This window comes from Dryobates pubescens, chromosome 21 (genome assembly GCF_014839835.1).
Source record: "Dryobates pubescens isolate bDryPub1 chromosome 21, bDryPub1.pri, whole genome shotgun sequence".
Lineage (NCBI taxonomy): Eukaryota > Metazoa > Chordata > Aves > Piciformes > Picidae > Dryobates > Dryobates pubescens.
This window is the reverse complement of record NC_071632.1, coordinates 6,659,671-6,803,849: the sequence shown is the minus strand read 5'-3', so window position 1 is coordinate 6,803,849 and position 144,179 is coordinate 6,659,671. Positions and strand designations below refer to the sequence as shown.

Sequence of the window (144,179 nt, the reverse complement as noted above, 5' to 3'; positions counted from 1 at the left end):
TATCAGATCCTCTGTCTTCACTGATCTCCAATGTTCTGAGGCCAGCTCTGCAGTATGCAGAAAGCTCCCTGTGCTGAAGGTGTTAACCTTCTGCAGTGACCCAAAATAGAGAAATGACTAAGCAAGGCAGTGGGTCTTCTCAGAAACTGTGTCACTCTTTAATGCAGGTAAAGAATCTCTTTCTTTACCTCATTTTGTCTTTGACGATCCATTTTAGCAGTGGGTGATGCTGAACTTTTGGGAAAGCAAAGGACTCCACGGAGAGAAATGTAGCAGAAAAGAAAAACTGCAGACAAGGCTGTGAGTCATGTTTCCAGTTGATCTAAATCACTGTCATTCCAGATACCTTCATCAGAGATACCATGATTTACACAGGCTGAGGATCCTACATTGTATTTCCAGGAATTAATAAAGAGTGGATGACTCAAAATTTCGTATTATATTTATGTTGCATCTCTAGTCTATTTTCTGAGGAGGATAAGGAGGAGCACGGCTTTATGTACAGTCTGTATATTGATATATGGTTATCATTGACCATCCTTTGGTACATGATGCATCTCTTATTAATAGATAAACTTCCCAGCTGTAAATGTCAAGACAAATTGATTGGCCAGCTGGTACTTTGGAGATACAGGGTCTCTCCAAAGTATCCAAAGCTTGAAATGGGGGAGGGGAATCGTCTTGTTTTAACCAGGATTCAGTATTACTTAGTACAACAAGGACCGGTAACAGAACGAATCTGATTAACACATCCAGGTTGTGCCCCACTGCCTCAAGTCCCCTTCCCCCTTCATCCCCCTCTCTCTCAAGAAAAACAAACAAATAAACATTTTCCTTTAATTGTAGATTCTCGCTTGCTAACATTTCATCTCCCGCACCCAACACCCCCCAGCAGACGCATTCCCGATGCACCCCGCGGTGCGGGGCAGGGCAGAAGCTGAGCTCCGCGGGCGGGGAACCTCCTTCCCTAAGGCAACAGCATCAGCCCGAGAGAAGCGTGTTGTGCCGGGGCACCAATTCGGACACCTCAGAGGGTACTGCTGCAAACCAAAACACGTGTGGAAAAACAGAACAATAAATCAAACCGATCGGAATCTAATCTGGCTACAATCTGTAGCATACGCCCTTCTTCACTCCGCAATTCCTTGCCAGACTTGTCATATCCTCAGCGATCCTGATCAAAGAACTTTGGTTTACCTGCAGGAAAACAGAGGGCTGAACCTGACACCATGTGCCCTTAACAGGAATCCCTCTAAAAACTCAGTCTCCTTTTTGTTTAGAAGCTGGGAGAAGTGATGGGGGAAGAAGAGAGGCTGGATTTTTAAAATTCTTTCTTTGTGAATCAGCAGATAGTGCTCTGGAGCTGGGAATGCTTCCTCTTGGACTGACTCCATCTCCTTTTTTGGTCTGCAAGCCCTTGAGGTTAATGGTTGGGGTTGAAAAAGTTGGAGCACATGGTAGTGCTTTGAATATGAAAAGAGGAATTTGCACAATATGAGTGCATTAGTCATTTGCAGTTCACTAATTATCTGTTTTATGTTAATGCTAATGCTCCGTGTAAGTAAAGTAAATTAACACGATAACATAAAAGAAGCAATTAATGGGAATATATAATATTTGTAGCTATAATAAAACTGATTTCATTCCATACACAGAGAAGTGTCTGTTTAGGTCTTGGAAATAAATGAGGGGCTCGCTGAGACCTTGCTGCTCTAAGTAACACCAAGGACAGACTCACATGACATAATATTGTTGCCATAGTAACAGAGATGTGCACCCGCGGTATCAGACCCATATATCATTAATTTAGTGCTCTGCTAAACACAAAATAATACCTTTCCTAATTACATTGTGCCTTTGATTCTTAAGAATGTAACACCCCTATTACCTAGAGTCAACAGTATGAAATGTGAGGTGTGAGGGCTATCAGAAGATACAACTTCACCAGAACACACAGCTTGTTGCACACTTCCTTGGATTCCAGAAAGAAATTCTACATCCACAAGTCTTCCATATCCACAAGTCTCTCCTAATTGTCCTAAATATGCCACTGAGGAAGCTAATTGGATGTGTTCCATTTGGCAACATCCTTCTTTACAGTCTTCCTGAGGCTCTGTGGTATCAGCCACTTCCCAAAGCTTGGAGGCTCAGCTTGATTTAGAACCGCATCTGGTGCTTTTGGGAAGCACGCTTGATATCAGCAACCACGCTGCACACGCACAACTTCCCGAATATCACAGCCATACCCAGAATACTCAGAACAGCAGCCAAAAAAAAAAAGGGGAAGGAAAAAAACAACCCAGCCCAAAAAAGCTTCACGGTTTTACATCAGCAGTGTTGGTGAGGCCACAGAATGATTTGAAGCGCTAGTAATGTTATTAAGTCACCTTAGAAGAGACCACCCTGCAGCCTAAGGCTATTTTTATGACACTGAGTGTTTCATTCAGGTGATAAATAAAAGGATCTCAGAGTTACAAGAGGTTGCAGGATCTCAGACTGCTCTCAATCCTGTTACCTTACTCCTGTCACCTGCTCTAATTCAGTCAGGTATTTCAGTGCATGCAGTGGAAACACACCATGTGCTCTTCCTGAAAGCAAAAGCACAACTCATCTCCATCAACATGCCAGTGTGAAAATGCCTTCTGGATTTGCAGTCACATTGTTTTATTTTCCTAAACCTTGATCTTCAAGCACATCACACTGCTTCCATCTAAGTGAGTTTGCATGATTAGCTTGCTCATTTTGAATCTTAGCTTCTGTCTAATTCACAGAAGAAGGCTGGAGGACTGTGCTGAATGACAGGCTAATTTCACAACTTGTTTCTCCATGCGGAAGTAAAACACCTGAGAACCTGTACTCCCCTCTCTTACCCTCCAGTCTGGCTCACCCGTTTTGTAGGACAGCAGTCAGGTGCATCTCTCCCCATAGCTATCTTCTCATACTCCCCAAGGCAGATGTATTTACATTTTGTTTGATTTTCTGCCACCAGAAAGGGGAAAAGAATTCTCCTTCCACTGCTCTCCATTAATTTGAAGCATATTTTCCTTCAAAAACTCTAGAAAAATACTGCTTTCTCTTAATATTCTTTTCTAATCTGAATTCAGTTCCTAGCCTCAGTTAACTGCCTGGATCTCCTGAGGTGAGGACATAATAACCAGCGCGTCCCCTAGTTGTGTTCAAGTTCTATTTTTAGTGCGTTTTAAACTCATCGGGGATTTTTTTCCTGAAAAGACAATGTAATTTGTATGCAGCTTTCCTAGTTATTATTCTGGGGGACATTTTTCTTCAAACGATGATTACAGCCCTAACAGGGTTGGCTGCTTTCCACCGCTCCCCGCAGCAGCAGCGCCCATCCCGAGGCCCACAGCGTCACCTAGCGGAACGCTGCTGCAGCGACCGAACGCCGGCCCTGCTGCAGCCCCCTGCTGCAGCCCCCTGCTTCCCTCCCGGCTGCTCCGCTGTGCTCTGCGGGCTTTTTAACATGCAATAAAACAAAACTAAACTAAACTACACTAAACTAAAAAAAGAAAAAAGAAAAGAAAAGAAAAGAAAAGAAAAGAAAAGAAAAGAAAAGAAAAGAAAAGAAAAGAAAAGAAAAGAAAAGAAAAGAAAAGAAAAGAAAAGAAAAGAAAAGAAAAGAAAAGAAAAGAAAAGAAGATAAAATACAATAAAATAAAATAAAATAGTAAATGAAATTAAATTTAAATTAAATTAAATTTTAAAAAATCCAAACAAAAGAAAATAAATAAAAATTAAATTTAATTTTAAAATAACATAAAATAAACTAAAACAAAGCTAAAATAAAACAAAACAAAGTAAAATAAAATAAAACAAAACAACATTTTAAAATGAATAAAATTAAGAATAAAATAAAATATAAAATAAAATACAATAAAGTTGCAGCTTTTTCTTCTTTTATAGTCACAGACAAGCTGGAGAAGGCCAGTAGGGAAAGTCTGGGACTATCTCTTGCTGTTGACATCTCTGGGCAACAAAAAGCATCACTCCTATAGCTCTGCTTGGAAAAATACGCAGGGACCTGTGTCATTCACAGCACTGTGAAAAAGAGACATATGCATGAATGGAGAGGAGACTATCTCTAGATCTCTAAATGAGAAATCCAGTGCAGGCAAATGTTAAAGAAAATGTAATGTACTGTACTGCTTTTCATGCCTGCTCCTGTCCTGTGTAGTGTACAAACAGCATGTGACAGGGCAAAGTAAGGTGGTTTGCTTTCATCCTATTTTAAATTTGATTACTCCAGCTTTTATATTATTGAGGCATAGCAGGCACCTGATTTATAATATGATAGTAAAAGGGAAATTACTCCTACCAGTAGTCTTAAGTAGCACTTATTTCCAGCCCCTGCTTCTTCCAGACAGGAGCCTTCTGACAGATCTGGGATTACAAGATGGATTTGCCTAAAATAACCTTTGATTTAATAAATTAGCAAGAAGAATAATCATCAGCAAGATTAGGACACATACTGTACTCTGGACCTTTCCCATACTTGTCTAGTTCCAGTGCTGTCAGTAGATATACACAGTTCCTTTGTCCAAAGATCTGGTTGCATATTACTTGAGTTGGACCTCTGCTGCTTTTGGCAAAGGGAAAGGGCAGGGACAGGCTGCAGCTTTATTTCTGCTGTCTAAATGCTGGGGCTGTACAAGAGTCTGCCCAGCTCTCAGCAGAAGACAGATTTGCTTTCTCTGATCCCCAAAAAGCACAGAAGAGCAATGTTCAGTGTTCAGTAGTGTTCCCCAAACACCCTAAAATCTCCATAAAGTGCTCACCCAGTCACTCACAAAGTATTTTTTGGGGACCACTTCTGACTTCTTTCTAGACCTTGGATACTTTAAGACAGGCAGAGAGAAGCACTGTTATGACTGATCTCCTGTCCTTTGTCAGTCTGTGCTGAGATCCTTGGATGTAACTTGAACGAGTGAGCACTCAGTTACTCTCTGTCTTCTGCAGTCCACTACATACAAGTCCTGTACAGCAAGAAAAAATTCAGGCACTGAGGAAGAGTAATACAGAGAATAAAACAGAGCAGAATTTTACAGACATATATATATATATATGAAATGCTTTAGAAAGTAGTGATTAATACTGGTGCTTATCATGATTGCTTAGGCAAATGTGACAGCACTAAGCTCTTAGCAACAGGTCAATCATAGCATTGAAAAGCTGGCCATATTTTTCCCTGGAAAAATGAAGCTAGGCAAAATTAGGAGGTGAAAAGGGACAAGAGCCATAAATTTCCAAATCTTCACATGATGCCATCTTGCCTAAGTTTCACCTTGGTGTGTGCCACAGTCAGATTTTTCCTCTCACTCTTCCATTATGCAGCAAGACCCTAATGAGGGCTTATTGGGTGAAGCTGCTTTTCATCCTTGGAGTCCAACTTAGCCTTTGCATCATATGTGCCAGACCACCAAATTTGAAAGATGTGAGTAGTTAATGGGGGCTTTTCCCTATCTCCCTATTGCATCATGATCTTCTGGGAACTGGGGCTGTACTCAGTTGAGGGTGAGAGTTACACACCCATGAGCATTTTGTTGCTGGACAGAAACAGTGCCTTATCATCTCTACTGCTGCTAACTAGGTAACATTTCCATTCAGCGAACTCACAGGCAGCATTCTGGCAGTGCCTGGCAGAGAGATTGACCAAATAAACTTCAGTAGACACTGAAGGACATCATCATTGACTTGAAAATACTTCAGTCAAGAGAAAGAAAAGCTCTATTTTTCCAGTTGCATACCCTCTACAAATTACTCCAGCTGTAATTAGCAACGTGCCCCCACATATAAATGAAGCACCCTGTAAAAGGCAGAATTTCACTCTGCTGTTTGACAGGGGCACTTTGTAAGAGGTTGATTTGGATTCTTAAACTATAAAATGAACCAGACCCATGCTAATCCTGACTCTCTGTAACAAATCAGCTATTGAGACCTAAAGTTTTCCTATCACAACCAGCTGAATGACACCATCATGTGCTGCACGGTTCCAGATGAAAATTAACTGTGCATCTCTCCTCACTACGCAGTGTGGATAATTTTATCTCACTCTACCTGTAGTCATTCTACACAGAACACATTTTAACTGCCATTAAAAATTGAGTGTCACTGATTCAGGACAGATTGTGCATCTCTGCTCTGCTGTGGAACACTTTGGAGCTATGCGAATGTCTCTTAATGGCTGTGGTTCCCAACCATTTTTTATCTTTTTTAGGCCATTTCCAGCATCCTGTAAAGACAGTGGAAGTTCTTCCTTTGATTTCAGTGGGAGCTGGATGAGATCCATAATTTAAAAATTACAAAAGCAGCTGGAATGTGAGACAAGCCCTCAGACTGGAATCTGCAGACGCCTGGGATAACTTACAGCTACGGTACATGAGGAAGGGTAAGAGGGGGTTTTATTGCATATTGCTTCCCCCAGGAACTTACAGTGAATGATGTACAGAAGACATATGGCTTTGAACAGCTTTACATTCAGCATTTCATATTCTGAACATTTCCGGATTTGAAATAAAACAACGTGACATTAACCAGATCGGATACTTTCCACCAAGTGCTCTTACAATGCTTTAGAAGCAAGCAATTAAGCTTGCAGGGTATTTAGGTGGTGCTACAGATGGTGGCTAAGGCACAGAGACTTTTCCAAGGTCACGCAATAAATCAGTGACAGCAAGAGAGCTAAACCCCAGGAATCCCCCTTGCCCCAGCACTCAAAACACTGCAGCTGGCTGCAGGGCCAGCCTGTGTCTCTGCTCGCTGCTCTCGCTGTCCCACACGTTGGTATTTCCTTCCTTCTTGGCAGTGGTTCTGAGTGTCGGGTGCTGGCTTACATGAGGCAGGCAAGCTAATCTGCTGATGTAAATTGGCTGGGTTTGATTGACTCCTGTGCACTGCATCATGTGCAAGAGCAGCATTTGCATTTAGCTTTGATACAGAGTGATGTGAAGTATGACGGTTTGATGCAGTTGGCTGCAGTCATCCTGGGGCCCTGCAGGTCTAATTTAAAAGACATTGTCACTGACTTCATTGGCGCTCTGACAGTTGAAACCAGCTGAGGATCTGACCCAGAAAACTCATAAAACCTTTGAAAAAATACAGCAGAAGCTACAATTTGATCCAAGAGGAATTACTGTTGTATCACAAGTCATATTTGGGCATTTTATACATTCCACAGGCTGTTTAACTATTTCACTGGAGTTAAAGATTCAGTATGCCAACACCAAAAAAAATTGACTGCTTCCTCTAGTCTGATGTAAATCCACAAGTAAATAGAAATTGAGACTCTCTGGCATGAAAGAAGTCAAGAGGAAATGGCTCCTTGGTACTATATGTCTCTTTTTGCACAGTGGAAGAACTCTGAAACCATCCTCACAATGCCTTACTGTGAGACAATTTGCATTATCCCTAACAAACATTTACTTTAAACCACTTCAGAACATTTGGAAGGGGAGAAACTGAGGCTGAGTGCTGACAACTGTGTCTCTGGCCACCGAACAGGTCAGTAGCAGAGCAAGGTTTAGATTTAAACATTCCTCAAATCCCCATCCCACACTCACTCCTCCAGAGCTCAGGCTTCCAGTTTAGGAGGCATGTATTTAGTGACACACTGTCAAAACAAGGCAGCATTTTTCAGGAAGAGATAATGTGATTGGAATTTAGGAGTACCAGGACCTTTGCCATGTTTGCTCATCTGTATAAAACTCTGCCTCTTACTGCCAGATTTGCTCCAACTTGGAACTTTCCCACTAAGTATAACTGCACAGACCAGTAACTTACCTTTTCCTAGGTCAGCTTACCTACATGCTGAGTAAATGCTCCTCCACCTTCCATTTACAAAGGAGAAAGGAAATATCTTTCTAAATTTATTCCAATCATTACTCAAACACATGTGTTTGCCTTTAAAATCTAACCAAAAAATAAATAAATAAATCAGAGCTTGCTGTTAAAAAGAGGAGTATGACAAGAATTGAATCCATCATCAGTAAATTTGCAGATGACACCAAGCTGGGCAGGTGTTGATCTGTTAGAGGGTAGAAGAGCTCTGCAGAGGGACCTTGACAGGCTGGACAGATGGGCAGAATCCAAGGGCATGAGATTTAACACATCTAAATGCCCAGTTCTACACATTGGGCACAACAACCCCACAACTACAGGCTGGGGTCAGAGTGGCTGGAGAGCAGCCAGGCAGAAAGGGACCTGGGGGTGCTGGTTGATGGTAGGCTGAACATGAGCCAGCAGTGTGCCCAGGTGGCCAAGAAGGCCAATGGCATCCTGACCTGTATCAAGAACAGTGTAGCCAGCAGGAGCAGGGAGGTCATTCTCCCCCTGTACTCAGCATTGGTTAGGCCACACCTTGAGTCCTGTGTCCAGTTCTGAGCTCCTCAGTTTAGGAAAGATGTTGAGCTGCTGGAAGGTGTCCAGAGAAGGGCAACAAAGGTGGGGAGGGGTTTGGAGCACAGCCCTGTGAGGAGAGGCTGAGGGAGCTGGGGTTGCTTAGCCTGGAGAAGAGGAGGCTCAGGGGAGACCTTGTTGCTGTCTACAACTACCTGAAGGGAGGTTGTAGCCAGGTGGGGATTGGTCTCTTCTCCCAGACAACCAGCACCAGAACAAGAGGACACAGTCTCAAGCTGTGCCAGGGGGTTTAGGCTGGAGGTTAGGAAGAAGTTCTTCATAGAAAGAGTGATTGGCCATTGGAATGGGCTGCCCAGGGAGGTGGTGGAGTCACCATCCCTGGAGGTGTTTAGGAAGAGACTGGATGGGGTGCTTGATGCCATGGTTTAGTTGATAAGATAGTGTTGGATGATAGGTTGGACATGATGATCTCAAAGATCTCTTCCAACCTGGCTAATTCTATTCTATTCTATTCTAGTCTAGTCTAGTCTATGCCATGCTATTCTATTCTATTCTGATTCTAAGAATCTGGCCTTTCACACACATTTAGAAGCTATAAAAATACTTCTTGTTTCTGCCTCATGACCAGTATACAATATTTGGCCACAATCTGAAGGGCAAGAGAGATTTTTGGGATAGTAACCAAATGTTATCTCATTCTCTGCCTATGCTGAAATATTCATTAAGGTGAATCTAAGCTCGTAAAATGGAATAATTATTTAGCACTTCTACCTTCACTTAGAAGACGGCCATTGAATGCTAATGAGCAAAAAATACCCTCACTGTTGTAAAATACCTGGGGAATACTGCAGAAACTGGCTTGTTTCAGTGCAAACTTACAAGACAGACAGGAATAAAGCAGAAGGCATGTGATGCTTATATTAAAAACATCCCCTTGTTGAAGATTTATATTCTATTAAAGCCATGGTTATGTTCCCAGCTCCTCATTCAGAGAATAAAAAAATATATATGAAGGGTGACTTTTTCCACTCCAAAGCCCCTTGACCTCATTATGATAGGAAATTGTTTCATGTTAGAAATACCATAAACATCTTTTAACTACTTTGCTGCCAAGTAGATCTCTGCCTCCAGCATCTATAGCTGTAAGCCTGAAGAGTGCAGCTAAATGCAGGAGCATACACAGGGTTAAAAACTAAGCAGAGGATTATCCTCATGCTTCTCTACTGTATGCAATACATAGTACTTGCAACACTACACTACACTTGTAGACATGGGAGGTTTTCCCAGACATGTTTTCTGCAATGAAACACCCTTTTAAATTCTCCCTTTTCATTCAGGTTGTTGATTGTAGATGCTGTGGGAAAGGAATTCTTGCAGCAATTTAAGCAAGCACCCAGCACCCACGTAAACATTTATCCTCCTACAAAGGCTGAGGCTATTTTTCTACAAACAGTTCCATCTCTTTTATGTTCCTTGGTGTTAGGTTACTGACTCCCATTTGATTTTTCCCCATTTTCTCTCAGCTGCAGTCACTTTCTTTGTAGTCAGCAGTTTTGTTGGATTTGTAGGGCAAATGCTCTCAGAATTGGGGGTAGCATTCTTGCATTTAGCTTCCACAGAATATATGCTGAACTAGGTTTAGTTCATAGTCTCTGGTACAGAGTTTCACCCAGTCTTAATGGACATAATCTCTGCTCATGAATTCTATCTGAAGACTCGATCTCCAAGAATTTTGGTTAAACAAGGAGTTAATTTCTTTGAATAACTAAGCAAAGCTCTCTGGTTAAATCTCAGGAACTGAACTGAGAGGCTCAGCAAGGATTCTGCATATGTTTAGGAATATATTTTTGTGTGGGAGGGATTCAAGGTTTGAAGACTCATTCTGGTATTTGTGAGAAACTTGTAGCCAAGAGGACCAATGGCATCCTGGGTGCACTAAGGAAAGCGTGGCCAGCAGGTCTAGAGAGGTTCTCCTGCCCCACTTTGCTCTGCTCTGCTCTGCTGAGACCACTCCTGCAATACTGTGTCCAGTTTGAGGCTCCCCAGTTTAAGAGAGACAGGGATCTGCTGGAGAGAGTCCAACAGGGGATTGAACATCTCTGCTATGAAGAAAGACTGAGAGAGCTGGGGCTGTTCAGGCTGGGGGAGAGAAGGCTGAGAGGAGATCTGATCAATGTCTATCAATATCTGAGGGATGGGTGTCAGGATGAAGGTGCCAGGCTCTTCTGGGTGGTGCCCAGTGATAGGACAAGGAACAAGGGGTGCAAAAGAGAACACAGGACGTTCCACCTCAACAGGAGGAGACACTTCTTTGTGGTGAGGGAGCTAGAGCACTGGAGCAGGCTGCCCAGGGAGGTTGTGGGGTCTCCTTCTCTGGAGACTTTCAATACCTGCCCAGACGTGTTCCTTTGTGACCTGATCTAGGTGAAGGGAGGTTGGACTGGATGATCTCTAGGAAAAGAAAAACAAAAAAAGAAAAAAAAGGAAAAAAAAAAGTGGGGGGAGGAAGGAAAGGGATAAAAGACACTTCATGAAGAAAGGAACATTTTTATAAGTGTTCTCCACAATGTGGAGAAAAGGGGTCGATTTAGAAGTGATTCCTGAGCTCCTGAAAGTCTCTCCAGCTAGTGTTCAAAAGCTTGAAGAAAATTCTGGGCAATAAGGCAAGAAAATGCTTGGAAGTGTTTTATTGCTCTAGACAAAGGTTATGAATGACTGCTTTGGGAACGGTGCTTGATGCTAGTGAAGAAACAGCAGAGAGTGCTTCCTAAAGCTTTGTGTCAAAAAGGCAGAGAAGCAGACTCAGCCTGAGAAGCTAGGCCTTATGTCCTCTAGTTGTCAATGTTCACACTGCTCGTGTCCAGGGTAGATGCTTACAGCTAGGCAGATGAATCCCATCCAAGGTTCTTACTGCACGAGCCAAGCACGTGAGGCTCAAGCACAGCAGTCAGTCAAATACCCAGAGGCAAAGGGACTGCTGCCAGGGCTGGAACAGTATAGACTGCCCATTTAAAATGTCATCTAAGTCTTAGTGATGATAAGAGAGGGAAATAATTCATCTGTTAATTAAAATGAATTGGATTTGACTAATCCCTCTGCACTTCTTTGCAAATTCCTCCCACTATTAAATGTTTGTAATTTTATAGATCTTCAAGACATCTTCCTTCTTTATTTATTTATTTATTAATCCAGAGAGGCTCTGTTTTCATTTGGTCATATCCCTGAAAGTGTACATTTTGTGCTCTGTGTATTTTGGAGGAATTCTGTGAGTTACCCCAATTTACACTCTACATTTCACCATTTGTCTTTCAATGGTGTCCAAGAAAATCTCTCCTCCTGCTGCTTGCTCCTGCCCATGTTCCCAGCTGCACCACAAAACTCATGACCATATCAGCTATAGCCATCTCCCTAGGAACAGCCCTTTCTTGTTCACTGCCCACCCAAGCAGTTGGTAGTGAGGAATGAGAATCATAGAATCACAGAATGTTAGGGGTTGGAAGGGACTTGCAGAGATCATGAAGTCCAACCCTGCTGCCAGAGCAGGATCACCTCAATCAGGTCACACAGGAACACATCCAAGCAGGTTTTGAAAGTCTCCAGAGAAGGAGATTCCACAAACTCTCTGGAGAGCCTGCTCCAGGGCTCCAGCACCCTCACCATAAAGTGTCTCCTCCTGTTGAGGCGGAACCTCCTGTGTTCTCGCTTGCACCCCTTGTACCTTGTCCTATCACTGGACACCACCCAAAAGAACCTGGTCCCTTCATCTTGACACCCACCCCTCAGATATTTATAGACATTGGTAAGATTCCTCTGTCAGCCTTCTCTTAGGTGACTTAGCTGTAAAAGAAAGGGCTCCTCTTAGACTCTGTACCCAACCACAAGTTCTACAAAACTTTACATTCCTATATGTAACTCCTCTGATAAATACAAGGAAACACTTGGAATATCAATGCTATAGGGAAAGAACATTATTTCGCTTGCAGGAACACCAGCCTCATCTGCAGCCCTTTCCCAGGGAATCACCAGAAGCTGGTGATCACATGAGAAGAAACATCACAATACCTGCCAGACAGAGCCTGGAGTCATGACAGATAAAGATTGTTATAAACTCGTGGCACGAAGGTTATTAAATCTTTCAGAATTTATATTATCCCTCACTATTGTAAAGGAAAATGGGGCTGTTCTGGGGAACTATATAAACATCCACCTTTTCATCTTACCAAGTCTTCAGCCTTAACAGCATTCTCTGCAAGCAGCTTTAATATTTACTTGCTCTGTACCACAATGTATTTCTTTTTTATCTATTTGAAATTTACCACCTTTTAATTTCATAGAAGCCCCCATATTCTTGTGTTATGAGACAGGGAGAAGAGATGCTCCTGATCTACCTCTTCTATACTGTTTATTATTTTGCATATTTTTATTACCTTCCCTTATTCATATTTTTTTTTCCTCCCAATGTTTTCAATTTCTGTTATGAGTTTCTCCCCTGCTCTATTCATTGCAGTGTACCTGAAGATGAAAAATGGAATAGTTTTAAAATACTTAAATCAGATAAAATGGCTGAAGCTTGCAAAAAAATAAACAAATTATATCATGGTAAGCCTTTGTGCTTGGGGATTTTTGAAGGAAAAATAACTTAAAAACACTTCAGTGAGACAACAGACAGAAAAGATTTGTAATGAAATATTATCTTTGAGACAAAGGCTCCATCAAAGAAAATAAATGGTAGAAAAGTAATATTATTTCTGTTATATATATATATATATATAAAATACAGACAAATACAGAAGCCCACTGGCATACACAGCTCTAAATCTATAAATGCACACATCCACATACAGCACATTTGACATACCTGGGGGCACTACCAGTCCTATGGCCACAGGTCAATGAAACAGTTGAGTTAGAATTGTGGCTGAAAGATTTGCCAAGTTCGTAGAACGTCTCAGGATGAGAGAACCCTCAGAGATCATCTACTCCAACCTCCCCACCATGGGCAGGAACACCTCTCAGCTAGACTCAGCTGCTCAGGGCCTCATCCAACTTTGCCTTCAACACGCCCAGGCAGGAGGCAGCCACAACCTCCCTGGGCAACCTATTCCAGAGTCTCACCACCCTCATACTGAAGAACTTCTCCCTAAGCTCCAGTCTAACTCTACTCTCCATCAGCTTCAAATCATTCCCCTTTGTCTTCTTGCTACACATCCTCATGAAATTTCTTTTAATTACCAAATCAGTCTTGCAGCCTCTAATGTGTGGTTCCAGTGTTTGCTTTCTTTCCTTTGGCCAGGTCCCTGTGTAGAACCACAGCTTTTCTCTTGTCATTGTAGGCAGAGTGACATCTTGTCAGGTTTTATTATAACAATTCTAGAGCAAGCAACACAGTGCCCATAAACCCACTCACTTAGCAGGGAAATGAAGGGTTTTACACCAGCTGCTGAACCCAGTCTTGAAAATACCACAAATAAGTAATTTTACTCAAATGCATTTATCTTGGCTGTGTTAGCTTTCTCATCTTTAATCTAGGCCTCTGCTTCGTTTGATTTATTGCAATCATTTCTCTCTTAAATCACAGCCTGAGACACCTTTTTGAGCTGAAATAGATAAATATTCCAGCTTCCTATAAGTAATGCCATATATTTATTTATTTTCCTGCTCTGCAGTTGTCCTTTTGCATTATAAATGACAGTGAATGCACTATATTTGAACAGTAAAACTGTAATTCAGTCTAGAATCTCAGCTTCCATACGAAACAAGGATTATAATATGGTTTACAGTGACAGCACAATCCTTGGCTGCACTAATGTCCTAAATCACCAGCAGCTTCCATCTGTCTATATTTGATCAACACACATGAAAAATGAAAGCCAAGGCACAACAAGCATTTGCTGAAACTTTTAATGAACATGTCCAGCTTCTTTTACACTTCATATAGAAGCAAAACTGGGGGTGAGAAGCACAATCTCGTACGAGTCACTCTGGGTTTCAATTTCCATTCAGCACCACACCCTGTGTCAGCCCCGTCTGCTGCACTGCACCCGGTTCTTGTTTGCTGAAGCACAAATGAGCTCGGGAACTGCCATGAGCACACAGCCTGGCATTGATCATGGTGTTCCCACGCAACCCTGGAAGAGCTCAGGAGGAACAAGGCTCCCTTAAAGAAGACAAGTGAAGATCATGTTTGTATTCCCCATCTTGTCTAAACCAAGGGATAGGATCGATGGCTTCTGCCTGCCCCTGCTCACTTCTGAGCCATTTGAGCATACCCACCCTGACCAAGGTATGATTGCCAAAGGCAGGGCATCATTTCCCAGAAAAGGAATAGTCTGTTTCTCCTGCTCTCTTCACCTGCACCAGAGTCAACAGAATCAGGTAAATTAGCAGTATCTACCCAGTGTCTGCCCAGGCAGCAATGCAGTACAGTAGTTTTGACTCATGTGAAAAAGCTGCTGAACAGATATTTCATTCTGGTCTGAGGCACACATAAAGAATATTGTAAAGCCTGAGGAGTTATTCAGATTCATGTTTCCACTAACTCTGAGCTAAAACTGTTGGCAATTGTTATAATAAAACCTGACAAGATGTCACTCTGCCTACTATGATGAGAGAAAAGCTGTGGTTCTACACAGGGACCTGGCCAAAGGAATGAAAACAAACACTGGAACCACACATTGGAGGCTGCAAGACTGATTTGGTAATTAAAAGAAATTTCATGAGGATGTCTAGTAAGAAGACAAAGGGGAATGATTTGAAGCTGAGGGAGAATAGGGTTAGACTGGAGCTTAGGAAGAAGTTCTTCAGTATGAGGGTGGTGAGACTCTGGAATAGGTTGCCCAGGCTGCCTCCTGCCTGGGGTTGTTGAAGGCCAGGTCGGACGAGGCCTTGAGCAGCTGACTCTAGCTGAGAGGCGTCCCTGCCCATGATGGGGAGGTTGGAGTAGATCTCTGAGGTCCCTTCCAACCTAAGCTGTTCTATGATTCTATGCTATCACTTTAGCTTTGTTGTCAGGTGTTAAAAATTCCTGAGAGACATTTTCAATCATGGGTTTTAATGCTATCTGTATGTGGCATGGCTGGGTACGCAGGAGAGCAAAGTACAAGGCCAGCAGTAGCAGTATCTGAGCTGGCTCCCTCTAATGCCCTTGCTCCCTCTTGACCAGGGCAGACAGATGACCATTAGAGATGAGAGCCTCCATGCTTATCCTGCTCCTGGTGTCTGTGTCTGCTGACATTAGCACAGGGTCATTTTCAGATAGAGACAAAAGTGCATCACAACTGCATAAAGATGTCAAAACGAGACTGTTTAAAACTCTCTTTTATTGCGCCGGAGCTTGCAGCACTGATCAGGAATGAGTGATGAGTCTGGGTTTTGGGTTTGAGGATGGCCAAGTTTTCATTAATTTACATCATTTTTGGCCTGGTTCATTCACTGTTATGTTTTTTAACTTTTTGGCTGGCAGAGATCTTACTGATTCCCATCCAACCACCCATCCCAAAGTAGGTTTACCTCATGCTTTTCAAGAGAGGTTTTATTAGCATTATCTAGGGGTGAGAGGAGAGCTCAAAGAGCCCATTGGAGCTTTTAGCCAAGAAAATGTCATGCTGCTGATGTGCTGAAAACCACTGCAGTAAGTGGATGGAACAAAAAAAAAAAAAAAAAGCAAAGACTAAAATAAAAATAATAGTGATAAAAATAAGAAATTAAAGAGGAGATTCTTCCATAATTAATAGAATACAGAGCTCTTTACTATTAATATAAATTCAGTTCAGACACCTTTGTGTTCTGGAACTTCTTATTCTGAGCACTGAACTGGTTTTCATTATTAGCTGTTCCGTCATGTCTTCATATAAATGTTTTCTGTCAGGGACCTATCTCACTCTGTATCCTGCATGAAACTCTTGCTCATTCTGGGTGCTGAATGGGTAATGAAGTCGTCCATTACAGACTTCTGCTCCATTCTGTCACACTTACTTGGTTTATTTAGCAGAAAAGCAGCTCGCAGACGTAGATGTGACACTCTTGCAGCCCTTCCAGTAGGAGATACAGTCCCAGGTGACTGTATTTGTGACAATAAACTGCACAAGCCACTTTCCTGTCAATGCCTCTGCAGGCTGCCTGCAGGCTGCCCTCACTACCTGCCAGCTTGGGCAAAGAATTCCACAGGTGCTCCAACAAAGTCAGCAGCTTCCTTCCTAGGCTGGCTGGTAGTGCTCCCCAGGTAGCTCAGAGTTGAGAGTTCTGTTCTGCCAGTCTGTTTGGAAGGTGGTTTTCCAGAATGCTACACCCCTAAAGCTTTCTCCTGATCCTTGCCTGGAACCTGTTTAGATAATAGCTGGAAATTTTGTTTGTCAGAGAGGACAACCAATTTCTGCCCAGAGTCCTTAAAGATTACAGATATCCAAGGGCTGGAACACCTCTGCTATGAGGATAAGCTGAAGGAGCTTAGGTTGTTCAGCCTGGAAAAGAGATAGATCCAGGGGGACCCTTCTCATAAGGGTGTCTAGAGACAGGACATGGGGCAATGGTTTGAAGCTGAGGGATAGTAAGGTTAGACTGGAGCTTAGGAAGAAGTGTTTCATTATAAGCGTGGACTCAGGAACAAGCTGTCCAGGGAAGCTGTGGGTGCCTCCTCCATGGGGATATTGGTTGGATGAGGCCTTGAGCAGCCAAGTCTAGTTGAGAGGTGTCCCTGCCCATGGTGGGGAGGTTGGAGTAGATGATCTCTGATGTCCCTTCCAACCTGTGCCATTCTAGGAGTCTATGAATGTATGCTATGAAATCCACAGAGGAAGTCCAGCTGTGGAGGAAAGTGGGAAAAAATTTCCAGAAACCCTATAAAATCCTCTCCTTTCACTGGCAGATGCAGCTTAATGCTTAACATCAAAACCAAATGGGCTTATTTTTGTATTTATGTTTAGATTTATTTGACATTTAGATTTAGAAATTTCTGATTCTGTGGAAAATTTTATCTATAATGAAGATCAAAAATTCAGATCTAGAAGAAGGCTACCATGCAGGAGTTTCCCAGGAGAAGATCTACTTTTCATTTTGTTCTCGTTTCAAAGTTCACAATTGCATCTCCAGAGATTCCTCCCTGGCATAAAAATCCCAACAAGGTCTTGCTACAGGATGATGTATCATTGTTTACCTGATTATAAGAATTAAAAAGGGATGACAAATTCAAAGAGCTTCACAACAGAAGCAGTTTCTATCACTGTAGGTTGAGAATATGATTGAAGAAAGCAAGTTAAATACACTTAGAATTTCAATTCATGTTCAGACAAACACTTCAGTATGTGCTTAGCTTGCAGCAGGGCCAAGCATGGGTGTTAAGTTAAATTTGGTTAATATGCTTTCCTCAACAGAGATCATTTTCTGCATCAGGTTGTTAATGAACAAATGGTAAGTGATTTTTTTCCCCCCCTACATGTACAAATGTATCATGGTAATTTCAGACCAGCAAGTAATAAAAGTATATTGTGAGGAATACCTTGGTAAGAAAATCTACTATGGAACGTTATATAAAAATAACAGATTGTTCTGCATTTGATTTCTCCAAATGATCTCATTTAAATGTAAATTTTAACTAAGTTATGCTTCCCTTGGTGCTGTTACTGTTTAAACTAATTGCTGGCTGTTAGAACTCAAAACTGTATGTATGCAGCTGTGAATAATGAATTTCTATCATCTCGCTAAAGAGTTCAGGTTTTTCCCTCTTGATATCGCTTTGTTTTCATGGCATTATCAGAAGTAGCTTTTACACCAAATGGAGTTCAAGAGAGGTAATGTAAGAAATCTTAAAAATAGATTTGGTAAGAGATTAGGTGGATCTCTTCTGAGGGAAATACCAGGATTTAGCCTAAAAGACATTATAAGATCATTTACTTCTCTCAGCACAAAGTGAATCCTAGAATCCTAGAACCGCTTAGGTTGGAAGGGACCCCAGAGATCACCTGCTGCAACCATCCCACCATGGGCCAGGACACCTCTCAACTAGACTTGGCTGCTCAAGGCCTCGTAGGAAGGACACAGAGCTGTTGGAACAAGTCCAGAGAAGGCCACAAAGATGATCCAAGGGCTGAAGCACCTCTGCTATGGGGATAGGCTGAAGGAGCTGGGATTGTTCAGCATAGAGAAGACTCCAGGGAGACTTAAAGAGCTGCCTTCCAATAGCTGAAGGCATCCTACAGGCAGGCTGCAGAAGGATTTTCCTAAGGGTGTCTAGAGACAGCACATGATTTGAAGCTGAGGGAGAATAGGGTTAGACTGGATCTTAGGAGGTTCTTCTGTATGAGATGGTGAGATTCTGGAATAGGCTGCCCAGAGAGGCTGTGGCTGTCTCCTGCCTGGGGGTGTTGAAGACCAGGTTGGATGAGGCGTTGAGCAGCTGAGTCTAGTTGAGAGGTGTCTCTGCCCATGGTGGGGAGGTTGGAGTGGATGAGCTCCAAGGTCTGTTCCAACCTGAGCCATTCTAGGATTCTATGAAATGTAGTAAAACATTGGATGCTCCTTCCAATGGCTTTATGCCTGCCAGCCCTGACACACTGACACATAAAACACCTGTGGATAGCCACGTTACACTACAATAGTTACCAGGTCACCACACAGCATGAACAGTCTGGAAGTGCTGCACCATTTTTATGTAAGTTCACGATTCCCCACGTTTGGAGAAGAAAGAATAGGATTCTGCAGTAGCACTTGGAAAATGCTGCTGCCGGAACATGAAGTGTGATCACTGCATTCAGTAAAGTTACATCTGATTTAAAGAATGAGTCTGTGCTCAAAATAAATGGGCAGACTTCAATAACTGTAAGTTTTGCTCTGTTTTCAAGTCTCCTAAAACACAAATGGAAGTAGCATGAACATATATCAGAAAGATATAATAGGAGTGTGGAAATGAATCAGGAAATGTAAAACCATGGTTCTGGCCCCAGATATTTTATTTTCCACATTGCATAATGTAGTTGCAGCATATTTTACTCACTTTAAATCAGGGTTAAGGCAGCTTAGATCGAAATTCTATTAATGTTAACTTAAAAGATACCTACTGAATCTTGAGTAATGTGGGATAAACTTAAAGAGATTTTTCTTTTATTTCTTCTTGTTCTTTGGAAGTGGAATTACAGAATTATGACCAAAACCCAATATGGGCTTTCTCTTTGTCACGGAAGAAAACCAGCATTTGTCACTTTGCAATGCTGTCTGCATCAAATCAGATTTATCAGAGAGTCAGTAATTGTTATACTTCAAAATTAGAACAAGAAGGTGGAAAAATCTCTTGCCCAGCATAAAGCAGAATCTACAGTGGGGGAACTGTAAACCTCAGCCCTCCTTTTGGAGACTCGCTTGAACACTCCCCATAAATTCTAGCTGAATATATTTTTATTTGCTTTCATGGATTGCCTATGCAGCTATGGAACATTAGTTAAATTGAACCAATATAGATCTATCATTTGGTGGTATTGAAGGCAATTTTCTTTAATTAACATAATAAGAGGGAAATTACACATCTTAGTAAGGGCCACTTGTGCCATTTCCCTGTGTACTCAGGTCTTTCCAGCTGATTGTTTTCAATCAACCTAGAAAGCACTATGAACAAAGCTGCCGGAGTGGAGCAGTCTCCCTTCCAACATTATTCATTTCATACATGACATACCTTCAAACATATTTGCTGACATCTAGACCACATGAAAGGGCTTGGTTGGTTGTTTGGGGTTTTTCTGACTGTTTCAAAAAAGTTTGTGGTCTATCTGTTCACTCACAGTTGTCATGGAAAGACTTATGCAATGACTGAGTGATTTTAGTGGCTTGGAAATTTTCTTCTCCCTTTTCTGCCTTGTGAGTGTAGATGAAAGAAGAACCTAATTACTCTAGGATTAAACTTCTTTATATGAAGGACATTTTGCTGTGGCTTTGAACATTAATATCGCTGGAAAACACAGACAATAATTCTCATTTCCCATGCAGGTTCAGATGATGCAATGTGCTGAATGAAAGGATGTAAAACTATAATTATATACATACAGCCTGTCAGAAAGTTAAAGGAATGTTACAATAACTGCTAATTAACTTTTACAGAGTAAAGTTGGTTAGGTATTTGAATCATGAGAAGGCAGAATAGCATGCTGCTTCTGCCCTGGTGAGACCACATCTGGAATATTTTGGCCAGTTCTGGGCCCTCAGGTGAAAAAAGACCTCAAGGAATTGCATGAAAGAGTCCAGTGCAGAGCCAAAAGATTCTGAAGGTAATGGAACATCTCCCTGCTGAGGAAAGGCTGAGGGAGCTGGGGCTCTTTAGCCTGGAAAAGAGGGGCCTGAGGGGTGCCCTCATTCATGCTGATAAAGATGTGAGAGGGAGTGTGGGGAGGATGGAGCCAGGCTCTGCTCAGTGATGTCCAGTGACAGGACAAGGGCCATGGGTGCAAGCTGGAGCAGAGGAGGTGCCACAGAAACAGAAGGGAAAACGTTTTCCCTGTGAGGGTGGCAGAGCCCTGGAGCAGGCTGCCCAGAGAGGTTGTGGAGTTTCCTTCTCTGGAGACATTCAAAACCCACCTGCATATGTTCCTGTGTGACCTACCATGGGTGATCCTGCTCTGGTAGGGGGTTGGACTGGATGATCTTTCAAGGTCACTTCCAACCCCAAACATTCTGTGATTATAAACTGTGAAGAACAATGATAGAAGCACCTTTTCCCCAGAAATACCACCCTAAAACCAGATAAAGTTGTGTTTGAGACTTGGGATGCCAGTAACGGCAACTGATCATGTCCTGGAATGCAGTATGAAAGATTTGATTTTCAAATAATATAGGACAAGTAGCATCTACAGAGGCAAAGCTCTAAAAATGGGTTGTCATATAGGCACATTAAAAGTAAATCTAAGGATCTGTCAGCAAAAATGTCTTTTGGGAGAACTGCATTTTGTTTATTGTGGAGGCTTTGTTTACTTTCAAGAGAAAACTTCATTTTTGCTAAGGTTGAGAAAAGCAGCAGCAAATTAAAGAAAATTAAACTGATTTTTTAAAACATTCCAGAAACTGTAAAGATGTAAGGCTTTTGTTGATATTTAAAGTTTATCATAGAATCCCAGAATGGCTCAGGTTGGAAGGGACCTCAGAGATCGTCTACTCCAACCTCAACACCATGGGCAGGGACTCCTGTCAACTAGACTAGGCTGCTCAAGGCCTCATCCAGCCTGGCCTTCAACATGCCCAGGCAGGAGGCAGCCACAACCTCCCTGGGCAGCCTGTTCCAGAGTCTCACCATCCTCATACTGAAGAGCTTCTTCCTCAGATCCAGCCAAACCCTGCCCTCCCTCAGCTTCAAACCATTCCCCCTTGTCCTGTCGCTAGACACCATCATGAAAAATCCCTCTGCAACCTTCCTACAGGATCCCTTTAGGGATTGGAAGGCAGCTCCATGGTCCGCCCATAGTCTAAAAAACAAAGTTAGTTTTCTTTTCAGTTTCATAGTTATTTTCTTTTTTCATAGATTAAAAAAAAATAAAAATAAAGAGCTACATTTCTCAAACAATGACAGTAGAAAATAAAGGGAATTCTGACTTGTAAATTTTTTGTAGACATCCCCAGTGAAGCAGCCATGATTCACAAGCTTACAACAGCGGATAACTAGGACACCCACAGGACAAGTAGTTAAACTCTATCTTTGGCTAAATGTTCTCATGTAGGTAAGTCTTAATTAGTCACCTAAAGCCAGCCTGGTTATTTCATCTGTAGTGAACAGCACAGAGTTTCACCAGAAATCCTAAGAAGACACTGCAGGAATGCTGACCGAAAAGAAAAAATATGAGAATCTCCCTTGCAATATGAAGTCAGTCAAAAGCTGTGGGTCCCACAGTTCATGTTCTTTTTGAGGAATTTCAATGAGGGGAAAACTGAAAGCAAGTCCTGTTTGTGTCACAAGGTATTGCCCAGTGCTTCTGAGCAAATTATTGATTTTAATGTTAGAATCAGTCAGGGTTGGAAGGGACCACAAGGATCACCTAGTTGAACCCCCCTGCCATGGGCAGAGACACCCCACACTAGATCAGGCTGGCCAGAGCCTCATCCAGCCTGGGCTTAAACACCTCCAGGGATGGGGCCTCAACCACCTCCCTGGACAACCCATTCCAGGGCTTCACCACTCTCATGGTGAAGAACTTCTTCCTCACATCCAGCCTGACTCTCCCCACCTCCAGCTTCATTCCATTCCCCCTAGTCCTATCACTACCTGATATCCTAAGAAGTCCCTCCCCAGCCTTCTTGTAGGCCCCCTTCAGATACTGGAAGGCCACAATTCTAAAACAACGTTCCTACAAAAAGCCAGAATGACACTTAAGAAAGAGTAATCATCCAGTGAAAAGTCTGCCTGCAAAAAAAGTTTTGCAGTTGAAATGTTCTTGTCTTCAAGCTGAACGTTCCAATCTCAAAAATAATTGTTGTTTATTTTTTGATCCTTCCAGCCTTCACATGAAGGACATCTGGAGGTCCCTTCCAAGCCCTAACACTCTGTGATTCTGTGACATCACTCATTGACAGTGGGATTAGCAAATTCTCCACATTTCAAGCAAATAAATTTTCTTCTTGGCATAAAACCACACAGGATTATCACAGCTTTGCCCTATACCAAAGCAGCTGTGACACAAAGCACGGCATAGATGTGTCAAGCACATCACTTCAGTGCCTGTAATTCTGAGGTATGATGTTTACATTGCAGTTCACAAGCCTCTGAGCCAAACCTTTCTGTTATTCATTACCTGCCTTTCCATTCTTTCCAGTACCTGTGCCAGACTGTAGCATTTGAGGGGACATGTTATTTGCTTTTTATAATAACTGATAGCAACATCCCCTCCAGGTTGGTCGCATCCATCTCAAGTAAGAGACTTTGAAAGAACAAATAAATACCACTTTATGCTCCATTAATTAGCATTTCTTTCGCAATAACCAAAGGCAAGGTCGCAGGGATCTAAAAAGAAGCTGTTTCTGTAAACCTGTGCAAATTCAGCCCTGGTGCCTCCCTGAGCAAATCAAACCCAAGTTGCTTTTTTGCCTGGAATTTTCAAATGTGTAATTACCCACAAAAAAGGAGCTTCTCCAGCTTTGATTCACCGTTTGGATTACCTGCAATTGCTTGCAACTACTTAGATGCAAATAAGCAGCATTTCCCTTCAAGATCAAAGATTTATGGGTTGTCAGATTTTATCTCTGACAATCACAACACTGCATGCACAAGCCTCACGCTCTGTGTCGGTACATTCAGAGTCCCGCGTTCGCTGTGTTAAACAGAAAGTAGGTCATTGCCACATGGTAAGTGAATGAGCACAACAGTATAAGAAATCTATAATTCTCTCTTGAGGGTTCAACAAGGGAAGTAGAGAAAGAGATTGGATTAATTCTACTGAAGCGGTGTAGTTGGTCATTATTCTTTAGGTGGATCGATATGAATTGAGTCAAGGCTATTCCAAAACGTAGGGTTACTTTCCAGAAGGCAGGGAGCTATTTTGGTGTTGTGCTCAAACTGCAACAGTGACACTTGTCAGATTTATCCATTATACCTCACATCTCCATAAAAATCCCTAGTGCTGCAATCTGCTGTTGGGACCATCTTGGCTGCTTTTACTTGGGGGCAGCATAATACAGCTGGACCTATTTTGAGCAATTCTTTAATGATCAACCATTCTTTAACACAAAATCTGAAAAAGAGGACAATTTAGATATAATTATCCCTAGCTATTTTGGCTGCTTTAAAAATTCATCTACTGTCTAATCTGAGAACATCAGAATATGAGAAGATTAGACCTCCAGATATTCAGTTGCCACCTTATTATTCCTAGTAAAGTAGTTACTGCTCAGGTTTTTTCCTCTCTTTGAATTATGCAGCTCGCTTGCTTAGCACCAGAATTCCTACAGATGTCCAAGATGTATGGAATCTCAGCTGTCCCTTGAGAATATGACTCATCATACTTTTGATGTCTGATGATCATAGAATCATGACATTGTAGAATGACTCAGGTTGGATAGGGCCTCAGAGATCATCCACTCCAACCTCCCCACCATGGACAGGGACACCTCTCAACTAGACTCAGCTGCTCAAGGTCTCATCCAAACTGCCCTTCAACACCCCAGGCAGGAGGCATCCACAATCTCCCTGGGCAGCCAGTTCAGAGTCTCACCATCCTCATACTGAAGAACTTCTTCCTCAGATCCAGTCTAACCCTGCTCTCCCTCAGCTTCAAACCATTCCCCATTGTCCTGTCTAGATACCCTCATGAAAAGTCCCTCTGCTGCCTTCTTGTAGGATCCCTCAAGGTATTGGAAGGCAGCACTAAGGTTCCCCCAGAGTCTTTTCTTCTCTAGACTGAGCAAGCCCAGCTCCCTCAGCCTATTCTCATTGCAGAGGTGCTTCAGTCCTCCTCTGGACTTGCTCCAACAGCTCTGTGTCATTCTTCTGATGGTGACACCAGAACTAGATGCAGTATTGGCGGGGTGTGTGTCTCGAAAGAGCAGAGTAAAGGGGGAGAAATCTGATTCTGTAATTGGATCTCATCCTGTAGAGGGCTTCCAGAAATGTTAAAATCTTTCTTCTAAGGAGCAGGAATTTTGCTGGTGTAAACTGTTACTTAAATGAGGAAAAGGACTTCAATGGATCCATGCTAATTTAAATTAGCTAATATTTTGCCACCACTTTCATGATTTCAGAAGGAGTTGCAGCCTTTCAACACCGCATTGCAGGATGAGACCCTGAGGAATACAAGTCAAAAATCCCCTTACAACCTCTATCATAAGGCCTATGTGCTCAGAATGTATATTCAAGGAAGTGTTTAGAGCTGCATAATGTATGCTGCTTAACTGTCCTTCCTCCTTCTGACATTGACACAGAAAGCCTCAACTCATTGCAAAATTCTTCCTGCTGTAGCTGAGGTTTTGTTTATTATCTTCACTGTATCTAATGACAGCAGGTGCTACGTGCAGTCATTCGGACCAAAGCAGGGTGCTTAGAGGCATTCCCAGTAAAGGAGAATGGAACAAGGATATCCAGAAGCAAAGAAGGACTGCAAAAAAGATATGGAGGGCACTGAAAAGTCAGCTTTTTGAAGGGAATGTGTAAGGAGATTATTGTAATCATCTTTATATGAAGATAAAGCACTTGACCTTTATCTTCACTGCAGCATTTAAAGGATGGAGGAAGTGTTTTGGTTTTTCAGTTCAGAAGACAAGAAATAGAAACTGTAAAAAGGAAGCACCCATTTTCAGTGTTAGCTGTATCAAGAAAGTAAAATCTATTTCCTTGTGTAATGTTTAGTAGACATCACTGCTCAGTAAATCTCAGTTGAAATGGGTAAAAAAGAGTGGCTAAAAATCCTTTCTTCTCTCATTTGTTCAGATTTCAGCCTCTCTTCTCTTGAGATGTCATAATTTCATTGCATCTCCATTTACCATAGATTCTTTCAGAATGGACAAGAGCTGAGTGCACATAAAAGAACATATGACTAAGCAAATGAAAGAATCCCCCATTTTTATTACTCTTCTTTGGGATTACTATTAAATGAGATTTTTGTTCCTTAGAAAATAAATACAATAGATCAAATTAAAGCAATGCTGATGTGCTGACAAGAAACTGCAAGGTCATAATTCTTTGATCATACCCCACTGAGTCAGAGAATTTAAAGAACTATCTCACAGTGTATTACCTAAGGCCCTTGATCCTATTAATATGCACCTTAAACATGGATGTAATTTCATGTGACTGTCAAGGAAAACCTGGCATCCTTAATCTTGAGAAGCCTTTGTGGGATGGAAACCCAGAGGCATGAGGCAGCTGATATGAATACAGAAATTAACCATTAGGGAGAAACAGATATTAAGTTTACTTCTGCTGGAAAGGATATCTTAATTTTATCTTGTGGATATCATTACACAAGAGAAATAGAAGCAGATGAGAAGAATATATCAAATTTGTAAACTGAAATCCTTTAAAGTACTGAAAGTCAAATAATAATGTTGGCTACAGGGAAAGTTACACAATTTGCCAATGTATTTGCATTAGAATAGATGGAAAAGGATGGAAAAGACCTTCAAGATCATCATGTCCAACCTATCATCCAACACCATCTAATCAACTAAACCATGGCACCAAGCACCCCATCCAGTCTTTTCCTAAACACCTCCAGCAATGGTGACTCCACCACCTCCCTGGGCAGCACATTCCAATGGCAAATCACTCTTTCTGTGAAGAACTTCATACTAACATCCAGCCTAAACTTTCCCTGGTGCAGCTTGGGACTGTGTCCTCAAATCAACAGGGGCTGCAAACAGGCAAAACCCCCTACAAGCCAGGTCAGTCAGGCAAGTGGCTAACTGTGGATGTGGGATTAGGATTTTCAAGCAAGGTATATTACCCCTCTGCAACTCTGTCTTCACACAAATGACTAAATGATTTAAAAGCCTGAATCTTAGTGTCCTTTCCCTTGATCTCCTGAAAATCCCAGCCTAGCACTGAAATCCAGGTCCCATTAATGTCAGTCATAAACCACTCATTTGATTTCAACAATATCTGGATTTTACCTGAGACATCTAACTTTACCCACTACAGATCAGGCATTCTCTAGGAGCTTCTTTCTTCACCCACTTAAGATTTCATTTAGAGCTAGGCTGAGCCATAGGAGATTAGCTTGACTGCAATCCATCTTAAGGTGAAGAATCTTCAAGGAAAATGATCACATGGTGACAATAAAGCACGAACAAAATAGCTCAAACAAAAAAAAAATCACAAATTTCTGCAAGAACAGGGTGTTGATTATTCTTACAATGGGCAGAAACCAGTACTGCTGAGCTGTGCTGCCACCCTGTGTCATTCAGCACTCTGCCTTGCGATTTCAGTTGCTAACACATGGAGTATTTCCTGTGCATCTCAATCCCCTTGAAAACATTGCCCATTGTCCCCCTTTCCCTTGTATTGAGCTCTGCCCACAGAAAACATCCCACACCAGATTTCCATTCAGCCTGGTATCAGCCTGGTTCTGAACACATGCATGCCTGAATGGCTGAAAAATAAAAGCTTTTATCATACCAAAGTCAAACTGATATTTATTTCCCACTAGGGACAGCCATCACTGCATGTTAATTGTCAAATAGGTTATGTCCTGATTTAATTGGAAAAACACAATTGGAAATGATGGAGAATGTTTTCATTAAGTTTATTTCAAGGCATTCCTTAATCATACTTATAGTTCATGATGGGGAAATGTTTTAATTGGATTTCATTTGGCCAGTCTGTGGACAAAAACTGTCCTTTCATTTTCATGTGAAGTCCTTCAGGCAAGAAGATATTGATCTTTAATCATGGCCTTTAGCCACAACTACAAACTACAATTCATAAATACATAGTTTACATATATTTATATTATATGTAACCTATGTATTTATATATGTGTATATTTACTCTCTATATATATTTAGCTGTAAATTAGTTCTGTGTGGATCTGGAAGTGCTTGAATGTGACATGGGAAAACCTAGCTGGCTGTGACAATTAGTGTTGCCTTCTTCTGTGGGGTGCAATGGACAGAAAAGTTCATTCCTTTCAACCACAACCACAGAATCCTAGAATGGTTCAGGTTGGAAGGGACCTTAGAGATCATCTCCTCCAACCTCCCCACCATGGGCAGGGACACCTCTCAACTAGACTTGGCTGATCAAGGCCTCATCCAACCTGGCCTTCAACATGCCCAGGCAGGAGGCAGCCACAACCTCCCTGGGCAGCCTATTCCAGTCTCACCACCCTCCTACTGAAGAGCTTCTTCCTCAGATCCAGTCTAATCCTACTCTCCCTCAGCTTCAAACTATTCCCCCTTGTCCTGTCTCTAGACATCCCCATGGAAAATCCCTCTGCAGCCTTCCTGTAGCATCCCTTCAGGTATTGGAAGGCAGCTCTAAGGTCCCCCTGGAGCCTTCTCTTCTCCAGGCTGAACAACCCCAGTTCCCTCATCCTATCCTCATAGCAGAGGCGCTCCACTTCTTTCTTTTTTGTTTTGGAATTTGGTATGGATTAGCTCTCTTGAAAGTTAATTCTCTTCAGTTACTCCAATCTACAGTCCATGATACCTCAGACAAATACCACAATACACTTTGCTGTTCAGCCTTACTGAACTACTTGAAGCTGTCAGAAGAATCTGCATCTGTGTTGTCTTCTATCATCCAAACAGCCTTATCTTCACTGTGCTGTGAAGATGTAGACATTGTTCTCTTGATTTAGAAAAAAAACACCTATCCTTTTTTTGTTCTTATCTTGAAATAGATTCTGCTTGATTTTTCACAGCAGTCAGCACTTTTATGGCACTTCAAAGTACAGTTCCCTCTGGTTCCATTTGCAGAACCACCAGATTTTGCTTTGTTTCAGGTTAATCTCTGCCATGGCATGGCCACTTTTGTAGTGAGATTGGCAATAAACCCCCAGCCTAGACCACATATTACAGATTTTGCCTGTTTTCTATGGAAATCCACATCTCAACTCAGCAAATTACAACTTGAACATGCAATAACTGCACTCAGTCTTCAGAGACCACAGTGAGTAGCATCGGAGGAACTTTATCATGTTGCTGCAGTGTCAGATTTTGGTGTTGGATTATAATCCCACTTCTCTAATTAGAGTTATAAAGGCACAACTTATCTTGCTGCCAGCTGTGTCAACAGAAAGCTCCTTTTGGCCAGCAACACAATCAGTTATGGTAATCTGACTGGTAAAGGAAGGAAGCTAAAACCAGCAGTGTGGCCAGCAAGAACGCAAGGGTTAAGATGAGGCTTTGCCAAATGAAAGGGTGATAACAGCAGTTTAATGGGGAGGAGAGCAAAAGCATTACTGTACCACAGGACAGACCCTGCTCCACAGAGGTGGACAGGTACAAGGAGCATTCATCCTCTGGAGATCAACGGCCAACAGGCAGCTCTAGGTCTCAAATTTCCAGACCCCTTATTGTACCTTGTGAATGGTGTGGAACACCTCAAGTTACCAAAATTCCCTCTGCATCAATCCCTCCTCCCTGGACATCAGCCCTGCTGGGCTCCCTGAGCTGTAGAGAAGCCAGACTGAACATGATGCACTTTGCCAAAAGCTATCAGAAGAAAATTTGTTATTGGTCTAAACACAAAGCTCTCTGGAAGATGACTCAGAGGTTTTTGGAGCTATAAACTTGCAGACTGCAACTTTCCTGGAACAAATCAGGGCAGTGTCACTTTCCAATACTGTTCCTTGCCATGCTCCTCAATCTCACTTAAAACTGATGTTATCACCCTTTCCCAAGGCATAGCCTCATCTTACCTCTTCTCTCTTGCCCCTTCTCTGGCCAACTTTAACCTCCCCATGGCTGCTACAAGTCTCCACCTACTTTGCACTCCATAATTTTCCTTCTGCTTCTCTACAGTCACAAAAGGTGTGGAAGATGGGAGCCATTACTAGGTGTGAAGAAAGGAAAATGTGCCCCTGGAGGAATGCGCTGAGCATAATAAAACCTAAGGCTGGCTGTGGAGGACAAAGCATTTCTTCGCTATTTCCAAAGTCAGTAAGCTACAACAGGATTCCCAAAATCCCCAAAGCAAGGTTAAATGGATCATTTAGGAGAAAACTTTTAAATATGCATGGCATAGAATGGCACTTTGGAAGCAGTTGGTACTTTCATTCTTGAAATATGTGCAAATTCGACCAGGGCTCCCTAAGGCCTAAATTTTAAGGCTCAGTTGAATTTTAATTGCTTACTAACAACATTATGTAATTCTGCAATTAATCTTCTCTGAAAACAAGCTTACCCAAGAGATATTAACCCAAAGCCTATTTGTGTAAAATTGTTACTTTTTAAAACCAAAACATATTTGATTTCCTAGTCAGAGTTAATATCTTCTGGCTTGAACAACGTGTTAAGCAGGGTCAGAGTAATGATAAATGCAACCCGTACTTCTGTGATGCAATTGCACCAAACCTCCTTCTGAAAACTGCTGATGTACCAGAGGAAGGTTTGGGGCCAAAAAGAGGACAGCAGAATCTAGAATTTAGAACTTTATGTGCTCGCTGCATGTCTGATATTTCACCTTAATACTTTGCACATGTATATGTGCACTTGATACCTTAACAGCACATGGGCAAATGTTTTATCTTAACCTGACTTGGTGATCAGCAGGAAAAACTTGGGTTCAGTGAGCTCTCTTATCAACAGATAAACTACTGAGAGAAAAACATTTTTGTCAGTAACATCAGCAGTGGCATGGAGGACACCTCAGCAAGTTTGCTGATGACACCAAGCTGTGTGGTGCACTGGACTCACTTGAGGGAAGGGATCCAGCCAGAAGGATCCTGAGAGGCTTGAGAAGTGGGCAAGTGCCTACTGCATGAGGTTCAACAAGTCAAAGTGCAGAGTCTGGGTTGGGACCATCCCAGGCACAAATCCAGGGTTGAGAGTATCTCTGAAGAAAGAGACATGAGGGCGCTGACTGATGAGAAGCTCACCATGAGCTGGCAGTGCCCTCATGCAGCCCAAAGGGCAACAGCTCTGTGCCCTTATGCTGGGGACACCAGTATTGGGGTGGCAAATCTTTGTTCAAACTAAATCCACTTGTTCAGAAAATCCATTTATGTGAAATAAATACTTCTGAAAATTACCTTGTTTTGAAATTCATAATGAAGGATTAAGATAAGCAGACATCTGAATTTCAAACCTATATAATCACATTTGCATAACTGCCAAAAGTGTGCCAGTTCTGCAGGAACTGCAGAGGAAGCTTCACCTACGTGTGTCAACAGAAAGGTGCTATGTGATTCTGACAAAGAAATTGATCTTGTTCTGTAGTCCCACTGACTGATTAATGACATTGCATTAGCTTATCTGCAAAACAGAAAATAATAGCAATCTTAACTTACTGTTTCCTTGAGAAACTGTGAGAGACTTGATGACTGAAGGAGAGCTTATAGCCACGTAGAAGTCACTATTAAGCTTAGCAAGGGCCAGGGTTTCTTTTTGTAAGTCAGTGGCAGAGTTAAAAGATTCCTGAAGTCCTGACACAGAGTCTTCAGTTTAATAACTTCTAAAGCCATCAAAAATAATCACTTGATTCTTTTTCGTATCATTGGTGCAGGCAGCCATCCAACACTAAGCTTCTGTAGTAGGTTGCCTTCAATTATTAAGCAGTAAAAGGTGGCAGGTCTTTATCAGGAACAGAGATGAAAGAGAATACTTTGCTTTAATACAAGAAGGGAGAGACATGTTGCTGAACATAATGAACTGTATACTATGTGGAGTACATCATAATGGGCTCTTTATTTGGGTTACATGTGGAAGATGAAACAAATATGTTCATACATTCCAAAGACATCTTTTCAGAACTTCAAACCACCACATTTCATTCACTTTGGATAATATTTTACATCTGACAAAGCATGAGATCATTCAGCAGATTAGGTCACATTGCCTGTTTGAAGACTTTATGTATTATTCAAAGGAAAGAGACTTACATGTCCTGAAAACTAAGTAAAAGTAAAATCTGTGTGATAAAAACCCTGGCTCAGTTCCGCAGCCTTCCTTAGGTAAATCTCCCAGTGACACACAGCAGAAAGGCACTGCTGCAGGGATGAGAGCTGCACATACCCTGGGCAGCACGCGAGGGCTACACAAGCTGCAGCTGCCCCTCAGCAGGCTTATCTGCCTTTCTGTGAGTGCAGAGTGGTGCTAGCAGTAATTGTGCACCTCCCCTTCCAGACAGCTGTCACTAGAGCTACAGATAAGTAGAAAGCACCATCAAGAACAAAAACCACGGGGTGACACCTCACCAGTGTCTGCTCCATGAAATGCTGGTTACTTCAGTGTGACTGCAGCACACAGAGTCATAGAATCCTAGAATGGCTCAGGTTGGAAGGGACCTCAGATATCGTCTACTCCAACCTCCCTGCCATGGACAGGGACACCTCACAACTAAATTCAGCTGCTCAAAGCCTTCAACACTCCCAGGGAGGAGGCAGCCACAACCTCCTTGCCAACCTACTCCGGAGTATCACCACCCTCCTACTGAAGAACTTCTTCAGTCCAAACCTGCCCTCCCTCAGCTTGAATTATACCCCCTTGTTCTGACTCTAGACACCCTCATGAAAAGTCCCTCTGCAGCCTTCCTGGAGGATGCCTTCAGCTATTGGAAGGCAGCTCTAAGGCCCCCCCCCCCCAGTCTTCTCATCTCCAGGCTAAAGAAGCCCAGACCCCTCAGCCTATCCTTATAGCAGAGGTGGCTCCAGCCCTTGGATCATCTTTGAGGCTTCCTCTGGACTCACTCCCAACAGCTCTGTGTCCTTCTTATGCTGGGGAAACCAGAACTGGAGGCAGGATTGGAGGTGGGGTCTCAGCAGAGCAGTCAAGGAGCAGAATCCCCTCTCTTGCCCTGCTGGCCACACTCCTTTGGATGCAGCCCACAATATGATATGGAAGTTAGCAGAAACTGTTTGACCCATGAGACTTGAAGATTAACTGCAAACAAGACTGTTGAGCAAATGAAAAATTGATGCTCTGTCTTCAACATTTCTGAATTGCATCGACTATGAATGCTCAGAACAATGACCCCCATTTTGAAGGTTAGTTTCAATGGTACAAAATGTTGGCACAAAATACAGACATTGAACAGGACTTACAACGTCTAGGATGTGATTACAGGAGCTGGCCAACTGCAGCACCACATAAAGAGTGGAAGATACAGATGGCTTCTGCTTAGCATTTGTTTGTAATAAAAAAAAAGTGTAAGCAGAGTTGCATTTTGTGCTGCATTTTAAACAGCTGTCTAACAGCCAGTCCAAAAGCTAAGCCCAAGTACAACTGAAAATAGAACACTGATTTGCTCAGAAGCAGTCAGTGGACTGGAGAATGTTTTGATTACTTTAACTTGATAGCATTTGTACATCTTGAGTTTCTAAGAAAATTAGACTTGCAGCTCATGCTTTTCCTGTCATTGAGTTCCCCTCTCCTCCACCAACTGACTAATTGCAATGGAACCTGAGGAGAGCAGACATCTCAGGGATATTCAATTCCATCTTTTCTTGAAAGAGACAGATGAGCAGCAGAAAAACTTAAGTGCCCAAATGAGGGACAATCAGGAAGAGCCCATCCATTTTATGTTCAGTTTGCTAAGCAATCTGTCCATGCATCACTCCAAATCAGCAGCAGCAAGTGATTTTACACTGCTAGCATAGGCAATGCAAAATCACAGCAGGGATGAGAGGTTCCTGAGGGCATTGCAATATGGGGACAGACAACAGGGAATTGCTTTACTTCAACATAATGGATGCAGCCAACAAGAATGAATATTTGGTTATAGCTGTTGGTCATGGGACAACTTGTCTAAACACCTACTGCTTCACATAAACTTCCAATACCTAATGTAGTCACAGAGGCATGTGACATTATTACTGTCACAGCTATTCCAGCATGGCAGAATCCATCCAAGTGTTCAAACAAGCATTCAAATAAGGAAAGGCAAAGATTAGTATAGAACTGCTCCTCTGGCTATTGGAATATAGACCCTTTCCCTGATGGTTCAGATCACATCACATTAAATCAGTCTCAGGCTTTCCTTTTGGAGTAGATAACCTAGTCCTGAAACAAAAGCTGCTAGGATTATGGAGATAGTTTGCTCAAAGACCTCTTCTAAAAGTTAGTTGAAAGAAGACTTTACTGGGTTAGGCTGCCATCACCTTACACAACCACAGGATCATAGATTCTATGATAGTCCTGGGACTTCAAGCTTCAGATTTCTTCAAGGTCCTTTTCCCACACACAGAGGAATACTGCAGTTTTCTATTATAAAATTACTGCCCTAATAAGCTGCATTACAGCTCTCTCACTATTCCAACTAATTTAAACTAAAATTTCCATCCTCTCATCTATGTCTAAGGGCTACAGAAACACCAGAGGAGAACAAGGGCAAATTCTGGACTTTAATTTGCATTAATCATGTCTGGCTTTTCAGTTAAAGATTCTTTTTTGTTTCTTTTCTTCTTTTTTTCCATGAGGATACCCTGCTAGTCTGACACTTGAGTGTGTAAAATAAGAAAAACCAAAAAAACACAAGAAATTGGAAGGTTAAATATTTCCTTTCCTTCCCTCAAAATAAAGGGAAGAGATACAATAAAAACATTCTTTCCAGCATGTGGCAGCTGAAATGTAAACAGATGCAGAGTGATTTTCCAACTGCTCTGGACAGCATCAGACATGGACTAGATCCCACCCCTTCTCCACTGCATTTCACTTCTCCTAACCCAAGGCATACATTTCATGTTTTCTTCCATTACTGCAGCTCCACAGGATCCAGCATGTGGTTTGGCAGATATGGGCAGTGAGATCACTTAAATTTAATCTTGGACTCTGAAGTCCACAAGCTGCTGATGCCGACATTATTCTTCCCACACACACAAACTACCCTTTGGCCTGAATCCGTGCTAGATGTGTATCTGGTACTAGTAGGGTTCAATGATGTTCAAGACACATCTGAAGCTGGGTTGTGCTTGTGTCCTCACAAAGACCTGCTCTTACCAGACCCTCTCTCAGGGAGGTGATGAGTGGTGACCACAGGGACCTAGGGAGGAGAAGGGCTGGCATCTGGTTCACTCTTCGCAACTCACCAGCTGCCACACTGTTGTCATGAACTCCCCTCACAATGTCTTCACTTGTGGCCTCCAGAAAAGAACTGACAGGCTGATAGCCTCTTTATTTTGTCCACTGACAAAGCACAACCTCTGACTTACCAAGTGCATCCCCTTTGAATTGCTTTCAGTAGCTCTTCTGTGTAGCCTTTTTTCCTTTAACTTTTGCTGACTTTGATAGGGAATTTTACATTGCTTCTGTCAACATTTAATACAGAGCTGGGCAGAAGATCACTGTTCTCTCCCCTGGGAGGGTGAAGCAGTCACAGACAAAATACATTTTTGCTAAATTTAGCCTGAGAAAAACCTAGAAGCAAGGTTGTAATGTGATGGTTTGGAACTTTACCACCACGTTACAAAAACTCGGCTCACTCACTCGGAAAAGCAAATGGAAGCTATATTTACAAGCAACAACTGAACTCTACAATGGAATGCAATGAATATGTACAAATATACAGTATTTACAATATTATACAGGTGTTTACAGGCAGAAAAAAGCATGGAACCTCCCCTGAACCCCTAATGGGCTCCCCAAAAGGAGTGGGGGGCAACTGCTCTGCTTTCCCCCTAACCTCCCCCTCCCCATCCCTTTTCATCTAATTAGAAGAGAAAAGAGACATTAGACAGTCAGTGTGCTTATCTCAAGGTTGTTAGGTAAGATCCCTTCCAGCAAAGCAGCCAGGCAGTCAGAAGAGAAAGAAAGGAATGAAGTGGAATGTGAGAATGCTAGAATACATCCCACACATCTGACCAACGAAATTCATTTAGAATAACCTCTTGTTTTCCTTTTTACACCCAACTGTGGATTTGTTTACACTTCTTCACTCTTCTGCTCGAAAATCTGCAGTTAACTTTTAAAGGCATAGCCTGAAACTGTCACAAAGGTGCAGCTCAGTCTATGCTCTGTGCAAAGAGAAATGTTAAGATCCAAGCATGCTTGGTAGGGGATAAGATAGAAAATACAGTTTCCAGCTGTAAAAAAGCATCTAGAGATTTTAACATGGCAAAATTTGAGCCTTTTGTCCGTGAAGATAAGAAAAGATGCACAGGACAAGTGGGAGGGACCAACTTCTGCCACAAAGGATAAGGAATGAAACTTCCTGTTAAACACAAAATAGTTTTAGTTGAATTTTTTAAAAGAAAGATCCTGTGCAATCACAGGACTCTTCAGCCCCAATATTTAATTTAGATAAACTTGTAGGTGACTGAAAACAAAATTATTGAAGGAAAATAATAGTAAGAACAGGATAGGATAGGATAGGATAGGAATAGAATAGGAATAGAATAGACCAGGTTGGAAGAGACCTTCAAGATCATCACATCCAACCCATCATCCAACACATCTAATCAACTAAACCATGGCACCAAGGACCCCATCCAGTCTCCTCCTCAACACTCCCAGTGATGGTGACTCCACCACCTCCTTGGGCAGCCCATTCCAATGGGCAATCACTCTCTCTATGAAGAACTTCTTCCTAACATCCAGCCTAAACCTCCCCTGGAGCAGCTTGAGACTGTGTCCTCTTGTTCTGGTGCTGGTTGCCTGGGAGAAGAGCCCAGCCCCCTCCTGTCTACAACCTCCTTTCAGGTAGTTGTAGAGAGCAATGTAAATGTATCTCTCTAATCAAAGACTGAGGATTAAACTGTGCTCCCATTTTCACCAATGGAAAAGCTCCTTGAAGCAACTGAAGTTACATAGAATCTGGCACTAATAATTGAAAGCAAGACCTGGTCATAGTAATTCAAATGTTTTTATGTGATTTATTAAGTTGAACAAGAGAATTTTATACTTGTTATGCTTTCACATGGCAGTGAGGGTTTTCTGAATTATCCTTTTCTTAAGGTGCAAAAGTCTTGTTTGCAAAATTACAGATTCAGAGACTGCATTGAGTTGGAAGAGACCCTCCAAGGTCATCTTGTCTATTTCCCCTTCAGCCATCAGGGACACCTCCAACTAGATCAGGCTGCCCAGGGCCACATCAAGTCTGATCTTGAATGCCTCTGGGGATGGGGCTTCAACCACATCCCTGGACAGCCTGTTCCAGTATTTTACTACTCTCATTGTAAAGAGTTCCTTCCTTATGCCTAGCCAACTGTACATTCACAATGTAATGCCTGCACCTGAGCAGCAGCAATCTCACACAGCAAGCAAATGAAGAAAAAATACTGTAACAGATCACTTTCTTTTCTGTTTCCCAGAAGAAAATCTCTGCTGTTCAAAATACATCAAAGACAACAGCAGGAGAAACAAAACAACATTTTAAAGTTGTCTAAGGGATAGTATAAAAGATTTCCATTTTGTGATTAAAATCCAGTTTAGGAATGATGCTTGATGTATTCTGAAACTCTGCCCACTTAGATGGGTGAAGTTTGTGAGAAGCTGCCTGTCAAATGCTATGTCAGTGATATGAAAACAGTCAGCCAGTAACTCATCCTTCCAGTATAAACATCAGTAAAGAATAAATAAATCTCTGCAGCAAAATGCCAGCTCGATGGTCCATTAAGATGAATGTTACAAACCATGAAGCAAACTAAGTGTTGGTGGCAAGAAATTTGTAAAAAGAGACAGTAGCTTATGGTCAAATGAGGAAACTGGTAGTAAAACCAAGAATCACCCAGAATCACAGAATACTAGGGGTTGGGATGGACCTCAAACATTATCCAGTCCAACCTCCCTGCTAGAGCAGGATCACCCAGGACAGGTCACACAGGAACATACACAGGCAGGTTTGAAATGTCTCCAGAGAAAGAGACTCCACAACTTCTCTAGGCAGCCTGCTCCAGGCTCTGGCACCCACACAGGGAAAAAGTTTTCCATTCTGTTCCCAAGGAAGCCCCTCTCCTCCAGCTTGCACCCATGGCCCCTTGTCCTATCACTGGACATCCCTGAGCAGAGCCTGGCTCTGTCCTCCCCACACTGCCCTGCACATCTTTATTAATGGGAATGAGGTCACCCCTCAGGCTCCTCTGCTCCAAGCTAAAAAGCCCCAGCTCTCTCAGCCTGTCCTCAGCAGGGAGATGTTCCACTCTCTTCAGTATCTTTGTGGCTCTGCACTGGAGTCTTTCAAAGAGTTCTCTGAGGTCCTTCCTGAACTGAGAGGCTGAAGTGGTGTGAGTTGAACCTAATCTCTAACAAATACAGGAAAAAAGGAGAAAACCAACAAGAGGTGAAATGGTAGGAGGCCAGGAGGAAATTACTATCATGAAAATAGGAAGCAAACAAACTGCATTCACTTGCATGCTGCATCTAAGCTTTACATCAAAGTTAATGGATCTTTTCACTAGCCTTAAAGAAGGATGAGAAAGATGCGTAATTAGGATAGATGACAGGGTCTATAGGATACTGCACAACATCCAGACTTTAACTACAGCAAGCTATTGGCTTTTTTATTTAATTTTAAAATTAATGAAATGGGAAAATGACATAGAAAATACAGATGAGAAAAGCAGAGGAAATGAACGGCACCGAGTGCACAGGAGCCGTCCAGCTGGCGGGGAGATGGAGGCCAGGGCAGGGTGGGGAGGGGAGAAGGGTTTCAAAGGGTAATAAAATCCCCAACGTGAATGACCACAGGCATCAGTAGGAGGCAAACAACTGCATGCCAGACACTGAAGTGGAGGAAAAGGTCAGAGATAGCAAAGACCAAAATTCCCAGGATACTTTAAATTCCAAACATCTCAGTTACCATCATAGCCACAGAACTAAAGACGAGCAGCATGAAATGTGCCAAACACCTGTTCTTTGCCCTGGTTTTGTTTGAAACCCCACACAGCCTCCTCTTGTGGCATCAGGCCTCTTATAGCTACACAGATAATCAGGCCTTTACATTCAGAAACCAGGCATTTGTAATTCGGTGGTCACATGTCACAATTATTGGCTGTCTGGGAACCCCCCTGAACATGGGATGTGAAATCAGTTATCAGCTTTCCATCTGTCTCAGTTGTGCCCAGTGACAGCACAAGGGGCAATGGTGGAAGTTGAGGCATAGGAAGTTTCATGTAAATATGGGGAAATTCTTTTTCACTGTGAGGGTGACAGAGCACTGGAACAGGCTGCCCAGGGTGGTTGTGGAGTCTCTCTCTCTCTGGAGATACTCAAAACTCACCTGGATGTGTACTCTGGTGTAGGTGATCCTGCTCTGGCAGGGGGGCTGGACTAGATGATCTTTTGAGGTCCCTTCCAGCCCCTGAAATTCTTTGAGTCTGTGATTCTGTGATCTAGAAATCTTATTAGTTTGGAAAAGGGAAGGAATAGAAGCATAGGCATGGCCCAGGACTTTTCTGGCAGGTACAAGGACATCCTGTGCAGCTTCACTGAGCTCCCTGTTATAACACTGACTGGGAGAACATCTCTCCTTGTGCACCTAAACCCTGCAGCCCCTGCACAAAAGGCCTTGTGCCGCAGGTAAAGGCCCTGCAAACACGCACGCAAACACAGGACCAAAAGCTTGCTTCAGTTTCCTACTCCGGCTTACTTTGCTCGCTTTCCTCACAGAATTTTTGCATTAAAATACTAAGATGCATTGTCAACACCTGGGCAAGGAGAGGTACACTTGGAACACTACTCAGAGGTCCACCAACCTTTACCACCCACACAGCCTTAGGTTATCCGGAGATCTTCCTGAACTGTCAAAGGCAATTCCAAGAGCCTTCCCCCACCGAGGTCAATCCCCACCCCCTCCGGTTGCGTTCCTCCTCTACCACCCCTCGATGCCCCTCCGTCCCGCTTCGGGGCCCACCCCCCCCCACGCCTCTCCCCAACGCCTCTCCCCAACGCGGGTCAAGCACTCGCCGCCGCCAAACCGGCTCCCGGAGCTCGGCTGGAGGAGTCGGGAGCAGCTGGGGACGACCGCACCAGCGCTCCGCTGCTCCCTCGACCGCTACGGAGCGGGGCGGGCCGGCGGCAGGCCGGGCGCAGCCTCCCGGGCGGGGCCTCCCGCCGCCGCCAATGCGGCCAGGAGCAGGGCGCCTGCGCCGCCTGGGCTCTGTGGTGCGGCCCGGCCCGGCCCGGCCTGCTGCCGAGGTGCTGAGACATGTGGAGCCGCTACCGGGCGGCTGCTGGGCTGCTGGGCCACGGCCGGTGAGGATCGGGGGACAGTCGAAGGGAGCGGGTGGTGGGGCCCTGCCAGGCCTTCCCCTGCCTTGCCCAGCTCCTCTGCTGTGCGCTCCCGTGGAACAGGCGGCCCTACCTTCGCTGTCCTGGGCCCCGCTGCGGGCCTGGGCGAGGTCCGTGCTGCATTTGGCTTCGTCTGTCTCGGCCGAAGGACGGGGAACGACGCAACGTGTCCCTGGCAGAGTCCAGAAGGCCTGGTGCGGGCAGGCTGGGGGTGCCCGCGTCCCAAGGGCGGCGCCTCGGTGGAGGCCGGCGAGACCCAGGGGCTGGGCGGTTGCTCCTGGTCTGCCGTCGGCGCTGTCCCTCAGCGCGGGGCTGAGGGGTGACAGATAGCTCCTTCGCTGCTGCCGCGGCGCCGCCGGGGCGAGCCTGTTGGTTCCGATTGGGGGACTGTCGGTTCTGATTGGGGGACTGTTGTTCCAGGTGTTTGAATGGCAGGTCGTGGAGGTGGAAGAGCCTTTCCGCTAGTGAAAGAGCGCTGCAGTACAGGGTGGGCGAGCAAATCCACGGGTTCACTGTGAAGCAGGTGAGCATCGCCTGGGTTACTCCGGTGCCTGTATAGGTAAATCTGCCTTTGGCTGGAAAGACCTCACTGAGGCCAAGAGTCTGCGCACCAAGTATTTCTGTGGGTGCTTTGGGCTGTCAGTGGGAATAAAAAGCTACAGTAGTTACTTGTGGTTACCTCTCTGTGACCCAGTTCTCCGGGTGACACGCGTTTCTCCAGGGAGTTAACTCTTGTAGAGTAAATATCGTAGCTGGAAGTTTGTGCATCTGCTGTATGTGTGGAGCATTCAGTGTGATCGTCACTGGCTGCTGTTTGGTGAAAGCTGAAATCCTTGATTTTTCTTTTGCTGCCATAACTACTGGTGTTTCAGTGTGTGCCTTTTTGCTGTATTTCTAATCATATTCAACCTGGTTACAGTCACACTGTAATGAAGATGTTTTCTTCTGATGCTTCAGGTGACAGCTGTTCCTGAGCTCTTCCTGACTGCAGTGAAGCTTAGTCATGACACCACAGGAGCCAGGTATTTACATGTGGCTCGGGAGGACTCCAATAATCTGTTCAGGTAAGCCATTTATATATTTATGGCACATTTCATCTTAGCTGCAGTTACTCAGATATGTTTCCAGGTGGGCCTCAAAGGCTTCCAAAGACAGAGATTATGAAGCCTCTTTGGGCAAGGCTCTCAGTGTCTGACCATGCACGTGGGGTATTGGTTCTTCAGTATCAGATTGGAGCCTCCCTTGCTTCAGTTTCTGAGCATTGTCTCATGTCTTCAATCATGCATATCTATGCAAAGAACCTGTCTTCATCATTAACCTCCTTGTAGATGTTAGAGGGCAGCTATTGGGTCCTCTTGTGCCTTGCCTTCTCCAGGCTAAAGGAGCTAAATTTTCTCAGCCCCTTTTTCCAGGGCATGTCTTCAGCCATCTTTCTGGCTCTCCACTAAACTACTTTAAATTTATTATCACCTCTTTTCAATTAGTGAGCTGAAAGCTAGACTTCTGCTAAACTGCCTTGTAGTTGCAAGATGTAAACCACTTCCTCGTTCTATAAGCTTCCAGAAAGTGTTTTGTTTGGGTGGTTTTTGGTTCTTTTTTATTTTGGTTGGTTAGTTGGGTTTTGTTTGTTCTGGTTTTGGGTTTTTTTTAACCTTTTGGGTAAAAAAGAAATACATTTAGTTATGTGCTGCAAGCTCCTGTACCACCTCCAGAAATAGAATTGCAGAGGTTGTAGACCCTCTGGAACAGGTGGCTGAGCACTCAAGAGTCTTCAGCACTCACAGACTCTGCCCTGCTGTCTGTCATGATAGTTGCTAGGCAGGGGTGATGTTGCCATAAATGACAGCTGCTGACAGGAGGTGAGTGGACTTTTCATCACCCACAGCTGTATTCCTCTGGCTGCTCTCTGTCTTGCAGTATCCAATTCCGGACCACTCCGCTGGACAGCACCGGAGTCCCTCATATCCTCGAGCACACCGTGCTGTGTGGTTCTCAAAAGTATCCCTGCAGAGATCCCTTCTTCAAAATGTTAAACAGATCACTGTCCACTTTCATGAATGCATTCACAGGTGAGCCCAAAGGAAATGATACCGCTTGAAATGTGTGAGGGTTTATTGCAGCAGAGCTGCCTGCTCTCTTCAGTTTCCTTTCAGAGAGGGAAGTCTGAAGGTTGTGAAGGAGAGATGAAAAAAAAAACCTAAGCAGGCAAGGCAACAAAATCTACGTTGTTCATTTGGCAGTTCTGAAGTCCCAGTAGAAGTGGATCTTTGTAGTATGCAACAAAGCATTTAATTACTTAAATAGATGGCAGGAGCAAAGTTTGGATGATAAAATAATAGCAGCATTAGACAGTATTCCTCTGGAAAAATGCCTGTTTACTGAGTGCCTTCACTTCTGGCTGTTACACAGAGGAGAGATTAAAAATAAATGGGGGCAAAATGCATCTCAGACTCGCTAAAATTCTGCTCTTCTAATGTTTATTTATACACAGCTAGTGATTACACACTCTATCCATTTTCCACACAAAACCCCAAGGATTTTCAGAATCTCCTGTCGGTCTACTTGGATGCAGCTTTCTTTCCATGTTTGCGGCAACTGGATTTCTGGTAAGATGTGGGCAGCTCAAGGTATGCAAGCCTTAACTTAAGAGAAACTAACCCCAAACCTTCAGACTCCTCACATTTCCTGTTACTAACTTTTTCAGGCAAGAAGGTTGGAGGTTAGAACATGAGAACCCATCTGATCCTCAGACACCTCTGGTCTTCAAAGGAGTTGTTTTTAACGAAATGAAAGGGGCATTTGTAAGTTTTGTGACTGGTTTAAGGTCTTCTAGAGGGTGAAACGGCTTAAGCTGCAGGTTTATCAGTGGCATTATTGCAACATTCCTCCTTAGTGAAATTTACATGGATAGTAACAGTAGCCTGTCAAAAGTTTGCTTACATGTCAGAAAAAGAGATCCTTTTTAATGGATTTTATTGTAGCATTTTCTTTTAAAGGGACATGATTAAACTGACCTCTGCTGTGAGGATGGGCTGAGGGAGTTGGGCTTTTCAGCCTTGAGAAGAGAAGGCTTCTGGGGGGACCTTAGAGCTGCCTTTCAATACCTGAAGGGATCCTAGAGGAAGGCTGCAGAGGGACTTTTCATGAGGGTGTCTAAAGACAGGACAAGGGGGAATGGTTTGAAGCTGAGAGAGAGCAGGGTTAGACTGGATTTAAGGAAGAAGCTCTACAGTATGAGGATGGTGAGACTCTGGAATAGGCTGCTCAGGGAGGTTGTGGCTGCCTCCTGCCTGGGAGTGTTGAAGGTCAGGTTGGATGTGGCGTTGATCAGCCAAGTCTAGTTGACCCTGCCCATGGTGAGGAGGTTGGAATAGATGATGTCTGAGGTCCCTTCCAACCTGAGCCATCCTATGATAGTGTAGTTTTATTAAAGTATGTGGGACAACAGAACAGTGCTGATGCGAGGAGCAGTTCTTGTGTAAGTTAGAGTTCTGAGGTCTTTCTGAACAGCTGTTGTTTGTAAAATGTGTTTTGCTGACTTTTACTGAAATGTGGTGTTTTCCTCTGAAGACAGATAACCAGAGGTTATTCATGCAGCACCTGCAGAGTAAAATCCTTCCTGATCACACTTATGGTGTAATCTCTGGTGGAGATCCATTATGTATTCCTGATCTTACGTGGGAACAGCTTAAAGAGTTCCATGCCACGCATTATCATCCAAGCAATTCCAGGTACCTGAAGTTGTTGACTGACTCTGCATGATATAGCATGTTAGCATTCTGTTGGTATTTCTGAGAGGGGAAGAGCATCAATAAATGTTTCCCTTCCCATGGCCAGCAGCTTAGACAACCTGTGCTCTGCAGCAGTAAGGGCAACATTGAAGCCAGGAAATTTGCTCTAGGAAGAGCAGTGAAGGGCGAGTTGGAAGCAGGAAGGAGAGCTGGTGGATACTCTACAGTGTGTCTGCCTGCTTCATGATGAGGATTTGTTCTGGGGGTTTTTGTTTACAGGTGTTTCACCTTGAACTGGTTGGAGTTGGGGGGAAATGGAGCACAATTATTTGGTGCCAATATTAGGGAGCATGCTACAAATAGTCTAGATTAGACTAGGGATTCTTTTGGAAATCAAAAGTAGTTATAAAAAGAAGTCACAAATGCATGGCTGTTCATTTGCTCCAGAGTCACACATTGCTGTGTCAGGTTCTAAGTCATGGATGTTCATTTGCTGAATGCTAGTTCTGATGGTACTAATAGAGTATTTGAGCCAAAAGTCAATTTGAAAGTGATATGTCATTTTGTGGTCAGTTGGTTAGTCTGATTCATTCACTTATGGAACATCCTGCTAGTGAATTGACCATCCTTTGTTTTCTCTCATGATCCAAGGTGTTCTGCTGTAGCTGTGTTTGAATCCTAATGTGGGAGTAAGAGTAGATACCTTGTGCTCATATTTAATCCAGTGGAAGGCAGCAGTGCTTCTTGTAGTTATGGGAATGTGCTTGGTAGACTGACCTGCAAAACCCAGGCAGATCATCAGATTTGACACATTATATGTGAGGACCATAAGAAATTGCTGCAGCTAATCCAATTCTAGCTTGTTGTGGCCTCTAAAGCATAAAACAGAAGGTGAAAAATGTGGGAGTTTTACCAGGAGATCTGTGGGTTTTATGCAGCCTGGTGGGACTTCAACCTGGGGGGCCTTAACAGCATGCTCCTTTCTAGATGTAACTGACTGGAAAACACAGGGAATTCACAATGTAGTAAAAGCTGTCACTGTAAGTTTCTTGTCAAACCTGGTGGTAACTCCTCATTATTGGTTTGAAATGCAGATTTTTCACCTATGGTAATTTCCCACTGGAGCAACATTTGAAACAAATACACGAGGAAGCGCTGGTGAAGTTTGAGAGAATCGAATCAAATACTGACATCCCAAAACAGAAACTCTGGGAAAAGCCTGTAAGTAAAAAGAATAAATAAGTAAAATGATACAAACCAAAAGAAACTGTGCATCCAGTCTTGGAACTGGAGAAACTGCATGTAGCAGGGTAATAGTTTAGGCCAGACTAATGGAATTATTTGTTTGTTTGTTCAGCTGCTATGAAGATGCAAGCAGTCAATTTTTGTCTTGCAGCCCTTTATCTGAGTTTAGTCTGCATCCAATGTATTTATTTTCCTTTACAGAGAGAACACAGCGTAACATGTGGCTCAGACTCACTTGCTGCTGACCCTTCCAAGCAGACAACTGTCAGTGTTAGCTACTTGTTGACAGAGTAAGTATATCAAAATGAGATTCAGAATCGAAGGCTCATTTTAGAACTCTAAGCAAGCTGCAGACATATGCTGTGTCCCCCAGTACCTTTAGGGTAAAGAGTGCCATGGGAAAGCTGGACAAATCCTGCTTTAGTAAATGAAAGTTTAATTGTTAAGCAGAATTTTTTGTCTTTAGCAGCTGTAAGGAATAATCAACCATTGCCTTGCAGAGCTACTCAGTGGAAACACTGGCTTCCAGTCTTTCAGCTTCTTGCCATGTGCAGGTCTTTATGATCTTACTACTAATTTTATCTACCCTTGCAGCCTAATTTAACTTGCTTTAATGCTAGCTATTACTCATGAAAGACACAGAACTCTCTTAGTTCCCTAAGGTGTGCTGCAGTGTTCATAGCAGCCAATTATTTCTTCCCTGCTTCCTCTGCATTGTTTTGTAGGAGCAATTCTTCTGAAATTAACTTGGTGCTGCATGTTTGTAGGTTAATTTTTAAGTATTCATTTTTCTTTTTCAGCATTACAGACACTTTTGAAACATTCACACTAAGCCTGCTGTCTTCACTCTTGGTTGATGGGCCAAACTCTCCTTTTTACAAAGCCTTAATTGAGTCTGGGGTTGGTACAGATTTTTCTCCTGCTGTTGGGTAAGTGCTGCACTTTGTTTCAACACTATAGCAATATCACAGTATCACCAAGTTTGGAAGAGACCTCAAAGATCATTGAGTCCAACCTGTCACCACAGACCTCATGACTAGACCATGGCACCAAGTGCCATGTCCAATCCCCTCTTGAACACCTCCAGGGATGGTGACTCCACCCCTTCCCTGGGCAGCACATTCCAATGGTAACAACTCCCTCAGTGAAGAACTTTCTCCCCACCTCGATCCTAAACTTCCCCTGGTGCAGCTTGAGACTGAATCCTCTTGTTCTGGTGCTGGTTGCTAGAGAGAAGAGACCAACCCCTTCCTGGCTACAACCACCTTTCAGGTAGTTGTAGACAGCAATGAGGTCTCCCCTGAGCCTTCTCTTCTCCAGGCTAAACAATCCCAGCTCCCTCAGCCTTTCCTCATAGGGCTTTGTGCTCAAGGCCTCTCCCCAGCCTTGTTGCCCTTCTCTGCACATGTTCAAGTGTCTTGATGCCCTTCCTAAACTGAGGGGCCCAGAACTGGACACAGTACTCAAGGTGCGGCCTAACCAATGCAGAGTACAGGGGTACAATGACTTCCCTGCTCCTGCTGGCCACACTATTCCTAATACAGGCCAGGATGCCATTGGCCTTCTTAGCCACCTGGGCACACTGCTGGCTCATGTTTAAAAGTCACAAACCACTCACTACTAAGTTGGGAGAAGTCATCTCTCATACTGGCAATTTATGCCACAATAACCTTATTTTAATAGTCAAACTTACTAAGAGTTTCTCCTGGTGAACTCTAAAGCATTCTAAGTGTGATTTTGGGCTTGTCAAAAAATTCACTAGAAGTTAAAGCTGTATTTTTTGAAGCAGTGAGCAAGAAAAGTGGGTAGATAAAAATACGGTCCAGCTGCAGTGCCCTGATTTAGCTGAGGTTTTCATTTTGGCTGTTCAGAAGTGTTTGCTAGCTCTTCCCTGCACTCTTACCTTTGCTTCTTTGGTGACAAGTGCTTTTCCTCCCCTTCTGCCTCCTCTGGCAGGTTTATTGCTTAAGTTCTGATACTTATCACTGAGACTAATATCTTTTCATTCTAGGTTTAATGGCTCAACAAGAGAAGCTTATTTCAGCGTGGGTCTACAGGGTATTGCTGAAAGAGACATTGATACTGTGAAAGAGATCATTGCCAGAACAGTGGATGAAGTTATTGTGTGAGTAGTACTGAATTTTCAAGAACCACAGAATGTCAGGGGTAGGAAGGAACCTCCAGAGATTATCCAGTGCACCCACTCTGCCAGAGCAGGATCACCTAGAGCATGTCACACTGGAACACATCCAGATGGGTTTTGAAAGTCTCCAGAGAAGGAGATTCCACAACTTCTCTGGGCAGCCTGCTCCAGGCATCTGTCATTTGAGGTGGAACCTCCTTTGTTGCAGCTTGTACCTGTTCCTTGTCCTCTCAGTGGGCACCACTGAAAAGAGCCTGGCACCTTCATCTTGACACCCATCCATCAGATACAGACATTGATAAGATCCCCTCTCAGCCTTCTCTTCTCCAGACTAAACAACCCCAGGTCTCTCAGTTTTTCTTCCTAGCAGAGATGTTCAGGTTCCTCAGTCATTCTTGTAGCTCTCTGTTTGGACTCCTCACATGCAGCAAGTGAGAAAAGAGACAGAGCCCCACCTCACTCCAGCCTCCTTTGAGGTAGTTGTAAAGGGTGGTGGGGTTTCCCCTTAGCCTCCTCTTCAACCCCAGTTCCCTTCAGCTGCTCCTTTAGTGGTATTAGTTTTGCTAAATGACACAGCCTGGAAAGTTGATTTCATACCAGTTTGAATGGAGTGTGGAAGCCATGATGTTGTGATGCTTGCTTTATCCATGGTGTAACTCCTTTCCATAACTTCACTCAAAATGATTAGTGTTAATGGATGTGGTTTCCTTCTCCCATCACCCCTTCCCAAAGGAAAGGATTTGAGGAAGATAGGATTGAAGCTCTACTTCACAAAATTGAAATCCAGATGAAGCATCAGTCTACAAGTTTTGGACTCGCCCTGACATCAGTAAGTTTGTTTGTGTGCTCCTCTGTGATGTGTTTTTAGGAGCAAAGAAATCTGATGCCTGTCTTTACAGACTTGGGGGTCTCAGTAGGTGGTTTTGGACCACGGGGGTGGCTGTGCAGATGGATCATCTTGCTTACCTAACTGGTCTTTCCCATTCAGTATATATCCTCCTGCTGGAATCAAGATGGAGATCCAGTGGAGCTGCTGAAGATTGCAGATAAAGTCTCCCGGTTCAGGCAGTGCCTTAAAGAAAATCCCACATTTCTGCAGGAAAAAGTTAAAACCTATTTTAAGGTAGGCAAACTGATGGGAAAAAAATACCCTTCAGTATTAATTTTTTTAATCACAGTCTTGTAATTAGAATTAAACAGAAGGCTTCACAACCATACTGCCTAATTTTAGGTGTAGAATGCCAGCAGCACTTCTGATTGAAACATGCTAATTTTAAATGCTTGAGGAGTTTTGGTGCTGGAATTCCACAGTCTGATACCAACAAAGAGAAATCCAACAGCAGTTGTGACAGTTGCTTAATGCATGGAGCTCTCTGGGCTGCAAGACTGAGCTGGAACATTTTTGAGCAGGCTAAGGCAGGCATGTTTTGCATCATCATATGGGATCTGAGTGCACTCAAGCTTGGGCAGGTTGAAGGAGGGATTTAATGAAACCCTCTTGCATTTAAGCAGATTCTCCATCTTAGAACATTCTCCAGATAAAACTTGTGTCATGCTGCTTTACAGCCTTATGTACAGCTGTTGAATCTTGTTTTAATTAATGAGTAATGAGTAGTGCTGGCTGCAGGGAATCTGACTCTCTCTAAATCTAACAGAGTTGCTCGTGCTTGTTCTTGTGGTGAGCTGCCTCCGTTCCCCACCCTTGCATCACTCTGCTCAGGATGGAATGAAGAGTTCACATTGCCTGTTTGTGATGGTTTTGATAGTGTGTGAGCCCAGTGATGCACGGACTGTTTTTATCTGCTGCTGCAGCAGTAATCTGAGGCAAAACAGGAGGAAGCTGCCCTCAAAAGTGCCTTCTTTTGGGATATGTTTCTGCAGGACAACCCACACAGACTGACTCTGTCAATGAGTCCAGAGGAAGACTACCACGATAAACAAGCAAAAATGGAAGCAGAAAAGCTAGGAAAAAAGGTCAATGCTCTTTCTGAAGAAGAAAAATCCCAAATCTTTGAAAAAGGTTAAGATGCTTTGCTGTATTTTTTAGCTTCTTAAAATCACAGCCCTTTATTATTTTTTTTGGTGGTGTTCTGTGTAATGTCTTAAGTTCTCATGCACTCTCCAGCATGGTTCTTTTGTTGTAAGTTTGAGTATTTGTGTGCCTGTGCAGTGTGGTGTTTACACTCCAGTGTATGATTGATATATTCTGTAAGTTTTTATGCTCAGAAATAGACTTCTCAATGTCTCTAGTAGGGCTGAAGCAAGGCAATTGTTTTAAACTACTGATTTGATTACTCTTTCCCACATTAACTCGCACTAGGTACAGGATGAATTCCAATATTGACTTTGAAGCTGTTTGCTTTTGAACATAGAGGTCTGCTCCATGCCTCTATCAAACTTCTAGTTTGTGATGTTATTTCTTTCCTACTTAAAAAGTCAGCTAAAAAATAATGTGTTCAGTGTACTCTGGGCAATAACTTCAATTTAGAAACCCTGGTCAGTCATCTAATTTTGTAAAACACAGTCAGAGATACCCTCCAAAGAGTGATGTTAATCTTCTGAAGCTTTGATACTAACAGAGGATAGAGGAGCAGAAAATCAGATGAGACTTTCTACTTAAGATAAATTGGTGAAGTACTTTGGGGTGATCAACCAGAATCTGAAAGGCTGAAATGTAAAATGAAACAACAGTTTAGCTGCATCAGTGTAAGAACTGGGTTCTTACCTTCCAGCTAGTAAGAACTAGCTTCTAATCTGCAAGGTCTGGGTTGGTGTTTGCAGAGGTGGGTGACAGGACAGGCTGGCAGATACCACTTCTTCAGGGTTTAAATTGCATGCTACTGTAAACAGGATGTGAAGAGGAGTTGGAAAGAGAATTTGGAACTGTGGAGTGTTCTGTTTGCTGTTGCAAGGTGAGAACCTGCAGAATTTCCGTGATGTCTGAATGAGCTGTAGACAGAAAATTCCAAACCTCAAACTCCTGTGTTTTTCTGCTCTCTGCATCAGCTCAGTAGGTTTTTATAGCACTTTTGCTAAAAGCTGGCAATGACAAGCTGGTGTTCTGCTCTCCTTGCAAGGTCTGGAATTAATTGCTTTTCAAAGCAAGCCTGATGACACCTCTTGTCTTCCGCTTCTAAAAGTGACCGACATCGAGCCCAGAATCCCATTCACGGTGCTGGAGACAAGGCTCACAGGTTGGTGTAACGACAATTTCATCCTCAAAGGACTCAGGGTACTGTTGGCTTGTTACCCTGCTGTTTGCCCAGATGTTGCTCTGTTTGCAAAGCAAACGTTTCCTCTCTGTTTGCTGTCCCCAGTTACGGTGCTTTTCCTCTAGTCCACCGGCTCTGTAGCAGGCAGCGTGCAGTGGCTCTGCAGGTGCTTCCGGCTGTCGCCTCTGGGGGGCAGCATGGGGCTGTTCGCGGCTCCAATCAGCCACTCGCCCTTCACTGAACTGCAGAATGTTAGGGATTGGAAGGGACCTCGAAAGTTCATCCAGTCCAGCCCTCCTGCTAGAGGATCACCCAGGGCAGGTCACACAGGAACACATCCAGGCAGGTTTTGAATGTCTCCAGAGAAGGAAACTCTGCAACCTCTGTGGGCAGCCTGCTTCAGGGCTCCAGCACCCTCAGTGAGAAAATTTTCCCTTTTGTTCCCATGGCACCTTCTCTGCTCCAGCTTGCACCCATTGGCCCTTATCCTCTCACTGGACATCACTGAGCAGAGCCTGGCTCTGTCCTCCCCACACAGCCCTTCACATCTTTATCAACGTGAATGAAGTCACCCCTCTGGCTCCTCTGCTTCAAGCTAAAGCACCCCAGCTCCCTCAGCCTGCCTTCAGCAGTCTCAGTCCCGGCTGTAGTGCTGCTGATGTGATCTCCTTGCTGCCTGCCCTGCCCCCAGGCAGTGTGCTCCCCTGCTCTTGAGCAATCTCACCCCTTTCCAGGGCAGGCACATTGTGCAGCAAGCCTTCCTTACTGCTCTCTCTCCCTGCTCATTTTTTACAGAATATGATGTACAGGAGCCATGAGGGGAAAACAAAACAATTAAAACTTAGTGTTGTTCCTAACTCCAGTGGAAGTTTCTGCCTGCTTTGCTAGTGGCTGCCCCATGGGTTGATAGGAAACAAGAAGTTAGGTCTCAGTTTTGTTAGGGTTCTGTCAAAATCTTGCAGGTAATCCCACTCTCTATTATATTTCTAACTGTGAAAGCCAGCAGCAGGTGTCAAGTACTGCATCATTTTGATGCTGAAATGGCCTGGGTTTGTGAAAATTCTGATGTGTTTGCTCTAATGCTCTAGGTCAGTTCTCATAGAATAGAATCCTAGAATGGTTTGGATTGGAAGGGACTTCCAAAGGTCATCTAATCCAACCCCCTACAGTCCTCGGGGACATCCTCCACTAGATCAAATTGCTCAGAGCCTTGTTGAGCCTGACCTGAAATATCTTCAGGGATGGGGCCTCAACTTACCTCCCTGGGCAACCTGTTTCAGCACCCTTTTGAGGAGATGAAAGCAAAGAATAAGGGAGACAAACTTCTTGACTTGTTCAGAAATAAAAACTACCATTCATTTATCTGATTGTGAGCTCTGTCAACAGTATCTCTTCAGGTTGTCTAGGTGTATTGTCCTTACCTTGAAGAGAAACAACCAAACCCCCTGAGCCCAGCCTCCCTGCAGTGTGCAAAGCTTAAACGAGAAGTGGCACTGAAGCACTAACAGGGAATAACTCTTAACAGGAAGAGCTTGTAAGAAATTGTTTTGCTTTTGTCTTTGTAGCAGGAAGTTGTTGGTTATTCTTTGCCTATTTTTTGTTTGTTTGTTTGTTTTTTTCACTTCTTAGCTGATGACATTCCTGTCCAGTACTGTGCTCAGCCAACCAATGGGGTGGTTTATTTCCGAGCCGTTTCCAGCCTGAATACGCTTCCTGAGGAGCTCAAACCATACGTGCCGCTCTTCTGCAACGTCATTACCAAGTGAGAGGTTTGCTTCTTGCATAATACAGCATTACTGAATGAACATTGCTCTTAGTGGTCTTCAGCATCTCTTGTTGCAGAAGAGAAGTGCTGCTAAGTTTATGTTCTGCACAAGCAATGGCCTTCCCTCTTCCCCATGTAGTTGCCAACTGCTTTTCCCTTCTCAGGTGGCCTCCGCGTTGCCTCGTTCCCCAGCACCATCACAGGCAGTCTCTGAGCAGACTGCAAAGTTCATATAAATAAAAAGCAGCCCAGCAGAAATTAAACTTTTCACTTGGATAGATTTTTGGTCTGGTTTCACCATGTGGTGACAGAAATGCTGAGTCCATTTCAGGGGAAGGAGTGGCACAGAGCAGAACAAATGGCCTGAGCTGGGAGGAATCAATTCTTTTTGTTGGTGAGAACAGCTGAGGAGATGCTCATTAATGCAGTTCCACATAGATGATGGTAGCAAGGCTGGGCATAAAACATACTCTTTAATATACCATTTGAAGGAACAGGAAGCTCTCAGTGAAAGGTTTGGTGTGCAGCTTTTATAAGGTGTGAAGTATTTGTTTGCTCTATAATGCCTCGAGCCGTCCAGTTGCTACATTAGTACTGGCTTCAACAGGCCACTTTGCAAAGCCTGCTTTTGGTGTACACTGGAAAGGGTGATGAGGCTCTCTTGTCTTTCACAGGATGGGATGTGGAGCCCTTGATTACAGGGAGCAAGCCCAGAAAATAGAACTAAAAACAGGTGGGATGTATGTCAGCCCACACATCATTCCAGATGATTCCCACCTGGATGTGTACGAACAGGTAAATCCATCACAAGCTTCAGAAGCATGTTATCCTTGCAGCAGCAGCTCTGCAGGCCAGGGGCAGGCAAGGCTTCCAGGCAGAAGGGCAGCTGATGTGCGCTGAAAACTTGTAGCTGGGCTTGTTCAGCCTGCAGAAGACTCTGGGGAAACCTAAGAACTGCCTTACAGTACCTGAAGAGATCCTACAGAAAGGCTGGAGAGGGATGGTTGGATGAGGCCATGTTGGATGAGTCCTTGAGTGACCTCATCTAGTGGGAGGTGTCACTGCCTATGGCTAGGGAGGGTGGAACTAGATGATATTTAAGGTCCCTTCCAACCCAACCCATTCTATGAATCTATGGCTTGCCAGGCTTGCTTTGTGTGAAGAAAATCACATTTCATGTCTGCTCTGACTGGAGTAGCACAGCCTGCATTAAAGTGGGTTTGTGATAGCTTTGGCTTGGCATCAGTGCATCCCTTTCATAAGCAGTAGTTGTGCATTTCCAAGCCATTGCTTTGGCTGCCTTTTGTGAAAGGGGTCTTTGTGTTTTGTTTTGTTTTGTTTTTTCCTTCAGGGTGTGCTCTTTTCATCTCTGTGCTTGGATAGAAATCTGCCAGACATGATGCATTTGTGGAGTGAAATATTTAACAAGTACAGTATATCGAGTCCCTTTCTATTTTTGCATGTGTTTGGGGTTTTCACTTTCCTTCTCTTCTTCTTAGAGACCCTACTTTGGGATTGCTTTTCATAGCTGTGACTTTAGAGGCTCTCAGTTCCTAATCGTTCCATCATTTGCATGGCTGTAGAGTGGATCAAGTGGAGAACTAACAGTTTAAAAGCTCTTTGTTGAACTTGGCTGTCCCCATCATAAGAAGGACCTAGAGCTGTTGAAGTGAGTCCAGAGGAGGGCCACAAAGATGATCCAAGGGCTGGAGCACCTCTTCTATGAGGATAGGCTAAGGGAGCTGGGGCTGTTCAGCCTGGAGAAGAGGAGACTCGGGGGGACCTTAGAGCTGCCTTCCAATAGCTGAAGGCATCCTCCAGGAAGGCTGCAGAGGGACTTTCCATGAGGGTGTCTAGAGGCAGGACAAGGGGGAATGGTTTGAAGCTGAGGGAGAGCAGGGTTAGACTGGAACTTAGGAAGAAGTTCTTCAGTAGGAGGGTGGTGAGACTCTGGAATAGGCTGCCCAGGGAGGTTGTGGCTACCTCCTGCTTGGGGGTGTTGAAGGCCAAGTTGGGTGAGGTCTTGAGCAGCTGAGTCTAGTTCAGAGGCATCCCTGCCCATGGTGGGGAGGTTGGATGATCTCTGAGCCATTCCAGTGTTACTTTAATGCAGTATTACAAATTTCATTGCTGTGCTTTCACTTGGGACCTAAAGACCTGCTCCTGCTCTTTTCCAGCCCCCGATTTGAGGAGGAAGAACATTTCAGAGTGCTGGTTAAGACGAGTGCTCAGGAGCTGTCTAATGGGGTTCCAGACTCTGGGCATTTGTATGCATCTATCAGAGCCAGCAAAAACCTCACACCCTCTGGGGAGCTGGAAGAAATGTTTGGTGGCATGGATCAGGTGAGAAATGAGTGGTGTCCTTCAGTGAGGCCCAGTTCCTCAAGACTGGAATTGCAGTGCTTGCTGTTGCTAATTCTTTCTCTTGGCTCAGTGTCTATTCCTTCTGCCTCCCTTCCATTCCAGGTGAAGCTGATGAAGAGAATAGCAGAAATGTCTGATATGAAACCAGTCCTCCGCAAACTGCCCCGCATTAAGAAGTATTTGCTGAACAGTGACAACATCAGGTGAGCTCCAGCTGAGAGACAAGGAGCATTTGGGCTAAAGAGAAACCATGGGCTATGAATCTGCATTTCTGAGAGTACTGGGGTTGTGTGAAATGGGAGGTCATAGACTCCTAGAGTGGCTCAGGTTGGAGGGGACCTCAGAGATCATCTCCTTGAAGCTCCCCACCGTATGGAGGGGCAGGGACACCTCTCAGCTAGCCTGATGATTTACTAGAAAATGCTGTGCACCCCAAAGCAGTGCTGTGCACCACAAAGCAGTGCTGTGCACCCCAAAGCAGTGCTGCCAATCACAGAAGACTGTCTGAAAAGACAAAAAGTTACTGCAACTCAGTATATGTTTTTAACAGGTGTTCAGTGAATGCAGCACCTCAGCAAATATCAGAGGCATCTAAAGAAGTAGAGAAGTTTATAAAGGGCATAGCTAGAAGTAAGAAAGAGAGAAAACCCGTTCGTCCCCATGTGATTGAGGTAAGAGATGAGTTCAGTCGTGGCTGGGGCATCAGGCACAGTCACTTGGATCATGTGTAAAGGCCATTGTGTCAGGGGATGGTTTTAAACTCAGGTCCTGTGTCCATACAAAGATAGCTTTGCAGGAGACAGCTCTGTGATCAGCTGCTGTGTGTTTTGCCACAGAGGCTGCCTTCACCACAAGAACACAGACAGTGATGATGCTCTGCTTCAGCTGCCAGGCCTTCCCCTGGCCTCGCTGCTTTTGCCTGGGATGTGGAGAAAGAAATTCTTTCTTTCTTTGTTGCATACAATGAGAATTTCTTTAGCTGAGCTTTACTGAAATGTTGGCCAAAAGGAAATAGGGCATGACATGCAGCTCCACAGCTTTTAGGAATGTGTTTTGTCATCTGGGTGCTCAGGACATTTGGCACAAATTGTGCTTGATTCAATGAAATGGACAAAGGATCTGCTCTGTCAATATGCAGATCAGTCTTCATTTCTGATGAGACTGCAAGAAGCTCCTAGTTCCCTACCCATGATTTTAGTCTGAAACTTACTGGGGCTCATTTAATCCCTATCTTGGTGTCTTTCAGTGCCAGACTTCTCCTGGAAGAAAATGCATTTGGCATTTGCTTAGAATTTCAAGTATAAAGAAGTAATTGAGTAGCTTGCTTATGTTTGTGAAGACACAGTCTGGGAACAGTTTGAAGGGGTTTGAGACCACAGGTTGCATTTGTAGTATCCTTGCCACAAATTGTTAAATCATCTCTTAACTGGAGGGCTTGGGTCTCTTGTAGAAATCTTCAGAAGTCAGACCTGTAGGAAGTGAAATGCTTCCTGATTTGCAGATCACAAGGAAACTAGTTAATGTAAGTACATAACTGGTTGGGGATACTGGTGTTCCCGGGCGCTTGCTGGTACTAAAGGTCCATCTTCAGCTGTTACAGATTCTTTTACTACTTAGGAGCACAGCACTGAACATAATGTGCCCTTCAGTTCTACCCTCTGACTGGATTGTTCCCTTGAACTGGCCACCAAACTTCTTGATCCCTCTGTGTCATCCCGTTTGTTACCTTCCCTTTGGTTCTGGGTGGCTGTGTCCACACATGCAGGCAAACACTCGCTTGTGCTGCCTCCTGGGACTGAGGCTTATTTGGGTTTTAACTTGGGTTTCCTTCAGAACCAGGCTCAATGTGCTGTCACTTCCAGTTCATCCATTCCTTCCTCTCCTTTCCTCCCTAAATGATTCTGAAATGGAGTGACACCTGACACTAGAGCATCAGTGACAATGAAGTCAAAAATGAAAACCTGTATTTGAAAAACCACCTGGCACACCCTGAGCTTTCCTTAGAGAGGAAGGCAGGGAGAGTTCAGCCCGTAGGTTTGCTTGCTGATTAGTGATGTGGATGCTGCTGTGCTGGAGCTATGTGAGGGGCTGGGGAATTGGTCTCTGCAGCTACAAAAAGCTTGGGAGTATTGAAATGTAGTCATAAAAGCTCCTGGGGGTGCTTGAGGAAGCGCACAAGCAGGTGCACGCATGAGAGAGGTGAAGCAGCAGGGGCTGCAGGGGCCTGGGGACACGAAGAGAACTGGAAGTTCTGAGGTGAGGTTGTAGGGAAGAAGAGAGTTTATTGCAGGGGATGTCTGAGCTGATGCATGTAGCTGCTGCTGTTCATGACTAGTTTGCATTTCTTGGTGGGTTTTGGTTTCTGTGTTCAGGATCTGCGATGGAGTAGATGGATTGAAATGTGGTGTGGTGACCATGGACTTGTGAGGCCACACAAGGGGGAGAGTTGTGGAGAGTTGTTTCAATCCATGTAAAGCCATGGCAGGGGAACAATGCCAGCCAAGTTTTTGGTACTAATACAGCTTCTGCACAACTGAGAAGCTGCTGTGCAAGGATAGGGAGATGATGTCCAGTGTCTGTTCTTTAGCTTGCCAAGGAACTTCTGTGTGCTGGACTGCTGATAGGGGCAAGAGTGAAGTGTCCCTGGCTTTAGTGTAGGTCAGGCAGAGCTTTAGCATTTGTCTGTATGCTTGGCAGAATTTCATAGTTCTCAAAGAAGCCAGAGTTCTCCAGTGGGTAAATTGTCTCACCTCTGCTAACTGACCATAATGCATTTTTCTCTTAGGATCCTACTTTCAAGCCATGCCCAATGAAGACCCATTTTGTCCTTCCCTTCCCAGTGAACTACGTTGGGGAGTGCGTTCGAACAGTTCCCTACACAGCTGCAGACTATGCAAGGTGGGAAACAGAGCCAGCAGGGAGCTTTTGCGTGTGCTGCATAGCAGAAAGCAGAATGAGAAGTGTTGGGCTGAGCACAGAAAGTGGAATGTTGGTAGGGAATGCTTTGCAGTGCAGCTGTCACAAAATCCTTACGGAGTAACTGTGTGTGGCTAGGGCCCTGTTTTAATAAAGGCTGAGATCAGGTAAGCAGGGGCTGCTGTCTCCTAACTTCCAGATAAAACGGCCCTGCCTGCTTGGATGCCTCTGACAATGTTACTGCATGTAACAAAGCTTGGCAGTCTGCTCTCACATTGCATTAGAGTGAAAGAAACGGAAATAGTCAGGGAACGTTCCAAGGCAGTGCCATTTTGCCAGTGCTGCCTCATCACTCAGCTTTTAGTCAATACTGAGTACTGCTCTTGTTGTAGATTACAAGAGACAGTGCATTGCAAATGGGCAAACTTCAGAGGAAGTTGAGGCTCTTGCTGTTGTCCATTTCCCATCTTTGCTGTTGGTGTTTCTCTCATTGCAGCCTTCGAGTTCTTGCACGGCTGATGACAGCTAAATTCCTGCACAGAGAAATCAGGGAGAAAGGAGGAGCTTATGGTGGAGGTGCTAAACTGAGCCACAATGGCATCTTCACTTTCTACTCCTACAGGTGGGTTGGTTTGTTCCCTGCTTGTGAGAGGTGACCACTTGCATGTGCCTTGGTTTAGCTGGAGCTCTCTTTCAAGATGAAGTGAAAGAAAAATGAAATCAGCAGGAAGTGATTCAGGGCTGCTGATGTAAAGGTTAATTGCTGAATGGATATCATGAACCCTTCCTCACTTTCTCTGCTTTCTCTATCCTTGGGAAAGCCTCTGGTATCTCTGCTTCTTGTGACTCTGCACTTAAGTCTTAGTACCAGAGTTCAGTAAAACTGCCTGCCTCTTGTTTTTTACTGGGCTGCAAAAGCCCTGAGAATTCAAGCCTAGTCTAAATTTGAGATTAGGAAGAAGAATGATGCTGCTCCCCGAGGTCCTGAGCTTGGAAATGTGCAGCTTCCTCAGGTGACTGCCTGGAGTTGTCAGAGGTTCAGCAGAAAGCATTGCTGCTGATGAGCTGGAAGGGCTTTCTCCTTTTGTTTTCCTCATTTTGTGCCAATCCAGAACCTTGCACTGGTCTTGCCAAAGCATTTTGAATTAATTTTAATTGGAGGTATTAAAGATTAGATATAATCCTTGCTGAAAGTATCCTGTGGGTAGAATCCTAGAATGGCTCAGGTTGGAAGGGACCCCAGAGATCCTCTGCTCCAACCTCTCTGCCATGGGCAGGAACACCTCTCAACTAGACTTGGCTGCTCAAGGCCGCATCCAGCCTAGCCTTCAACACCCCAGGGAGGCAGCCACAGCCTTCCTGGGCAGCCTGTTCCAGAATCTCACCACTTGCATGCTGAAGAACTACTTCTGACTCAGATGCAGGACCCTGCATGTTGACTTGTTAGAGTCCTGGCTGACATCATTCTCCTAGAGCAGCAGCAGACTAGGACAGTGCTTGGTGGGGATTCCCAGCTACAATTTGGGCAGCCTTGCCTGAATGGAGCTTCAACATGGTAGGACTTGTCCTGGTTAGTATTTCAGTAGTTGTTAACCTGTTACAGAGAGCAAAACCAGGTGTAGCAGGAAGAACAGCTTGGTGGAGATACAGCAGATCAGTAACACTGCTGCTGTACTCCTGGCAGTGATGCTTGCGAAGCCCTCGCAGCAAACACTGCTGGGTTACCATCTCTTAGCTCCAGTTCTCTGCATGCTCTCTTGCAGCTGCTTCTAGGCAACTGAACCTTTTTTGTCCACAAAAAGGAAGTTTATCTTTCGGTTTAATCTTCACCTCTGTGTGTTTGTGTGGCGCGTAGTAAACTGTGAGTGATGTGAGAACAGAGCAGCTGCAGGCTTTCATTTTGTAAGGCTGAAGTAATTAATTGTATTAATTAAACTCTTTTTTTTCTCTTCTAAGAGACCCAAACTCATTAACCACCTTGAAAACCTTTGAAAGAGCAGTGGAATGGGCCAGACGTGGAGAATTCACCCAACAAGACATCGATGAAGCCAAGCTAGCAGTTTTTGCTGCTGTCGATGCACCAATAGCTCCTTCAGATAAAGGTCTGTTCCCAGCAGCCTCAGAGCTGTCAGCATATTTATTTATTTGTATCCTAACTGTAAAGGGAAGAAAACACTTATTTTGCTCAACTGCATTCCCTGGTACAATTTGTACTTGGCAGAGGTAAGACAGCTTCAACCAAGCAGTCAAATCCTGGTGCTGCCTTGATGAACCACCACGATGCAGTCTCTACTGCAGTTTTCACACTCAAAGTGCTCCCTGATGTCAGGTGAATACAGCTAGGAGGTGGAGGTGGATTAAAGAAACAACTCCAGGCTTGAAGGGACCTTCAGTGCAAGCAAATAAAAAGATTGGTCTCCTGATTCAAAAAAAAGGAGACTGTACAATCTCTCTGGGCAGCCTGCTCCAGGGCTCTGGCACCCTCACAGGGAAAGTTTTCCCTTCTGTTCCCATGGCACCTCCTCTGCTCCAGCTTGCACCCGTTGCCCCTTGTGTTGTCACTGGACATCCCAGAGCAGAGTCTGGCTCCATCCTCCTCACACTGCCCTGCACATCTTTATTAACATGAATGAGGTCACCCCTCAGGCTCCTCTGATCCAAGCTCAAGAGCCCCGGGTCCCTCAGCCTGTCCTCACAGGGAGATGTTCCACTGCCTTCAGCTTTGTGGCTCTGATAGCCTCTCTCAAGAAGTTCCCTGAAGTCCTTGACCTGAGGGGCCCACTTCCAGATGAGGCCTCACCAGGACAGAGTATAGAGGGTAAAGAGAACCTCTCTGGACCCACTCACCACAGCTCTTCTCATCCACCCCAGGATGCTACTGGCCTCCTTGGCCCCTTGTCAGAACAGGACATGAAGCATCCTTTTTCTTGAAGAGGAAACTCTCTACCTCAGAACATGACTCCCTAGTTCTGACCTTGGGTGTTGTCTCAGAACAGTGGTCTCCATTCCTCCTTTCTAGCATCTGCCTTACTTTGCATTCAGTCATGCCCTTAGCTGTAGCTGAGATCCCAGGGCACTAACAGGGCTGTGGTTTTGTCTTCACTAGGAATGGATCATTTCTTGTATGGGATTTCAGACGCCATGAAGCAGACACACCGAGAACAACTCTTTGCAGTCAGCAGTGATAACCTGATTGATGCAGCTAACAAGTAAGCCTGTGCTGCACTTAGGAGAATGAGAACAGAAACCTCATCTGAAGAAGGGCAGTTTGTAGAAGCTGTTGTAATGTTCTTGGATTTCTTCTCTTGCTCTTTTCACTGTTTGCTTTAGTAACCTAGCAGGAGAGATGTTAATGATGGCCTGCTGGCTGCATTCCAGCAGCTGGAACTTCACTTCCTCCTGTGTTCTGAATTTTTGGTAGATTTACTTTTGAAGAGTCTAGAAAGTGGCTGGGAGAGAGCACACTCAGCCATGCACCTGCTGGCTGGGGTAGCTGGCTCTTCTGGCCTGAAGGATTCCACTCCTGAGGAATGCAAGGTTAAGGAGCTAGGCAGGCTGGTTAGCCTTTGGAGACTGTCCTGTTGTGATGAGTGGGGAACAAACCCCACTGAGAAACTCTTTCCTGAGAGGAGAATATCTTTAACTTGTCTAACTGTATGCAGCAGCTTCTCACTTCTGGTCTTTCCTTGCAGGTATCTGGCAGTTGGGAAGAGCACTCGTGGGCAAGCTGTGCTTGGCCCGGAAAATGCAGATCTCACCAAAGATCCCTCATGGGTCAAGCGATAAATTGCTGCTGCCCATCCAAGCCAATCTGTGTGACCATCACTAGGGGTTTGTAGCAACTTTTAACAGTGCTGGGGTGCAACTTCAGTCTTCCTTGCTGCTTTTAACAGTGTCCAACAGACCAGTTGAAAGCTGTCCTGGTGAGACCTATTGTGCAAGCTGTTCCATCCAGCCCTCCTTGAGCTCTGTATGGCGAAGCCAGATGCTAACATTTTCCTGAAGCCTGACTCCCCCCCACATAATGAATAGAACATAAATTAAATATTTTTATATATGTAGAACTCCAGAGTTTTACATGGTGTGTTTGAATGGGCTGCTCTTGAATGTATAAAGAACTTTTCTCCTACTGACAGATTTCACTCTTCGGTGTGATGATTGCAGCTTCCTTTGCTTAAGACTGACAGCTAGAGGGACTCGGTGCTGTGGTGAACTGCAGTGGTCAAACCACTGATCAACATGTTGTGTTCAACTGGGACTTTGCAGAGAGCCAGACTGCGTGTATGTGGGGTGAGAGCAGCCCTGAGGAGAAAGCCTTGGGGGTGGTGGTTGCTGAGAAGCTCCCCCAGAGCCAGCACTGCCCTCATGCAGCCCAGAAGGCAGCCATGTGCTGGGCTGCAGCTAGAGGAGAGAGGGGATTCTGTTCCTTGACTCTGCTCTGCTGAGACCTTGCCTCCAATACTGCCTCCAGTTCAGCTGGCCCCAGCATAAGGAGGACACAGAGCTGTTGGAGGGAATCCAGAGGAGGCCACAAAGATGATGCAAGGGCTGGAGCACCTCTGCTCTGAGGATAGACTGAGGGAATGGGGGTTGTTGCCCCTGGAAAGACAGCTCCAGAGGAACCTCAGTTGCCTTCTCATAGCTCTCGACAGCTACCTGAAAAGAGACTGGAGTGGGGCTGGGCTTGGTCTCTTCTCCTAAGCAAGCAGCAATAGGAGGTGAGGAAGGACAGAAGTTGTTGGGTGGTTTAGGTTAGACATTAGGAAAAAATTCTTTACTGAGAGCATGGTGAGGGGTTAGAACATGCAGCCTGGGGAGGTGGTAGAGTCACCATCCCTGCAGGTGTTGAAGAAGGTGTAGCTTTAAGACAGTTTAGTGGTCAGGGTAGTTGGGTTGCAGTTGGACTCAATGATCTTAGGGATTTTCTCCAGCCTCAATGATTCTATGTCTACTTCCTGCACCCTTAGGGAAGGCGGGCAGGTGCTTCTCCCCTTCACTGCTGTGCAGAGACTCCTCCATGAAGCCTTGTTCTCCCTCCCCCATTATCCACACAGGGGAGCACAGGGATGGTTGCAACAGTATTTTATTTCACTTCAGATACATTAAGCATATCCTGTAACTCAACACAAAGCTAGCCACCTACACTTCAGTTTTGGGTGTAAGTACTCACAGTGCAGTAGATGAGTAACTTAGAGTGCATAGAAGGGTGCTGCACTTGCTCTTAAGGGGTAGGTGAGCCCATTTACTGATAGTATCAGATGCTAGGGTTGTTTCCAACAGAACACAAAAACAGAACAGGAACTGTGACAGCTGAAGGTCTTGGGTCACATAAAGTGCTGGTACAATAATTTAAATGTTACAAACCAAAGCTCTAACAATCCTAAAGCATTGTTACTCAATGTGCACCTACTACAACAATACAAACAAGTGATGGCTTAGATGGCTCCAGTTTCTGCCTCCTTTGTGCTGTGCATGGCCACGTGCTCCAGCTGGCCTGAATCTGACACGTCATAACTTGTCTTGTACTTGGCCAGGATTTTCATGAGGGGTCGCAGCTTCAGCCACCACTGCTCCTTGGGAATCCTGTGCCTGTGTCACAAGTGGGGTGGGGAAAAAAAGACAGTGCTTTAGATAATGGCTTAGGCAAACATGTTTCACAACACCAGCAGTAATGGGCTCCCTTAAAAATGGGCTCAGACACTGACATTTATGGTGTGGTGAGGACAGGCTGAGGGAGCTGGGGTTGTTAAAGCCTGGAGAAGACTCTAGGGGGTGACCTTAGAGCTGCCTCCCACTACCTGAAGGGATCCTACAGGAAGGCTGCAGAGGGACTTTCCATGAGGGTGTCTAGAGACAGGACAGGGGAATGGTTTGAAGCTGAAGGAGAGCAGGGTGAGACTGGATCTGGGGCAGGCTCAGTAGGAGGGGGGAGAGTGAGGTTGTGGATGCCTCCTGCCTGGGGATGTGAAAAGCTAGGTTGGATGAGGCTTTGAGCAGCCTAGTTGAGAGGCATCCTCATCCATGGCAGGGAGGTTAGGAGTAGATGAGCTCTGAGGTTGAACCTAAGCCATTCTAGGTTTTTCTGTCAGCACTGACCCAAAATGAGGAGAAATAAGGACAGAATACTGAAGGAAGGAAGGAAAGAAGGGATTTTACTGAAGATGTTCCTTATAGTTAAGAGTAATACCAAATCTGGCACACAAAAAATGCTGCCCCACTGAACTGCCAGAAGTGAAGTCATTCTAGGAAACAGAACGAAGTCCCAGAGACCTCCAGGCATAAGAAGAATGAAGAGAAAGCATGAAGGGAGCTGTTATAAACCCCCAAGTGAACAATCATGGCAAAGTACTGCCTGAAAGTAGGCCAAAGACAAAGGTGGAGCATAACAGCTGGCAAAGCTGTGTGTCAGCAGTATGGAAGATTGACTTGGAGGCTGTGCTGAGGTGTTTAAGATGTAAGCAGCGTGTACATACACAAAGTCTGTCTCAGTCTTGAGCTCAGCCACGGGCTGGAATACCAGGTTGCGCCTCCGCATCCCCAGCAAGCAAACTGAGTCATCTGTGTTGGCAAAGACTTTTCCTAAAAAGAAAGAAACCATTCAGGATCTTTTTTTTCACTCTCACTTCTAAGGGTGAAACCCCTTTTGCTGTCATTAAATGGAATGGGACTCTTACAGTAGCTTAATTTCGGTTATTGGATGTTTAATGTAATGATAAAACATCAATTAGTACTTTAATAGGGTTAGGAAACCTTCACTCCTTAACTTAAGCTGTGGTGATTACCAATGAAAACAGTGTAATTAAACAAGGGGAAGATTGATTTTTAACATCCAAATTTACATTAGATTTTAGTAAAAAGTGCTTTATGAAAATCCCCAAAGAAGACATCATCATTACCTTCTTCTGTCTCCCATGTAGCCACCATGAAACAAAAAGGAAGAACAGATGTAACTATTTAACCATCAATTCCTGCATGCATGACAAACTGCAATCACACTAACATTGTTTGAAAGAAAGACAAGGAAGCAGCTACCTGAATGACTGACTGCACTGGAGGGGACATCTTACAGCAGAAAGACAACAGTAAAAACACAGGAGGGAAAGGAGGAACTAATCTAAAACTCCTGCTTGCAGAGCAGCCTCACATGCTGACAGCTAATCACAGACAGCCCCAGGAGAGCCCCCCTGGGTTTCTGCACCTTTTCTGTAGGTCTCTCTCAGTTTTTTGGAGATCCACTGCATAGCTTTGGCAGAAATCTTTGTGCCAAAGTTCCTGTCAAACGGTGAAGGAGCACCACCCTGCAGGAAAACCAAGTGTGGGTTAGCTCAGCTGTCTCTGCACCAGTGCTTAGCTTTGTATTCCATCAACCATCTCCACCACCTCTTGCTTCCCCTTACCCCCCAACTCCCCAAACACCATCAAACCACAAACCTCACCAAGCACACAGGTCACCATAGCACATTCAAAGGCTGTGGGAGGCACCTGCAGAGCTCTGACTCAGTGCTGGTTTTCACCTCCCTGCAGTGCTGATCACCAAGCACTGCCCAGCTATGGGGCAGCCTCATTTCACCGCAACAGAACCCAGGAAGCTGTTGAGGAAGGGGTGTTGGAAGGAGCCTAAGAGACCCAAGTGCTGACTCTGACATCAAAGAAGTCTGGAAAGCAGCTCTCTCTAGGGCAGCTAGAATGAGGGAGGATAAAATGTCCTGCATGCAGTACTAGACTGACAAAACCCCATCAGGACTTCCCAGACTAACAATCACTTTCTTGGGGGTGGGGGGTGGGTGCTTCCACTCCAAGTATTACAGCAGCCTTTAAATAGTTCTGGGAACAGAAGCCTTGTTTTGGGGTTGTTTCCAAATCCTCTGTCTGCATTGCATAGAGCCTGCCTACCTCTTCTGTCCATTTTCAGTGCAGCAGGTGGGACTGGACTGAAATCCTATGTGAGGCACCAAGCAGCCTGACTAATGCTGGTGGCCTTCAAAGTCACCTTTGCTAAATACTACACAGGAAGTGCCAAGCTCAGTCTAAAGCCACAGGAGTAAGGACAATACAGCATGACATAGCTGAAAAGCAGAGGCAGCTATTTCCCTGCTAGTGCTCAGAAATCTGCCTCTACTTGTTTAACTCTCCCTCAGTCTTGGTGATTGGGGTAGACAAATTAGAAACTAATGACTTGCCCACTGATGAGGAATGTAACGAAATAAAGGGACGCAAAGTTCAGAGACCACAAGTAGAAGCTCACTACTCTCTCTTCTACAAGAACAATCTATCTGCAACTATTCTCTCAGTGAAATCTCATCTCTCCCAGGGTTCAGAAGTCAGATACTTCATGCATGCACAGGAAAGTGTGCTCTAAAGATGCATTACAATAATAAAAGACCTATATTACCTAGTAAGTGTCACTGCTTATTAGTATAGACAGGAGGGACATAAAACTGAAAATCCTACAGGGACACAAAACTGAATATCCTACAGATCTGATGCATCTTTCCCTAGATTTGAAGAAGAAATCACAATAAAATACAATGCTAACAAACACTTCTGAGTTACCTACAAAGAAAACTCCCCCTGCTTTTCTTCACCCTTGAGTGAGCCTAGCTTGAGCAGTGTGCACTGACACAGCTGGGAAGGTCACTTTTACCTGCTGCATGTGGCCCAGCACATTCTTCCGACAGTCAAAGACCCCTTTCCCTTCTTCAGAGTACAGCTGGTAAATGAAGTCTGTGGTGTAGTTCTCATTGCAGTTCTCATTTCTGTCACAATTAAGGCCACATACAGTCAGCAAATGTACTATCAAGTAGTGGATGTCTTTACAGCTACTGAATGACAAATGGTTTCCCACTTTGTTGATGCCAGTAGTCACAAGTTCACTTTGATGTAAGATGCTGATGATTTTGAAGCCTACATTACTTTTACACTGGCATGTCACTTGAAATTTACTGTTAAGTAAAGTAGTAAAAAACCAACATTTTAGGTCTGGTAAATTCATTATGCAGAGGAAAACCTGTATTGAAACAAGAAGCCATCTGCATCCAATCTCATCATTTTCTGTTTTATAAAATCATGGATAATGAATAGGCCCTGAGGCTCTTCCTTACTGCCACTGCAAACATTAGGAGTTTTTTCACCCTGCTAGACTCTGACCAAACATTATTTTGTCATACAAGTTACTCTACCATTCACTGAGCAGCCCTTTGCTGTTTGACAGACTGAAAATAAATGCTCAAGAAAGCAGCTACAGCCTGATCCAGGTAAGAAGCTGTAATTGCACAACATACCAATCAATGTATTTTAAATGTTTTGAAAGGGATGTTTCTGTGTGGACACCTGTATGCTTGTTTTCCCACTGTCTTTACTAAGAATCTACAATAAAAGGTAAAGCTGATAATAAAATAGGCCATTAAAAGGATAAAATACTGGATTATAGAGGACATACATTTACATAGAAAGAAGGAAGTTTAGGACTCGAGCTTCCTGCCAGGCCCCAGAATTGCTTTCTGGAGCAACAGCTATACTAAAAATCTCATGCTAAAGGAATACTCAAAGAGCAATCTTGGAGTGTCTTTGTAAGTGGCCAGTCTACCTGGCTGGAAATGTTCAGCAGCACTGATGCCATCCATTGTTTGCCTACCTCAGCACTAGCCCACGCTGGATGCTGGTTTTCATTTTTTCAGTCAAGTGTTCCACATTAGCCTAGAAACAGCAAAAGTGTTTTTAATGAGCCACCCAAAACTCTTAATAAACAACTGTCACAAACCTATCTATCCTGAGAACTTCTGTCAAGTATTCCACACAAAGTATTGCGAGCAGATTCACAGAGCAGGAGTTTGGAGAGCCAGGATAACATCCTGGGTGTGCCTATCCAGCTGGGGTTAAAACTAACTCCTTCCTCTGCACTGCCACTAACTCATGTGAATAGCAACACAGAGCTGGGGTTGTATGCTGTCCTGGCACAGCACCATGCTGGACTGGAAGATCTTCTGAGGTCCCTTCCAACCCCTAATATTCTGTGATCACTGCCTGAATTCACTCACAGTCCCTGCAAGAGTCCTGTTATGCAGCACTGCTGTGCTGGTACTGCCATAAATGACAAGGAGAGCCCACAGCATTGAGAGATGAGTGGGGAGGAATTAAAGTTCACTTCATATCTCTTTTCCTTCCAGGAATTTCTGCCTTTTTAGCTTTGTATTGGTCCATGACTGAGCTAGGAACAAATACCTGAGAAGGGTAAAATCCTCATGGTAGACCAATTCCAGATTACAGCCTAATCTCTAATCCTTAAAGCCTGCAATCTTTATTTTAGTCTCTCATCTACACATGCTCTGAAGAGCTCTGGTATCAGTCAGTATCTCAGACACTTCCCACACTGCTCAGTTCCTGCCCTGAACAGCTTTCTAACACAAGAAGCTGAGGAAGTATCATAATGGGAAAAAGTTACTCTGCTTCTGGGTTTGTTTTGGTTTCTTTTCTGTTTTTTCTTTCAAAACTGCTATTTACATGCAGTTGGACTTGCAGGTAAATACAATTCAATAAAACTATATTTACATTAATAATAAAACATTAGTAATAAAATGCAACACAATAGAATACAAATCAATCTACTGGTAGTGTTTAATGACTAGAAATGACAATAATGATGTCACTTAACTCAACTTGATGCCAAGAATAACTGGCTGTATGTTCCCTTACGTAACCTGGCCTAAGAACTGGCATTATATCAAAGCACTGCTGGCAAGGCCAGCTTGTAGATACAAACTGGTGCTACAAACCTTCAAAAGCACACATGAAATGTACAACTTCAGCATCTCCTTAAAAAGGAGGATAACATTTCTAGTGCTGTATACCTGGAGCTCTCGAATATCAAACTGTTCTTCAAAGATGTAAGCAGCATCAGCTCCTGCTGCAAGGGCCCCCATGTTAGCCAGGTAACCACAGTAGCCACCCATGGTCTCAATGATGAACACTCGACGCTTGGTACCACTGGCTGACTGCTTGATGCGATCACAGGTCTGACCAAAGACAAGAGATTGTCAGTTTAAGTAAGAAAAGCCTCAGGGTTTATAGTTCTATGTCATGCAACTTTGGGTTACTCACAGGTAGAAGCATATAAGGTATTAAAAACATATGTTTACAAATACCAAAGTAGCATGAACTAGTTTGACTGTAATAATGACCAAATAAAGTCAGTCGCAAAAATCAGCATTCAAAGTTGCTTTCAAGTCATCAGGTAAGGTATTTTCTTTCCAGAAAGCAAATGAAGGAAATAGACACTACTTCCTTCTTTGTCTTCAAAACCACTAAGTTATCCCACACAGGGTGACAAGAAGAGTTCTGTGAAACTGCTGTACCTTCCTACACCAATTCTGTTGAGTGAAAATGAGAGATTAAAGTACCTGAGAAGGTCATCATCTTGAAATCTGAATTACAACAGTTAAAAGTTAAGAACATATTGGCTGCAAAAAAAAATCAATACAACACATTTATAACATTTCCTTCATTTTGAGAGACCTAAACCATTTGTAAACTCCAAGTTCTCTAAACCAGTTTTTCAGCTGCTGGTAGGTGAATGAAATTTTCTGCCTCCTGAAAAGCTCCAAGTGCTAAAGGCAAGGATGTAAATCCTTAGCTGCTTTTAAGATTAGCCACTTCAAGTTTATTTAGAAGGATTTCTGCCTCTGACTATGCAAGAGACATAGCTGAACCTTTCTAATATTCTTGCTCTCTCAGAATGGCTGTGACAGAAATCACCCAACACAAAAATGGCACAGTTGGATTTTAAAGAAGCACTCATTCATGTCCTACTCCATGGGCTGGAAAAGCCACAGCTCCAACACCTGGTGCAAGCCTGAGAGGTTTTAAACATGGATGGCATTGCTAGATGAGCTTTCACATGTACAGAGACAGCTTAATGAGAAATCTGATATTTCACACTTCACCAAATCAACAGTGTTCCATTTTTAACATAAAACATTCTAACCATAATAAAATTCAATTGATACAACCAGGAAGCTGTGAAAACTACAGTTAAAAGTCATTGTGACTCCAGCAGACTCAACTTGAGCCATTCCAGGAGTCTACCAGGGAAACAGTAGTTATCAAATGCTGAATCTCTCATCTGACTTGCTTGGCCAATCACTTCATAATTACTTACATGGATTGATAATGAAGGTTTTGGTAAAACCTAGAGCTGTTCAGAGGTTTACTAATTTGTTTTTATTAGACCTTTGCTGTGACTCCAGCAGACTCAAGTTGAGCCATTCCAGGAGTCTACAATTCTGAGACAAGCAAATACCCTAAACACTACTGCAGCAGTCCTGGGTAACTAAACACAATCCCCAAAAATTTAAGCATACAACATCATTAATTGTTACAAGGTTAACCTTTGATGTCATGGAAAACAATAAACCATTAAAAGCTACAGTAACAGACATTTTAAGGTCTTTACAGACCTTCATTTTATGCATTTTACCTTCTTTAAAGATAGGCAGTCTTACCTCCACAATAGCATTCAAGGCAGTGTCAGCACCAATGCTAAAGTCTGTGCCTGGCACATTGTTGCTAATAGTAGCAGGCAACACACAGATAGGAACACAGAACTCCTCAAAGCGGGAACGGGCCTCGTGGAGCTGCAGACAACTTTCATAGGCCTGGAGCAGTGGTACAAGTGTGAGTGATACATTGCTTGGCTTTAGATTGCTCTGCTAGTGGCTCCTTGTGTGTGATGGTAAATTTGGCTGTCCATTGGCCCAGGTAAATGCAACTGGTGAGTTGTTTGGTGGGGGGGATAATCTGGACATACCACAACAGTGCACTGGGGTTGCATTGGCACAATGCTCTTTGAAGAGATGCAGAAGATTAGTGCAAGCTAATGCAGAGCGAACGTGAAGTGTGCACAGCACAGGTCTGAAGCAGGTGGGCAGAAAAAGATGGCATACAGGGAGACTGGAAATCATTCCACAAGAAACCACTTAAAGAACAAAGTTTGATATATGTTAAGGAGTTCAGAAAGTTAACTAGGAAAACACCTACAACTTGAAGGAACTGCTTAAGGAAAGCTGGGTTTTAAAAACTATGTTATCCTATAAAGTCAAGACACATCTATTTCCACCAAGAAAAAGGAAAAAAAAGGTTTGCCTCTGCCTCCCAAGATTCTATCAACATCACACCTCTGCCCCTATGCATGGAGACTGGGCACAGGCCCAGAAAAATGCAGAACCATGCACATGGATGAGTTGATGAAAGTTTGCAAGTAGAATTCAAAGACTCTTTGAAAAGCAGCTGTAGCTCCTCAGACAGATTCCACACACTTGAAAAAGATTAGGTGTTCCTGAAGATGTCAAAATAATACTTGAAGGTTAAGAGTTTGCAGCTGGCTTCAGTCAGTAAACAAATTTGTTAGTGACATGATTTCAATTCTTTCTAAGCTAATCAGCATCTCTTATGATGTGTGGCCATGTTTCCAACTGCCTGTGTGATGCCTCTCTGATCACGCACAACATCGCATTTCTCTCCATCTCTTTCTCCTAGAAAGGACTGATGGTCACAGAACTCTCATCTCTTCAATTTCTCCAATCACAGAAGCAAACCACTGCAGATCAGAATTAGCTAGCTATCAAGTCATCTCCACAAGGATCTATGCAGTGACTCATTTAGGCAGTAACTCAGGAGAAAATGTTTGTAAAAAACTTCACCTCTGAGAGTTCTGCTCTGTGGGTTTTTGACAGAGCAGGTGCTGGTCAGTGAGAGGAGAGGACGTATTGGTAGGTGCACAAGTGCAAATTGGCTTTCCAAAGTCTAGCTCTACTCATAGATTTTCCCAAGTGCAACATTCTATTAAGCTCAGTGCTAGAATGCACTGCCAGTTTAAGTCCAATCCAAAGCACTGCACAGCCACACCTGTAGTTCTGAGGAGCAGGACAGCCAGAAGAGCAACAAATGTGACTTTTTATTTAATTTTGTTCTGTTTTGTTGTTTTGGAGTGGAGGAAACTTCACTGAGAAAGTGTCAGTGATTGCCTAGCCCAACTCAGCTGAGTCAGGCTGCTTCGAATCGTTTCTACTGACAGATATGGAGGTACACCGAGTGTCAGTGGTGCTTGACACAGCCATCACTCGGCTTCCTGGAGATCTGCAAACCATCAGCTTCTTTGACAAGATTTACAGAGCACTAACTAATACAACTGGTTAGTCTGCATTTATGATATGTTAAGATGCAGTTAAGATATGTTTTCCTTGCATTAAATATTGTCATTTTATTTGATGCAAGAGAGCTCAGCAAACATATCCCAAGCCTGTCCCTTCACCAAGCATGAGCATTAGACAATTGTATGCAACATCTTCGCATCACTGCAGCAAAATGTGAAAATGCTTTTAATAAATGGTCACTCAGTAGTTATAAATGGTAAACAAGTGATGGGTGGCTTTAATGACTGCTGGAGAACTGTTCTTTTTTTAAATAAAAACTAAAGATATTAGAGGGATGCTGTACTGTGTAATGTGCTTTAATAATCAGACACCCTTTTATTGTCTGTGTTATTAGAAAGGGCACTGCCATAACCAAGGATTAAATGGATGCAGTCAAGCAAAGACTGTGGTTTGTTAACTTTATGTGGCTCTAAATGCAAATGGCCATTGAAAGGGATGGATTTACAGCTTTAGCTCCACATCCAGCTGTTGCTAGAGCTGAAGGAGATGAGATTTTAATTGGTTAACACTAGCATGGGTCAGGCTAATTTTCAGCTTCCTAGTTCAGGTTAATGTGGAGCCACGCATGCTAGTACCAGCACTGGGAGGGTCCAGCAGTCTGATTTCCAAGGGAAGTGTATGGAGACTGCATTACAGCAATCCTACTGTACCTATCTTTACTCCTCAGGGGTTGTCTGCTACTCTTTTTCTCACAAAACCAGTTAGTCAACCTGTATCCCCTTCCCTATGATGAAAGGGAAAGTCACATTGTCAAAGAACACCCTCTTTTTTGCAGGTTCCATTTTTCTCCGTCTAGCTGGTACCTTTTTCTTTTCCTTTCTTCATTTACTTCTACACCTCCTGAATCGAAAGAATATGCTTCCATACCTTGTTCTGGTTTACTCTTTCCATCAGTATCCTCTAGCCTGTCAGCAGGCTTTGCTTTCAAATTAAATTTTCAACCTTTCTTTCAGCTGCAGAACATGGAAAGAGTGGAGTCTAACTCTCTATTCTTTCTCCTTAATTACAAAGTAGGTTTCTGCCTTTTAGTCCACCTGCAAAATGTATTGTTAATGCATCTTTTTCGTCCATATTAAGTATTCCAAGTTTTATTTCAAAATGCATTTCTGCCCTTCCTGGTGAAGTAGGACAAAAATCTGACACCTCATTGATTTCAAATTTCAGAGAACTACTACCTGAAATAGTACTGGATTAGCAAAGTGAAGTTGAGGATAAAGGTATTTTTATGATGCCAGTTATTTTCCTGATGCTTCTTTTCTCAGAAAACTCCAAGTTCATTTTCTTACACCCTGCAATCCTAAACAATGTCTTTTATATACATCTACAAGCCTTAGGTATACCCTTTTCAGGTACAGAAACAGCCAGCTTTCCCCAGCTATTTAATACTGAGTTCTCACTAATATTCTGAAAAGTGAAGTGAAAAACACAGGATTATCATAAACCTGAAACTATTCAAAAGCCAAAACACATTCTACCATTTCACTGATGAAAAGCTTGTATTTTAAAACAGAAATTGGAAAAAGCAAAACATTTTTTAAGAGGCTCACAGAACTGTTTAAAGAATCTAAGAATCTAATGAGAAATGTACCATCCACTGTCTGACTCAGGGACAAAAAACCCCACATGCTTGACCTCTGCTCCAGAAGTTATCTATCTACTGGTCTGAGGTTTACTCTTTTTTCTTTTTAAATGCAGCATCTGAAGAAGTTTTAGCTGCAAATGTTTCAAGGTACCATCATTTCCACAGCCTGCCATGCTCCAAACACCCTGATGACTGTCTAGAAATGCTGAACACTAAGGCCTCGTTACTCAGCAGGAATGCACTTACCTTACTAAAAGCTGTCAAGAGCAGAAGAACAGCAGCACAGAAAAACTAAGTGTCATGGCATTTTGGTGTTCATAAGAGGTACTACTCTAGACATGTATCTATAGCCTAGATATCAAGGACAATCATGTCCATCTCTACTTTCATTTAGCATTGTATGCCTCACGTGGAGCTCTTCAGTCACATTTAATAGGGGGCATCACCACTATAACACAGGAATGAAAGGACACATTTTTCATTATCAGCTTTAGTGAATTACATTTTAACAATCAGAGCAGAAATCTGAGAAGATACCAAGCAGAAATGCTTCCCCAACACAAAATTCTGCTCCCCCAAAAGAACAACAAAAGTGATTTTTCCATTGGGATGAATCTGAATCTTGCAAAGCCGTAGCATTTCATACTGATTTCAGAGAAAAATCTGGGCAAAAATCAAAGGCAAAATCAGGACAGAAGCTATTAGTGAAAAAAAAAAAATAAAATCATTTGGAGACTTTGACTTGGAAAATATGGAGATACTGACATTGTATTATCTAATGACAGGGAAAGGTATCTAGAAACCTAAATATAAAGCAACACAGCAACAAGGAGAGACACACCAAATGAATATGAATACATCTCCTACAAAACCTATAAAAAGAAGTCAGTTAGGTAAACAAAGCTTATGAAGAAAAGAACAGAAGCAAAGTAGGTGTTATGCACAAACATTTTACTCACCTGAAATTGTGATCAATGGATTTGGAGAGATATTTTCATTTACCAGAACTGGAAACAACCTCAGCATTTATAACCTGTCTATAAAGAACACTCTCAAGATAGATTTAGCTAAGCTTGCAGCCTCATTAAAGGCAGTAGTGAGGGAAACTGACATTTTCTAACTGAAGGGTTTATTTTGTTGAAGACACAAATGGTTATGTTGGCATGGTAAAAAGCAAATCAACACCAAAACAGGTGAAAAGTTTGCTAGTGCTTTTGTAGTTGATACCATTAGAGAAATACTTCAATTTTATGAAAAGAACACTTCCAACTACACCTAAATGACAGAAGAACTGAACTTTCAATTTTTAAAGGCAACTTAAAATTCTTCTCCCACTTGACATGAGCACTATGCCAGTTATTAAGTTATTATTCACATTTTAAAATATAGCTGAGTAGGTACAATCAGTGAAAAAAATCCATGCTCTGCCTCCAACATTGCTGGAAACAAAGTCAAAAGGGGAACTTGTCCTATCACATGGCAATTAATTGTAATTGTCTAGTCATTCTAGTCCTCCTTTGTACCTGAAAATTTAAACATGATTTTGAAGACAACTGCTTTTATTGTCTTTGCTGTGCTTTAAAGAAACTGTATATACTTTGCAACTACATTTGCATTATGTCTGTCAGCTCATTATGCTGAAAAGAAAATTGAAGTGCAGTATTACTGCCACTGTCTCACAACTAAAATTATGTCAGAATTGTGTACAGAAAGCGAATGGATCTTAGAAGAGGTGTGATGGATTAATGCTTACAGTACACTTCATGAAGGGTAAGGGCATGCCTGACTGTTTCATTTGCAGAGTGTTTGGCAATTCCTTCTGTTCAACTGAGTTCAGCATTAACTAATCCATTTTCAATTTATATTGTATTACTGGATTTGATCTTCTGAAAAACACTTCATAATACATCTCAGCTCTTCTTAGAATCACAGAATTATTTCAGTTGGGTACGACCTCTAAGATCAAGTCCATCTGTCACCGAACGCCACCATGAGCCATGTCCTGAAGTGCCCTGTCTGTGTTTTTTGAACAGCTCCAGGGATGGTGACTCCACCACCTCCCTGTGCAGCCTGTTCCAATGCCACCCTTTCAGTAAAGGAATTTTTTTAAGATTCAGTCTAAATCTCCCCTGGCCATTTCCTCTTGTTCTATCACATGCTACTAGGCAGAAGAGCCTAACACCTAAATACAGGCAATTCCTACAATTAGAGGAATGGGGATTCTTACATTCTGTGTTAGAGGAATAAAGATGCTACGTATCTGCATATAATGGAGACTTTTTTCCTCTACAGTGCAGTGTATAATCATCAAGCCTTAGCTTTAGGGTTCTTTTGTCCATATATTATCATACAGTTTGTAAATGTACAGGTTATCATAGTTTCAGAGGAAACCATGGAAGTATTTAGGATCCTAAAACCTTCCCTTTTTTTAAGGGCATATCATAGAATCCTAGAACGGCTCAGGTTGGAAGGGACCTCAGAGATTATCTCCTACAACCTCCCCACCATGGGGAGGGACACCTCTCAACTAGACTCAGCTGCTCAAGGTCTCACACCTGTAGATACATGAAAACTGTCCTCCAGATGCCGTTTCCAAAGTTCTGGTCTATAAAAATATCCATTTCTAGCCAATTGAGTCAGTTTGCACCAGAAGTGCTTGGTTAGTAAGCGCACACACCAGGATAGACTTACATCAGTGATAGTGTTCAGAGCAGTATCTGCACCAATGCTGAAATCTGAACCCGGTACATTGTTGGATACAGTTGCAGGAACCATAACCATGGGAACACAGAACTCGTCATATTTCTCTCGGGCAGCTGACAATTCCAGGAGTCCGAGGTACGCCTGTTGGGCACAGGCATTGGGTGAAAGATTAGGATGAATAAGATAAGGGCAAAGTGGGAGCGATAAAATGGAAAGGGCCACGGGAATGCCATTTCTACCACAGCACACTCAAGCAAGTCAAAGCATCAAGGAACCACTAAAATCTAACAGACACGGGGAAAAGAAAGAATTAAAACCAGGCATACATTTGAAAACAAACAATAAACAGAACACTTATTTTCAAGGAAATACACTGTTTAGACAAAGTGCTTTGTACAACACAAACATGCTGCAAACTAGTTCTCCAATCTTCAGGCACTGTTACTTCTCACTTAAAACCTTAAAATTCCTAACTGAGGCCTGATAAAAATGGTGATGATTCATTTCTTACTAAGCATGTTCTTCTCTGATTAAGAGTTGGTAAAATGCTCTCCTGGATTAAGATTTCAAAACTTGATTATTCTAGTAAAATGAAATTAATATGAAAGACAGGAAAAGAGAAAATACTTGTGCAGATCGAATACAGACTTTGAAATGCACTGTGTGAGAAAGAATGGATTAAATAAGGAATGACAGTGCAATTAGTGTCAAAGGTCAACAACTTCTGGAAGCATGTGGTAAGTACTGATAGAGCATAGACTACAGCTTGCACTGCTGCAGTCATTAAGCTGGGAGGGTTTTTTTTAAACACACAAATACTAGCCTGCTATCTCAATGTATCCATTTAGCACATTCTGGTGTGTAGTTCCTAGTCACTGTCTTGAATGTTAACTTCCCACGGACCAGTGAATGAAAACGCTCCTAATTCTAAACACTACGTACTGTAGATCAAATACAGTTACAACCAAATACACTTTACATGAAGATGGAGCAAAAATCAGAATGGTCTATTTGTTCTGTTAGGCATTCTACTCTACTCAGGCAGAATTAGTCATTTCAGTGTACCTCAAATCCACCAATAACCATAAGGGCGTTAATGCTGTTAGTGCGCATCTGGTCAGCAATCTTCTCCAAATATTTTGCAGGAAGAGTACTAAAAATTATTAAACCAAAAGAAAAATAAAAACAGTTTTCAGACTCTGCAGCAACAAGGACTCATGACTAAGATAAACTGAGAAGGTAATGCAGTATTTTTTTTAACCTATTTATCCATACAAACAACTCTTTCTGACAACCAGCAAGGAATTAGGCCAAACAAAGCAATTTACAAGTTTGAAGTCCTTTGAAGTCCCCAGTTTTTAAGTCTCAAAGCCCATTTTCATCCTCTATTCAGAGCTGGTACAGTATTATAAAGATACTCAAGTTGGAAAGTATTTAAAAAATAGTAATGGAGGACTTACAACCTTCTGTGGAAGGGAAAGAGCAAGGCATCACAGAATGGTTACATAAAGTACCAGAGTTCATCATACTAGTCGGCAAAATGTTGCTGTTACCGTTTTGTACCAAGAATTGATCCTCCTTGTCCCGTCCAGCCTCCAACATCTCCCCAGCTGATTTCCTTTATCTATGAATAAAAGTAAGAAAGGATATTCAGTTCAGTACATGCAGCAAACAGCAGGTGCTACCTAGTGGAAAACTGCTGGAAGAAGTTGTTGGGCACCAGAACTGAAATTTGTCACAGACAGTTAGCTTCTCTTGAATTCTTACTAATCCTTTTCCAGTCTATTTGCTCTTTCTTCCTCCAGACCATGTTTCCTTGTTTTGTGTCGTGATCCTGTTTTCACATCCTCTCCTACTCAATGTGAAACACCTAAAACTAGGTATGGCAAGTTAGTTTGGGGACCAGCTATGTGTCAAAATCATTAGTCTTGTATCCGTTTCTCCTCAGTATATCAGCCAATGCCTACCATTTACTACAAGGGACAAGGAAAATCTGATTCACCTGGGGAATACGAAAACAGCTCAAAAAGTACCACTGCAGAATTTGCTGCAGCAAAGGAGCACAGATGCAACAACCCATCACACAGAATCACCAATTCTGTTCTGTGAAGAACTTCCCATGTGCTAAACACTGACTAAACTATGAAGGTAGGATCCATCCGAAATAATTCTGTAGCTCTGCAGCATGGGACTAGCAATATTTAAGATAAATGAATCTATACACTTAAAGAGTTGAGAACTACAGTTACCATCGGGGGATTATAGATCTGTATGAAATAAAAGAGCTTACAGAACTAGTTCCCATGAGAATTATGACAGAACATGAAGGTGGTGGTGTGGGATGAAGTACATACTACTCTGTGATTCACATCTGTAATACTGACCTTGCCTCTAGCAAAACCTTCAAATCCATCAATGACAGCAAACATTTTATGGCCTTCAGTAATGCCAACTCTCACTGCAGCCCTCACTGCAGCATTCATGCCAGCTGCAGGGGCACCAACATTTAAAACTGCCACATTAAAATTAGTCTGCAAGAGAAAAAATAAATTGTCAGTACTTTAATTTCTACAGCATGGCTAATTTGTCTGTTACAGACAGCTGCTATTAGAATGTAGGAAAGGAATTTTCAAAGCCCCTAAAAGCATCCAAAATTTAAAGGTAACTAAATAATACATACATAAGCTTCTCCTCAGTTCCTCTGACATGCACATTTCATCCACTTTTCAATTCCCATCCAACCCCTTTTACTGAAGCACACAGATTTGGCTAGGGTGATTATGCAGTTGATAATCACAAGTGGCTTACATTTCCTTCTAATGCCATCCATCACAGAAAGACAGGGCAAAACTATTGTAGAACAAAATATCCCAATGCTAACAGTGCTAAACTTGCATTGGTAGATTAAATAAAACAAGTCAACAGATACCTGATCTGGCAAAGCAATGCTGACTATCCACCAAAAAAATTTCCAAGTTCTTTTAGCTTCTGAGATTGAAACTTCAAGGTTTTTTTGTATAGAACTTTTTCCTAAGATCCAGTCAAATCCTACCCTCCCTCAGCTTCAAACCATTCCCCCTTATCCTATTGTTAGACACCCTTACGAAAAGTCCTTCAGCAGCCTTCCTGTAGGATCCTTTCAGGTACTAGAAGGCAGCAATAAGGTCCCCCTGGAGTCTTCTCTAAGCTGAACAAACCCAGCTCCCTCAGCCTATCCTCATAGCAGATGTGCTCCAGCCCTTGGATCATCTTTATGGCCTCCTCTGGATTCCCTCCAACAGCTCTGTGTTCTTCTTATGCTGGGGACACCTGAGCTGAAGGCAGGATTCGACATGGGGTCTCAGCAGAGCAGAGTCACGGGACGGAATCCCCTCTCTTGCCCTGCTGACCACACTCCTCTTGATGCAGACCAGTACGTGGCTGCCTTTTGGGCTGCAGGAGGGCTGGGCTGGTTCCTGGGGAACTTCTCAATCAATACCTCCAAGTGTCTTTCATTAGAGCTACTCTCAACCCACTCTGCACCCAGCCTGGATTTGTGCCTAGGATTGGCCCAAGAAGACTGTTAAGATAACCCAATCAGATACACTTGCACCCTTACCTTTGGAAGCTCAGCATCTGGCTTTTTTTGTGACAGCAATTTGTAGGTGTTAAGGTTATTTTCAAAGCTCCTAAATAAAGACAAAACACAAAAAAATGAGATCAATAAAATAATTATATAGCTGGTCAGTTAACCTTAAAGATCAGGAAGAAAACATTTTCTTTTCAAGTGACATGGAACAGAGCATTTTCAACATTACTGCTGGAGAACTACCAGCTACTTACGAACAAGCTCAGGGGGCTGGCCTAAAAGTCTTAGCTGAACAAACATATGGTTGCTTCCAGTCTGCTCATACAACACAGAAGCTCTCCTCTTTGTAACTGTTCAGCTTGATATCAGTCACTAGTCTGGCGTAGTACTGAACTAGCTTTCTATGCTTGGGATGTTTTTAGGCAGGTATGAATTTCAATTATTCTATTTAATCCACTCTTCTGTCTCCTCTGCCACTCTCAAAAAATATACAGAAATATAAAAACATACAGAAATTATTTAACATAAAATATGAAGAGCCAGCAGAACAGCAAAGCAATTCAGCTTTCCTAGAATTAAGGAACTGATGCACGTTATTGACTATACCTTCCACGAAGCCTCACAGCTTCAACAAATCTTCCCTCATCCATGGCTTTCTGGACTTCTTGAGTCTTGAAACAAAAAAGAAACACCCAAGCTGAGTATTCACTATCTTTAAAAAAACTAAGTAAGTTGATTATTTAATACATTTCAGTAAATAAATTGTTCTGAAATAGCTGTCCAAAGTGAAGAAAATGAAATACTAACATTTGATTTATTTTTGAGCTACCAACTATCATTGCATAAATTACAGTGGAGAGAAGAACAAAGTAGAAGCAGACACTAAAGGCCTTCCTGGGACAACACCAAACCACCACCAACTAACAAGCAACAACAAAACCCTCTGTATCTATTTTGTATTCACTTTAAGCTGAACAGTTTTCCTGCAGAAAGTTGACTGCTATGTTGTGTAAATGGATGCAAGCATCTGAGGAATCTGTTGCAGCAATAAGAAAAGGTCTGAGAAGTTTTATAGTAAATTAAACAAATATATATGTATTTCTTGTTTGTTGGCGGTTCACAAGTAATAACACAGAGAATGTGAACACATGAAGTTCATTAGTCCCAGATGTGGGAAAGTTCTGCACATGTTCCCATCAGTGCTTTAATGACAACAGACAATTACTGCACACAGTAGCCTGTTGTAGTTAATGAAAAACTATAAATTGGCTTTTTGCCAGACACTCACCATCTGCACACACTCCATCAAAGGCAGACGGACTGCTTGGTTTCCAGACAGGGACACGACACAGGCAGGGGTAGCTGGAGTAGCTTCTAAAAGGGCAAGCACAGCTTCCACACCCATACGACTTGCCTGGAAACAAATAACATTTGAGTGTTCAAGCAAGCACAAGGCTTCCAATCACAGAAATGGTTAGGATTTCTCTGTAATTGAAGCTGAAAACAATTATTCCTTGGTAAGTGGAAATGTCACAGGCTGTTTAATACCCTTAAGTATAGACAACTGCTCTTTCAGCTTTGCTTTTTAATCCTATAAAGATTCTTTCACATAAAGTGCTTCACTATTCTGAATTGGAGCTATTCAAGACAGTTAATGAAATAACTGGATTTGTGAAGTTCATCAAGTATAAAACATCCCTACACCCAAATAATCAAAATGTAGTTTTACTATGTGGTGCCATGAGTAAAGATTTTATGTTCAACTCACCAAAATTCTGTCAAAAGCTGAAGGGGTTCCACCTCTCTGCACATGACCCAGGATAGTTACTCGGGTGTCAAATCCAAGCCGCTGAACCACCAGCTGTGGAGAGTTTCAAAATGCAGTGGGTTTTATCATCATCATTGTTACCACAGTATCACAGTATAGCTAAGGCTGGGAGAGACCCCAAGGATCATCGAGTCCAACCTGCCTCCACAGACCTCACGACTAGACCACGGCACCAAGTGCCACGTCCAATCCCCTCTTGAACACCTCCAGGGACAGTGACTCCACCACTTCCCTGGGCAGCCCATTCCAATGACGAACGACTCGCTCAGTGAAGAACTTTCTCCTCGCTTCGAGTCTAAACCTCCCCTGGCGCAGCTTGAGACCGTGTCCCCTTGTTCTGGTGCTGGTCGCCTGGGAGAAGAGACCAACCCCTTCCCAGCTACAACCACCTTTCAGGTAGTTGTAGAGGGCAATGAGGTCACCCCTGAGCCTCCTCTTCTCCAGGCTAAACAATCCCAGCTCCCTCAGCCTCTCCTCATAGGGCTTGTTTGTCACAAATGTGTTAGCACTGCTCTGCTCTATGTGCTGGCAGAATTATTTGCAAAATCTTCTACCCCTTGCATTTGTAGGTTTGGGATGAAAATTGTAGCAAGCAAGTAATGCTTCTTCCATAAATACAAAATAGCCACCTACTGCACCTACACTTTAACACTTTCCATAGTGAAACTGCAATTCTGAGTTAAGAATCAGAGATTCCTCTCAGCTACGGAAAACAAAACTTCAGTCACAGAATCACAGTATGGTAGGAGTTGGAAAGGACTTTGAAAGATCATCCAGTCCAACCTCTGTGCCAAAGCAGGATTGCCTAGAGCAGCTCTCACAGGAACAAATCCAGGCGGGTTTTGAAAGCTTCCAGAGAAGGAGACTCCACATTTGTAAGCATTAGTAAGATCCCCTCTCAGCCTTCTCTTCGCCAGGCTACACAGCCCCAGGTCTCTCAGCCTTTCCTTGTGTGAGAGATGTTCCAGTCCCCTCAAGTATCTTTGTGGCCCTCTGTTGGAGTTCTCTTGAAGTACTTCCCTTTCTTGGACTGGGAAGCTCAGAACTGGACACAATACTCCAGATGAGACCTCGCTAGGGCAGAGCAGGGGAGCAGGAGAACATCCCGGCCACACTTCTTAATGCACCCCAGGACAGCACTGGCCTTCCTAACCAAAATAAGTTTGGGCTCGTCCGGGATTTGAACCCGGGACCTCTCGCACCCTAAGCGAGAATCATACCCCTAGACCAACGAGCCACACAAGTTTTCCTTTCATAAATCCCAAGGAAAGCCAAACCTCCAACAACTCTGTTTCAACTTCTTCCAAGGGCACTTTTCCAGGAAAAGCAGAGTAATTGCAGCTCAAGAGTTTTTCTTAAACTTACACCACATCAAACCACAACTTTTGGCAAGGCAACCATTCAGGAAAAACTGACAAGACCTTGTTCAAAACACTATTTCACAGTGAGATAGGACAGGATTAACACTTTACAAACAAAATAGGGTTATAATTACTGCTTGGAGCCGATTTCTGACCTTATCAGTTAAGTAGGTGTTTTGGACTACTGTCTTATATTACAAAGAGAAAAGGGTCTCACTAAGAGCCACTGAAATAATTGCCCTGTAAGTGGACTATTGGATTCAAAGTACAAATACAACACAGAACCAGCACAATGTGACAAGCTACTTCTGAAGAGCAAAGCAGAAAGTGTATGATGTTACACTTACATCCTTAACCTTCTCTGATGTTATAGGTTTGTTGTGGCAGTCAATAGCTCCTTCAGCTACAATAATAATATTCAGCCTTTTCTTTCGTGCACGATTCTATAATGAAAACAGAAGCACATGAGTATAGTTTAAAAAGTGAAAGAAATGTACAGCACAGTTTTATGATCAGTTGCTGTCCGTTAAGATGCTAGGATTTGAAGAAATATTTCTTGCACTCGATCACTGCAAAGTTCTCACACATTTTATCTTCAGACAAGACTTTTCACTGATGAAGTGACATGTACCAAATTGAGGAGCAGAAACGTAGACACACTGCCTATATAGGAGTTGTTTTAAGTAATCCCTAGAGTAGGTCATACACTTCTTCAAAATAATTGTGGAGTGAATTAAAAAAAATGCTTAAGACCAAACAGCACTAGCTGTGACACCAGAAGCAAAGACTTGCTGGAAGTCCTGATCATGTTTTTAAATCATTGTTTACAAAAAACATCTCCAAGAGGTCAGAGAATCCCAAACATGGTAATAGTTACCTCTGAAAGCTTGACACACATTGAATCTTCCCATCCTTCTTCTGGTGGGTATTCAGGAATAAACACCCAGTCTGCACCACAGGCTAAGGCACTAACAAGAGCTAGATACCTGGTAAACAGAACAAACAATTAGACATCTATAGTTCATATTACTTTATCATTCATAATGATACCTGTATGAAGACTCCAGCTGCTGAAGACAATACATACCCACAATGTCTCCCCATAACCTCCAGAACAAATGTCCTCTGATGGCTGTAAAAGTAAGAAAATACAGTAACTGTAATACTGCAACTCAGAAATCCAGTCCAAGTGCTTGAAATCAGAGCCTGACATCAGGCCAGAGCCCGTGTTTACAATGTTCACCAAACACAGAAGACATTAGCAAACCTAGGTGCTGTATTAAACAGTGTATTCAAAATTAGCTCTCTCCCAACACTTAATTCATTTTCACTACTTTCCTTTAAAAACATCAAAGGGCAGTTAGGAGAGAAGAGGTGAACATTTACACTTCTAGTCAACAATGCAGATCCAGAGTTAAGAACAGTAATGATAAAGCTGCATTAAAAAAGAAAAATCATTTAATTGCTTAACTTTTACCTAAGGAGATCTTAAGATTTGAAGCATGAATCACTGTATATTTGTCAGAGTTTTCCATACCTTTGAGCAGTGGTCATGATGGCATCTACGACTTCAATGATTCTGTGCAAGGCTGAGTCAGTACCTATGGTCATATCAGTGCCACAGAAGTCATTGTCTATGGATCCAACCATCCCCACGATGTTAAGGTAAGCATACTTCTTAACAGCCTCTTCATCAATCTTCCCTGTAAAGAAGTATCCACAGAAAGAGCTGTAAAATGGTTTACTTTCTTTTAAACATTTTAGACACACTGCTTGGACGCTCTACTTTTGCAAATTAATCATATCCAAACATTAAATTATGTTTAGATATTCTAGGTAACAAGGTTAGTCAAAACTACAAGCAAAAGCCAATCAAACAACCAAACAAAAGAATCCTGCATAGAACTCCTTACAGTAAGGAAGGAAACAAGAGCTTTTCAGTCCATATCAAAGTGCCAACAGATCATCAGGTTTTGTAACCAGCCTTAAAATTGAGGGTTTGGGACTCAAAGTCTCAGTATAGGACATGCAATGAAGAAGGAAGCAAACTGAATGTGATTACAGGCATATGTAATGAGTCAGAAACCAGCATTAAACTTCTTTAGACTTCTCTTTTGCACCACTGAAAGGCTCTGATTTCATGATTAATAAGCAAATAGAACAGCTCCTATTCTAAGTCTTGGTCTGCATCTCCCATGACATCAATGAAAAAGCTCGATCATCCAAGAGGTCTAAAGGATCTCAAGGATGAAATACTGTAGCTGCTTCAGCGCTTAAAACTACCTTAGCATCTGTGGATGGGATGGTAGTAAATATAGTGCAAATTCTCAACATGAGATTCAAGAATTACGGATTGGCGTGTTTAATGTCTATGCGAGGGAAAATAGTAGAAACCACAATAGAAAAACGTAACTCATGTCCATAGATAAATACAGCACTCTGATGAACAATGTTTTCAATGAATGTATACCATGCATTACAAACCTTTTCTAGAGTTCCAAAGGTCATTTAACAGTCACATGAATAAGGGGTTGACATTCTACTTAGATTTCCAAAAAGCCGTTGACAAGGTCTGTCGCCAAAGGATTTTAAGGAAACTAAGTAGCCAAAGCATCAGAGAGAAGGCTCTTGCATAGAATAAATAATGTGAAACAGAGAGTAAAAAAAAGAGAAATAAGAAGGAGGGCAGTGTTTTTCTGAAGAAATTTAACCAATGGAGTTCTACAGGGATCTGCGCTGTTCAACACACTCAGCAATAACCTAGAGAAGGGAATGAGCAGTGAAGTGCCAAAGTTTACACATTGAATTATTTGAGTTCTAAAGGTATGGAGTGTCTGAGAAAAAAATGAGGAAGACTAGCAAGACACAGTGAGCAGTAAAGTATCACATGGAATTCATCGTAGATAAATGTGAACTCACACACGTGGAAAATGTACCCTTATATCACAAATAAAAGAATGCTCTTTTCAGCACAATAATAGAATAAAGCTGTTTTCATTAATAAATCAGCCTCAGTGCTCAATAGCAGTCAAAAAATAATCCAACTATTAGAAAATATTAGGAAAAGGATAGAGAACAAAACAAAGATCGTTATACTACTGTGTAGATCCATGGTTTGCCCTCATCTTGAATACTGGGTGCAGTTCTGGTCCTCCCCACCTCAAAAAGGACATGGTAGAACTGGAAAAGGTTCAGAGAAGGGCAACAAAGATGATCAAAGGTATAGAACTTACATGTGAGGAACAACTAAGCAAACTAGGACTCTTTCATCTAGAAAAAGAGATGATGAAAGGAAAATAAGACAGCTGTAAAATCTCAAGTGGCATGCAGAGAGGAAGCAGGATTGATCATTCACTGTTTGTTGTCACACAAAAATCACAGGACATCACATGTTACTAGAAGTCAATAGGATTAAAATAAACAGGAGAAGGTTCTTCATCATCTTCACCCAACGAAGCTGCAGAAACTCCTTGCTACACAACGTTTTCAGGAAAAATCTGTGCTTTCAAGGAGGCTGTACACATTATTGGAAGAGAAATTCATTAAGGACTGCTATCAGCACCTGGTTCAGGAAGTCCTGAAGTCAGAAACAGATGGAACCTCTCAGTATTGATACACTATGAACAATATATAGCATCAACTCAGCAGTTTTTGGGCTTGCTCTTTTAGTCTTCCCTATACATTCTTCTGGATGCTATCAAGGACAGCTACTGGGCTGGAGGCACTTTTAGCAACAGCCACTTAATGCTCTAATCTTGAACAGTGATACATAGGCAGGAAAGCATCTTAATTTAGTATCAATCTAGTGTGCAGCTTGATATAAAAAAGGAATTACCATCTCAGTTTGGATCTGAGGGCAAAGGGCTTTTCAAGCAGATGGTTGAAAATGACTCATTATGAGGGATAAAAGCCACACAAACTGTTGCCCAGTAACTTATTGGGCCTTTATGATATATAAGAGAGGATGTACAGGAAGTAAAAACTGTCACTTCATGAAGGACAGTGTAATTACTTAGAATGCATGTATCTGATTTCTGAACAGGAGATATCTTCTGGATACCTGCTGTGTAGAGGAAGTTACCACACATAACTTATTGGATATCAGACTAAGGGTTTAAACACAAACTTACCTTTCTGTGCCAGTTCTTCTAGAAGTCCACTCCATTCTTCACGGAACAGATTGGCACCAGTCAAGCTACCATCACCACCAATCACACAGAGATTAGTGATTCCTCTCTGAACCAAGTTGTAGGCTGCCTGCAGGCGGCCCTCCCGGGTACGAAAGGATTTGCAGCGTGCACTGCCAATAACTGTACCTCCCTAGGAAAAGGAAATAGAACAGGTTTTCATTTATAATCCTTCCTTTATTTGTTTTGTTTCTTTGAAGATAGATAAATGATTAATGTTTATTTTGTAGCATAACCTCTATCTTTAATTTTACAGTGAACAAAAAGTAATGAAAAACAAAGAATTATCACACCTGTGGGAAATTACATTCTCAAAAGCAGATTATCAACCCCAGGGAAAAGGAAAAAAGTTCACAAATGACTGAAAAAGGGCTACTTCTGAAGGAGACTGTTGAATGGTCTGGGATTAATTTCAGTAGCATTCCAGTAAATTCTCTAATTGTTGCCTGTATGTGATGATGACAGTGAAAGTGCTAAGACACTAAATAGTTAAGCATTTAGATGTTTGCTTCAAAGCATTACATTTTCACCCCCAATATGAAAAAGATAAACAATAACAGGAAAGATGTATAAAGCTCAAAACCAGCATTTGTTGTCGCTCCCAGAATCAAGCAGAGAACTGCATCCACATGTAGTGCTTTATTAATAGGATATGAACACCTTCCCCCAGGAAAGGAAATAATTCTTTTTAGTCAAGACTGAAGTTCTGTCACTGTAAACTGCTGGGCATCTTGCTGAAAACAAGTTACTTACACATCTATGTTTATGTTCAGTCACTCAGTAAAAGTTTAATTTTGCCTTTTTTACTGTCATAGTAAAACAAATCTGGAGGCAATTCCCTCAACTTTTGCAGAATCAGTTCCTTCACTTTCACTTGTAACAGATCAGTCATGCCAATCTGAATCTGAGCTTCTCATCTGTAGACTACTGAAATGATCTGCCCTATCAATAGGGGTTTCAGCTCCCGAGCCAGTACCTAGGTACTATTCTACCACCTACACTGCAACACACAACAGCTGCTAATGGAATGAAAAAAAACAAATAGAAAAATAAAAAAAAAAAACCCACCACACCACAAAATCACCAACAACCACAAAAAACCCAAACAGTGGAATAGAAGCAGCTCAGCTTTCTCCACAGACAAAACAGCAGAGCATACACATGGGGAGGTTCTAAAAATAACAACCTGGACTAAAAACATATCGAAACTAGTTATTTGCATCCTCAGGAGAACACAGTACATGGAAAAGAGACTATTTAAACAAGCTTGTTTGGATTAAGCACAAATGTACATTGGACTGAAAAAATCTTTAATCAAAACAACTAAGTACATCCTTTAGGATGCATCCTAAGCTTCACTGTTGGTCTGCTGAATTCCTAGCAATCAAGCTCAGAAAGGTCCATAGCATATATGCTATATACATGTACAGGATGCCTACATCCTGCTCCTGCCTGTGCTCTTGTATGGCTCAGCCATGACATCTCAATATCCTCTTAATCATAAAATGGGTCTGGATGATGCTCTTAGAATCACATGGTTTTATGTAGCCCTGCAGGGAACAGGAATTTGGACTTAATGATCCTTATGTGTCCCATTCAAGTTGAGATATTCTGATTCTATGATTACAGATTCTACAAGACAGGGGATGGAAAAAAACACACCACCACCACCAAAAAACCAAACATGTGGACAAAAAATATCTCACAGTATTTGTTAAAAAAGAAAAAATAAACCTGTTTTCCTCTTTGCTAACTGCTTCATGTTTACTATGTTAGCTTTACAGACAGCTCCAAAGAAACCCACGCTTCACCTAGAGGTAGTTTTCAGAAAGCTTGGCAAGTAGTAAGGCCTCTTTGCCAAACATAGCATCTGCTCTGGAAGAGGTACCAACATTACCATGCTGAGGAAAAGTGTAAGGAGATCCAATCAGCCACCTTGCAGAAGGTTGTAATATAAATGCACCAAGTCACTGGTATTATCTGAGCTCTGGGGAACTAGACTGTAATTACTCCCATTACTGTAATTCTAAATCCACACAGAAAGCCAAGAGGGTTTCATCAGAAAGCACTTGCCTTACAAAACACTCCCATTTCATATTTTAGCTCTGTGATGTCTTTTTTATTAAATACAGATTTGTCAATATGGCTTTAGGAGGCTAAAGAGATGTACTGTTGAAAATCTAGGACAAAGGTTTCCAGATTCTTTCTGTGCACTGAACACAAGACCACACAGAGATCTTTAGCATGTCAAACATCCATACTGTAAAAATCAGACTCTGCTAAAAGTGGTATGTACTGGTCACTCAAGTCATCACAGGATTCAAATCCACAGTTACTGTGGTTGCCTGTATCCCAGAATTACATTTCTCTCTTTAAAGAGAGGGGATTCAGGTCCCATCCCTTAAAACTTACCACTTGCAGGATACTTGAAACACTTTCCCATGAAACTTCCACAATGTTATCACCTCCATCAACCATTCCCTGGTAACCCTGTAAGAGAAAAAGTATTTCAAGAAGCCTGATTTTTAAAAAAATGGTAAGATTTCCACTGCAGTGATGATACTCACCTTCCATACTCTAATGGAAACTTTAAAAGAAACTGAAACCACTAAACACCAAAAAATAAATAAATATAAATTTTAAATTAAAAACATTCAAGCAGGTATCACATCAGGGGAAAATAAAGCCAAAGAAACCCTCTTTCTACAACATCAGTTCCATAAACAACTTCAAGATGCAGCAATACTTTTACACAGATTACACAGCTTCTAAACTCTCCTTTCATAGGAATTAAACTCAGTGATTTTTGGAAAAGTGACAAAGATGGAAGAACTCTGAAAAGCACTATAAAATGTGCTTCCTAAAAACGTAACTTCAGTCTGAGGTCACATTCTTAGGGGGGAAAAAAACAAACCAAACCAAACCAAACAAAAAACTCTCCCCCCCAAAAAAAACCACCAACAAAAATCTACCTTTGTAACACTTTGTATACTTTTCCCTCAAGGGAAGAGTAAGCACAACAAAAGATAGAGCAACGACCAAAAAATTTTTCATAAGCTAAGGAAAAATCAGGTCACAGAACTTCCATTCTTTTTTCACACAAAAGACACAAACAGTTACAGAAGTAGATGAAAGAAATGTAGTAGAAAAATACAATTTGTAGTGATAAATTTAAGAAATCCTTAATATCTTAGCTCAAATGGTCTTTGGAAACCAATGTGTGCCATAATACGGAAAGAACTACACCTAGCTGAAAGAAGGGAAAGTAGCCAGTGAGCAGATGAAGGGGTTTGTTATGCCTGGCTTCATTAACTCCCTGCATAAATACTCACAGAAAGACAGTCACAATTAGAGACTCTTTTCCATTAGGTGATATTGGGAATAGTGTTTGTTGTGGGTTTTAGCTTGTTTTAAAGAAAAAGAAAATACAGCAAAAGTCTAACCTGGAAAACAGAGAGATACCAGGATACAACTGGAGTTACCATTCAACTTTGTAACATTTATTCAAATCCCAAGGGAAAACAAAACTATGCTAAAGAAAACAAACAAAAAACCACTGAACAAAAATAAACACAAGTATGTTTAGGTCTCCATTTTCAGATGATGTGTATATATGGATAATCATGCTGAGGAGCAGTTAGTTATCCTTTCTGCTGTATGCAGCTCTTCCAATATTGTACATACTTAGTTTTAGGGTTCTCAGGAACAAAACAGGAAGAACTGAAAGTTTAGGTGACATTATAAACTGGAGACACACACTTTGGCACAGAGTATATGCAGGTTTTCTCCAGTGAGCAGGTAACATGGAAATGCTATGACTACACTGGTTTAAAAAGCCCTCAGTATTAGATGAATACTCCAGCATACTTGGGAGTCCCTCGCTAGCATCATAGGATAAGAATATAAACAGAATCTGTACTTAGCAGAAGTTACTCAAATTAAGCTTTCTAGGACCCTAGTACAGACTCTAAGAGGAAAACATCGAAGTTTCTGCTCAGTGAGACTTGACTAACAAATTTACGTGTAAGATGATCATGTTATAGTAAAGAACTATCTGGATGAAAACAATCTATGGCTCTAATTACTGTCATTGAATCCTCTGTACTCCCTCCAGGTAACTTTGTTATGTACTTAACATATATACATTAGAATACAAGACAGTATATGTATAAGTGACCTGAAGCTAACATGATTGGCACAATTCCTTCAAAAATCAGAGCAAGTTAGAAAAGAAGTAATGCTACATATCAGCTTTAATAAATTAATTCTTTCTCAGATAAAAGTCCAGACATCTTCAGACAGCAACATTCCAGTGGATCCAACTGAGCTTGATGAAGGCTAGTAAATTACCAAGTTGACATATCACAGGTTTGTTGTTTTGGTTTTTTTTAAAGCAAGAAGTATCACGTTCCCTGTATCACTCAATAACAGACTGATAGCCTTTCCTATCAGTGTTCCAATTGGCAACTATGGTAACACAGAGATTGAATCTTTTAGGCAGCAAATCCTAAAACAATCATGCGAGGTTGCACGCTAACTCAGTTTGTAAGACTGACTACAGAAAGCTGCATCCACCCATCTTTAAAGTAGAACAAACTCATGCATTCTGGGCAGGGGTCTGTGTCAGTTCTACTTTCTCTGTGTAGACAAGTGAAGCGAGAGGCTGTAAGAACAACTCCTCCCAGTACAAGGTAAAGGTAAGTTGCTTTTGGAACAGGTCTTTTCCACTTGAACATTGCTTTAGCTCTTCCTGACTCAGTTCAGCCTGCCGGGGATTATATGTAAACTAGCTATGAACAACGTAGCCAAAATTTCCATGCTGTTCTTCTATACCATTAAGACATTGAAAAAATCATAGAACTAAAACAGCTTTCTAGAAAATCTATATTAAAAAAAAAAAAAAAGAGGTCTAAGTATAATTGAAATAATAATGATTTCCATTTATCACGCTAACTTGGGGGCTGGGTGATCCATTTTTAAAGGTGGAATTTAATTTGAAATCTTTTATCAAACAGTTCAACACTGCTATAGTTGTCTAGTTACTGAAAATTACTGGCATATGAGAACAAAGACTTTAATGATGATTAGGAACCCATTAATTTACATTTTGAAGAAATCAATCTTTCTTAGATTCTGAATGTAGCAGCCTGGGCACTGAGCAAGAAGGGGGACATGGGGTGGGGGGGCAGGGAGTAAACTGTTAAAATTATACAGCAAACATTATGCTTGAAGGTCAACCCCATTTCATACTTATTCCTTCCTGTACCCAAAATCTGAGTACTCAAAGATGAGCAAGAGGAAATCTCTGTGGGACATACACTCACACAGCACACGTAGAACTCCTGCTGAAAGTGGCAGAGACAGCACAACTTGCTCCAATCTTACCTCTAAAAACAAAAGCCATCTTCCAGTCTGTTACATGTGAGACATTTGGGCTGAACAGTGAATTTTACTTACTGAGCTTTCTTAGCTACTGCCCGAGAAGGTAAAATACCAGCACCATGGAGTGCACAAACCACACAGAAAAGAGAGGAAGTTTTCCTCACGGAAATCCGTGACTGCCGTACCATTGCAATTCCAATGCTGGCCTCTTGAGAAAAAGACTCTCAAGCAAGATGAAGAATCTAAAATCCCATAGCTTAGTAGTAAGAGCACGCATCCACTGGGAACTATGTGCTTCAATCCTGGAAAAAGGGCAGGTTATTTGTATAAATATTTCAGACCTCAGTTTCCAAAATGAATTCCCATAAACAGGAGGCATCGCTTTTTCTTCTCATTTAATAAAAAAACTCCAAAACCAAACACAAAACCAGTTTTAATCACTCCTGGTTAGTGAAGGAATTTAGCTTCCTAGAGCAGCCTGGTACTTTGACATGTAGCTATGTCTCCTTGATTTTCACAGTATGAGTGAAGAAAGTCCATGAGTATTCAAGTTTTAATTGCAGTTGGTATAGACTTGAGTAATAATGCGACGCTAGTCAGTGAAGGGGACTGCAGACTGTTTGGATACTAAAATTAAATGCTAAAAAATGTTAAGATAGTAAAATATGACACTAGAGTAACTGTATAGATTAAGTGTGTTTCTACGAATTCATAGCCAAGTTTTCAAACTGTGCCAGCTCCAGTGATTTAAGATACAAGAGTTGAATTTTTACAGTTATAAAATAGAATTTCACATTAACTAAATAAATCAGGTATAATACACTATAGTTTTGATGTAAGTCATTCTTCAGGTTTTGTTTCCTCATTAGTTTCTTTTTTTCCCCCCACCTTTTTGTGAATCAAACTTTGTCCAAACAGCCCATGAAGGCCAGTATCTGTTTCTTTCTTTGAGCTTTGGTAAACCTAACTGAAAAAAGGCTAGAAAATTACCTGTACTTGGATCACTGCCAATTTTAATTTGCTCATCCCAAACCAAAGTGAAATAGAGTTAGGAAACAAAAGGAAAGTAAGAGTTATTGTTTTGCTTAGAATACGAAGCTAGTTGTGACTACAACTGTAGAAGACAGATGGGTTTACAGTGTAAAAAAGGTTCTTATGATGGAAGAAGTTACAGGAGAAAACCATTATGGTTGGCACTCCAGGTTTTTCTTCATTTTTTCAGAGCAGCTTCAACAGAAGTACCACTTCACCTTGAAAATGTCTATCTAGTTAAAAGGCCTACTCAAAATGCAGGCTAAAAATATACTATTCTCATTGCTTAACACACTGAAGTCTGCATTTGATAAACTGCAACACAGAAGGACCTTACTAAATATAGTCAGTAATTTCACATACTTAAAAATACATACCATGCTAAGGCTTATAATAGGAATCATTACTAGTAAGTCTTACTTAAGATTTTTACCTTCCACTACACTTGTCACCTACATCTGTTTCCTGTTTCAAAGTGCCGCAATGCTTGCAACAGTACATGCGTTGTGAAAGAAAACTGACTTCATGTTTTTATTAATGGAGACAGAGAAGAAAAAAGCTTAACATTCAGTAATAGCTGAAACATACAACAATGGACTAACCTAAAAGCAAAGCTTGCAGAGATACTACCCATCCATTTTCTTCCAGACCACGTGGCTACAATGAAAATAGGATGACAATATAAAATGGAAACTGTAAACTCCACTGACCTGATTTTCGCAATCGCTTTTCATTCAGAAGTATCTGCCACTTCACACTGTTGCCACTCCAGCAATTAACAGAGGAGTATTTTAACTTAATTAGTGCAATTTTGCTAAATTCAGAACAACAGATATCTCCAAATTTCTCTGGAAATTGATCATTGAACGGACTTTGTGATACAAGCTAGTTTTTAAAAGGTGACAAAGTTAGTATACTAACTTCTTAAGTTAAACATACTTTAAAAAAAAAAACAAGATTTCCAAGATCTGGCCTTTAAAGACAGCCAAAAAACCCTCCTTACTGCCACAAAAGTATCTGACCCATTTCAGCAAGCCTCAAAACAGCTGAACACTGAAGGAAGTCTAGCGATGGGCCATGTAATTAGCACACACCAAGTATTCAGAGCTACTTGCTGTAGCACTGTAGTACAAAAGAATTTTGGAGCACAGCGCCCTGCTTATTTGCATTTCAATGTACTTCACATCTCTTTAGTAAATGAACTATAGGAATAAGCAGACAAAGAAAATGGATTAACAGCTACCTTGTAAAGTTAAATTAGGGATTTTGCACACACAGAACTAAACCCAAAGTACTTTCCTAGCACTTGTATGAATTCCAGTACTCCGTATTTTTATATTATGCATTAAAATGACATATTGCTATGAATATTGCCTACCAAGTTTTGCCCGGTATAAAACGTTTATTATCTTTTGTAATCACCTCAAATTTCTAAGTAGTTGTATAGGAAGGAATTCCAGTGTGAACAGAATGGCGTTTTGCTAAATGTATTTACTGTATTGCTTCAATCCTCAAATTCTACTGAAAATTTAAAGTGTCCTTCAGGCAGACATCTGAGGATAACTTAGACTTCCAGTAAGACACATATAGTATTATTTTGGCATTTACATTCAACTCATCTCATCACTTTTTCATCTCAAATAATGGTTACAGAAGTTAACAATCTTCATGCACATGCAGCCGTAAGCTTCAACCACAACATTTTGGTGTTTGGACACTCTGCTGACAGTGCAGGTGTTTTCATGGGGTCCTTGCTGTTTGTTGGTTGGAGTTTTTTCAACTACAACTGTCCACCTGTAAGCCACCAGCCCGACAATATTCTAGCTGGAAACTAAGTTGTGTAATCTGTGAGATGTGGGCAATGTCACATCCTTACCATATCCAGGAAACAATGGACTAGAAAACTCAAATGCTTAAGAATCAGTAGTTCAATCAGGCTTAGGAAGATACTTATAAAGTATATTTGGGGCCAAGCATCTAACAAGTACACAAATACACAGCTCACAGCTGGGTGACAAGCGTCTCTGGTTTTCTCAGTATTTTCAAGCTTCTGGTGTCACACGAATTCCATTAAAATACTTTTAAATGCAATATTTGTAGCACATACCTTGCAAAAAGTACTCTCTACAAAAATCAAAAATACAGCATCATAGAATGGTTTGGGTTGGAAGAGACCTAAAGAACATTTAGTTACAACCCCTCCACCATTGGCACTAGATCACATTGCTCAAACATGAAATGAATCACTGATACGATAAAAAGGACTGACACCTACAAGCATTATTTATACTATTCACTCTCCATGAGGTTTTCCACAAAACCTTAAGTATAATCAGAAGACAAACACAGAATGAATAAAACAAAAACTAACCTCATAAACAAAATAGACTTTGGCTTTTACATAGATTCCCATGCGTACTACTGCACGCACTGCAGCATTCATACCTGGAAAGAAAAAGCAAAATTACATTGTTAGAGCTTATCCAGGATTTTGTGTGTACTCTACATTTTCAGTCTGTTTAAAAAAAAGACAACATTAATTCATTCCTAAAGAAAGACAGTGATCAGCATCTATTAAAACAGAAATTTGCTTAATGACAGTGCAATCAGTCCATGAATATGAAGAGTGCAGAACTATTTGCTTTGTAACAATAATTATGCAGATGCCAGTATGTGTGTTAATCAGAGATTAAACTGCTGATGATGATCGTAAAACAGCATTGTAAAAGGAACAGCTGCCAAACCAGAAACAGAGTAAATTGGTTTGTCAAGAATTGGTTTTCCATCTGAAATGCAAAACATTCAGGCAGTTAAAATTTAGTTTCTTCAAAGACAAAATTCCATTGCAACAGTTGTTCTTCCTGAGCTTTGCAAAGTTACACAGTTCTGTACACATAATTTGGGGTGGGGGAGAGGGAGATGCACTGGCAGAGTTCCAAGAGATACAAGCAGCAGTAAATTAACACAAGATTCATAGGTTCATAGACTGGTTTAGGTTGGAAGGGATCTTAAATACCATCTAGTTCCAATGCCCCTGCCATGGACAGGGACACCTTCCACTAGACCAGGTTGTTAGAGGCCTCACCCAGCATGGCCTTGAACACCTCCAGGGAGGGGGCATCCACAACCACAGTGGGTAACCTGTTCCAGTATCTCACCACCCTCACTGTAAAGAATTTCTTACTAATACTCAGCCTAAGCCTGCCCTCCTCAAGGTTAAATCCATGCCCTTTCATCCTATCACTACATACCCTTGTAAAACTTCTCTTCCCAGCTTTCTCGCAGGCCCTTTCAGGTACTGGAACGCTGCTCTAACATCTCCCCAGGGCCTTCCCTTCTCCAATTTGAACAGCCCCAACTCTCTCAGTCTGTCCCCACACAGTGGGCTCTCCAGCCCTCCGATGATCTTCATGGCCTCCTCTGGACCCACTCCAGCAGTTTCATGTCCCTTTTATGCTGGAGTCACCAGAACTGGATGCAGTGTTCCAGGTGGGGTCTCAGCAGAGTAAAGGGGCAGAATTTCCTCCCTGTCCTACTGCTCTCCCTGCTCTGGATGCAGCCCAGCACAAAGCCGCCTTCAGAGCTGCCAGTAACCATTGCCAGCTCGCACTGAGTTTTTCATCAAATGACACCCCCAAGTCCTTCTCGCAACTGCTCTCAGGTGACTCCCCTCCCAGCCTATACTTGCGCTTGGAATTAAATACTACATGGACTCATTCAACAGGAAAGTGCCTAAATGCAGCTTTGCTTCCCAGGACAGCAAGTTCATGTTGGAATTCTCTGCTCACAAACATCTGACAAATTACACTAATGCAAATTCTTCCATTTAAATCCAATGGTCTTAACCTTCTGAGCAACAGCTTCAGTTCCAATGATGCTCCCACAAGGGTCAAATGAATTAATGTCATAACTCATCTCTTCCCATATTGGGTTGCCTTACCCATTATTCAGGAAGTTTCCAAAAGTTGTGAACTAATTACTTCCATACTACTTAAAATAGTGACAAGAGGACAGAAGCAGTAGCTAGGCTACAATGAAATAGCCTCAGCACATCAATTAAAAAGGGATGCCAGAAACATGGCAAGCCAAAATACTGGGCACTGAATCTCCAAATCTGTTATACTTAAAGAGCACAGTAGTAGGTCAGCATCTGATACTCGATGTAGATGTTAAGCATACACCTATCTGGAGATGTAAAAAATCAGCACCCACACCACCTGTGCACTGAATTAAGGAGGGGTAGACTTGAGCTTAATGATTCTATGATAAACCCACAAGACAGTAAGCCTACAACTTCTACCACTATTGTAAAAAACACCGGGCTATAAAAGCTTCCCTGTCTGAATAAAAGACAGGACTGAGATTTTCACAAAGATTTGTTACTTAAGAGCATACCAGAAAGTTACCCAATCCAAAACAAAAAAAAAAAAATCAGGCTTGCCAAAATCAAGAGTTGTTTTGCTGGTCATATAGATGTCTCAGCCTTAAGATTAAAATAATGAGTAACTGTTTTCACATCAAGTCTCTATTAGGAAATACAAGCAAGAATTTTCTCAGCCAGAGTCAGCCTTACAGCAGAGCTGGAAAAAGTTCTCAAATGCCAAGCCAGCTAAAAGCACAGCTTTGGAAGATGAACTGGGTGATGCCAAAGAAAAGCAGCTGGACTGACAGTTAGCATGCTAAGCCTCAGATCAAAACAGATTTGCCACGCAGTCCCAAGTTCTCCAAAGTGAAACAGTTTTCATGCCAAGAAGGACACCCCCACCCCCCTCGCACACAATATCCCCTGGAAAATGGGGACACAGACAATTAACTTTCTAGAACTGACAGTTCCTCACAGCACTGCCATTTTCCAGAAACCGGAAAGACATAAGCACAAGCTGCTCCCTTCAAGTCTACAGCTTGCTCCTATTAAAACATAGTATGTTGTATGGGAGGTTGATTTATTTTTGTTGTTGATTGGTAGGGAGCTTTTTTGGTAGTTTGGGTGAAGTCTGTGGGATATTTCTGGAGGGGGAATTTTGTCATTGTTTGTGGGGGAGTGTTTCTTAGAGGTGAGACCAACTTTTTTATGTATTATCTACTTGGCTGCAGAACTTTAGTATAGAGGTCAAAAGATTCATTTTCTGAAGGGAAAAAGTTCATCCTCATTGTATGACTTCTGATTTAAGAAACTTCTGGTTTTGAGGTCCAACTTTGTCACCTCTCCCATTTGGCACCTCAAAAGAAGCACTAAGGTGGTTTCAGGTCCATTTCCTATATTCAATTATAACAACTCTAGTATTTAATTCAGCAGTAGTCTCTGTATTCCAAATATCCAATCAGAATAAAAAAAACCAAAACAGCATGTGTGCGTGTGTTGTGGTATTTGTCTATTTGTGGAGCCTTACAATAGTACTTGTGAATTCCCGTAACAACTATGACATGCAATTATATGCTTATTACTGAAGAAGATTTGCCATGTTAAACATGGATTTAGTCCTGAATAGTAAATACAGCCTTATAAAGATATAGGATTAGAATAGCAGCTTCAAAAGACAGACATGAGTTAAACCAGTGTTTTTCTTGTTATTTAAGAATTATTTAAAGTCTTTCTGAAAAACCACTTGCTTTTACATGAAAGCCTTCAACAGAAAAAAGATATTTATTTTCCTTTTTGGAATCAGCAAAGATTAAGTAATCCGCAACTACTTACATGGCTTTATATAATGTCTGAATTTAATTAAAGAGTCAATAATTTACTGTCCTCCTTGCTACTGTCTATTCATAGCAAGGTTATAAACAGTACTGCACAAATCTTTAAATTGTTTTAAAGGCGCACTCTTCCCCCAAAGTGTACTCCCCTCCTGTGCCTACATCCTGTTCTGCACCACAACAGCAGAGGAGTTTGACTAAAATTAAAACACTATTTTGTGTTTAAGCCAAGTTTTCTTCACTTTCGACAGCTAGACAGGCCTTTAAATAACTGTAATACTAACCATACAGAAGAAAAATAAGAACTATGCATCTTGGACAAGCATCAAGTGATACTTAAGTACCGCCAATTTTAAAGATAAACATTGGCTTTAATGCACATTTAATGACTTACACATATGCACTAAGTGCCACCCCGAGTAAAGACCTAGGCTTAAAAAGACTGAATAGCAAAACCACACAAACTAAGGAAAATGTCTGAACACTGCCAAACGTTATGACTTTACTAAAGTATGTAAATGGATCTACCAGTAATGAGGCAAGAGCCTATCACCCTCAAAAGGAAAGATAAGAAGCAGCAAACACACTTGAAGAAATTACTAAGAAGAGTTTGGCCCATTTACATAACAGATTTCATAGCACACAAGAGTGATTCTAGATTCCTGAAGAAAATACCATTTTTCTGAACATTAACTGTATTAGAACATCCCACTGCACAAACAAATACATAGAATAGAATACATAGAATAAACCAGGTTGGAAGAGACCTTCAAGATCATCGCATCCAACCCATCAACCAATCCAACACCACCCAAACATCTAACCCACGGCACCAAGCACCCCATCAAGTCTTCTCCTGAAAACCTCCAATGATAGTGACTCCACCACCTCCCCAGGCAGCCCATTCCAATGGGCAATCACTCTTTCTGTATAGAACTTTTTCCTAACATCTAGCCTGAACCTCCCCTGGCGCAGCCTGAGACTGTGTCCTCTTGTCCTGGTACTGGCCGCCTGGGAGAAGAGACCAACATCCGTCTGTCTACAACCTCCCTTCAGGTAGTTGTAGAGAGTAATAAGGTCACCCCTGAGTCTCCTCTTCTCCAGGCTAAGCAACCCTAGCTCCCTCAGCCTCTCCTCATAGGGCTTATGCTCCAAACCCCTCACCAACTTTGTTGCTCTTCTCTGGACTCGTTCCAGCAAGTCAACATCCTTCCTAAACTGAGGGGCCCAGAACTGGACACAGTACTCAAGGTGCGGCCTAACCAGTGCAGTGTACAGGGGCAGAATGACCTCCCTGCTTCTGCTGGCCACACTGTTCCTGATGCAGGCCAGGATGCCATTGGCCCTCTTAGCTGCCTGGGCACACTGCAGGCTCATGTTCAGCCTACCATCAACCAGCACCCCCAGGTCCCTCCCTGCCTGACTGCTCTCCAGCCACTCTGACCCCAGCTTGTAGCTCTGCATGGGGTTGTTGTGGCCAACGTGCAGAACCCGGCACTTGGATGTGTTAAATCTCATGCATCTCCATATGTAGCTCCTTCAAAATTTTAAACACTTCAGAACTTTTTAATCACAAATTCACTAATTACAGGTGCAGTTTGTCCAAAATACTAAGTGCACTAAAGTAGTTCATTAATGACTACATTGCTTAATTTTACAAACTGTATTTATATTATGGATACGGACACAGAACTGTATAGAAAATACACACATGTACACACATCTACTTGCTAGAAAAAGGGGGGGGGGGGCTAGAATTCATATATTTCTTGTGACTATCTTCAAATTGCAGAAGTGTTAAATAACTTGTAATTTAGAGGACATGAAAGGAATGTAGGTTTCTTTGCTTTGGAAGGGTTTTGTTTTGGTTGTATTGTTGGTAGGGTTTTTGTTTGGGGGTGTTGTTTATGTGTCTTTGGTTCTGGGGGGGGGGGGGGGGGTTGTAGGTTTTGTTGGTTGATTTGTCAGTGTCAAAATTTTTTCCATTTCGTGCTACCAGGATGAGATAAATACATCCATGCTACCACATTAAATACATCTTGTGATGTTCCTTGGAAGCCTGCAATGCTTCAAGAAGAGAATTATGTAGATCTTTGCTTCCAGTCATGGCTTGCGGTATTCAAAACCTCTGGAACCCAAGAGGCTAGAGGGCTTTTCTTAGCCATTTGGAAGTTCAGTATTTGCCAAAGGAGTTTTTGCATTTTTTTCAGTGGCAACATTTCTTCTTCCAACGTAAACTACTAGGACAAGAGCAGTACATCTGCACTAGAGTATCAAATATGCCTTGAAGCACTGTGAAGTGGGTAATGCGTCCAACAACATGATGGGCAGATCTCTACTTCAGCAGTCACGGTGTATGATACTCCAGACCATCACGATGTAATCCATAAATCCCTTACTTGTGCTGTCTTCCACAAAACTCAATCTTTAGCTTATCTCAAAAACAACACGGTCACATGCAGACACAATAATCTTGAGCTAGTAAATTGGGCAACAGCAAAGTAGTCACAAACACATCATCTTCCCCAACACTACACAACCACTTTCTGTCAGCAGCTTTCAGATGACATTGTTCCTGCTGCTGAGCCCTACCTATCACCATCCTAACATAAGCAGTCTGGCTGGAGGTTGCACAAACGCAAGTGACCTATGGCAGCCAAAACCGTCTGTGGCAGCCACCAACAACCAGCATCAAACACAGCCACTGTACTTTGTGACCTGAAGCAGACCATGAGCAGAGTCCCACAAAAGCAAAAACAGAAACAAGACTTAAAAGTTATGTTAGTCCACCTTTACGAACTGCAATGCAGAAACAGCCCAGAAACAGAACCAATACTTGAATTTTGAGTATCAGTTGTCAAAATTCTTTTCCCTCTCAAGGTACTTGTGATTAGAGTGGAAAGTACTTGATTTAGTTCAAAATTTAAAAGCTGGCTAGCTAAAGGGATGGACTACAAAGTTTGGTACTTTCAAACCTTAGTTGTACAAATTATACATCTTTGTTTTTGTTGTGAAACAAATCACTAATAAATGCTTTTAACTCCAGGAAACTAAATAATATATCTGTGTTTAAAATACAGTGTCTAAACCTTAAGTCTCAGTATGACATATACACATCCTTTGGTCCTTAATATTCTACAGATAGTAAAAAGGACAAACAAAAATGCTTTACAAGGAAATACCACAAATGTGGGGAAGTAATTTAAACCTTAACATGCCCTATAAATAAAAAGGCTTGATTTACCTAATGCCAGTTCTAAATTATTAAAAAGTGTAATAACAGCAAAGGAATTTACTCCTACTTCAAAATTATTTCAAGCCTATTTTGTTCTAGGCTAAGATTTACAGTCTGATCTAAATCAAGGCACTTATTGATACAAAGATTACAGTGTTCACTGCAGTGTCAATGGGTGTTCTTTCCACTCAATTGCTGGTAAGTTTCAGATATTCTTAAGATTTCTAGTGCCTAACAAATCCTAAAACAAAACAAAACAAACAAAAAAACCCCAAACCCAAACACATGAGACTGGGACTTTATGTACTAGTACTTTTTTTCACCCACTTCAGTGTTAGTTGCTTTGCCTCACCTACAGTTTTGCTTGAACTGGTATTTTCAAACAGCTCTGCTGTAATGGCAGCGTATTTCCTTCTGCTTATACTTCACTTCTCACAAGTTTGCCCTACAGAGGGCAAATGACCTTGAGAGGGCAAATGACTCATTCTGTCCCTTGTTTGACTCCTAACCTAGGAAGCAGACTTGAGGTTGCATATTTTACACATCTAAACCATTACCATGATAGTAAAGATTATGAGCCTCAACTGTATGGTGTGATTTGCTTGAAAAATCAAGTTCTAATTTTTTTCCTTTGTTCCACAGTGGGATAATGCTGCCTACAAAACAACTTGGAAGACATACAGTTTACTTCATTTGGTCTTTGGGACAACCTCACTTTTCAGACGGCAACTATCACAGGCTGTAACTTTTTGTCCCTCTACACAAATGTGCTGCTGTCGCAATATGCCAGAAAATAAAGCCTAGATGCTACCCATGAGTTCTGCAATTTCCTTAAACGCTTTAGTTTGCGTAGTGGCAAGTGCAGATTAATACTTTATAAGAGATGCATCTGCTGCTGCATTATATAATCTCCAGCCACACGGACTCAAGGCAGGGCTCAGCCTCCTGCCGAACATACTACTACAGCTTGATGCAATGCCCTGTCACACTTTAAGATTAAAATGGAGATTTGGTGACCAGAGCACTAAAACAAGTACTTCGATTCACAGTCCCTCCTAGAATCATTTAGAGGTAAAATTGATGACACCGAGTGCAAGCTGTATGTAAAACTCAAACAAGTGTAACCTGCACTAAGGGTGAGAAAAGCAGCTCAGCAAGGAGATCAATTTGCTTTATTGCTTGTTTTTTTTATGTGGAACTGCATTTTCCTCTCCCGATTGGCATCAAATTCCTTCCACCCCCGATTAGCGTGTCAGGTAAACCCGGGGGCTTCCCGTTATTACTGCGGGCAGCGGGAGGGAGGATGCTTCTCGCAGCCCAGATGACGCAAAGAGGCGGAATCTGCAGCGACTCGCCACGGATCACGTACACACCGGCGGCGGGGAGGCAGTGCGGAGACGGCGGTCCCCGCCAGCTCCCAGCTCTTGGGCGCGCTGAGAAAGCGAGGGGCGGAGAGGCGGCTGCCGGCACCCGCTGCCGCCCGGGGAAACCGGACCGAACAACCCAGCCGCGGGTGTGGGCTGAGCCCGCAGGGCCTCGAGTAAAAGGCTGGGGAAACTGCCCACTGAACTACGAGCCCACACAAAACGGAAAGCCGGGCTTTCCCCTCTCCCCCAAGTCTCCTCATACACCCGACTAAGCTTGCCGAGTCTTCTTTAAGTGAAAGTACTTCCGAGACACTCCCGGCAAAAGAAAGTAATTGTCATTTAAGGGAAGGAGCTAAAAGGCAATCGTCACAAAAGCAGAGACACAGTCCTCTGAAACAGCATTAAGCAAGGCACATTTGAAATAATTTTTATTTTCTTAAACTTTGTCGATATTTTGCCTGGTAGAGAAGGGGAAACGAAAGTGTAGGAAAACACAACTTCCTGACTAAGTATCTCTCCTCCTTTTCTGCCCCTTCCGTCTCAACGTCTATAGGTCTTTTGTTCACTCTGTCCTGCAGCTAGGACTACCTCTCCATTAAAGAGGTACATTTAAGGAGGTGAAACACACTTCCAACCTACTCCTACGAGGCTAGAGAGTAAAGTACCATCTGAGCGTTCGACATCATGAGTAGGAACATATGTGTTTCTGGTGCCAATCTGAAAAGCAGATGAGGCGAGGGCTGGCAGAGCCCCAACAGCGCAGCCAGCCTCCCACCCGCCGTGCAAGACAGCACGACCTCCTTCCCCCGCTCGACATCAGCCATGCACTCTCCCTCCTCACTCTCCTCTCCCCACCATCTCCCAAGGAACGAAGACATTTTGGTGGTGAAAGTTACTAGAAGCCTTTCTACCCTTTTCCTTGCCAAGGCAGGCTCGGAGGAACCGTGATTCTTAGGGAGGAGGAAGGATGAGGGCGTGTTCGCAGCTCAAGCGCCCAGGCCGCACAAAAATTGTATTATCTTTTTAAACGTTCTTAGTAAGGAGACGGCTCGAAGGCCAACACACAAAGGGGAAGCCAAGAACCGCGGCAATCCCGCCTGCCCCACTACCAGACGCCCCCCCCACACGCCTCCACTACCTCCACGTGCCCCTACCGGCGCGGCTTCCCGCCGCCACCCCTGAGGCAACCCATGCTTCCGACACCTCGCAGCGCAGCCACAGCCGGCGGCTCCCTCACAGCCTCCAGCATGGACGCCCTGCCTGCTTGGGAGGCCCTCAGCGCTCCGGCATCCCTCACACCATTCCCTGCGGGGCTCCCTACCTCACCTTCCGGCTGTCCCCATTCCCCATCGTATCTGCAGTTCCTCCATACACACTCCTTCAGCCTTCTGCCTCTTCTTCCCCCCTTCTCTCCCCGCCGCTCCGGATGAACGGCGTGAGCAGCTACCTTGGGCATCGCCGCCGCTGGTCAGCACTCCGATGGCCTTCCCGGTGCCTGAGAGGTTCTCGAAGAACTTCGGTTGGTGATCCATGGCGCTGCGCGGCAGCACCGGCCGCGGGGCTCTGCCCTGTTACTCGAGGTGCACACTCCGTTGGCTATTTGGCCTCTGCGGAAAAAGAACCCGTAAAGAAACGCCGTAGGTGTGTATTTACCAACAGGTATATTTCTACAGAAAAACGGGGGGAGGGAGCGACTGAACGAAAAATCCCAGGGAAGGAAGGCTAGGGGGAACAGCACAGGTAAGGGTGTGCGGAGCAGAGAACTACTCCTCACATCGCAGCCAGTCACGCAGCCAACCGCCTCTTCACCCGCTGCGCCCAACCGCCTCCTCACCCGCTGCGCCCGCGGCCGCTTCCTCTCCCCACCACCCCTGACAACTCTACGCAGGCTAGCACCGCCCTCCTACGCCCCTTCAGGGGCGCTGGCTGACGAGCAGGCCAGGCAGCCAATGAGGAGGAGCGTTGCCGTCGTGGGCGGGAGGTTACGTTCGGAAGGCGCCGGCAGGTGCTGGGGGAGGAGGGGGCGCGAGTGCCTGCGACGGCGGGGTGGGGGTGAGGGGCCAAGATGGCCGGCAGCTTGGCGGGCCGAGACGTAGCACCGGCTCTGTCACGGGAGCGGCTGAGGCCTCATTGTGCCTGTAGTGCTGCGGGAGCCTGCTGCCCAGGCATCCCCGTTCACGGGAGCTATCCGGAGCCTACAGCCTTGCTGAGGCGGCCGTCAGAGTGCCGTGATGTGAGGCTAAGCTCTACAGCGTGAGCGTGGGCGTGCTTTACGCCGGTCGTGAGCAGTCCTGAGTGAGCCCAGCTACAGGCCTGGCCGGTGGCTGCAGGTGCCCGAGTGCAGCGCCCATCCGTCTCCTCCAGAGGCTCGAGTGGGATGTCTGCCTCCAGCCTGTGAGGTGCTCATGGCTCATTCTTGCCAGGCGGCTTGGCCCTGCCCTCAGGCTCATCTCTTACTCAGAAGATTCGCATCAGTGAGCGAGGCGCACAGCGCCTGCTGTGAATGCGGAGTAAAGTGAAGAGTTACTTCTGCGTCGTGTGGCAGAGTTTGTGTTACGGGGCCTGGTCCCCGTCATACCAGGCAAGGAAATCCAAAGGTGTAGAGCTTTGTTCATTCACTTTTTTGCCTCACAACGTGTGTTGCTGCTCTGGCATCCCCAAACCGCAGCAGGTGTTAGGAAAAGGAAATTACTTCCTTTAAACATTTCGAGTGCAGAGACAAAGGTTGAGTCTAAGGGACTAGCAGTGGTAAAGCAGTTGTAAGAAATTACTGTAGGTAGCCATCCCAGTCTTTCTGCCTTCCCTTTTATTGCCCTATTGTGCACTGATGCGTCTTGAGGAGTGATTAGTACTGGAGGAGAGGCAGTCTCTTAAACTGGCTGTATCAGAATAGCCACATTGGTGTACAGCAGAATAATTCTGTAACTGTGTGTAGTCACAGAAACAATTTAAGACCCCAATTATGATAATTTAAGCAAATAAAGCTGTATTACCCCATATAAAGGTCTCTGTGATACTTAGCATGAGTAAATGTCTACAAGTAAATAGCAGAATCAGGTCCTAAGTTGCTTGCCCGAAATTATAAAGCCAAGTCAGGGAGAGCCAGGACCAGGACAAATACTGACTAAACATAAAGTTTTATGTTTTAATTGCTGTAATAATTACTGGTCTTATTCAACATCTTCATTACAACTCATGTTGTAGAAATCCACATGCTCATCCAGTCACCTTTCACTCACACACAGTCATTTGAGAAGTCCAAAGTTGCTCATGGATCTATATTTGAATAAATTATACTTGTAAATAGATATCTATACTAGTATGTGGGCAGCTCACATTTGCAAATCTACTCAGAAGCTAAAATGAGTGTGAGTTGCCAGTGGAAAAGACACATTACCAAATGCTTTGTAAACCACAAACAATAGTGGTTCTGCAGGGAATTTACTGTATTCTTTCCTGAATCTGAAGAGAGTTCTGAGTTGTAGATTGTAATAAAGGTGAACTTCCGTTACAGAAATAAGTAAATTCCTATAAAGTCCAACTCTGTTCAAAGGTTTCTGGTTTGAATTGGAATCACATTAGTTTCTTGGAGAGAAGCTCTGCAGAAGCCAAATAAAGGTCTTCTGAGTGACTCGGTGCTTTATCCAAACCTGTTAAGTCAGTTGGAAGGCCTTTGGCTAGTATGAAATATTATGACTACTGTAAGACCAATTGGACCAATGATAGTTTGACATCTGAGTATCACTTTGCAGAAGCTTTCAATTGGTTGGTTGGTTGGTTTGGAGCAGACATTCTTTAGAATGGGCTAACCTTTTTTTATTCAGTGAAGCTACAGCGTTCACACTTTGCAAGTAGACTTGTCCCTCTTGCTTCCAGATACATCCTTGATGCTAAGGAGCTATTATTTTCTGAAAGTATTTTGTTTCCAATAGCCTTATGACACATAATGAACTGACAAGTGATGTATTTTTTTCACCGTTGCCTAACTAGGAAGCTGCCTACAATTCCACTGTTTTAATCATTTATTATAGCTACTCATTGTTATTCAGCAAAGCTCTCAGGAAAGAATTGTGTTTTGTCTGTGCCAAATCATTAACGTAGAGGTGGGAGGAGAGGAAAGAATGTGGAACTGTTTGTTCCTGAAGACTGTCATGATATACTGAAATGTCTTCCAGCAATACAATTGCCTATAATCTTAAAAGGAATGAATTCTTGGCTTAAGTGTTGAAGACTGATAGGGGAAACAGTCTTATTTAACCTCATGGGGTATAGTTGCAATGCAGCCAGGTACATGTGTAAATCATACTGACACAAAGAATAGGCTCTTCTGAGATCTGCAAAGTGATAGTAAAGGACTGCATATCTGAATAAAACCTCAGCAGGTAATTTGCACACTTCATTAGGCACTGTAATTGTCCTCACTTTGCATAGGACAGGGAGAGGACAGGTGGGTTTTGACTCTTTGCCAATTAGACCATTGTAGTTGGTCTGCTGCATCCTTTTTCCATTGCCTGTTCCACGTGCTATCTACCTCAAGCCTATCTGCCCACCTTTAAATCTTATCACTACCTAAGAAATCCTGATTGACCCTTTAAATGTGCTTTGGAATGCTATCCACTGCAACTGACTGCGCCAGTGTCATTACTTGTGCTGCCTTTGAGCTGTAAAATGATTAATACCATGGATGTAGTATCGCCAGTGCATCCAGTGCTCCATTTGGCACATCTTCCACTGAAATTATGTTAAACTAGGAAGAGCAAGTTGTGCCCGAAAAAGAGCAAGGTTATTGCATGGGTGACAGAGCTGAATAAATGGATCCCAGCAGCTGAAACTGTTTTCTACAGCTAGACCTTTCTTTCATATGTGGATTCTCTGGCATCTGGTGGTGCATGAGCCCACACCATGTTTGTCTGAGCCATTTATAGGAACTGTCTTTTCTCCCCAGCTGTCAATTTTTTGTAAGATTTATGAATCATATAATCAATTAACTTTTGCATAGTCTGCTTCTTAATATTATTAACAAACAGGCAGAGAACAGTGAATGAGATGGAAAGATTTACAGAAATGCCAGCATTTAAAAATGAAACAGGCTTAGTCATGGAATGTGCAGATTAGCATGCAAAGAAGGAAAGAGGAAGTCATCAAGATATGATTTATGGGCAGATGGTGACAGTCATTTCGTTACGAGAACTGCCTGCTTTCATCCATTAATACTACAACATTCCCTGGCCCTACATGTTGCATATACACTCTTGTACTAATTAGCCTCTTTCCTATTTGTTTTCATCCTTCAGCTGTGTTTTTGTAATTGTATAAATTGTGTAATACAGAAACTGCATTTTGTCTGGTTTTTTTTCATTTCTCTCTTGCATATTCCCAGTCCTGGGTAGAGTACTATACACAAGGCATTCTTTATGCTAGAAATGTAGGGTGTAAATGAGAGGAAATCTAGAACTGCTATGAAATAAGAGATAGAGGAAAATCTCCAAGAGATTTGAAGAAGGGACTTGCTGTTATGGCTGGATGAGAAAGAAGGAGGGGCCTGAGGGCAATGGAAAGCTAACACAGATTAGAGAAGGGAACATGATTTGTCCAGAACAGGTGGGTCTTAATAAATATTCAAGCAAGATTTTATGATTTTTTTTTTTCTATTTTCATCTCTAGTTGCTACAGATTTTGTTAGGGAGAGAGCAACAATTAACACAGCCTTGGAGAGGAATTTACTTAAAACTCTGACCAATACAGACATTATGGAAAAGGTAATGAAAGTATTCATCTCTTGCTTCCCAGCAGTCATAAAATGCATCAAAAATCATTTGCACTGCAAAGATAGGTAATACCCTGAGTCACTGTAAATATCAGCTTTTAAAAGAGGGAGCTGGATCACTGGTCTATAAATGTGCCCATTTTACACAGGGGCAAAAGTACTCAGTAACATACTAAGTGTAATAAGCCATTTCAACTGCCCAGGTCAGTGCAAGAAGTGGGAAACAGAATAGCTGTCAACTATGAAGAGTGCTTTATTATTTTCTTAGTGAGGGATGATAAAGTGAAACCTCACTGTGTTCACTGTCAAAGAAAGTCACATCAGCTTCAACTTCTTCTTGAATGTCAAATGGCTGTGGCTTTGAATTTGCTGTACCTGACTTTTCAGTTGAGACTAGGTATTAATATAAGACACTAATGACATTTCTACTGTGGTCAAATGGCAAGACTTTTAATGGTGCTTAGAACAGGCCATGTATGAAATAATAGCACAAATTAATTCCTAAGTTCAGGTGACTGTATTGATTAACTGGGTGTTATTAAAAAAAAAAAGACACTGATTGAACAGTACTTTTGTTAGAAGTTGCTTCCTCCACAATGATTTTATTTATCTCAGAATTTAAATCGTGATTAAGCAGTAGCACATTAATTCCTTGCAAAATATTTTTGATTGGGAATCATGGAATCCTAGAATGGCTCAGGTTGGAAGGGCCCTTAGAGATCATCTACTCCAACCTCAGCTCAACTTGGCTGCTCAAGGCCTTGTCCAACCCTCTGGACTCACTCCAACAGCTCTGTGTCCTTATTACAATGGGGACACCAGAACTGGAGACAGCATTCAACGTGGGGTCTCAGCAGAGCAGAGTCAAGGGGCAGAATCCCCTCTCTTGCCCTGCTGGCCACACTCTTCTTGATGCAGCTCAGCACACAGCTGCCTTCTGGGCTGCAGGAGGGCACTGCTGTCTTATGGTGAGCTTCTCAGCAATCAACATCTCCAAGTCTCTTTCTTCAGAGCTACTCTCAACCCTGGATTTTTGCCTGTGTTTGTCTCAACCTAGATGGAGGACCCTACACTTTGACTTGTTGAACCCCATGCAGCTGGCACTCGTCTACTTCTCAAGCCTCTCAAGATCCTTCTGGATGGATCCCGTCCCTCAAGTGAGTCCAGTGAACCGTATAGCTTGGTGTCGTTGGCAACCTTGCTGAGGTGCCCTCAATGCCACTGCCCATGTTGCTGACAAAGATATGAAGAACAAACCAAGAATTTTTCAGCTCATACTAACTGTGAAACTTCCATGTTTTTATGAAGAATGTTCTGTAAATAGTTATATGGGAAATGTGTCAGTGTGGTCTTTAGACTTCATGGTTATTTGTTCCATGGTAGATTCATGGATCCTTTCCTAAATGACAGGTACTAAATTTTCTCATTTATGCTAAACAGTTTCATTGTGTGGCATTGTTTTTCTCTCCCTCCTGCTTCCAGGTAGGTAGTTCACTGTTGAGTGCTGCCATCATACAAATATTATCAACACAGTATATATTTCCAGGTTATCTAACTTGCCAGGTTATCTAACTTTCAAACTTTGATTCTTGAGAAAAAAAAAAAGAAAGTTCTGAGCCCCTAAAAATGCATTTTTCTGTGGCTTTACATGTCCTGGATCCACTTCTTTCTTGTTTTATTGGGTAGGAAGATTTATGACTGAGCTAAGCACTACTCAAAAATCTTGCAGATCAAAGAAAGTTAGGGTTATTGTGAAAGATCTTTTGTGTCAAATACACTAGGTTTGGAGTAATTGAGCTGTGCTAGTCATACATGGATCATAAATGCTCAGAGGTTTTAAAAACTCAAGAACAGAAAAAATCCTGCCTAAGACACTTCATTAAAAAGAAGCATTGTGCTAATTAAACATTTAATGAATCATAAAATTGACTAAGTGGTTTCTCCTGGTTGAGGGGAGAAGACCTAAGCCTTTCTTTCTCACCTAGAAAACTTCCACAGTGAGCCATCGTTTGGCACCACAGGATGATTTGTAAGCTTGCCATAGTATGAGCCACAAAAGGTGTATGTGATGCCTTTTTGGGGAAATGGGTAGGGCCATGTGTACATGTTCAGAGTCCTCATTAAAAGGATATAGACTCCTCATGGTGTTCTCAGAATGTGGCACTTCTTAAGTAGTGAATATGATCTGAAAATACCAAGGAGAATTCTTAACTATTGATGTGAGGTGAATTGTGTTTGGTTAATGCTCAGTAATAAACAACAATCTTAGAACTTTGTCCAGAATCAGAACTTCTTTCTTATGGATGTGTGCCCTAACTGCTTGCTTGGTATTACCTTTTGTATGGTAATTCTGTGTCAGTGAATCCTTATAACAACTTTGAAAAGAATATCAGGAGTGTTCTCATCCAGAAAAATGCTTTCCTGACCAATAGGGCAGATGGCAGAGGAAAGCTTCAATGAACTTGGGTAAAACTGACCTCAGAATGATGACTGGTATCCCCAAAATAAGGAGGACACAGAGCTGGTGGAGTGAGTCCAGAGGAGGGCCATAAAGATGATCTAAGGGCTGGGTCATCTCTGCTATGAGGATAGACTGAGTGAGCTGGGGTTGTTCAGCCTGGGGAAGAGAAGGCTCCAGGGGGACCTTAGAGCTGTCTTCCAATACCTGAAGGGATCCTACAGAAAGGCTGCAGAGGGTGTCTAGAGGCAGGATAAGAGGGAATGGCTTGAAGCTGATGGAGAGTAGGTTTAGATTGGATCTTAGGAAGAAATTCTTCAGTAGGAGGGTGATAAGATGCTGGAGTAGTTTGTCCAGGGAGTCTGTGTCTTCCTCCTCCCTGGGGGTGTTGAAGGCCAGGTTGGATGAAGCCTTGAGCAGCCAAGTCTAGCTGACTTGGCTAGGTGTCCCTGCCCATGGTGGGGAGGTTTCAGTAGATGACCTCTGAGGTCCCTTCCAACCTGAGCCATTCTGTGATTCTATGACTTTCTGCTCATACAATGTCACTGTTAGGCTATATTGCATAAAAGGTGAGAACTGTGGAATTTTATGTGGGGGATAGTGGATGATATTAAAGAGTTCTTTGAAGATTTGTTATATCACATCCCTCAGCAGTGTTTGGTTGGAATGGTACTTAGTCTTTCATTTCTGAAAAGGCACAAATGCAAGACTACTAAGTGCATATGTGGATAGAGGCCAAATGGACAGTTTGGCCTGAAGCTGTCACTGATTTATTCCCGTGGTGGAACTGGTGGAGATAATTGCAAAAGAAGAAGTTCTGAAAAAAAATAGGAGTCATATTATCTGTCTCTCTTAGTAGAAGAGGAGAATTTATGTATTTGTGTAGCTTAGGGTTGCTTAAGAAAATAATAGCATCCATCCCATTTTATGACCTTGGGGATCATTATTATGTGGGAAAGAATGCAAAAAAACCCCAAACCCTCATAGTAGAACTAAAGTAAGGTAAATGTAGTTACACAGTTACTGATAAGTGTAGTCCCTTCCCAATATTTACTTAGGTAGCAGTTCCCTCAAATATACAGCAGTTCTTATGGTACTGCAAAGTTTAAAATAATCTAGGTGGTTATGGAGAATTCAGGCAGCCATTAGTGCTACATTGCTCAGATATACAGAATGATACCTGACTGGACTTTTTATTGTGACTGCTTCAGTGGCTCTTCTTATTCATTGTGGTGTCTTACTCTTGAATAAGGATTTGGTATTCAAAATGCCTGAACCTCATGGAAACATTTGTTTAGGGGCTTGTGAGTTGGGGAAAGAGCATAACTGATCAAAAGGAAATGTATTTCAGAGTGTACAAGCCAATTTTTGTGTCCTCAACCAAGTATCTGGGGAGTATAGTGCCAGAAGGTTGTCTTTCTGCAGGAGTGAGGAGACTAGAAAAACAATTTTGATAGTAAAGCAGATAGCAGGGCCATAATTAGAGCTTCTGTGCTAGCAGCCAGAAGTCTCTGAGAGAGGTTACAAGTATTTAGATACAGCAATAAAGTTAGTTATTGGGTTCAAATAATTTACACTTCAAGAATCAGTCTTTACCTTTGACTTTTTTGTTGTTCTTTTATGGTTGTAATGAATGATTATGCCATTATGGTGTAATGAATGATATATAACAGCAACATTTGTTTCTTTGAGAGGCCATGCTGATTGTCACTTACACTGTTTCCTGGCCAGTCAGTAGCTCTTATTTCCTAGCATGCACTTGCTATCTCACCATTTCCTCCTACTCCAGCCCTCTTTTTCTTCCCTTCATTTATTTTTCAACCATCACCTTTCCTTTACTTCTCCCACTACTTGCAACTTCCTTCCCATCTCCTTCTTCCTTTCTTTAAACACTGAAGATAAAGATTTCAGGAGTTTTTTTCACTCCCATTGATAGTTTTAATTAACCGGTTGTACCAGTTATCTGATACCAGTTATACCAGTTAACTGGTATAAATGTCATATTCTTGCTTCTAAACACTCATTAGACATTGATTTGAGGTCATACCTTATGATGAAAAATATGGAATCCTTACATTAGGGGACTGAAAAACATAAATAGACTTTAATGACTTTAAGAATCATTTTAATTTGTGAGAAGCCAGCCTGGGTGCCTTATGCAATGTGTTGTATTTTCTTCCTGTGAAAGGAATTAATAACATCTCATTTCACCTGGTCCATGGAATTTAAATAGTCAGCAGAGACACATTTAATATTGATTTCTTGTAAAAATTCAGTTTGCATCCTTTGCTCAGAATGACACAATGAAATGTCTAGACACAATGAAATGTCTAACAAATGAATATAAGGAAAAACTTTTTGTCTTTGACAGTGCCAGAGCCCTGGAGCAGGCTGCCCAGTGAGATTGTGGAGTCTCCTGCTCTGAAGACATTCAAAACCAGCCTGGATGTGTTCCTCTGTGACCTGCCCTGGGTGATCCTGTTCTGGCAGGGGAGTTGGACTGGATGATCTTTCGAGGTCCCTTCCAACCCCTAATGTTCTGTGGTTTTGTGATTCATTATCTCACATTCTGTAGCAGCAAATAATCCCAACTCAAACAAAAAACATATTGCATATACCAGAACTTGCAGTTTAGAAACACTTGGACAGGCAGAGCTGACAAGTTAAGAAACATTTAAGCTGTGGAACAGAGATGAGGAAATAAAAAAACCCAACAGTTTGTTTTGACTTTTGTTTACAGAGTTGTAATGCTGTAAACTTTGTATAGAATGTAGTATTTAAGAATATGGGCTAGTACTAAGAACATATTATATGTGTTTTCCTGCTTACTATTGAGTTTTTCTGTGCTTACCTTAGGATTCCATGGAGTTCCTTAGAAATCTGATAAAGAAAATACTCATTTCTTTGATTGCTTATGCAAGTGACCAAAGTCCTTTTATGATATGTTTGAGTAATACCATCAGGATCATGATGTGAAAATAATCAATATATGATGAATACATGGAATGGTAGTTGTGGTCAAACATAGATGGAGCATGTTTAATGTTTAATGTTTACAGTCAGTTATTTTGGGCTCATCATTTCCCTTCCTGGAAGGCAGTGCTCCTTTAATGTTGAATGTCTCTGCTGCTAACAGTGCTTCACACACTTCAAAGATGTGGAGATTTTGTTCATTATTTTTATTTATTGTTTGGCTTAGTTGAATTTATTCATTGAAGAAGCTCAATTCTTGTATTGATAACTTTCTGATTTCAAGGGGTGATTGTTTTTTTCACTGTAACACCGCCTACACTCTCTCTGCCCATTGATCTGTGATGCTGCTCTCAGCTGAGTGAACAGCTTCTAGTTCAGAAAATGTATGAATAAGACAGCAAGAAGTGCCATGGAAAGTGATCAAAACATCAAAACTGCGTTTGTTCCTAAGCTTGGTGGAAAGTGGTAGATCTGATACTGATTATCTGATTATTCTAACTTTTCTATGTAAAAGTGTTTAATTATTTTTTTCCCCCAAGTAATGTTTAAAAGGGTTGCCAAGGGAGTCTTGGGGACTTGGGAAAGTCAAACTGAAGTGAGGTGCTAGGCTGTCTGGGAGGACTTGAACCAGATTCAGAAAACAACTAAATTAATTAAACTAGAATTTCAGAATGGTAAGAAAATGAGACCTATGGTGTAATAGCAATAAGGTCTCCCCTGAGCCTCCTCTTCTCCAGGCTAGGTATTTGTTAGGTATTTTGTAAAAAAAATAAATCCATCCATTGTTGTGGCAAGCAAAATGTGCCTTGAGAAGGGCAGGTAATCATTTGTTCAAAAGAAATGTAATTAAAAAATGAAACATCAGTTTAGAAAATCTAGTTAAGATTGAAATGTTCTTTGGTGTGTCAAATAAATGATCATTGTTTTTCCAGGTGAAACAGATGTCGTTATATGAATGGACACAGAGGTGTTGCACAGAGTCCAGAGGAGGCCACAAAGGTGATGAAGGGCTGGAGCACCTCTGCTATGATGATAGGCTGAGGGAGCTGGGGTTGTTCAGCCTGGAGAAGAGAAGGTTCCAGAGGGACCTTAGAGCTGCCTTCCAATACCTGAAGGGACTGGCAGGAAGGCTGCAGAGGGAGTTTCCATGAGGGTGTCCAGAGACAGGACACGGGGGAATGGTTTGAAGCTGAGGGAGGGCGAGGTTAGACTGGATCTTATGAAGAAATTCTTCAGTAGGAGGGTAGTGAGACTTGGAATAGATTGTCCAAGGAGGCTGTGTCTGCCTCCCTGGGGGTGTTGAAGGCCAGGTTGGATGAGGCCTTGAGCAGCCAAGTCTGGTTGAGAGGTGTCCCTGGCCTATGGTGGGGAGGTTGGAGTAGATGATCTCTGAGTTCCCTTCCAACCTGAGCCATTCTGTGATTCTATGCAATGTCAAGAGTTTCTAAAAAGGCACAGACTGCTATGGGGTTTGGTGCTGAATTAAAATTAAATGTGTTTTTTAAAAGCATTCATGCATTGATCTTGAATTGGATGTGGACCAAAAGATTTTATGTCAGTGAAAATCTGTAGAGCTTGGTAATGTGACACAATTCCACAGAGTGGTAGAGCTGTAAGAACAAGAAGACTGCTTGGATAAGAAGCAGTAGCTTTAAAGTTCTTTAAAATGAGGTGGAGGAGGCAGCCATTGCCACAAGTGTCTCCATTCTTTTGAGATAGTCTTTCACTATAGATTCATGGATATTGTTAAGTCTGGACTTCAGCTGTTAGTATAATGGAAAAGGATCAAAACAGTCTGAGCTGTGACAAGTGAAAGTTCAACATGACTCAGTAAAACATTACCTTCTGATAGACGCGGGTATGACTGAGAACATTGCAATGCTTCTGTCATATGCCAGCTTGCTGAATGTGTTAATGTCAGAGGCGGTGTTGCAAGCTTGCTAGGTCTGCAAAGAGACCAGGAAATTAACATACCAATGCTCCAAGTGAGGGGCATGGGCATGTTCCCTGCCATAACTGCTTTTGTTGTTATGTCCTGTGTAGGAAAGAAAACTGAGATCAGAATAACTGAGGGGTAGGGTTAGGGGTTAGGCTTAGGGGGTTGGTCTAACTAGGGGTTGAGATTAAGGGTAGGATGTACATTTGTATGCCCACCTTTGTTCTGTAGGTTTGTTAGCAAACCTTGTGCCTGGCATAGGCTTTAATTGCAAGGCAACTGAGGCTTTGTCCTCTGTAGGTATTTCATAAGGTGACTCCAACTGAATTAGCTATTTGCACATGTAGAAGAAGTTTACTCAGCTGAAATAGGCTGAGTGCAGGACTAAATGTTTTCTTGAAATGTTTTGCATACAATTTGCATGTAGTTCTTTGTGTTGGGTTGTCTTGAAGGAAGTCAAGAAAAGCACATGAAGTTGATACTTGGAATAGTAACTATTTCATAGTAAAACTAGTGTACTCTTTAAGGGGAAACAAGTTAAATACTGGCTTAGCCGCATTTTTAGGCATCACATATCATAAGAAGCCCAGAAATATATATATGTATGAATTTAAAAGTCAGTGTAAGTGCTGAAAAATGCCTGCCTTTACTTGCATACAGATGTTTTAGATGGCATTGTTTTAAAAGACAGCCTTTACAATTTTTAAATAGCAGTTTCAGAAGATGTATTATCAGTTTTATTGACTATCATTGTTGGACTTGAATATCAAGCAGTGCAAATAAAACAAAGTTACTTACACAAGTCTTGAGCTGAGCATGAGCTTCTTGCATCCCTCGTAGAAAAACGTTCTTATTTTGCAAAGGAGTGCCTGCTCTCTTGAAAAACTCAGCAGTTGGGTGCAGTACATGAACAATGGCTGCATCACCATGTTTAACCTGGCATGCAAAGAAAAAAGCAAATGTAGGCAAATTTGGTTTCTGCGGTTTGCACTGAAGTTTCATAGTATCATAGTATCAGTCAGGGTTGGAAGGGACCACAAGGATCATCTAGTTCCAACCCCCCTGCCATGGGCAGGGACACCCCACACTAGATCAGGCTGGCCAGAGCCTCATCCAGCCTGGGCTTAAACACCTCCAGGGATGGGGCCTCAACCACCTCCCTGGACAACCCATTCCAGGGCTTCACCACTCTTGTGGTGAAGAACTTCCTCCTCATGTCCAGCCTCAATCTCTCCACCTCCACCTTCATTCCATTCCCCCTAGTCCTATCACTGCCTGAGATCCTGAGAAGTCCCTCCCCAGCCTTCTTGTAGGCCCCCTTCAGATACTGGAAGGCCACAATTAGGTCACCTCAGAGCATTCTCTTCTCCAGACTGAACAGCCCCAACTCCTTCAGTCTGTCCTCATAGGAGAGGTGCTCCTATGTTTCAGTTGCTGGTACATTTTTCAACAGCCTGACTTCAGTTATCATAAGTTCTTAAGACAATTTTCAACATATTTTTTGTGCTCCTCTGAAGTTTTTGGCAGCAACATTATGGTTTGTAATAGGCATTGCAATTGTGGTATTTATTTGAAAGTCAGGAATTGTATCTGCAATTGCCAGTTGCAGCTTTTGCTTTCATAAGGTGGACCTCTATTTTGCAATGCAAATATATCTTGAATTTTTGAACTGCATTGGTATTCTTGGATATACTCTGTGTAGGAGGAATGGTCAGTGAGAAGCTGTAATGGGTTGGGGCAGGTCCCCTCCCCACCACAGGCAGAAATAACGACTCAGGCAAACGGATTGCAAAGGTGATGAAAGTTTAAATAGAAAGCAGTGAATGTTACAGAAAACCCAAAGCGCAGTGACAAAGAAAGATCCCATCCCCACCTGAGGGTACATGCAAAACCCCCAGGGCTCCTTCTTCCCCCTCCCTCTGCTGGGCTAGTCTCAGCTGGCCAGGCCTGAGACTGCCCATCCCCCTGTGGCCTTGGGCCCAATCAGGCCCATGGCCGGGAGATCTCTCCCCCAGTTACCAAGTCTCGGAGAGGGAAGGAAAGAGGAAGTGCCAGACTCCGCACTGGATCTTATAGTGGTGCAAAGAATTATGGTAGGAAATACACAATTTCCTGTGTCCATCCCTCTGGGCTGGACTTCTGGACACAGGAAGTGAATGCACCAGGGGGGCACCCAGCTCAAACTACAACAGAAGCCAAGAGTTAAAATCAGATCTTCAGACAGCAGAGTGAGCATGCAAGCTCTTTCCTCGCCAGCAGAGCACGGATCCGATGGGGGGGAGCTCCCTCTGTCTCCGCGAAGATGGAAATACAGGAGAGGCTGAGCATGCCTTCAGCCCCTTCAGTTCCTTGGCTGCATCTTCCAAGCTTTATTGAAGAAATGGGCTGGAAGTGGGATGAAGGAATTGCTTCCGTGCAGGTGCACTCTCTCAACCGAGTGCCATTTTATTCTGTGGCATTGCAGAGCTGGACTAAAAGTGAACTGGGTACATAAAATACATATATAAGTGCTGAGTAGTATGTAAAATTACCCCTGCACTACTTGTATGGGGTCTGCCTGGGGCTGAAACTGAAGTCAGCATACTGTTCTGGTAGTTTGCAGTCTGGTATCCTGCAACTGCTTTTCCACTTTAAAGGCTGGGCTAACAAAAAACCACCTAACAATATTATGCATTATGAACCTGTAATTCAGCATGTCATCATCCTAATGTAAAAGTCTGTGTGAGGAAGAGCTGTTACAATGAGATAATGTCAAGTACACATCTTTTTCTACTTACAGCTTTTAGCATCTGTTCGGGGAAACACAAATCTTCATTGCTGACTTCCTGGCATGTCAAAGAGAAGCCTCTTTTGTTCTTAAAGAAAACAGTGTAGAAGTTCTAAGCTTAAAGTTTGTTATGGAAACACTAGACAGAAGGGTTCACTTATCATTTGGCCTTTTAACAATAAAGTACATGAATGACTGCATCAGCAAGAGACACTGTATCTCATGAGGTTTGTGTTCCCAAGCCTATCTAAAATGCAAGAAACAGCTGCCTGTTGCCTGTTTCACCTGTTCTCCCAGGGAGCTGTCTGTAGGGTTTTGAGAAAAGGACAGGCCACAAAAGAAGCCAAATTGGGAAAGGAAACATGCTCCCCATATAGCTGATTTCCACACACACTTTCAGAGAGCGTCTGTATCGCAGCTTTGTGGCTGTGGACGCCCTTTTCTTTGAGCGGGATTATATCATGGTAAACTGAACTATGGCACTGTGGTTAGAGTTGACACTAATTGGCAGGAATTCTAGATGACTGTACTCTAAAATATGTGACTTCTGTGTAGAGGACATAATCCTCTTCCTGAGAAGATCTACAAGTGAGTTAGAGTCAAAAAAATCTAAATTCAAGGGGTTTGGTTTGTGGAGAAAGGATATCTGGCTTGGAATTTGTTTAATGATGGAAAAAAAGAAAGGTAATCAGGCAATTACAGTTCAGGGAAATGCTTGAAAAAGTCCAACACAGAGCCACAAAGAAGGTGAAGGAGTGGAGCATCTCCCTGCTGAGGACAGGCTGAGGGAGCTCTGGGGCTCTTTAGCTTGGAGCAGAGGAGCCTGAGGGATGCCCTCATTCATGTTGATAAAAATGTAAAAGGCACTGTTGGGAGGATGGAGCCAGGCTCTGCTTGGTCATGTCCAATGATAGGACAAGGGGTAATGGGTGCAAGCTGGAGCAGAGGAGGTTCCATGGGAACAGAAGGGAAAACTTTTTCCCTGTGAATGTGCTGGAGCCCTCGAGCAGGCTGCCCAGAGAGGTTGTGGAGTCTCCTTTGCTGGAGACATTCAAAACACACCTGGATGTGTTCATGTGTGACTTGCCCTAGGTGATCCTGCTCTGGCAGGGGGGTTGGACTGGATAATCTTTAGAGGTCCCTTCCAACCCCTACCATTCTGTGATTCTGCTGTGAATTGCTATACACCAAATGTAAAGAAAGATCAGAGATGACCTCAGTGAGAGATTTTTACACATGGACTTACCACTTTCTCAATCTCCTTTAAAAGCTCATTCCACAGCATGCTTTCAAAGCATTGGTGGCTGTTGCTTTGGTGATTGCCAAAGGATGTAGCAATAAGGCAAAGAGTTAAGAGGAAGAAGCAGCTCCAGGTGCAATACATTGTCTAGTTCTGGAACAATCAGAAGACAAAAGGCTTAATAGGAGCAGGATGCTTTTACAGTTTTGTAAAGTCACACAATACTTATCTTCCCACTGCTTCTATGTGGCTAGACATGCTCAAAACCTGGCATTATTTGTTGTAGTAATTTTGACTAAGTACAAATTATTACCTACTAAGTTATGAGTTTAAAAGAAATTATGTTTTCCCCAGCATTTTTCTGTGTAGAGATACCTGTGAGCTTCTTACCTCCAACTCGTAACACGACTTAAAACCATTACTTGAAAATGTGAGGTTATATTTTAGTCAGATATTGTTGTTATAAAGCAATAAAGTGAAAAAGGAAACAAGTAAATTAATCTAGAAAAAAAACAGCAATAAAATCAAACAAGCCTACCTTGTGGATAATGTTTAGTTCCTGGCTGTGCACTTGTGTAGGGTTCCTGGGGTACCCTTCTGTCAGCTGTCTCAGTCCCTTTTAAATGCTCCTCTCCCACTTCTGCAAACATCTGGCTACTTCCTCTCAGCAGGTGATGGAGAGTGAAACTTCTTTCTTTCAGCATTCCATCACTTCAGGTGTGTTGATTTCCAGGCTATAGAGAGGCTATATGTGGGTGGCACAGAGACCACATTTTAAAGTTTTCATTTAAACAGAGTAAAGCTGGATGGCTGAAGTCTGTAGACCAGAAGCTTAATGCTTATTTTACTGTATTATACAACTTTATAGTTTGTAAATATTCACATGCAGGTGATAAAATATAAACCATGCTGTTCTTCAATACAAGCAAATGCCATCTTTACCAGTTACAGTATGCATGTAGAAATGCATCTAAGCCAGTGTGTGCCCAGATGGCCAAGAAAGCCAACAGTATCCCAGTCTGTATCAGCAATAGTCTGGCCAGTAGGACCAGAGAAGTGATGCTCCTTCTGTACTCAGCGCTGGTGAGGCCACACCTTGAGTACTGGGTTCAGTTTTGGGCCCCTCACCACAAGGAGGACATTGAAGTGCTGGAGTGGGTCCAGAGAAGGGCAATAAAGCTGTTGAAGGGTCTGGAGAACAGGGCTGGTGAGCAGGAGCTGTGGGAACTGTGGCTGTTTTATCTGGGGGTTAGGAGGCTGAGGGGAGAGCTCATTGTTCTCTCTACAAATACCTGAAAGGAGGTTGGACCCAGGTTTCTTCTCCCAAGTAACAAGTGACAGAATGAGAGGAAATGGCCTCGAGTTGCCCCAGGGAAGGTTTAGACTGGATGTTAGAAGAAACTTGACTGAAAGGGTTGTCAAACACTGGAATAGGCTGCCCAGGGAGGTGCTTAAATCCCCATCTCTGGAGGTGCTTAAAAGGCCCAGTGGGGTTGTTTAAAAGGCTGAGGACATGGCTTAGCACCAGACTTGGTAGAGTTAGAGAATGGCTGGACTTGGTGGTCCTAATGCTCTTTTCCAACTGAAAGGATTCTGTGTGATTTATACTTCTGTAAGTAATACTGAACATAATAAAAACATTGAACTTTACTCATTCTATGTGAACATTTGTGTTTGTAGTTCTATAAGTATTATATTTACTTCCAAATCAAAAAATCCAAACTCATATGCACACACATGTATGTACATGTCACACATACACATGGTACTTTCTCAAGTTACACCAGCTACTGGGAAGGAATAGAATAGAATAGAATAGAATAGAATAGAATAGAATAGAATAGAATAGAATAGAATTAACCAGGTTGGAAGAGACCTTTGAGATCATCGAGTCCAACCTATCATCCAACACTAATCAACTAAACCATGTCACCAAGCACCCCATCAAGTCCCTTCCTTAACACCTCCAGTGATGGGGACTCCACCACCTCCCTGGGCAGCATATTCCAATGGCCAATCACTCTTTCTATGAAGAACTTCTTCCTAACATCCAGCCTAAACCTCCCCTGGTGCAGCTTGAGGCTGTGTCCTCTTGTTCTGGTGCTGGTTGCCTGGGAGAAGAGACCAACCCCCACCTGGCTACAACCTCCCTTCAGGTAGTTGTAGATAGCAATAAGGTCTCCCTTGAGCCTCCACTTCTCCAGACTAAGCAACCCCAGCTCCCTCAGCCTCACCTCATAGGGTTTGTGCTCCAAACCCCTCACCAACTTTGTTGCCCTTCTCTGGACACGTTCCAGCAACTCAACATCAGGGACTGTAGGCTGGATGAACTGAAGAGAATTAACTTCCAAGAGAGCTAATCCATACCAATTTTGGAAGAAAAAAAAAAAAATGAAGTGAAGCACCTCTACTATGAGGATAGGCTGAGGGAGCTGGGGGTGTTCAGCCTGGAGAAGAGAAGATTCTCTGGGGAGACCTTAGAGCCGCCTTTCGATACCAGATAGGATCCTAAAAGAAGGCTGCAGAGGGACTGAATCTGTAGAACCTAAACAAATTATTCTGAGAAGTGGAGATCTACACTATGAAAGTTTTGAAAGGGTTATTCTTGGTCTCATTCTGTCAAATGATGAGCAAAGAAGCGCTCAGTTCTGGTCCTGGAATAAAGTATTTAACTCCAGTACAGTGACCCTTTCCCTGCGGTTTGATATTCTCTGCAAACCTGCATATTCACTTCTGTTGTTCAGGTCATTAAAAGAGACATTGAAAGCACTGGTTCCAGCACAGATTCTTCAGGAATGGTGTTGGGAACTCAACAGTCAGTTGATTGCAACCTTTTGAGCCTGCCTAGCCAATTTACAACTTATCTTCCAGCCTGTGTATGAAAGCTGCATTTCACCTACTGGACTAAAGCCAGTCTTGGAGCACCGTGTCACAAGCCATGCTAAGATATTAAAATCACTTGAATGAGTTACAAAAGTATGGAGAAACAGATTTTAGTCCAAGATTTGGGACTCTGAAAACCCAACATTGTAATCAGAGAGAAATAGAGAATCTGAGGTCAAACACTTAACTCCGAATGCAACTAGCCAGAGTCTGAAACTATCCCATAGTCATGCTGCTTTTGCCACTTGAGTGCAATGGGAATACAGCTACAAAGGCTCAGCACAACATTCCTGATGATTCATCTTCATACTTGTCTCATCTTGCAGCTCCCAGTATTTACTCTGTTGTACCCTTTTGTGTAACCACTGTTTTCCCTTCTCTTAATATGCTAAAGGTGGAATATGCATTCCAGGTGAAGGTTCAGTAGTGTCAGCCAGGAAATAATTTTCCTTTATATTTGGGTCTGGCAATTTAGAGCTTGAATCTCACCATGCTGGGATGTTCTTATATTTAATGGATTAAAAACATATCAATGTCCTATGTGTTTCAGTAAAGGCCCTCAGATTAACTAGAACTACAAGACTGAGTTTGCAAGCAAAAGCTTTAGTATTTGCCATGCCTGTTCTATACTTCAAATGGAGACATTTTTCATGGAACTTCTGCTCTTGTTTCACTTAGGCTCTGTTCAGACACCTCAGAGTAATTGCTTGCTATTACCTCTTAATGTGTGCCCTAACCATGTTGGAACAAGAAGCTAATCAGTGCTGGGATGAAGCAACACCCTTCCCCTCCCCAATTCTGTACTCTTGTTCCCATTTGAAGAAAATAATAGAATAACAGAATGGTCTGGGTTGGAAGTGGCCTCTAAAGGTCATCTAGTACAACCCCCTCTGTGGTAGATTCATAGAATAGTTTGGGTTGGAAGAGCCCTTAAATATCATTTAGTTTCAACCTCCCTGCTATGGGCAGGAACACCTCTCAACTAGACTTGGCTGCTCAAGTCATCATCCAACCTGTTCTCGAACGCCTCCAGGGAGGAGGCATCTACAGCCTCCCTGGGCAGCCCATTCCAGTGTCTCACCACCCTCAATGGAAAGAATTTCTTCCTAATCTCCAGTCTAAATGTCCCTTCCTCAAGCTTCAATCCATTCTATCTCAGCCTGTCACTACAAACCCTTGTAAAAAGTCCCTCCCCAGCTTCACTGAGGTTCTGGAAGGCCACTAGAAGGTCTCCCTGTCCTACATAGCTGTAAATCCACATCTGTAATCTCACCACCACACTAGTCAATAAGAAAGATCAAATAGAGTTTACTCTAATGTGATATTAAAACTTAGTTTTCCCTCATTTTTGTGTGCATTTTATCTCAAGGCTGGAATGATGTAAAATTCCAGCAGAGGGACCCCTCATACCTTGTGATGCACATTGCTTGTACCAGTCTCTTGTTGCTGGGTGTGTGTTTTGTTCTCACAGGAAGGTTACCTGGAATGTCAAGTGTGGAATACTGAACTTCAGTTTTGCATATAACTTGTAAAAGAACTTTTTAAAGTTAAGAAAACCCAAAAAGAACAGAAAACAACAAAGGGTGTCCTGCTGAGGAAATATAATTGATAGCATTAAAAAAGTCTCAGAGAAAAGCTACCAGTTCTGTAAGTGAAATATAAAAACTCCTTCTTTATCTACCCCCTGGTCAGATCCACTTTTTCAACTGTTGCAATGGTTAAAAGTCTACAACTTGCATTTTAAAGGTCAGTTTTCCTAGAAGACCCTAAGAATGTATATTGGTCACATTTCTTCCATCTTTGATGGACTCAGTATTTGGTTTTAGCACTGCAGAGGAGTCAAGTTTTCTGTGTGACAACAAAGGAAATAAGTGTGAATTAGGGTATAAGTGGTAATGCACTGTGTGTAGAATCATGTGTGAAAATAAAGGAGGAAGATTGCTGAGTCCATCTGTTCCATCCCCTGGCCCCAGCTCAGGCTCAACTCCATTTGAACTATTCACTCCTGGTAGCTGGGCGATCTTGTAATTAAAAAGCTCAAATAGCAAAGCTTTTCTACAGCCTCCACATATAATCTGTTCCAATCTCAGCTATTCTTTTTATGTGAAAGTTTCTCCTACATTCTGAAGTAAATCTCCCTTAATTCAGTTGTAAATAAAGCATAATAACCCACCAGCCTCTTTGTTGCTGAAATAGTGCTGCTCTTTAAGATTGTGGATGTGAAAGTATCCACGCTGATGCTGTGGAAGGAAGGCTTAGCTTTTGTAATTTTTGACCAAAAGACTTAAGTAGCAGTGAGTTGCATCAAGAAAAATAACAAACAAACAACAAAAGGAAGACAAGAGAGAGACTGTTGAGGGCGTTCTACTCTGTTGATACAATTGCATTTAAATTCTAAACCTGGCTTCTGAAGAAAGAGTTCATGGAATCATTGCACTTATTTGTCACTCTGCTAAACTCACAGCTTGTGATGCAAAAAGGAAACACACCTTGTAAGTCAGCTCAGGAGTTTATTGTCAATGTGATTGAAATATCAACAGAACAATCAAAAGAACTGTTGTAGTAATGAAAGCTGGGGGGGAGAAGGGGGAAAGGAAAAAAGCAAAGGCTATTACTACAAATAGGTCTCCTTAGTAATAATATGCTTTAAATTGTTATTCACACCCATCCACTGTGCCCTGGATCAGTGGCTCCAGTCTCTCTCCATAAAGAAGTCAGGGAGAAAGGGGTTGCAGAAGGATTCAGCGTCCCATTGTTCTTTGCTGAGAGGAGAGATGGTGGTGGTGGACTTTCTTTCCCTGTGCTGGGGAATTACAATATTCATGGTTTCTTCTTCATTCTGGGTTCACTTTGGGCTGTTTTCATGTTTTCTGACCCAGGTTTGCATCTTGTCCTTTGTTAATGCCTGCAATGTCATATTAAATCCACAGTTTGCATTCAGACTGCTTTGTAGATGTTAAAAGCCTTGTCTTTGTTTTCTTTGTGACCTTTAAAACCAGTTTTGTCCAGCTCCATGTCTGTTTCTTTAACTGACCAGTGATGAAGCGTCTACATCCCTAAGGTCTCCAGTGCTACCCTGTGGCCTCTTTCTTACTGCTTGTAGTCCCCTCTACTGTATCCTGTGTTCACAATACTAGCATAGCATTCTTGTGCTGCTCTACCACTACATCATTATGCTGGAGTGGTACATTTTGCATGCTGCACAGAGGAATTACTTGCTGCTCTGTCAATAGAAAAGCTGTGGTTGTACCATCAAAAGGTAAGTGGCATAGCCACCTGTTCACATTCAAAAGATGCTGTTACATCTAAACAAGCTAAAACAGAAGTCCTGGCAGGCCAAGATCAAACAAAGTCTGCTGAGCCTCAGTCCTGGGACCTTAAAGAGCCATTTCAAGGCCTGTATCCTGTTACTAGCAATGACAGTGATACATTTATGGGGCTGCTGTGCCACAGGAATCTTCCCTTACTAGTTTTTTAATTTCAACTTGAAGGTTAGGAATTCAGAAACAGGACAAGAGAGATTACCAATAATACCCAGTGAGAAAAGGAGGGAGAATGGCTGATGTCCTCCTTAGCCTACCAGGTGAGCACCCACCCTGTGTGTGCTTGCCAGGCACTTGATGTGTGCAGGGCTCTGAGTGCAGCTGACCAGACTCTGGGCACCTGGGTACCAGTGGAGCACAGAACAAAGATGCTGTTTTGTCTGGATGTAGTACAGCTTGAGAGAGCCAAAGTTAGGTTACGTGAGCTATGGCAAGGAGAAGGGGATATAAGAAATCAGACCTTAGCAACATGAAACTGGTGTAGTGTAGGACCAAGACTCAGATCACCTCTTGCCAGAAGAAGCCCAATGGTAGCTTTAAAAAGTAATTTTCTATGGAGAACATCTTTCACACTTCTTTGTTGCTTGCCTCTGGAGTGGCTACATCAGCCATTCCAAATACAATTGAAGGCACTGATTACAGCAGTGTGATTGCTTCGTTGTCATCAACACACATTTTTAAACACAATTTCTGTGACAGAAATGCTTTTATTCTGATTTTAGGAATGGGTCCTTTAATCATGGCTCAGATCTAGTGCAGCTAGCTGCCATTCTGAAGGAAATAGATACTTGGAAACTTTGACTTGTCCAAAGTCATGTGGGAAGGGAACTCAAATCCTATCTCACTCTATATCATTCTACTCCACTCTACACCCCACTGAACCTCTTCTTCTTCCCCACATAGTTCTGTCTCCTTATGTCCTTTTCAGTTTTAGAGCAGCTATACTTCTTAGGCTATGTCCTGCTCTTGGATGCATGAGCACTTCTAGGGGAAGGAAATTTCAGAGCTCCATACAAAGAGTAATAAAGGTAATGGCTGATGAATCTATTCTTGTATAACAGGTTTGATACATTCCTAATTACTTTTTATTTTATTTCTCTCAAGACCATGAAAAACAATCCCTGTCGTTAAGAAAACATCATGAAGACATCAGAATGTGGATCCACCATTGAGCCTTCATCTGAACTTAGCAAATTGCCAATCCATGAGCAGCAGATTTAAGGAAACATGACCTTTGACAGGCTTTTCCATTTTCTGTTTCATAATTACTCTGATGCTCCATGACACTTTTCTCTTTCTTGACAGCGTTCTCTGGTACCTCCAGGTCCTGCTATATCTCCAGTTGCCCACGTAGCTGCTGTGTTGGCAGGCACTGTCGAAGCATGCATCTTGCTTTTAGCTCTGAGCTGCACATTTGGATTGTTTGAAGATTTATTCTGAGCTCATGATCTCATGCATCTTGTGCACAGAAGTCTTTCCTTCTACAGGGATGTTAATTTTTTTCTCTCTTCCTTTTCAAGCTACTAATTATTATTTTTTTTTTAACAATGCTTGCAAGTTCTTCATAACTTTTAGGCCTCTTCTCCCTTATTACCTGAAATTAGCTTGAAATAGTTATCCAAGGACTGCCACAGGACAGTCACATAAACTTTATTTTTTGAACTGAGGAAGAAAGAAAGAGAAAAGAACATCCAGAGCAGTGGAGCAGTAGGGGTTTTTATAGCTTTTCATCTAGTACAACTTGCATAGAAAGATAATGTTATAAGGGTAACTGAAACTGCAAAAATATCTCTTCTGAATCCTCTTCAGCATGCAGTGTTTTTTCTAAGACTCAGCTGAATCATTAGGAAGCAAATTTTTTTCCATGGTTCTAAGCTCTCTTTTCCCCCTATTCCCTCTGTTTCTCACAGCATCATACTTTTGAGCAGATAAAACTTACATACTTGAACTGGGACTTTAAATTCCTTGACTTCTGTGCCCATTATTGCCATTTTCCAGTTGCAGTAGCATTTGTGTTTTATGAAACTCAGAAACTTTGCTATTTCAGCAAGTACAGGAAAATACTGACTTAATAAAATTCCCAGACAAGTGCACAAAGAAACAGCAAAGGCCAGTAAGACAGAAATCTGTTACCTAAAGGCAAGTTGGATTTTCAAAGCCATTCTTTCCCTCTTTCTCTCACACACATCTACACATACATCCATCACAAACTTGGTATCTGTAGACTCTGACTATGAAGGAGCACTATGATCTAAAGAACCTCAGTATGCTGGCTGGAAATTGCTGGGAGGCTAAATAATCATTAGCACAAAAGTGGTCATAATATATCTGTCTGCTAAGAGGCCTGTAGTGTTGAAGTGCATAAGTATGTTCTGCCAGAGCAAGGCTTGCAATTGAAAAGCAGTGTTTCACGCAGTTGAAACTTGCTGCTAGGGAAAAAGTCTTATTTTCTAGATCCTGTTCTGCTTTCTAAAGTGAATCCAGAGGAGGGCCACAAAGGTAAGCCAAGGGCTGAAACACCTGCTATGAGGACAGGGAGGGACCTGGGGTTATTCAGCCTAGGGAAGAGAAGACTCCAGGGGGACCTTAGAGCTGCCTTCCAATAGCAGAAGGGATCCTTTGGGAAGGCTGCAGAGGGACTTTTTCATTAGTGTGTCTAGAGACAGGACAAGAGGGAATGGTTTGAAACTGAGGGAGAGCAGGGTTAGACTGGAGCTTAGGAGGAAGTTCTTCAGTAGGAGCCCAGGGAGACTGTGGCTGCCTTCTCCCTGCGGGTGTTGAAGGCCAGGTTGGATGAGGCCCTGAGAAACTGAGTCTAGTTGAGAGGTGTCCCTGCCCATGGTGGGGAGGTTGGAGTTGATGATGTCTGAGTTCCCTTCCAACCTGAGCCATTCTGGGATTCTGTGTGATAATTTGCTTTGACTTTATTGATCTGAAACAGAAAATTTTTCAGGTGGTTGAACTGAGCCAATGCACTGAATTCTGAGTTGACTCAAGAAAACAATTGCAGAACACAATGGCTCAGTTACACTGCTCTGTCAGCAGGCTACCTCTGAGCTGCTATAAATTGTGCTTCCATGCTGGCTCTGCTGGCCAGTGTTTCTGAAGAGTGATAGCTGACATAACACACACAGATATCATTCTCAGTTGCATGGTGTTCATTAGAAGATGTAAATAACCACAGGAAAAAGAAGGGCATGGAAATTCCAGCTTTAATTCGGGTAAAACAAAGTGCCAATGTGGAGCAAGTAATTTTGTTATGTAACTGACTCCAAATGAATCATTCTAGGTCAATTCAAGACAGTGAAGCAAGGTTGAGTTTTTTTGCTGAAAGTGGACAGTGCAGATTTGCCTGGGGAGATGTTCAATCAGGAGACATAAAAATCAGTTCACTGCTTCGGTTAGCATGGCTGTTTAATAACCTGGCTGCTTAGCTGTGCTGCATAAAGTTGCCTGTGATGTTTGTTGTATCTATAACTTCACACTAGATAACCTCATGATGTAGAAGGATTCACAGATTCACAGGCTGCATGGGGTTGGAAGGGACCCTCAAATGCCCAACTCCCCTGAGGTCAGCAGGAACACCTCCAACTAGATCAGGCTGCCCAGAGCCACATCAAGTCTGATTTTGAATGTCTCTGGGGACAGGGACTCCACCACTTCTCTGGGCAACCTGTTCCAGTGTCTCACCACTCTCATTGTGCAGAACTTCCTCCTGATGTCCAACCTAAACCTGCCCTGCTCCAGTTTCAAACCATTGTCCCTCATCCTATCACCACAGCCCTTCTAGATTGTCCCTCCCCAGCCTTCCTGTAGGTCCCCTTCAGATATTGAAATGTAGTCATAATATCTGAAGGGGACCTACAGGAAGGTTAATGGAGAAGATGTCACCAGTGTAGCTGGAATCACTAAAATAAAATGAAGTGTGGTGTTTTGGTTTTTAAAAGAAAAATTATTTTAAAAATCAGGGAGATTAATAGTGTTTGCATTTTGATACAAAACCCAATATATAAGAAAGTATATATATATATATTACATTACAATTTGGTGGGTGAAGAATTTAATCTATGAAGCTTGTCCTGTTATCTTACTGTCGAACCTGAGTCTTGGATACTCAGTGAAATGAGCGGAACCCCTCTGAAACCGGATTCTCTTCATCCCCACTGCTTGCGAATGGTGTAAGCCATGGAGGTGGCCACTAGATGGCAGCACTGCACTAGGCTGGAGCTGGCGACGGCGCTGGAGCGAAAGCAGCGCAGCCGCCCTGCTGATGGACTCCTTCATTTAATGAGGATTTAAATCTTCTCGGGGAGAAAATACAATTAGTGGACTAAGGAAATGGATGTAGATTATGAAGCCTATAATGGCTATCAATCGACTCCAAAACGTCAATTACTGATATGGGTCCTGGCTGCATCAAGAAGAGTGTAGCCAGTAGGTAAAAAGAAGTGATTCTGCCCCTTTGCTCTGCTCTGCTGAGAATCCACCTTGAATACTGCCTCTAGTTCTGGTATCCCCAGCATAAGGACACAGAGCTGTTGGAGTGATGCCAAAGGAGGCCACAAAGACGATCTAAGGGCTGGAGCACCTCTGCTATGAGGACAGGCTGAGGGAGCTGGCATTGTTCAGCCTGGAGAAGAGAAGACTCTAAGACTTCAGAGCTGCCTTCCAATAGCTGGAGGGATCCTACAGGAAGGCTGCAGAGGGACTTTTCTTAAGGGTGACATAGAGACAGGACAAGAGGGAATGGTTTGAAGCTCAGGGAGAGCAGGGTTAGACTGGATCTTAGGAAGAAGATCTTCAGCAGGAGGGTGTTGAGACACTGGAATAGGCTGCCCAGGGAGGTTGTGGCTGCCTCCTCCCTGGGGGTGTTGAATGCCAGGCTGGATGAGGCCTTGAGCAGCTGAGTCTAGTTGAGAGGTGTCCCTGCCCATGGTGGGGCATTCTAGGATTCTGTGATTCTTTCTATAGTGGGCATAAATTTACTCTAAATCTTCAGTTACTGGTATGGATCATGCACAAGGGAGCAAATTATATATTAAGCTAAGCACAGGTAATTCTTGCATGTCATGGTTTCATCTTTTCTTACTTTCTCCTGCAACTGATGTTTCCTAATTTAAACATGTTCCTTCTTCAATGCCAGTAAAAGGGGAAAAAAAAAAAATCTTTAGGGTCTGATTTGCTACCTTCTGTAGTTTTTATTTCTGGCCTGACATGGTAAAGGAAAGTCTTGCCTAAAGAAGCTTTCTTACCTTGTGCCAGAGTTAATGACTATAACATATTGGATCTCATGCACAATTCATGAGAGCTGATTTAGCATTAATGCAGGTGCATAGAATGGCTGGAGCTGTTCACCTGCTCTCCCTGATGGAGGCAAAATGCTGCCATGACTTCAAACAAGGAGAAACTGGAGGAATGAATCAGGGAGATAAAGTGTATAATGTATATATAAAGGTGGCTCAAAATGCATTGTAAATGATTTGTACCTAGCAAGTCAAATACCTTTCTCTAGTGGCAGGCTAATCTTCTAGTCAATGCTAAAACACAAGGCTGGATTGTCATGCTGTTGGCAGCCTTCTGAAACAAATTAGGACTTGATCCTTCTGCCAGTGGAATCATTGGCAGGCAATCACAGGCACAATATGCTGCCTCCAATGCAATCAGAGAAATGTGCATTGAACTTAACTGGGTAAAACTCTTCACCTGCTAATCACCTGCTAACTTATAATCACATGATAACTTGTCACTTCTTCAGCTAATTTTCTTGTAATATGTAGGCAGAAATTCTAGCAAAGCAAGATTTCTTTTCCCCATGCTTATTGAAAATAGATTGTGGTCATTTGGTGCCAGCAGCCTTCAAAACTGCTATTAGAATTGGTTTTCTTTAAAACTGATCTTATTAAAGAGTTAATGCATTTATAGGAATGAAATTATTTTCTTCCCAAATCAATATTGACAGGCATTTACTGCTCCTAAATGCTGCAAGCCTGTGTGAATTGCTCAGTCACTCTTCCCTGTTTAGTTTCTCATTTCAGCTTTTTATCTTTTGTCCTGCTGAAGGAACACATTAACAGGGAAAAGCAGCCCTAAGTATTGCAAGTGGATGTGGATTGCCTAGGCAGTGTCCCTCATGACATCCTGGTCTCTAGACTGGGATTTTATGGGTGGGCCACAGGGTGGATAAGGAGCTGGCTTGGTGATCATACTCAAAGAGTAATGGTCAATGGCTCAGTGTCTAAGTGGAGACAAGTAAGGAGTAGTGCTCCACAGGGACTAGTGGTGCTAAACATCCATTCTGTGGAGGGCCTAAAATAATTATCCAGAAGTAACTGTGTGTTCCAGGGTTAGGTTTCACTAAATTGAACTGATTAGGGCTCTGTTGATTGTAATGGGAGCTTAGCTTGCATTGGAACGTCTAAATTTAGATGCCTGAATTTGTGAGCTGTACCCCTCAGGATGACTATACTGTAGTAAAAAGACACCCAAGATAGCTTTAAACTATCCCATTTGCCTAAGTCCAATCTAATTTCACAGCAATATAGAATGTAGCTCCAAATAATACCCTACCATGAAGGGGGACTACATAGTATAGGCTATTTTGGAGCCTTGCAGTAATTTGCTTTGGGTAATACAAGTTTTAGTAGTGACTTAAATGGGATGTTATTTGGTAACCAAGCTGTTTACCAAGCTGTGCTACACAACCTGGATGGGCAAAGCATGTATTCCTCATCCATTAGCACTAGTGATCTAGAATGAATTCAGCTGGTGAAGTCCTGGCACCTATAATAACGTTGTAATCATCATCATTTCTTTTTTAATGGGGCAATATTGCTTGATTTGCTTGCAGGGACATTGGACTTGACTAAGGTCATGCAGTGGCACGTAGGTCATTACTGTGGCTGATTTCTGTTCACTAATGATTTATAGCACAATGAAACAGTCAAAAGTTATTCTTGCCTTGAATGTGCAACGTTACAGTTACTGCCACAGCATTTCTTCTGCCACCATGCTTGGTTTTGGTGACCCTTGTCTTTACAGTATTCTCTACTATTAAACAAGAGAAGGTTCTGGGGGCACCTTACTGCAGCCTTCCAGCACTTAAAGGGGGCTTAGAGGAAAGATGGAGACAGGATTTTTACCAGGGTCTGTAGTGATAGGATGAGGGGTAATGTTTTAAAATGAAAGAGGGTAGATTTAGATGAGATATTAGGAAGTTCTTCAGTCTGAGGATGATGAGACATTGCAACAGGCTGCCCAGAGAATAAGCACTTCTTAATCTCTTCCAGGATATGATCTTAAAAGCATGTTGTTGGGTTTTTTTTTGACAAGATCATCCTTTAGATTGATTTGGAGTCCTCCAGATTTCACTTTCAGTAAGTTCTTTTTCCTCTTGCTGATGGCAGGATCACACTGCACTCCCAGACTTCACTGTAGGGGCCGTAGGTGGCCACTGTTAGTGGAGAGTTATGCAAAATGCTTACAGAATTCTGACACCAGGCAAGTATGAGAGATCTGGAAGAGTGTGCACAGGGCAGGCTACCTCTGTACTGTCACCTGAGACTGTCACTTGCAGCCTTGAGTGGTATTCTTCCTCTTGTTTTTTCTGATTTTGTGGACATAGTCGATAGTGACCAACTAGTAATTAGTGACTAAATTAAACTTCTATTAAAAAAGGTTAAGGATATGTCTAAAATGACCTCTGCTTTTCCACTGTGGGTTTTGGGGTTCTTTTACAAATTGAGCAGTTCACTTCAGAATGTGCTTTTTCAAGAGTAAATTCAGGCAGAGCTTTTATATTACTCCTTTTTCTGCTATCCTCAGGAGACCTGCCCATGAAATTTATGGTCACTGTCACTTCCTTGTTACAGCTGGGGTTACACTGTGAGGCACTGAATTTCAGCTGGGGTTACACTGTAAGACACTGAATTTCAGCTGGGGTAACTCTGTAAGGCACTGAATTTCAGCTGGGGTTACACTGTGAGGCACTGAATTTTTCTTTTACATCACTGTGAGGAATACTTTGAGGAGTTTGGGTTTTAATTTTATTTTTAATCCCATGGTCTATTCACATTAGCTGCTTAGAAACATTCTCTAACCTCAGATGATGCCAAAACGAATTCATTATTAGCTATCTGTGTGAGACACATCTGATACTGAGGTTCTGTCCTGTTACATCTTGTATGCAAGAATGCCAGTACTTGTTTAAAGACAACACAGACAGAATCCAAACCACACAGAATGAGAGGCTTGATAGAATTACAAAGAGGTGAGAGAGTCACTGTGAGTAAACACATACGTCTAAAAGGTACATGTAATGCCTAATAAATGTCATCAATAGAGTAATAAAATCTGAAGTGCCACATCCAATGGCCATGGCACTTGAAGCCATGGTTTAGTTGTCATGAGGTGTTATGTAATAGGTTGGACTTGATGATCTCTCAGGTCTTTTCCAACCTGGTTGATTCTGTGATTCTAAAATAGCATGCTTGATGTTTGGGGTTTTTTTTTTAATAGCTGTTAGACTTCCAGAGCCATAGAGCAGATTAGCAGGAAAGCCAAGAGCAGATCCTTGGAGCAGGAGTCCCCTCATCTTCCTTAGACAGATGTAACATAGACAGCTATTTCTGAACCTCCCTCTGTATTTGGTGTGCAGAAATAGGCCTTTTTAGGATTCAATTTGTCTGATGTATTGGGAATGTCTGCTTTAGAATTGGAGGAATCCTGTCTTCACTTCATAATCTCCAGTGAGTAGATTTCTACTGATGATAGGTGAAGACTGGGGCAGCTCAGATTAAGAGCAAGCCTCTGCATTCAGTCAGATGCATTCCACCTTAAATCTTTTGTCTAAAGTAGCCATGGTTTTCTCTCTGGACCATGAAATCATTCTGAATAAGAAGATAAAGCAAATCTAACTAACTGTGGTGCATTGCAGAATAAGTTCAAATAAACCTTTTCCTCCTCACATACTTGTGCCAAATACGCCTGCTTAGAAATTCTGCAGCTGCTTGACTCAGCTGACCATTTTGTACACTCCTCTTCTACACTGTTCTGTATTCTACCACCCTATTATCCCAGAGAAGGCACAGGATTTCAGAGTGGACCATCAGACAGGTACATTATTTACAGTCTCACGTTGTCTTATTTGCATATAGACTACCCAATAAACCAGTGCCTAGTGGAGGAGGTCCCAAAGCATCAGGCACATGCATAGTTTCAGTTACTGGCTTCATATAAAAATCCCTTCAACCAGAAAAGAGTTCCAGGGATTCTAACTTGTAATTTGTATTCCCATTATATTTAATAACTCTTTATACAATCCATCTAGGTCAGTTTAAATGAATGCCTTGTTGCTACTTAGATGATTATGGGTTGCAATTCATTTAACGTGCCCAACGATTCATGTTTAATTTATTGAATTTAATGCAGTATCTGAGTGACCTGTGCATGTATGGCCCTTTAAATGCATGTACACTGGCACACACAGCCCTCTGTGGGATTTTGCTTAAGTAATCAGCTTATCAATGTGTTAAGAGTTTGAGATATTGTGTGACTCTTTAAGCTACTATTTAATTTAATGCTACTTGCCGTAATGAGTCTGTGTAGGTTGACTGGCTGCCTCTCAGGGGCTCCCTGGCTTTTATGTCAACAATAATGGTTCAAGATGTGCTCAGTTCTTTGATTTGTTACCTGTGCATTTGGCATGAGCCACTGACTCGAGTCTGCATCTCATTGTGGTTTTGTGTTGGGAAACTAATTAATGAGTGCCCTTTGTTTACAGCTGGAGGTGTGAATCTTCCATCAATACCTGAGAAGTCAAATGGCACTTAGAAGGAGTAATGTCTGTTGTAGAAAAGACCTTTCTGTCTGCTAAGACTGTAGGCTATACCTGTGTTATTCCCTGAGCCTTTTGTAGGGAAGGTTTTCATGAATGTGAGGAGAGTGGAGACTTCTTTGGGGAAATTTAAGCTTTCTTACAATTCAGAAGTTCGGGTTGTTGCTTTTGGCAGGCCTGTATTTTTGTGCCACCTATTCCTGTTCTATGTTCTATTCCTGATAAAAGACTGTGCTTTCAGTTCTTACCAAGATACTGATTCCTTACAAGACAGCAGCAATGAAATTATTGAGGAGAAATGCTGCTGGCCTGATGAAGTCCACATTACCACCAATGTTTTCCACCGTAATCACATTTCTTTCATATCTGTACACCACATTAACCAAGCTTGGGTGGTAGATCCTCTTCCTGCCAGACTGAGAAGTAGAATGGCTGTGTATTGAGTGTAACAATGCCCTGTAAACCATATCCAGGTGGTTCACAGACAAGCAAGTAGGGGCTGAAGTTAGAGGACTAAAACTAGAGCGCTGGATTTCTACCTGGCCATCTGGATTGCTGTTCTGTAGATTTCCTGTAGTGTCTGGGACAAGTTCTTTATTTAACTGATATTCTATTTTACTTTAATAAAGTGAAGGCAATAGTTGTAATGGTATTGGGAAATGCATGCCTTACAGATTTTGTATGTCTCAGCTCCCGTGGTAATAGAAGCAATAAAATTTCCACAGATTTTGGCTTTATTTTGCAATATGACAAATCCAGGACTGAACCTGATCTTTAGAAATGTCTTTGAAGCATATTGTACCATTTTTTTGCCCCTGCCATCTCTTATAAGAATCCTGAGTTAGTTACATTCTCCCTGTATTGCAGCTAATGGAGAGTTTATTGTCTTACATGCATCTTCACTGGCAACAAGGCTTCCAGTCTGAGTTTCCTGGCAGCAGCCTGCTGATTTCAGAGATGATGTATTTCTATTGGTGGAAGAGATGCTCCCCTAATTGCCTTTTTTTGATGATGTCAATATATATATTCCATGTAGCTGTTAAATTGCTCAGCAACTTTTAGTAATATATATCCTGTAAGATGTCACTTTCATTTCATGCTACACAGCTTCTCTTTCTTCCTTTAACTCTGCACAATAGCTCAGTTCCCTGCTCGCCTCTGTGTGCTGAGGTTATGTGATCAGAACAACAGTAGATGCAATCAAACTCACAATTAGGCTGTGATTCACATTATGTAAAAGATTCATCATGCCAATTGATGTGAAATGACATGCAGGCTCTAGGCAGTGATTGCACAAGGCTTTAATCTCTCCATACACTCAACCCTGTACCTACAGTGGCTCAGCAAAGCTTGGTTGTAATCATTTTTGGACTAATGCCTTTCCATGATTTCATTATGAAGAGTATAACAATGAAGCCTTTTTCAGCTACTTCTTTTAAATGCCAGCATGTGCTGATTACACAGTTAGCATCCTCCCTGTGGTTGACTTTTTGGGTGGAAATGGTATGAGACTGGTGGGTTTTACCATTCAGGGGTTAGGTGTCCTACTGAAGGCAGATGACAGTTTTTGATTCTTTATCCTGACATTCCCCTTTCTGTTCTTGGCCCACTGGGTCAGTCACTTGGAAACTTCTCAAAGACAAGTGCACAGTGGGTTCTTTAGGAGCTCAATCCAAAAAGGAAGCACTTTTGTAATTTCTCAGATGATGAAGTAACTCTTCTAATCATCAGTTTTCAGGAAGAGTGTCTCCTAAGCACAGCCTACATCTTCAAGTAATTTCTTCTGTAGATCTTGAAAACTAGACTCTTTATATAGGCATCTCAGAAGGATGGCAAGTGTCACTCTCGACCTCAGACCTGAGCAGTGAGTGACCTCTGTGTGTGTGTGTGTGTATCTCAAGAGCAAGATGAAGAGCAAAAGCATAACTCCACATAATGGTTACTGGTTGGAAACTGTGCAGAGACTGGATGGGCAAGAGTTTTCCAGCCTTGAATTCTAAGTAGAAGTAGGTTTGTCTTTAATGCCTGTGAGTGACAAGGAATACAGAGATGCTAATGTGCATGCCTAAATTCTCTTTCAAAGAACTGAGTATGACTGAGTGCCACTCATTTTTCATTTGTGAATAACTTATCTAGATGAAAAATCCTTTGAGACATGTATATCAAAATAAAAAATCAGAAATATGTAAATTGTTATGGCTTTGGTCAATAATTGAAAACATTCATTTCCAGAACTGTAAAAAATGAGTCTTTAGCTATTTTGGAATTCACACTGTGCCCTATTTCATTAAGCAGGAAATGCAGATGATTAAGGATCAGCCATAAGCTGTAGTCATTGACTTCTGATAGAATACTTTGAACCTATTTGTACTCGGAGTTCTTTTAATTAACTACTTTTTCTACAGGATCAAAGAGAACTGGAGCCAAACCCCACTGAAAGCAGAAGATCAGATAAAGCTTAAACAACAAAAAAATTATATTCTGTAGCTGGAAATCCTGTTTTTCTATTCACACACATGCTGTCACACAAAAGCTGTGTTCCCTAAGCAGAGTTACAACTCCAGGAAAGATGTTCTGAAGAATTCCTGAAGTCCAGCAGGGACTATGCTGTTGTTAGTCTTTCTGTCACTGCTAAGCTTGTCTACTGCAACCTCCCTGCCATGGGCAGGGACACGTCCCAGCTTGACTCAGCTGCTCAAGGTCTCATCCAACCTGGCCTTCGACATCCCCAGAATGGAGGCATGCACAGCCTCCCTGGCAGACTATCCCAGAGTCCCACCACCCTCCTACTGAGGAACTTCCACAGATCCAGCCTAACCCTGCTCTCCCTCATCTTCAAGCCATTCCCCCTTGTCCTGTCTTTAGATACCCTCACCCTTTAGATACCCTCACCCTCCCTCTGCAGCCTTCCTGTAGGATCCCTTAATGTATTGGAAGGCAGCTCTAAGGTCACCCTGGAGTCTTCTCTTCTCCAGGCTGAACAATGCCAGCTCCCTCAGCCTGTCCTCACAGCAGAGGTGCTCCAGCCCTTGGATCAACTTTGTTGATAAAGGCGGGATTGAACCACTGAGTCTGACTTTGTGCTAGAGCTCCTGCAGCTCAGACACATATTTTCTTCTGACTGTTCTGCAATAAGGATAGTATCCTCCAGGAGAGCTTTGGAGCAGACATGTGTGGTAATTTCTAAAGCTGTTGCAACAAGAGTCACTAGAGTTCATCTTTCATGCTATTAAATATTAATTATATACATATACACACAGAGATATGCACACAGAGTTAGTTCATCCCTTGTGTAATGCTGGATGATTAAAAGACAAAGAAGCAGTGTTGGGTTTCTGTTTCTAGTAAATCAACATCTTTGCCCTTAGAGAGAGCTACTTTGTGTGTTAGAATAAACATTGTTTGTAGTCTCACCATGTTATTTCACTCAGATTGATATCCATTTGCATGAAGTAATGTAGTTTCTCATGTGATGTCAATTATATATGCACATACAAAACTTCTGTGAATAAATCAGGCAGCTAGCTGGAGAAATGGGCCCACTTGTGGCTCAGCAAGTATTGTTTGTAACAGTTCTTACTGCTCTGTGTGCCTACCATGGGCACAGCTGCTTTCAAGGGAAATAATCATAGAATATAATTGTGGAATCCTAGAATGGTTCAGGTTGAAAGGGACCTCAGAGCTCATCCACTCCAACCTCCCCACTATGGGCAGGGACACCTCTCAACTAGACTCAGCTGCTCAAGGCCTCATCCAACCTGGACTTCAACATCCCCAGGCACGAGGCAGCCACAGCCTCCTTGGGCAGCCTATTCCAGAATCTCACCGTCTCATACAAAAGAACCTCCTAAGATCCAGTCTAACCTTACTCTCCCTCAGCTTCAAACCATTCCCCCTTCTCTTATTGCTATCTTTTGAAAAAGTCCCTCTGCAGCCTTCCTGTAGGATCCCTTCAGGTATTGGAAGGCAGGTCTAAGGTCCCCCAGAGTCTTGTCTTGTCTAGTCTTGTCTTGTCTTGTCTTGTCTTGTCTTGTCTTGTCTTGTCTTGTCTTCTCTTCTCTTCTCTTCTCTTCTCTTCTCTTCTCTTCTCTTGGCTTAATGGTTTGGGTTGGAAGTCACAGAATCACCCAGAATCACAGAACCACCAAGGTTGGAAGAGACCTCAAAGACCATCAAGTCCAACCTGTCACCACAGACCTCATGACTAAACCATGGCACCAAGTGCCACGTCCAATCCCCTCTTGAACACCTCCAGGGATGGTGACTCCACCACCTCCCTGGGCAGCCCATTCCAATGTCAACTAGTCCAGCCCCCCTGCAGTAAGCAGGGTCATCCTCCAGTAGCTCTTAGTTTTGAAAAGTAGCAAAAAGGCAGAACATTGCTATGACCCTCAGATGCTTTTAGCTTTTTAGTTTTTTTCTCCAAAACAATTACTTTCCGAGCATTTGAGTCCATTTCATTATGTTTGCAAAAGATTTTCATGTCACTATCCATCACTGGGGAATTTTGAAAGAGAATATTCTGAGTGAAATGTTGTGAAAGAGTACTACAGCCTTTATAAACAAAAGAGAAGGGAAAGAGATTTTCTTCTCCTGATTTAATGACAACTGTACCAAATCATTAAAAGAAGAAACTGATAGTAGCAGATTTGCTATTGCTGCTGTCTTCTGCATAGCACAGGCATTCCTCTACAGCTTTCTAAATGCCTTTGTGTTTGAAGAGCTGAGATAGAATCATTTACATTTTCTTTCTCTATCAAAAAAAGCTTTGATGTTTTCATCATGCAATGATACTGCACAGCATCAAACCTGCTCTGGATTGAAAACTCGCTTTTCATTAATGAGTCATTCCCCTCCCCCCCCCCTTTATTTTATATTTTTTCTTCCAGTGTTTCAATTACTATTTTTAATTATTGCAGTAAATGAGGGTCTTATAAAACCACTGACAGATAAGTAGAAGGAAAACCCATTACTGGGTCTTGACAATACTGCTCCTCTTTCTTCACACCTTTCAAGCCCACTGGCTCTGCCAGTCCTGGGCCTCCCTTAGACTGACTGTCTCTGATTGATGCATGGAGGAATCCCCTGCAATAAATCAATCTACAGAGAAAGTGTTTATCTGCATTCAACTGCTCTACTGCCAGTTCTCCTCTTGGTTTTTATTCTGCTTTATGCAGAATTTATAGGATTGCTGAGCTCTGAGCCTTACCTGTCCTGTGGTGTGTTGGTACAGAAAGTTATTTTCCCAAATCACAGAATCATAGAGTCAATAAGGTTGGAAAAGACCTCAAAGATCATCAAGTCCAACCTGTCACCACAGACCTCATGACTACTAAACCATGGCACCAAGTGCCGCATCCAATCCCCTCTTGAACACCTCCAGGGATGGTGACTCCACCACCTCCCTGGGCAGCACATTCCAATGGCTAACAACTCTCTCTGGGAAGAACTTTCTCCTCACCTCCAGCCTAAACTTCCCCTGGCACAGGTTGAGACTGTGTCCTCTTGTTCTGGTGCTGATTGCCTGGGAGAAGAGACCCACCCCTCCTGGCTACAACCTCCCTTCAGGCCAATCCCCTCCTGGCTACAACCTCCCTTCATCCTCCTCTTCTCCAGGCTAAACAATCCCAGCTCCTTCATGCTACATGAAGATTTCTTGACAGACCATTAAAGAGGAGTCTCCTTCTCCAGTGTTTCCCCTCTGGCATTCCCTTCTCATGAACTAGTTGTTGCACTCCAACAAAGTGTTCACAGACCATTGTGTGCATGGTACTTGTTGGGTTTCATGGCTTAGATTGGTTGAGCCTACCCAATGCTGTGTTGCACCTTCTGTTCATAACAGTGCACATCTTTCCACTGCTTCATTCCATGGCATAGATATCATTCAGGTGCCCAAAGCTCCATTGTACAACTGGGATTTCATAAAATTTATTCACGAAACACCTAGTATTAGGAGCTCATAGATAGGAATCTACCACTGGAATAAACTTAAATAGATCTTCCATGCCCTGTTTGTAAAGCAGGTGATCAAAGAGCCATTCTTGAGGCAAAATCTGGTTGGCTTCATAAATAAGGATTGAAGAAGGAAAGAGAACAGAGGACAAGGAGTTATAATTTGATCCAGACTCCCTAAAAAGAATGTCATGGGCTTCTGTCAATCACAGGCCCAACACAAAGCATAGTTGTTTTGATCCTGACAATTGATATTTTTGAAGTGCAAGGATCTAATGAATCAGCTACCATGACCCCTGCTGATTTAGATTTTTTTTTTCCTTCAAAACTTTTCCACCTTTTTTTCAGAACAGCTCATTTTATGAGCTACTTGGTGTCTAAGTGCCAGACTGTAGCAAGCTTTGCTTTACTGGGAAGTCTGGTTGATTCACAGGGCTCCGATTCTGATATCATTTTCCACTTGTTCATGATAGCAAGGCATTGCCAGGACAGCTAAGATAAAGATTGTAATCTATGTAGTTGTCCAAACTGACTAAGTACTTTGGGAAAACATTCATGTCAGATATTTTTCCCAGCATGACCTCTCCCTTTTTAGGTCTCTTGTTAACAGAGTTTTGTCACTTAGGACCATAGTATTAACTAAATTGCTGGCCACATCTAACCAACAAGCTGAAGCTTGTACTAGGTATAAATCCAGCTGTCAAGTTTCCCTCATAGTAATGAGGGTTAAGCTGAGACTTTATAACTGGCAGCCTTGATTCTAGTAATGCTGGACATCACCTGAAGGCAGCTTTGATTGTGTTCTCTGTTTGGTTGCACAAGTCAGCAAAGCTGCACAAAGCAGCCTCACGCGAAGTAGGTAGCCCTGGTAAAATCCTGCTGACACCTTTGATCACAATCCCGCAGCTTTCAAGGGGCAATTTAGCCTGGAGCTCTATGAAATAAAATGTGTTGCTGTTTTCTCCCTGTAACAGAAAGTGAGAAGGTCCTTAGAAGTTGCAACAGTTTAGTACTTTCCTGGCCTTATTCTGCTTCACAGGTGGTCACAAGTACAGTGGGTGGTTTGTTCCACCTGATGGCTGGTTAATCAGCAAGTGCAACGGGCTTAGACTTTCATTGCCACAGGGAACAGCTCATAGTGGGGCTGCAGCACCGTTACACACCTCCCAAGAAGTCATTTTTATCTAGCTCTTGGTTTTTTACAAACTGGTGTGATCTAATCAGTTCCCCCAACACAGGGATTTTTACTCTGTGTTTCCCCCCCCCGCCCCCTTCACCACACAGACGCATCAGCAAACAGCAGGAGGGCTGCCTCATCTCCTCGTAGCATGCAGGGTGATTTTATCATGTGATTCACAGAGACATCTGTAAAAAGTGGCA

The 144,179-nt window shown here is 42.5% G+C and overlaps 2 protein-coding genes and 1 non-coding gene across 5 annotated transcripts; 1 reads left to right on the top strand and 2 right to left on the bottom strand.

Moving 5' to 3' along the window:
* Positions 1-40,001: 40,001 nt before the first annotated feature.
* Positions 40,002-61,847, top strand: PITRM1 (pitrilysin metallopeptidase 1). Its single transcript, XM_054171257.1, has 27 exons — positions 40,002-40,110; positions 40,567-40,669; positions 41,104-41,210; positions 42,064-42,215; positions 42,638-42,752; positions 42,851-42,947; positions 43,717-43,877; positions 44,972-45,098; positions 45,324-45,412; positions 45,923-46,051; positions 47,134-47,247; positions 47,998-48,094; positions 48,254-48,388; positions 49,147-49,285; positions 50,343-50,459; positions 52,107-52,239; positions 52,917-53,037; positions 53,594-53,670; positions 54,420-54,585; positions 54,709-54,809; positions 55,157-55,277; positions 56,057-56,128; positions 57,392-57,504; positions 58,019-58,144; positions 59,479-59,624; positions 60,629-60,731; positions 61,215-61,847. Exons 1-27 carry the CDS (start codon positions 40,064-40,066, stop codon positions 61,306-61,308), a joined length of 3,102 nt encoding a protein of 1,033 aa, XP_054027232.1. The 5' UTR covers positions 40,002-40,063; the 3' UTR covers positions 61,309-61,847.
* Positions 61,848-62,587: 740 nt separating this feature from the next.
* Positions 62,588-105,600, bottom strand: PFKP (phosphofructokinase, platelet). 3 transcript variants are annotated; one of them, XM_054171260.1, is made up of 24 exons: positions 105,503-105,600; positions 105,116-105,275; positions 95,744-95,817; positions 89,371-89,448; positions 86,902-87,091; positions 84,309-84,474; positions 83,859-83,903; positions 83,649-83,757; positions 83,119-83,214; positions 81,351-81,443; positions 80,871-80,996; positions 80,189-80,253; positions 79,613-79,682; positions 78,399-78,545; positions 77,568-77,638; positions 77,080-77,167; positions 76,003-76,155; positions 70,020-70,172; positions 68,370-68,534; positions 67,157-67,218; positions 66,167-66,278; positions 64,721-64,820; positions 63,996-64,101; positions 62,588-63,111 (listed from the first exon to the last, which is right to left on the bottom strand). In XM_054171260.1, the coding sequence occupies exons 2-24, from the start codon at positions 105,198-105,200 to the stop codon at positions 62,958-62,960; spliced, it is 2,508 nt and encodes an 835-aa protein (XP_054027235.1). In that variant the 5' UTR covers positions 105,201-105,275; positions 105,503-105,600; the 3' UTR covers positions 62,588-62,957. The 3 variants fall into 3 exon arrangements, with proteins under 3 accessions (XP_054027235.1, XP_054027234.1, XP_054027233.1); XM_054171259.1 differs by lacking the exon at positions 76,003-76,155; XM_054171258.1 differs by lacking the exon at positions 70,020-70,172 and having other exon boundaries at positions 105,503-105,599.
* On the bottom strand, positions 82,576-82,647 carry TRNAP-AGG (transfer RNA proline (anticodon AGG)). The gene has a single exon. It is a non-coding gene; the product is annotated as a tRNA-Pro (tRNA).
* Positions 105,601-144,179: the final 38,579 nt, after the last annotated feature.

Coding starts and splice junctions, on each gene's coding strand:
- PFKP (XM_054171260.1), bottom strand. CDS start 105,200: ATGGATCACCAACCGAAGTTCTTCGAGAACCTCTCAGGCACCGGGAAG. Junction 77,168..77,567: donor TCAATTCTTGGTACAAAACG/GTAACAGCAACA, acceptor AATAATTTTTAG/TACTCTTCCTGCAAAATATT. Junction 67,219..68,369: donor TTGATATTCGAGAGCTCCAG/GTATACAGCACT, acceptor TGCTGTTTCTAG/GCTAATGTGGAACACTTGAC.
- PITRM1 (XM_054171257.1), top strand. CDS start 40,064: ATGTGGAGCCGCTACCGGGCGGCTGCTGGGCTGCTGGGCCACGGCCG. Junction 41,211..42,063: donor GACTCCAATAATCTGTTCAG/GTAAGCCATTTA, acceptor TCTGTCTTGCAG/TATCCAATTCCGGACCACTC. Junction 48,095..48,253: donor TTGGACTCGCCCTGACATCA/GTAAGTTTGTTT, acceptor TTTCCCATTCAG/TATATATCCTCCTGCTGGAA.